The sequence below is a fragment of the Thermobia domestica genome, chromosome 16 (assembly GCF_964235325.1).
Source record: "Thermobia domestica chromosome 16, izTheDome1.hap1.1, whole genome shotgun sequence".
NCBI lineage: Eukaryota > Metazoa > Arthropoda > Insecta > Zygentoma > Lepismatidae > Thermobia > Thermobia domestica.
In genome coordinates, this window is record NC_137469.1 from 135,711,170 (window position 1) to 135,855,348 (window position 144,179).

Sequence of the window (144,179 nt, forward strand, 5' to 3'; positions counted from 1 at the left end):
CAAGGTAGGGAATCGCATAAAATGGGAAAGAAAAAGTAAAACAATTTCCCACGTCATAATTGCAGCAGCTACACCAACATATCTTTCATCCTCATTGCAAGTTGACTTGCGGACATCGTAACCAAAAGTATGGTTGTAAGCATCTCCTTAATGTTCACTCTTCGTTAGGACTGTGTGCACCATATTATGAGGCAGTTTTCTTATGTTTCGGTTCTTCCGCACCCTGCATTCTTTGTCTGTTTATATAATAATATTTTCTGAGTAATTTTCTTTCACTTCAGATCTTATTGCTTTTTCAGTTGGCAGTGTACCATTATAATCTTGAAAAATTTCACTGAATGAAAATTGGCACTCTTCCTTGTTAGCTTGAAGGTAGTTGAAAGCAAAAGCCATGGCATCTGAAACAACATTATCTTTTGGACGACCATGTTTCATTCCAGAAGAAATCTTGTAGAACTTTTTCATGCGTGAAGAATGGTATCTGGCTTCAGCAACAACTAAATCATGAACATTGCCAATCCTAATACTAACTTCTTTGCCCTAGTCGTCATTTCTTCTGTCGGCTGCTTCCATAATAGAATGTTTAACTTGAATGGTTTCGACGCGATCTACACTCTCACGCTCGCTCACAAGTTTTTTACTCCGTCTCTTTAAAAATTCATCTGATGTACACTCATGTCCAAAATTACTGTCGCATATCTATAAATATGTTGTTGTAGGAATATTATTTGACAACGAATTTGCCCAGTATTTCTTACAATGTTAGTATGTATACAATCGGCAAAGATATGTATGTGGCAAATTTCATGTCAAAACAGCAGTAAATACGAACAATAGAACGAAAATAAAACTTTCTTGTCCACTTAGCAACATTTTGTTTTACTCATTCTAATTTTCGTATTTATAATTAATTTCCTATGAAATGTACTACAAATATATATCGGGTGTTGCAAAATAAGTGTTACAACTCTTGAAAGGTAACTCCTGCCACTGAGACAAGAAAAAAAAAAGTTCTCTTGAACTTTCGGTTATCGGACATAGTTTCGGATCTACAAGGTGCCGAAAGCGTGGGAAAATGATTTTCGGACGCCAATAGTTCGAAAACTATCCAACGTAAAATGGGCGGGTAAAAAATTCACTGAAGAAGTCATACCTGGTTTATTGAATTTTGCATGTTTCACAATCCTACCATGCACGCGCAAGGGATTCCCCAAAGGAACGTAGGGAGTCCCGGATAATCTGCCAAATGAAAATTGGTCTAAATGGATATGAATTGATAAGATTTCTACCAGGTAACAATAATTCGTTTGTATTAAGTCGATATCTGGAACAAATACAGAATGGCGGACACCTTCGTGCCCGTTGTGTGTGGTTGCATAATCGCCAGGTACGGATGCTGGCCAACAGTCACGTTCTGAGTATTAAGTGTAGAGAATTTGTTCTCAAATGCTCTAGAAAGACATCTGGAGTGTCGATAGACAACAACAGATAAAGCAGGGTGACTCACATGCGTGGAAACACGTAACGAAAAATGCCCAGAAATGCACTATTACTAAGTAAACGTGAGCTCAAAGCGTCGGAAATGTAAGAAATAGCATCAAGAACATGAAAGCCATTGCCGATTCACCAATAACATTCCATCAATCCGATGCAATATGATGAGCACTGTTGCATACCAATAAGGGTGCAACAACCGAGTCCAAGTTGAAATTGTGCAAGGGGACTCACAAAGAAACTGGGTAAACTAAATGAATATCACTAGTGGGATAGCATAATCGATATTGGAATGTGGCCAATGTGTGTGTTGATATCAAGATGTATCTAGTGGACAAATGTCAACATGCTTACGATGTGTCAATCGTTTCAATCATGATACAGGTGTTTGCTTCCACATTCTTATGTATTGTTTGTCCAATATAAGAAGTCGATTCTTCACAACCACTTTGTAAAAAATTAGCTTTGTCGTGAACAGGATCTGAACCTATGTTAGATAGCAGTATTATTCATAAGTCAATTACGTTACCTCTACACTATCGTGCCACCTGAAATTACAAGCCAAATATTACTTAATTTAGTCCTGATCTTTGGAACGAAACGGCTTCTTCCTGTAACGTTATTTGCACCAAAGTGCACAACGAAATGTATTTATTCGAAAGCCTAGACAGAAATTAATGCTCACTAATAAAGGGAAAACATACAATACAGGAGACAATAGAGAAATAAAGCATATTTTGCAGTAATTTCACCGTGCAAGTTCAAAAGTACGCAAATAATAATAATAATAATAATAATAATAATAACCTATATTATAAAATTGAAAGTAACTATGGTTGTTCGTCCTAATCTCTTGAACCACCCGACCGATCTCGATTAAATTTTCAACATAGATAAAGTTCGGGCCTGAGGTGGTATTTATCTTTTTACTTTGACGATATAACTTAGGGTTGGGGAGAGGGAGGAGTTAAAAGAATAATAAAACTTGATATCTCGTGAAACAAAGGATCAATCTCGATCAAATTTTTAACATAGGCGAGGTTCGGAACTGAGATGATTTTTATCATTTCACTTTCACGGGAGAACTTGGGGAGGAAAATGGGAGAGGGAGACATAAAAATAAATAAAACTTAATGACTTTTGAACCACCAAACAAATTTCGATCAAATTTTCAACCCAGATGAAGTTCGAACCTGAGAGGGTTTCTGTCATATCACTTTGATAGTGTAACTTAAGAGATGGGGAGGGGAATTGAACGAAAAAGAACGAAAAATTACCTGTATTAGTGGAGAAACTACAATTTTTGGAGTCGCTGACATTAACAGTGACACATCTGATGCTGTTTAAATCCAAATTCAGCCCCGCAACGTGGAGGAGGGACGACATATAAAAATGATCGAAATAACCAATATCAGTGTCGAATTCATAGTTTTCCGACTCGCTGAGATGAACAATGACACTGCAGATGCCGTGCCCAACAACATAGGATGGGAAAGGAACATGTAAAACTCATCGAAAATGACCGATATCAAAGAGCGCTTTAGTTATGCTAAACGGTGACTGAATAACGGAACATCATATTATTTTCTATCAATTTAACCCAACGAAACGGCTAATTGATAATAATAATAATAATGAGATATAACTACTCTGAATGTGAACGTTATTATTATTATTCATGTACTTTTGAACTTGCACGGTGAAATTACTGCAAAATATGATTTATTTATTTCTCTATTATTTCATGGATTGTATGTTTTTCCTTTATTAGTGGGCATTAATTTCTCTCTACGCTGTTGAATAAATGAATTTCGTTGTGCACTTTGGTTCGTTCCAAAGATCAGGGCTAAAGTAAGTAATATTTGGCTTGTAATTTCAGGTTGCCCGATAATGTAGGGGTAACGTAATGTCCTTATGAACAATACAGCTATCTAACATAGGTTCAAATCCTGTTCACCTAAAACTTAATTTTTTTACAAAGTGATTGTGAAGAATCGACTTATCATACTGGACAAACAATACGTAAGAATGTGGAAGCAAACACCTGTATCATGATTGAAACGATTTACGAATGTTGGTTGGGAAAGGGCAAATTACCAGGACATTCCAAAGACATCATTGATCTGCAGTACACACTTTTCGTGTCATCGTTCTCAGAAAGAAACACTACACCATTTGTTAAACAAAGTTTGGCTAAAGCAATCGGTGGCGTAGCGGTAGCGTACTAGACTTCCCGAAGGAAGACCTTTGTTCGATTCCCCATCAGATAGTATGATTTCTTCGCATAAAATAATGGCTGCAAACAGATTTATCTTCTGGTGAAGAATTTACAAAGCATCACTGGTGATAATTTGAGTAAACAGTGTGTGCGTTCTACATCATACACTGCAATGATAAGTATGTTTCATATTTATATCCCCCCCTCTCTCTCTCTTGACGTCTCCATATCCTGTTTTGCATCTTTCACTTCTCCCCCCCTCTCACGCACACACATACGTCATGTCCCAAAGTTAAAACGGAGCAAGAACGCGATATACCTGGTCTGGAGAATCTAACTGGGAACTTCGGCGTTGTGTTTTTCGGGCTCTGGGGATAACATCTCCAGTTCTGGTCACCTCTGACAGAAATAATGTTTAAACGCAAGGGAAAAAGTAAAATCTCTTTTTTATCCTCTAGGTTACTGAGTCTCAGTCGAATTACCGGGTCACTACGGATTTGAATAATCGACCCAGTGGTGGTCTACATCATCCGACTGACACGATGATCCGTTTGAACTCTTAACGTGTTCATTCTATCTGTGCAAATTACGTTACATCTGGAAGATATGAAATCAATGCTCGATGTTCGGAACAGATAAATCTTCGGAAAAGACTAGAAAATGGTAAGCTCTTTGGTTATTTGAAAACAGAATTTTATTTATACTAGTTCGACACAAAATTTGTTTCTATCCTATAATTCAATGTTTATTTACGATACAGTTGGGACTTTTAACATAGGGTACTTCTGATAGAAATTTAGCAGTAAAATAGCATCTTCAATTTTCTCTTTCCTTCTTTCTTTCTTTCTTTCTCTTTTCGTTTCGTTTTTCTTTTCAGTTTGCATTAGTAGTCTGAAATGGAGGAAATGACCAACGCTATCTACTGGGTATATTAAAATGTGTTTTTGGATCAGTACGTCCAATGAACACTACCGAATTTGCAATCGAACCACGCGGAAACAAAGCATGTGTGTGAAACTTTTGACATTATCCTAGATGTGTCTCGGAGTTATACAGTTCTATTGGAAATTGAGTATGCTATCCATTATGAAAGTGACATAATGAATGTTTAAATCATCCTCTATATATTCGAATAGTTCTGAAAAAATATGTGAAAACAAATGTTATTTCTATATTACTGTTGGATTTCTTGAAACGGAATTTATAATGTTAGGTTCTTGCCTTACTACGTTTGAATTCCACAGTTTTATCTGTTCTCCCTTTTCTTTTTCTTCTTCTTTCTCTCTCTGCTTCATTTTTGAATCTCTGTGTAATAGTCATCCATTGGTTTCAACTTTTCATAGTGTGTGTTTCAGTTTCTCCCTACATCAACTTATGAGTCTTGTTTCGTCTCCGTTTTATTTCATTTTATCGAAGCTTATACATGTGTAGGTTGAAATTAGAATTGCGCTCATGTTGTTAGCTAATTTTAGTATGGGGGAGAAGAAAGGAGGAGAGAGAGAGGGTCTCTTTACCTGACACGATTATGGGATAAGAAGGTGTATATTGGGTGCCCTAACTGCACGGCGTTAGCTGTCGTTTTTTTTATGCGGAGTGTACATGCTAGAGACATGCAAGTGGTACCGTTTGAAAGACTGGTTTTGGTTAAACAAAACTGTGTATCAATCATGTCTCTACGATAATTAGGGATGAGTCAGGAAATTTTTATATAAAAATGGGTTATTTATTGCTCACATAGGGGAAAGCTGATACTGTTTGCACATGGGGCAATGTTTTTTCCTCTCTTATTTTTCAAGATATAACATTGAAACTTCGTACAGTTATTACACATAGTATGTAGTATGTTTGAGTAGAGATGCAAAAAAGCCGGCTTTTTTGAATCGATGTTTTTTTTCACATAAAAAGAAGGCTTTTTTGGGAAAAAAACGAGAATTTTGGAAATTTTGGCTTTTTTCAACTTCATGATTTTTCTATCTAAATAGCTTTCTTATAGTATATTCTATAGTTAGATAAAAATTCCATGACCTGAATGTGATATTTCGCTCTGAAATTCACCATCAAGATGGATGGAGCACATGTTTTACGAATTAAAGCTAACATGAAGAATGTAGTATTTGAGGGTAATTTTAGAGGCTATTTAACTTTATTTTAACTTTTGAGTTATCGACATCTTTTTTCTTCTCTAGTTTGTCATCCGTGTTTCATTTCTAAGTGCTTTTAGTACTCTAGCTTCTAGCGCAAAAGTTAAACTTGCCCGTTTTTCTATTTATCCGTCAAAGCGTACGTTTTTCAATATATCCGTCAAACCGTACTTCCACATTTCTGTTATACTGTAGCTGTGAAGTGATTTAGCAATAATTTTCCGGACACAACCTTGAATACCAATTTATACAAATAATCAGTAGCGGATTTAGAAAAGTACTTTAGGAGGGTTTTTTCTGATTGTTTCGTTTCCTAAAAAGTCCTAATTTTATTTGGGAAGTGCTTGAAGTTTATGAGTACAGGCATAACTAATACTTCGTTTCGTTTATATGTTTAGCAATAATCTTCCGGATACAACTTTAAAAATCATTTTATACTGAGAATCAGTGGCGGATTTAGAAAAGTATTTTGGGAAGGGTTTCTTACTAATGTTTAGTTTTTTTAAACATTCGTAATTTTTATTTGACGGGAGCTTAAAGTTTATGAGTAAAGGCATAAATAATAGATATTTCGTTTGTTGCAGACATTCCGTAACTTTGGGGAACGGGCTTCAGTCCGAAAGACCGCCCCCCTCACCTTCGCAAAACCGTCACTGCTGGTAATTAGTAATAATAACGATTTAAAAACAATAAAAAAGGAAGTCGCCCAACTCACAGTACACGCACTATTTCTACATTCCAGATGGAATGAAGAAAAGCTTTGTCAGAATGGTCGAATGCTGGTTGAATCCCGGACTTCCCGATAGAAGCGCAAAAGCTAATCACTCAGTCATGTTTGTTGTGCAGTTGTATTTAGCTTAACTTAAATATATTCCGTAGTCCTTTTTTGCGGGGGGAGGGGGGGAGTTCCGTAATGATATGTTGAATCCCTCTTCTTAAAAATTCAGAAAACTTGAGGATTGGGTAAACTGTGATGATGGTTCTATAAAACTTAACTGTAGAATTTCAAGAATATACAGAACCAAAAGCTCTAGATGTGCATCCTTTAAGTGTATCATATAAATCTAAGTATTTCTCTTATGTTTTATTTTAATTTTATTTTGTTTCAAAAAGAGGGTATGGAATATTTTGAAGTAAAAATACTACATACTATTTTGCTAGTTATTTGTGTATTCTTTAAAAAGAAGTGTTTACTTTTAGGGTTGGCTGATTTACACCAACTTTTTTTTTAATAACTGGTTTAAACCACAAAAATAAAAAGAATGAAAAATGCGAATCGTGTGAACTTCATGGTAACGTTTCCAGATATCAAACTACCTGCAATAGTTTTATTTCCCTTTCACCTTTTAATCAAGGTGTCCCATGTTCAATTCTCGGTCGAACCAAAATCCTTCTTTCATGCGTAGCCCAAGTAGCGGTTCGGATGTCAGTTTAAGCGAAAGTCTTCTCCTTGATAACCTCGGTAAGCCTAAATATATGAAACAAACCAAATTGTATATTTCTACATGCCTAAATGCGTGTTGTTTTATAAAGAAGCCAATATTGCTTAAATATATTGATAGAAATTGGCAAAATTTATCGATTGCCTACGTAGCTTCCAACATTAGCTTGGATTGGACTTTCAATGATATCTACGTACCGGTACTAAATTTGTAATTTAATACCTCAGTTTTAGCGTACTGATTATGGTACGTTGACCTTTAAATTTTACATGCAAAGCAATAACAGGATTTTCCCGTTATTGTCTTACATTTCAAGTAATGACGGGATTTTCCCAATGGCTAGGGCGGGAGATTCTCAACTTAAGAAATTTACTGACCGCACTTCTTTAAGCTTATGGGAGTTCTTCCGGCATAACCCCGCTGTTGCATAATAACATCAAGGCGAAACAAACTTAGGCTATTTCTGTGAATATGTAATATAAATACATAAAGCAAAAAATCTAAGTCAAAAAAGCCTGGTTTAAACCAAAAAAGCCTGGTTTAAACATCCCCCAAAAAACGGATTTTTGGCATTTTCAACAACAACCACGGTTCTTGCCAACTCTGCTTACTTTTGTATATAGGAGGTTAAAAAATTCTTATTATATAAATTGGTTAATCCTGTGGAATTCATAATGTAAACATGTTGAAGAAAAATTGTTTGAAATATTTTTTCGAAATTCATAGTTTATTTTCGATGTTTTATATTATTATCAGCATCAACCACTAATTAAATGATTTTTTGTGTTATAGAGAAGCGATACAAAGTCTGTTTTATCAATTTAAAGCAGTATTTTGAAAAAAGCCCAAAATTTCCGAAGCAAAAAAGCAAAGCAGAAAAAACCGAGTTTTTTTTTCAAAAAAGCCGTTTTTTTTTCCGAGCCCTTGCATCTCTATGTTTGAGATTTTTTGGGTCTCTGTGGGTTGGCACAGGGGCCGGCCAGAGGGGCCCAAAATCGGGGGAAAAGGGATTTTTTGACAAAATTTTTCCTTTTTCGCGAATTTTCTCCACTATGGTACATGCTCGAGACATGCGAGTTGTACCGTTTGAAAGACTGGTTCATGGCAAAGAAAACGAGGTACAATTCATGTTCTCACAATGAAGTCTTGATGATAGTACAGAAATTCACTAAAAAGGTATTATCAAAGGAAAATATGTAAATCAGCTGTAGCATCAAAACTATTCATCCCTAGGCCACTCTTTGTATCTCATTCTCTTCACCATAAAGCAAAGTTTTTTTTAGTAGCATTCGCATGATCGTATCCTATACAAAAGGGGTGCTATTCGCGATAAAAAAAAAAGGATTTTTAAAAAAGAAAATCCCTTTTTCCCCACTTTGAGCGGAAATTTTCCGCTTTTGGTACACTTTAGGGAAATTTTACGGACGCAGTTGGGAACACTGCTTTACTAGAAACAAAACGGGGTATGAACCATGATCCTACGAGAAATAGTCTTGACGCAATAGATGAATGAGTGAAAGTCTACAAAATACCTCAAAAAAGCTATAATTTAAAAATAATGATGCACAGTATTTCTTGCACACAATGGCATAAATCCGTTCCACTATTTGAAGTAAGGGTTGGCATTGAGGATCAACTGCTCGGAACGAACATGTAGTGGATTATCCTCTCGTAATTTTATCAAACGTAGATCATCACTTTGTGTTCCAAATGTTACTGTTGGCGACAGATATCACTTGTTTAACCACTACTTATGCATATTAGTCTTCGGGGAAAAAAATCTACTTTCGTTGCGAATTCTTACTCTCTTCAGGAAAAGCATTTCACGAGGATTTCCTTGAAGTTTCTTCTAAAATCCACTCGCCTCTCTGCTTGAGCTAGGGTCAGTTCATGATGCATAGTTCGACAGCTCTGGAAGCTTTGGTCGAGGTCATGATTATGACCTACGCTGGAGTGTGAGCTACCAATCTCGCCTGGTATTTTCCGTACTAGTCGATGGATTTGCCTTTTCTGGCGCACGACCTTGAAATGCACGAATTTCGATCTACCTGATATTGGCTGATCGGCGAGAGTCAAGTGACATTTCTTGAACTATCTGATTTCAGGGTGTAATTTACTGTCACTTTATCTTTCGCACAACACAGGTTTCAGTTTGCTTCCGCGGCGATATCGTTCAGAACTTATAACGAAATATTGGATAGGTTAATAATTACCTGTACCTTGGGTAGAAAGTGCTCATACATAAGCACTATACCTTATAGAATGTCAATTTAATAATAACAAAAGAAGAAGGTTTTTAATATCTGTAAAATATAGAGATTATTATATAGTTCGTTGCTATGTAATTGTTTATAAATACCTAATCGTCATGTATGTGTGCACGACAGTGTAAAGGAAAAGTACATTAAAAGTGTATCAACGAATAAACCATTTAAAACCGTTCATCAACTTTATAATTCTGATAGAAAAGGTGAGAATAATATTATATATAATTATTAAAGATATTTCTACATGAAAATAATTACTACCACTCAAGTTCTGGATATCATCGATCGAACCAGGTTGACGACTACCCTTGGTGAGTCGTTATAAAAATTTTGGTTTACCTCACCCGGGAACTTGCTGTAAATTCATATCCCGAAGCAAAGTAAGGGTGAATTTACTTTTGTAATAAAGTTAATGAATACAAATTTCCCAAGACTGAGAAGTGGTAGAAAAATAATAAGAAAAATGAACGGTAACGCTATGGAGAATGAACCCAATGATAGTGACAAAGGTGAACATAGTGTAGCACCAGGAATGACACTGGAGGACCGAATCTTGTTAGCCTTACAGCGGCAAGAACAATGTCGTAAAGACGATTCGGAAGCCATGAAGCGATTGGAACAAAATTTGGTTCATTTGTCCAACGAACTGAAGCAGACGATAGAACAGAAGTCCGAAGAGTCCAACAAGCAATACGAAGAATTGAAACAGAAGATAGAACAGAAGTCCGAAGAGTCCAACAAGCAATACGAAGAATTGAAACAGACGATAGAACAGAAGTCCGAAGAATCCAACAAGCGATATGAGGAATTAAGTAAACGAATGGAACAGAAGTCAGATGAAACGAAACAATCAATTATCCAGGCGATGGACGACATCACCTCGCAGTTCGAGGAAAAGTTAAAAAGAATATCTGAGGATTGTCAGGATAATCACGACCACATTATCCAAGAAATCAGTGGTGTAAAAAGGGATTTAGAAGTAATGGAATCTTCTGTTCGTCAGCAAAAGGTTCAGGTCAACAATAATTCTAACAACATACGTGCAAATACGCAACTGATAGCCAGTGTTGGGAAGTAACGTAACGCAAGTAACGCGTTACTTGCAACGCGTTACTTTTTAAGTAACGTTTCCTAGTAACGCGTTACATTTTTCCAAAGTAACTGTAACGGTAACGCGTTACAAATTTTTAAGTAACGTACCTAGTTTGCGTTACTTTTTTCGCGTTACATTTCGGATGAGTAACTACAATATATGTATATTTTTTGGGGGAAAACAAATGTTTCTTTCCTGTAAGTGAATTTCTCAGAATGTAACAATCGAGCATGAACTACGTATGTCAGTGACCGACAGTCACAGACACACAGAGAAACAAATAAATTTGTAGTGCCACTTGCTGTGTTTTGAAGATGAGGACAGCCTTTGGGAAACCACGTGTACTGATTGCAAGCACCTGGAAGATTTTGTCGTAGATTTTGACAGCTCCAAATCAATGCATTCAGTGAGTGAACTAGGAGTGCAATGATGCCGGTAGTCTATTTTACTTTAATTGGTGTTGTTTTTATAAAGATGGAGAACGAAAATATTTTACTGTTCGAACATTTGAAAGAATACTTTTTTCTTAAGAGCTGAGAATGATGGTGGACAGAATTTAAAAGTAAAGTGTCTGAAGTGCCCCGGCGGAAAATATTTATCAACAACTAGAGTGCCATAATTAACGATTTACAGTAAAGGGTTAATATGAATAAACTGTTTTGATGAGCAGACCTACTTTATTACTAGACAATAGTTTGCTGATGATATGTAATATTGGAGTTCTTTCAGATCAGTTTGCTTATCCTAGAGTCCCGTTGATTATAGTGTAATGTTTCTCTGTATTCTTTATTTTTAATTTTACATAACACATTGTTATTATTATATAATTAGTTTAACAGAATAATTATAAGCAACCATTTTTCTAACGCATAGGGATGACCACAAGTCAAGCTAAAATTCGACTCGACTCGAATTCAAGTCGAGTTTTTCGTGGGGGGCGCGGTGGCTCAGTGGTAGAGCGTTCACCTCTGGTGCTTGGGGTCCCGGGTTCGATCCCAGCCCCCGCCAAGTGAACTTTGTGGTGGACAAACACCGTGCTCGTGGGTTTTCTCGGGGTTCTCCCGTTTAATCCCACTTTCTTCATTCCATCATTTCACTCATCTCTCATTATCACCGTCTCCTTTAGCCTAATCGGCATAAACGTGGAACGTAAAACTCAAAGATTTAATTTCAAGTCGAGTTTCGAGTCAAGTCAAGGGTAATATCCTCGAGTCGCATTCCGAGCCGATTCAGTTTTTTGCGTCGAGTTTCGAGTCCAGTCGAGTTTGATAAATGGCTCGTTCGTTTTAAGTCGACTTGAAATCCTGGCCTGATTGCACTGGAAAACGAAAGCCATGAAAAATGTAAGCTAAACAGTAATATGGAATACTTTTAGTGTTGCTCACGAGATGAGACACTACTTGCATCTCGTCTCGTCTCGATAACGAGACCAAAGAGATTTTTTTTATAACAAGCTCAGCTCGACTCAGCTCAACTGAGAAGATGGCTCGAGCTGGCTCGGCTTGGTAGGGATAAGCCATTTGCTCGGTTCGGCTCAATGAGCCGAGGGCTCTATCCGAGTCGGTTGAGTTAGCTGTTGGCTCGGCTCACTTCTCGGTTCTGGTTGATAGTGAAAGAGCTGTGAGCCGAGCTGCTCGAGTCGTTGACAATTCTAAACCCGGGCCGAGCAGTTTTGAAGATATTTGGCCAGTGCCCTATAACTTTTAACAGTGTTCGCTTCTAGCCCGAATACTCAGCCTAGACGCTGAACCCAAATTTAGAATCTCGTGAACAATGTCCTTGACTCCTAGACTTCACGACTACCGAGGTTGGCAATCAAGTATCTTTTTAGTATTCAATTACAAACCGCCTACCTTGCTTTTTATATACAGTGTTATTATAATAAATAATAATAATAATAATAATAATAATAATAATAATAATAATAATAATAATAATAATAATAATAGCGGTAGTAATAGTAGTACGAAAAATTGAAGTCATAATTTTTTTCACATTTTTAAAGTTTCGGACCTAAAAGTAACGCGTTAGTAACGCGTTACTTTCGAAGTAAAGTAACAGTTACTTTTTTGGGGCAAGTAACGCGTTACTAACGCGTTACATTTTAAGAGAAAGTAAAGTAACTCGTAACGCGTTACATTTTTACAAGTAACTTACCCAACACTGCTGATAGCTACTCTACAGGAGGAAATGAGAAAGCTACAGGTCAAGGACAACGCACACCACAATAATACGATTAGTGATCATTTAGAGTTTTCCCATTCACAAGAGATGACCTCGCCTCCACCCACATCTGATGAAGACATTATTTTGGAAGAAATTCATCCGAAGAGTATTGATGGGCGGATAAGAGACGGTGCAACAACACATCACGTCAAGGATAGGAATTGTCACCCAATAAGTACACGGAATGATAAAAGGAAGGTAAAGTTAAGCGTTAAGATGAGTGAAATACGGGCCATGAGTAAATTCAGTGGTAAATGTAATGAGAATGCTACTTCTTTCCTGGAAAAATTTCAAGACGAATGCAATATAATGTGTATAGATAGATCACAATATATGAAGCTAATCCCTCATTTATTACTCCCACCATGTTCCTTATGGTTTAAGGCAATACGTGATCACATCAATACATATGAGGAATTCAAGGCAGCACTGATCGCGAATTATGAAAATGATTTTTTGCTTGCAAATAGAGATGCCACGATTAGAAATCAACATTTCAATCCTCGTTTACACAAATCTGTTGTCGAGTTTGTTGTAAATACCTACAACGAATTAAAAGTTGTTAATCCATTGCAGTCAGAATCTAGAATAATAGCATCCATTCGAAATTTGCTCCCATTTAAGTTACAACAGATCTTGTTTTCTACACAATGTATGAGTTTCAATCATTTGTTAATGCTCGTTCAATGTTATGAAACTCAATACCATGCTTTGAATCAACAAGCAGGTGTGAGTAAAAATAAGAATAATTCAGATCATTTTGTACCTGTTAGGAATCTAGATATCCGTAGTATGAACGATACGGAATACAACCGAAGCCGAGTAAATTCTAGTAATCCAAACGAGCAAAATAGGCAAAGCTGTGTAGGGAATACGCCTAACCTAATTAATCGTGGCAATCCTTATGTTAGATCATATAGTCAAAATAAATTTAAAAATCGACGAAATACATGGCGAAATTCCAGGAATGCAGTAAATCCTATGTATAGACATAATCGTTGTTCAAGAGATGACACTTCGCATCAAGATCCAGGTATTGAAGTAAGTACTGTACAGAACAGTAATACGGGGCATAATCATGATTGTGCTGTACAATGTACTTTATTGGAGCCATACACGAGTATGAATTTAAACTAATTGCGGCTGATGTGGTAGGGGTTAAACCCATATCAGCTGTAGATTCTCATGAACATTTAGCTACAAAGTTAAGTGATAATGTCAAATGCACTTCAGATACTGATTTTTATGAACATTTATCTTCCAATTTACATGTTCATGTTAATGATGAAAATAACTTTTCACGTGACGTCTCTGTAAATAATTATTCGGAAATAGCAGTTAATAGATGCCAGTACCAATTTATACCTGTTGTAAATCGTTGTTGGTTCGAAGATGATACTGTCAATGATGGTTTTAATATTGAAGAAAATTTTGTATTTTTAAAATCATATAGTACAGCTAAAATACCTATTAAAGTCAATGGGTTAAGTACTGAAGCTTTACTTGATACAGGAGCAAATGCCTCTCTATTATCGTATTCATTGTGGAAAGCAATTACTAGTAATTATTCGAATCCTAAGCTACAAAAGGCTGAGAACCTTATTATAGTTGATTTTACCGGTAAACATAAAAAGAGAGTAGCTGGAATTACTCGTGTGACAATAACTATTCAAGATTTTGAAATATCAATCCCTATTCTGGTAATAAAGGAACTTAACGAGAAATTAATTATGGGTTTAGATTTATTATCTCAATTACATGTCATGCTTGATTTTAAAAACCAAACGTTGACTATACCTGGTTTACCTCAGGAAATCGTTCAGAAATTGCTTCCAAAATTAGATAATATTGCTTGTCAATATAATAATATTTCTCATGTAGTGAATAATGTTTCTGTTTGTTCAGAAAGTGGTAAATTAAATGATCAACGCATGGAAGACACACAAAATTTTGTGGATTTAAATGACGATGTATTGTTTTCTGAACGTGTTAAATCACTCGAAAGCAATCTTGATTTTACAGATAATACAGTAAAAGCTGACTTTAAGGATATCCTATACAAACATAGAAATGTCTTTTCAGAACGTCCTGGGCTTTGTAAAGATTTTATTTACTCTTTTAAAGTTAAAACAGACAAACCCATAGTGACCAAGCCTTATATAATTCCATATAGATACAGGGAAAATGTACGCCAGCAAATTACGGATATGTTAAGAGATGGGATCATTAGGCCTTCACGAAGCATTCACCTTAATCCATTACATGTTGTTCCAAAGAAAAATGGTTCTCTACGTGTGGTTTTAGATTTGAGACGCACGAATTGTCACATTGATCTGGAACAAGTGAGGTATCCCCCAGTGGAAGAAATACTAGCCTCTTTACAAGGGAATGCAGTCTTCGGAAATTTAGATCTAGTAATGGCATACAATCAGGTCGAATTGCATGAAGATTCAAAACCGTACACAGCATTTAGTTTTGAAGGTCACTTATACGAATACAACCGTGTAGTTTTTGGGCTTATTAATGGTAGTGCGGCGTTAGCATCCTGCTTGAACAAAGTCTTGGGTCAAGACTTACGTAGCAACGTGATAACCTACGCCGATGACATCTTAATCATGGGGAAAAATCCACATGAATATTTGAAGTACTTAGATATAGTTTTAGACAGATTGGAAAGTTCAGGCCTTACTATCAACCTACAGAAATCAAAATTTCTGCAGAATTCCATAGAATTTCTTGGATACCAAATTGATGCCTCTGGTTTACAATTCAGTCAATCTAAAGTACAAGCCATAGAAGATCTGCCTGCCCCGTTAAATGTGAAACAGACACGACAAATATTAGGACTTTTCAATTGGTTTCGCAAAGCCATCCCACGATTTGCTGAGATAGCCCAACCTTTATTTATGATTATAAAGAAAGGAGTACCATGGCAATGGGGTCCAATTCAAGAACACAGTTTTAATAAGTTGAAGGAGTGCGTAAAACGAAACATCCATTTGAATCACCCCCGATATGACGTTCCTTTTTATGTACAGTGTGACGGTTCTCAACTTGGAATCTCTGCAGTACTCTGGCAACCTAATCCAACTATTCAGGAACCGGCTGTTATTCATTGCGCTAGCCGTACTTTAAAGAAAGCTGAAAAAGGATACACCACGACAGAAATCGAACTTTTGGCTGTACGTTTTGCGATACAAAAATTTGCTCCATACCTAAGCGGATGTCATTTTATAGTACTTACCGATCATAATTCGTTGCGATACCTTAACAGCGTACAGGGATATAATAACAGACTACTTCGCTGGTCGTTAGATCTTCAAGCTTATGATTTCGAAGTACGACACATTAAAGGGGTAGATAATGGACCCGTAGATACCTTATCACGTCTGTTTCCCGGAGAAGAACAACATATCTTGTCCATCAACGAATTTAAGATCTTACAGGATGAAATAGCTACCATTTCAATAGAAGATCTACGAGAACATCAAATGAAGTATCATGAATATAAACAAATCATGGAACATTTGTCTTCGTGCGGCGAGGGATGTAATTGTCCCAGGCATTGGAATTCCAAATTTAAATTATCTAACGGAATTCTACTTATTAAAGATTTTAAATTCAAATCTAGAAATAAAATTTGCATTCCACCAACGCTAACAACACGCATATTAAAGGCCTATCATGACGATTTCGGTCATTTTGGTTATGTAAAGGTATGTGCCTTGATTAATAAATCCTTTTATTGGAAGGGAATGAGAGCTCAAATAAAAAATTATATCAAGGACTGTATTGAGTGCATGCGAATTAAACATAATTACCAGGCTGTACAAAAACCAATGCTCTCAATAACGCCTGAGAGACCACATTCATTTCTGTCAATCGATCTATATGGACCTTTACCAAGAGCAGCTACTGGAGAAATTTATTTACTAACAACCATGGATATCTTCTCACGTTATGTAGTAGCTTATCCTCTGCGTAGAGCCACTTCCGCTGCTATCATAAATAAAATCTTGAATGTATATATTCCACATTGTGGCCCTATCGAACACATATTATGTGATAATGGTTCGCAGTTCAAAAGTGATGTGTTCCTCAAAGCTATGAACAAGGCTAATATTAAAATTCATTTTGTAACTCCGTACCATCCTAGTAGCTCTGTGGTAGAAAATGTACATTGCAATTTTGGTATGTTGTTTCGACACTTTTGTAAAGATAAACATGCCGAATGGATCAAGCATGTCAATCAAATCACGTACCTTTTGAATCATTCTATATCAGATACGTTAGGCGTGTCTCCTGCGAATGTACATAATGGTTCTGATTTAATTTTCCCTGTGGAACAACATTTTGATGTCAAGTTAGAAGATTCAACAATCATTGATTCTTGCAACTTAGTGAATATGGTAAAAATCCGAAGACATGACAAATTTTTGAAACGTAATTCTCAAGTAGAGTCTTTGCAAGAAGGAAAATATCGGATCAAGGTCAATGACTTAGTTTTTATTAAACAACATCCACAAAGTAATATGTTGTTAAAGAAGATTTATAAATTTTGTGACATTTTCTCAGGTCCTTATTTATGTTTTAAGGAAATAAATCCTAAAGTTTTTGAATTGTTGAACGCTAAAACGGGTATGTCAATTGGACTTCGTAATATAGATGAGTTAAAGGTTTGGAAACCTACTCAGTATACAAAAGAAAAATGGATGCATCTAGTGAAAGAATTAGTTGCGCCTGACATTCTTGCTCAAATAAATAGGAATGAAGAAGACTAAAAAAAAAAATATTAAATAAATAAATATATATAACAAAAGAGTGTCTTCTGTTTGTGTAAAAATAGATTTATTTTCTTCCTTTTGATCATTCAAATATAGGTTATGTTTAAATTTTGATTTTTATTCAATTTCATTTTCTTTGATTTTCATTAACCAACGATAAGTTTCTAATGATTTTAATTCTTTCTTATTAAGGTGAAGGATTATAATTTAATTCATAATTGATTAAACACAAAAATTGTTAACATTATATTAATCTTGTGTTGAAACTTTATTGTTAAAAATAAGTATTAATGAAATGAAAGTTTTGTTATAAATATATATATATATATATATATATATATATATATATATATATATATATATATATATATATATATATATATATGTATATATATATATATATATATATATATATATATATATATATATATATATATATATATATATATATATATGAAATGTAATGAAGATATACGAGGGGCGATCAAAATGTAAAGGACATATATAATGTAAGATCACTATTGTAAACGGACCAGTGATTCTTGAAGATAAAAGCCAAGCTCGTTTATGACTTTTATATTCAGTCCCATCGTCGGGCGACATTTTATATAACGAAATATTGGATAGGTTAATAATTACCTGTACCTTGGGTAGAAAGTGCTCATACATAAGCACTATACCTTATAGAATGTCAATTTAATAATAACAAAAGAAGAAGGTTTTTAATATCTGTAAAATATAGAGATTATTATATAGTTCGTTGCTATGTAATTGTTTATAAATACCTAATCGTCATGTATGTGTGCACGACAGTGTAAAGGAAAAGTACATTAAAAGTGTATCAACGAATAAACCATTTAAAACCGTTCATCAACTTTATAATTCTGATAGAAAAGGTGAGAATAATATTATATATAATTATTAAAGATATTTCTACATGAAAATAATTGCTACCACTCAAGTTCTGGATATCATCGATCGAACCAGGTTGACGACTACCCTTGGTGAGTCGTTATAAACTTGAAAAGGAAAATTTTCCAAATTAGACTTTGTTACAACGTCTTGACGTGTGTCAGTTTACAGAGAAGAAACAGCAATAGACATCCTTCCAAGATACAAACTATCATTGTACCCGTGCTAGCTAGCAACTACAGCTTAACTGCTTCGATCATGTACTTACAGCAATATTGCAAAATTTATGAGATACCCCTGTATTTACAACAAAACACCTTTTTGAGACAACTTCACTCGAAATTTGATTTCGTTTATCAGGATAGAGGACTCATGAAGACACTAGTACGTTCTATAAATCAAACATTATTTTTCTTCAGAAAGTTCGCACACCCCCAAACACTAAGAATGTATGAACCCAAAACTGGTACCAAGTAGATTTACCTTTATGATACCAGAGTGAATCTCTTTACTTCCACCAGTGTTGAATGCATCCGTTTTTAACTTTTAGGGTGAAGTGGTGGTTTTCTGAAGAAAAATGTTTGATTTATAGAACCTACACTCTAAAAATATGCTGTGATTGTGAATTCAGTTGAAGGCTGAAGTAGCATGTCCAAGAGACAACGTAGCCAAATGTTGAGCATGGATTGCAAAAAGCACTCGTTGAACGGCAGCGTGTACCTAAAACTGAGCACATTTAAACTCTGAATTTTTAAAGTCAGTATAAGCGCTGTACAAGGTGTACAGCGTAAGAGTCTGTATAACTCTCAAACGATAAATAAAGCATTATTGTTTCTTAGAATTTCAACCTTATGCAGTTCTTTGTGGATTGAGACTCGACATTACTTTGTCTATACTAGTCCGATGTCAAATCACGTTCTATTTTTTGTTTCTACATCTAGTGGGAAATCTTTAAACCATGATTTTCAACCTGTTTTAATAGATGGCGTTAATGTAGTAGTTTTAACTTTAAAAACATGCCGATATACACAGTGTTTCAAAAAGAATGACCTGTTTTTGGGCGGTAAAAATTACGAAACATGGGGCATGCCGGCAAGGAAATGAGTGTTGTTTGAATGGGCGTGGCCTAGTTTCAGAAAATCGCCATTAGATGCGAATTCCCAGTTTGCAGTCAGTCAGAAGTAAGATGGCGTCCGCTCAACAGAAGGCAGTTGCAGTTGCTGTGTCCTGCAGTTTGCGAAAACAGTCAGTGATTTCAGTGTAGCGTGCTTTTCGTCGGCGTTTTGGCATTGATTCTCCTGCACCCAAAAACATTCGTCGTTGGTATCGCCAATTTGAAGAGACAGGATGCTTGTGCCGCAATAACTGCTGTAAACGCAAATACATTGTGTAAAGTTTATGACGAATTTAGCTATCGTCTATAGAGCGTCCCACCCTTAGATTGCAGTACAGGAGTAAATGGCAATGCTTTTCCTTATGCCCATTGTTGCCAAACTTAGCCTGAATTTTAGAAATAGTTTCTTTTACTAGGTATGGATAAATTATTGTAGAACATTGTATTCTCTATCAAATAATCTGTTTTTCTCACATCAAGAAGAATTTTCAAGTATTGAAATAAATTGAAAGAGTGAAATCTTGCTAATGGCAAATTCTAACGTCGCGTTAAATATATCACGTCATAAGTTCGGAACTCTAAGAGATACAACGATGAAACTTATACAGCTATTAATACCATATTTGGTGCCAATGTTGGAAAAGTTTGCATTCAAAAAAACTTTTTGAATTTTAAAATAAAAAATAAAATGTAAGAGAAAGTGCATATACTATTCCAATGCAATATCTAAAAAGTTGACTAGTGAGAAACGTTTTTATTTTTCAGGTTAGATGGAGGTGCAAAGCGAGAAAAATATTGAGAAAAGATTGAAATTATTTTTAAAACAATTCGCAGGTCAATATCTTGCTTTATTTAGGTTTTATGACTTTTAGTGTTAAGCATCAACTTTCCAAAGCGCGCGCATCTGACCAGAAGAAAAGCAGTGATAAATCTAGCCGATGATATTTTCCTTATAATGTTTGTTTTAAAGTTACTGATGTAGAGTATTGTGCTATAACGATGAGTGTTTACTGTTGACGGTATGCGAACACGAATCTACTGCTTAACGGAACCATATTCGAATCCTGGACCTCACCTACGATAAACATTGCCTCAACTCCACTCAATCTTACGTTCCACTACTTACTTCGCTCGTTTTCCTTGAATTGTACACACACTAGGGTGACCAAATCGTCAACTATAAAAAACAGACACCTTTTACTTCTGGATAGGTTGCTCCCCTAAATATAGTTTTTAGCCTCTCCGTTCTCTCTCTCTTTCTCTCTCTCATTTTTTTTTTTTTTTTTTTTTTATTATTTCTCACAAAAAAGGGCAAATTTACACTTTTTCGTTTTAAAACCTATTGAAAAAGTTGTGGAATTAATTAGATAACAACTAACTATCAGCAGCTAACAAAAAATGAAATATTTGAAAACATTACTAAAAATATATGAACGCTCAAATCTGTCACCGACAGGATTTATAATTACTCTCAGCATCGGATTCCAACTCCTTTTATTTGCATTTTGTTACTTTTAAACATTATTTCACTTACAACTAGTTTTCTTTTTACTTTCACTTTTATAGTTCTGTAGCTTTGTTCCCCTTTCGTAGTGTGTTACATCTTAGTCAAAATCACGGAAACACTGTACTGTACTGATGACAGCGCCTCAATCTTCCACCGCCCAAAACAGAGAGTAAAAACAGCTTACATTTGTTCTTCATAAGACTTTCAGCCCCCTGCACTGTCGTCTGCGAAGTGGGGAGGCCTAGGAGGGAAAACAGTGCAGCTACCACATCTAATATCGCAAACGTCGTAATAACGTTGCTCAGTAATTAGACACATTCCAATATAATCACATAGCTTAGAAAATAATCATATAAATTAGGAAATGTTAGCGATTCGAAAGGTTTTTTGTACCCAATGTAAGTAAATACGGGACATTTTGGCGTCCCGGAAGAATTTTTCGGGACACCGGGAATGATAGTGAAAAAACGGGACAATCCCGTTTTTACGGGACGGTTGGTCACCCTAACACACACACACATATATTTTATATATATATATATATATATATATATATATATATATATATAATATGACCAATATCCATTAATAATAAGTCTCCTCATTCCTGGTGATAAAAAGTTATTAGTTTTGATTATTTATAGTAGTCCTTAATGCTGTTTCAGATGCTTACAATTTTGACAATAAAAGTTGGTTTCGTTTGCAATTCCACTTCTCTTATTTACTTTGAATACAGATATGAAAATGACAAAAGCGTTCATAACAAATAACTTTATGAGCTCACAAAGCAGAATGAAAGGCCTCTTTATTCCCCCCCCCCCCTCCCATGCTTGTTTAGGAAGCAGGGTTTGATAATTGTGTTTGGTTTTGTTTCTTCGCCCAACGATCTGTATCTTGTTGGCTGTCACTATACGTGATTTAAAGTCACACCTTGCGCGTTTGTTTATAACGGATATAATGGGGTTTCTTTTCATTCTTCTTCTGTTTCCAGACTGATAGAGGTGTCAGAAGTGGGTATAGAAACTAGGGAGGTTCAGTTTAGGGGTGGCCAGATCCGGCTATTTTTGGATCCGGATATCCGGATCCATTTGGGTCAGAATATCCGGTATCCGGATATCCGGACACTGGATCTGGATCCGAGATTTCGGATCTTGGATCCGGATCCGAAAATCCGGATCTTAGATCCGGATCCGAAATTTCGGATCTTGGATCCGGATCCGAAAAAAACAAATCTTGGATCTGGATCCCAAATTTCGGATCTTGGATCCGGATCTTAAATTTCGGATCTTGGATCCGGACCCGAAAAACCGAATCTTGGATCCGGATCCGAAACTCTGTGTCAGAAAATTAGGGTGTTCCGAATAAGCAAAATTTTCGAAATTATTGACAAAGTGATTTTCATTCCTATGCTTAAAATAAGATTTTAAGACACTTTTGGTATGTTATCGTGTGACAGCCTTGAGTTCTCTTCATTCTGTTGATATTTGGTTTTCGTGCCTTAATATGTCACAATTACTCCAAATTTGATTGAGTAAAACTGTCGACTTTGGTGAGAGCAATTTTATTGTCAGATTCGATTCTAGTGGAAAAATTTGTCCTTTGTTTTCTGTAACACTAGTCAAATGCTGGGATGAAACAGTCTCAAGCACAAGCTTCTTCATTAGGCTCAGGCTGCTTAGTTTCCTAATTCTTTCTGAGTTATTGTGGTCACTGAATGAGGCCATTTCCTAGTCGTGATGGGCTAGGCCATTGCTAATAGAACAGCCCATAAAATATAGATCAAATCAAATTAAGCAGCAACTTCTTTTTCTTGCTCTTGATAAACTTTTTTTCTTTCTTTAAAAATACGTTTCTCTGTGACCGTACCACTCCAGATAGAATTAAGAATTATAGTAGAAATAAAGTTCTAAATGGCAATTAAGGTATCAAAATCAATGTATTGATGTATACAAAATACCATATGGAGCCTCGAGCAGTAACACGTATCTTTGTAATTAGTAATTCACTACTATTAACTCTGCATAAGTTGTATAAGGAGCTATATCATTCATGTAAACACATAGGCGGATCCAGGGGGAGGGCGAAAAGTCGTTCACCCCTACCCAGCGCCATCATTAACAGTGTACTTTAGTAGTAATTTGTGGCAATTTCAGATCATCTAAGTAATTTTTCACTACTAGTATCCCCAACCGCCCCCTAAGAATCCATCCGGCCCCTCCAAGAGTCCGTTCTGGATTCGCCCCTGCGTAAACATAATATACAACTCATTCAAGAGTACATTTTGGTGGCTTTTTTAAAATTTTCATTTTAAAGGATTGTCATTTCTCGTGGCTACTTATGCAATTTTGTCCACAGGCATACATGCAATTTCCAGTCATTACGCAAATACATTTATATACTTAATAGACCTCGGCCAGTTGGGGGCTTCGCCACTAGACCCCCGTTACTAGGGCCTCGCACCACAAAAGCCTCTAATCATAATCAATTTAAAAAGAAATGTCTGGGGATTTGCCCTTAGACCCTCTGATATCTCATTTGATCGGCCTATGACCTCGTATCTCGTAAACCTACAACCATACCGAATCTCAGTTCAAATATCAAGTTGTATGTAATATCCGGTATCCCGAGATATACCGAATTTCAGTGCGAGTACATGGGGGCTTTTCCCCCAGCCCACACATTTGCTCGGTCTACGGCCTCGCACATCATATGCATGCAAACATAACGAATTTTTAAGGGGGCGTGGTGGCTCAGTGGTAGAGCGTTCACCTCCGGTGCTTGGGGTCCCTGGTTCGATCCCAGCTCGCGCCGTGTGGACTTTGGTTTGGACAAACACCGTGCTCGTGGGTTTTCTCGGGTTTTCCCGTTTCCTCCCACTTTCTTCATTCCACCATTTCATTTATTTCTTATAATCACCGTCTCCTTTAGCCTAACCGGGATAAGCGTGGGACTTAAAACTCAAGGATTTCATTTCATAACGAATTTTTGTTCAAATAACAAGTTTCATTTCTCTAACATTCCAGGATTCCGAGATATAAAAGTCTTTTCTCCCCGCCAATTTTCTTCCGTTCTAAGACATACATAAAAAAACGCTGAAGTACATACCTAATTATTTCAAATGAAAAGCCCAAACACCAAATTCTATGCTCCTAACCTTCAGAGGTTCCCAGATATTGACATGTTATTATAATAATTACAATCCCCACCCTCTTTCTTTTCCATCTCTTTTCTTTTCCTTTTTACTATAACGTCAAAAAACACTGAAACACATGTCAAATTATTTTCAATGAGAAATATTTGGTCTAGGAATTAATTCGTGCGGGTGGACAAGTGATGGCGCAACGAACGGAGCGTCCCACGGTTCCGTGTATCCACACGTGTGTTGCAAACCCCTGTCATCGCGTATCGTTCGTAGTATAGGGCAGTGGACTAAAGCGTCAACAACACCAGTTTGTAGTTAAGTGAACATGGCGCAATTTGTGCCTGATAAAGTGTTTTTGCGGGGTGTCCTGCTGCATTACTTTAACATGCAGAAAAGTGCGACTGAAAGTCATCGTATTTTGGTGAAAGTGTATGGTGACCGAACGTGTCAGAAGTGGTTTGCACGGTTTAGAAGTGGTGATTTCGGCTTGGCAGACCAAGAGCGAGCTGGACAGCCAAAAAAATTTCAAGACGAAGAATTGACAGCATTGCTCGAGCAGGATTCGTGTCAAACGCAGGAACAACTTGCAGCAGCATTAGGCGTTGATCAAACAACAGTCTCCAAACGCTTGAAAGCCATGGGAATGATTCAAAAGATGTCACATTGGGTTCCACATGAATTGAAAGACAGAGACGTTGAAAGACGAAAAACCATTTGCGAATTGCTGCTTCAACGACAGAGCAGAAAGGGGTTTCTGCATCGAATTATTACGGGTGATGAGAAGTGGATCCATTACGAGAACCCTAAACGAAAAAAGGCCTGGGTGAAACCAGGTGAACCAGGTCCATCACAACCAAAACGAGATATTCACTGTGCAAATGTTATGCTGTGCATATGGTGGGATATGAAAGGTGTGGTGTACTATGAGCTGCTGCAACCGGGTGAAACTATGAATGGAGAACGTTATCGACGACAATTAATGCGTTTGAAGCAAGCTCTGGCCAGAACACGACCAGAATGGGAGAACAGACATGATAAACTTATTGTTCAACATGATAACGCTCGCCCACATGTCGCAAAACCGGTCAAAACCTATTTAGAAAATGTCGGATGGGAAGTTTTACCCCACCCGCCGTATTCACCAGACGTTGCTCCTTCGGACTACTACTTGTTCGATTGCATGAACAACGATTTGATTGGACAGCGGTTTACTTCTTCAGAAGATATCGAAACATGGGTCTCTGACTGGATCGCCTCCAAGGATGAGGACTTCTTTCGCCACGGAATCCGTACATTGCCTGACAGATGGGCGAAAGTGGTGGCTAGCGATGGACAATATTTTTCTTAAGGTATTTATGTATTTTGTGTTTGTACTACAGCTTCAATGTGTGCGTACCAACCGCACGAATTAATTCCTAGACCAAATATAAATACCAAATTTCTAGTCTCTAACCTCAAAGGATTGAACATATTAATAAAATAATTGTAATCCCCACTTAATTTTCTTATCGTCCTTTCTTCCCTTCTGGAGCACACACACACACATATATATATATATATATATATATATATATATATATATATATAACGTTGAAATACGTATCTATTTATTTTAAGTGAAAAGTCCAAATATCAAATTCCATGTTTCTAACCCTTTAAGTTTCCGAGATATAGGCATATTATTATACTAATTGCAATAATTGCAATTACCACCCCTTCTTTTACTTTCTACATCTTCTCTGCCCCTTCTTTTACTTTCTACATCTTCTCTGTCCCTTCTAATTTAAATATCAAAAAACACTTAAACAAGTATCAAATTATTTTCGATGAGAAACCCAAATACCAAATTTGAAGTATCTAACGTCAAGAATCATCAATATTTTCCACCCCATTTTCCCCCTTCCTCGTCGAATTTCCCAAAGTCCTTCCTTAGTGGTATCCTACGTCACAAAGCCTATAAACTGTCCAAATTTCAAATTTGTAGCTTAAACGATTTGGATGATCTGTCACTCACTCACTCAGGACTTTGCCCTTTTTATATAGAGAGATTTAAGATTTTATAGGAAAGCCATGGATTTTGTTCTAAGGCCGCCAGTGTCTTAGAAATGTAATAGCTTTGCTATAAACATTAAGCAATCAACTGACTGATCTGCGTCTATATGTATTATGTAAAATACCGCTTATGATATTTATTTTGCTCGTAATAAAAAAAAAATAGAAATGATGAAAATTCAAAGACATCCATGATTTTAGCGTAATACTGCAGGAGTTCAGATCATTGGATTAATCATAAAAGCCGACTGTACCAGATAGACTACATTAATTTCCAATGTGGCACAAAGAAAATATGCAGCATTACTATGCAGTTTTTCAACGTTTTAACTCATTCTGAAAATATTATCATAGGTCTCACAAACAATCGAATTTTAATCCTAACTTGATTAATATAGTATAACAAAAGGCAGATCTATACAACTACTGACTTGAGATGAAAGTGGCATACTTGTAGTACGTTTAAAGATATACTAAAGACTAAATGATGGATGAGGTGTACGCAACAGTGGTCTAACCCCGAAAAATGTGAAAATGAGATTTTGATGTAATCTTTTGTCATTTGAATTGAATTGTCTTCCCACTGAGTTAGATAAAATTCACCTAGTAAATTTTATACATATGGATATTTTAGTTCTGGGTCTCAATCTAAGGCCTAAAATATTCAAAACAGGAGTCCGAATCTGAACTTCGAAATTCCGGATCCAAGATCCGAAATTCCGGATCCAAGATCCGAAACTTCGGATCCGGATCCAAGATCCGAAATTTCGGATCCGGATCCGAGATCCGGATCTTATAGGATCCGGATATCCGAGATCCGGATCCGTCTGGCCATCCCTAGTTCAGTTCCTATTCACCATTGCATTTGTCATAATCATCATCATCATATTTTATTGGCAGGCCACTTGCTGCATCTCAGAAGCTTCCACGATCCTCGGTGTTCGGTTAACCTCTTCATCTTCACGTATGATTTTTCTATTTTGATATCGTCCAGTAATTGTAGTCTCTTTTCGTCCCCTCCCTCTTCTTCCTGCCACCATATCCTCTAGCACGTCCTTCATGATACAGTCTTAAAACATCGGAAGTGGGGAGAAGCCGCCTTCACAATATACTTTATGATGTAACTTGTTTGACAAACGGAATTGGATTAGCGGATATTTTGCTTACACAGACGAATGAGCGTTCTCGTACGTCACATTTTCTCGTCACTTATATCATTATCACCCTACTCCACTTTTCACTCTTATCCAAATTCAGTAGCAGTATCTTACCCATTGCTATTCCTTAGTTTGCCGCACAATCGGTACAGGAAATTTGTGTGTGGAATTGTTTAGCCTGCCATTTATTTTAATCATATGTTTTCTATTCGTTTCATATGTTCTCTCGATTTCGTATTGCTTCCATCAAAATTTTATTGCAACGATTTATAAACCATCATTAAAAAAAAAAAAAAAAAAAAAAAAAAACTTCTAACACACAATTGTTAGACTGTTATTTCGTACCCTCCAATTCGCTGTTCTAAATGAATTTGCGCGATTGGAATGACAAAAGAGTTGAAAATATATGAATTTAAGAAGGATTTATTTACAGACTCATCACTCTTTCTGTCTTTCTTGTTCTTTCTTCGAAAGAAAACATACGGCGGAAGAAATATGGCAACAGCGCGCTCCATTTACTCTGTACTGCAATCTAAGAGTGGGACGCTCTATAGATGATGTTCGTGCTGCTGGTGGTGGACCCATACAGCATTTGTAATAGCATAGCTAAAACTTGAATATTTTGTGAGTATTTTGCAGCTTATCCCATTTTTGTAGTACGTTTTTTATCAGTACATACGGACTTTTAAAATCAGGTACTTCTTCTTGAAACACCCTGTATAACAAACTTTGTAATTTGACAGATTAATTCAAACCAATTCAAACAAACTCGGGAAACATGAAACTACTATGAAGGGTTAATAGTTTTTCAGTTCTAACATAAAACTAAGGTGCGCAATTCTTACCTATCAAATAAATGAAACTACAATATGTAAACTAAGGAACTAATCTTTTATGTATTATTTTTTTAATTAATAAATTAGCAAATGAATACTGATATTACAATTCTAATGATCATCTACGTCAGTCATTAGAGAAAACAGCAGCATCTCTATTTTCTGAGAAAGGTTTATAAATATTTTTTTAAAAAATTCACTTTTCTCCACAGTATCATCTGCTATAATTGCGCTCAGAACGTATAAATTCCCCACTCAATGTCCACAAAAACACACCAAATAGAGTCACTCGTTGCAACAATCAACCAGTCACTGGTAACAATCAACTGTTTCAGGAGCCTTGTTTTAATGCATTACAAGAAACTACAACCAGCATAATTATTCACAGAAGAAAAGAAAGGAAGAAACAAATTCACTTATCTATAATAAATAACATATTTATACAAATTGCATAATTTAAAATAGTTACAACTGCAATGCGAATTGTCTAATGACAACTAAAAAGAAATTAAAGAGCGCTTTAACTTTTGGACGGGCAAGAACACTTCGAGGGGAAAAAAAGGTTCTAATATGGGTAAGAAAGAATCTGATTTAACATACAGTTTAGAGTAAAAACCACTCAGTTATAGAATAACAATATCATACATGATAAACATGGGATCTTGGAATTAAACTCTCTTTTTCCACAACTAAAAGTAAATTTAAGCCCTATGTTTTGTTTTCTTCTACAACATAAACTAATTGTAATCCTACGCTATGCCTCATTCCATTAGAAACAACATAAACACTATTGTTCTTCACATCTATCTCAAATATAGCATTTTCTTCTATTTTCTTCTTGCCGACAAATGGATCACCAAATACGGGCATCTTCCGTGGCCCCAATTCAGGATCTTCATACCGCCAGAACGACACCGAAGAAGTATCTGCAAAGGAATATTTTAAATTTTATTTGTACATTATTGACGGAAAGAAAGAAAAAGAAATACAAAATACATAAAATATCTTTGTATTTTATTTTTTTCACGTTTAACGTCCCCCCATAACTCTCCGAAGCTAAGGAAGATAGTGATAAGATGGATGATAATAAGGAATGAAGAAAGTTGAAGGAAACGGGAGAACTCCGAGAAAACACACGCATACGGTGTTTGTCAACCACGAAGTCACTTGGCACGGGCTGAGATCGAACCAGGGACCCCACGCATCAGAGGTGAGTGCTCTAGCACTGAGCCACTGGGTTCCATATTTAATGTTCTTGCTCTGAATGCTTATCTTTTTTTTCATATATATAGTTTATTGTTACTTTCTCTTTGTTGCGAATTTCTCATGGTCACTTGCACCCACATAGATTTCAATGCACCACTGTCTCTCATGATCCACGTTACCTAGATAGATTTAAATGATACACTGTCTCATGTTATGCATGTGTGATATTGGTGTGCTATAGCGCATACCTGTATAGTGTACACACATGCAGGTGAGATAATGGCTCATTTGTATAAGTAATGTGGGTCATAAGAGACAGCAGTGCATTGATATCTACGTTAAGTATTGTAGGTCATGACTAGACAGTGGAACATTTAGATTTATGTAAGTAATTTGGCTCATGAAAGACAATGGTGGATTTAAAACTACGTAGGTAATGTAAGTCATGAGAGACCGTAGCGTTTAAATTTATGTGAATGAATGAAATGGAACTTAGTTTAACGTCCCATGCTTATGCCCTTTAAAGCTAAAGGAGACGGATGATTTACAGAAGTGAATGACAGTGAAATTCATTTTTTTTTTTTTGTGCTTTCCGACCGGGACCCGCGGAGAGGACTAAATTTACGTAACTAATGTATAGGTTATAAGAGACACTGGTGTATTTGAATCTATACATGTAACAGTTCATGAAAGAAAGTGATGCATCTAAATTATGTAGGTATGTAAATCATGAGAGAGTAGTGCATTTAAATCTACGTAGGTGCAATGAGTCATCAGAAATACAGTAGTGATGCATTTAAATCTAAGTAGGTACTGAGAGTCATGAGTGAGTGATGGATTTAAACCTACGTAAGTGCTGTGGACCATGAAACACCGTGGTGCATTTAAATCTACGAAAGGAACTTCAGGTAGGGGTGTTCGATAAGGCTGAGGACCTATCGAACTTCGAGAGTGAAAATTTATCGAATTGTCACCTGTTACTCGAAACCGTTCGAGTATTTGAAATTATCGAAATTTCGGGTATTATCGAAATTTCGAGTATTATCGAAGTTTCGGGTATTATCGAAAGTTCGGGTATTATCGACATTTCAAGTATTATCGAAGTTTCGGGTAGTATCGACATTTCGAGTATTATCGAAGTTTCGGGTAGTATCAAAAGTTCAAGTACTATCGAAGTTTCGGGTAGTATCGAAATTTTGAGTATTATCGAAGTTTCGGGTATTATCAAAAGTAGTGATGGGCAGTTCGTTTTCTTCACCTCTCCAATGATTCCTTCTTGCAGCCAAACTAGTCAAACAGCTTTTTTTTTTTTTTTTTTTTTTCATCTGATAAGTTATTGCAAAGTTGTATTTGTGAGGAGAAAGGAAAGCGTACAGAGAGGAATTGCTTTTTCGTCCGACACACACACACACACACACACACATAGGTAGTTCAATTTCTTCCTGAATTTTATCTCTTGTTCGTTGTTTGCTGACAGATATTGTATCAGTGTTGTCAGACACACGGTCTTAAACGTACAAATAGGGTAATTTGCTTTTTATACAATATAGTATACAGCCACCACCTCAACCATATTAATCGCGTACGGTGTTGCTAAAATGTTGTGGCAAAATTTTATTTTTAAGCCAAATGTGTTATCTTCTGTCGTGTTTGCTTTCTGTTAATGGCCACTAGTTCACACATTGCCGCAGATATGTTGATGCTCTGGGCTCAAACTCCCCCTTTAGCCTTTCAGTGAAATAAATGTTAGTCAAATCAGTGGTGATTTCAGGGGGTTGTTCAGGAGGAATATTCCCCCACAAACATATCTCTGATCATGTTCACCGTGGCTTACCAGTATTTTTGCTACTTTCACCCTCCGTGTATTCAAAATCCCCCAGGGCAGGATTATGATAATTTCTGGATATTTTTAAGAATGGTGTGTGTTTATTGAGAAGTTAAGAAAAGTCTAATCTTAAGTTCCAAAAATGCTTATGCTCATTTTCTATACTTAAAATATATTTTTATATTATTGTCTTAATTATTTTCCTGAGTAAAGTATTCTTGCGAAGAATACCTTATCGCTATTTTATTTTATTTTATTTTTATAAATATCAGCACAAGACTGAAATACAAGCCAAGCACTTGACCAAACATAGCGAAATTTCCCAGTCTTCCGTTTTTCCCTAAAATTTCGGGCATTAGTTAATCTCAGACAATTTTCCGGACACAGGCTTGAATGTAGGACGTATGGTAAACCTACCGGGGGAAACCTTGAAATCATTACTAAGTTTAATGAAGATGAAAAACGGAAATAAATCTATTTCATCGACAGTGAATATACAGTGTAGCATATGTTCTATACAGTCGGTTTGTATATACATTATGATGAATCCACACATTAACGGATCCAGAAGCGTCGTTTGGTGGAGGCAGATTGCTTCCTGGACGAATAATGTAGGTTTTAAAAACGTAAGAGTTTTGCATCAATTCAGAATAACGTGGTGCATTATTTTATACAGAGTGTTTCAAAACAACACCGCCAACGTTTGGGAGGCGATTCCTGACATAGGGTTGCCATATTACCTGATTTTAGCGGATACCACCAAATTTTCAGGTCTTATATTCTTCTCCCCCTTAATCATCTCTTAATCACGTAAACCACCCGCTTTTTTGGATTGGAGAAAAATCTAAGACGACTTTGTTGATAAAGCGTTGTTATATTCAACGTAAACCGCTACATTTCTTTGTCAATCTCAATCGCGAATGGACAGTTGACAGAAACAAGATGAACGTAGCAACTGCCAAATTGTTACTACTGGTTTTGTACAATATGAAAGACGTATCATGCGTAGAATTTTATGATAAGATTTTATGCAATCGAGATTTTTTTTTAAAAAGTTAAAGGGAATGAAAAATGTAAAAACATTTGGCATAATCATACACATTTTGGTGCAACTCGTGAATACTAATATATGATCTCATGGGTGCGTATTTCTTTGATAACATTCTGTCCAGTTCAACTGAACAAGTCTATGTTGTTACGTAATCTATATGTTCAACTAGTCTTTGTATATTCAGAAATGATTGCAAATTAAACTACGGTATCCTTAGCATTTTGTTTAGATTAGATTCATTATTAGTATTTTTTCTTTTAAAATGTTTATACTGTATTTCATATTGTGAAACTGTGGTAATTTCGTATGTTAGTATGATTTCAAGTACAAATCTTTGAAAATGATTAGAAATTTTATAAGAGATGGACCAAGACTCCTAAATATGTTTTAGCTTTCTTACGATAAAAGTTTAGAAATTACTTTCTATTTCTTAGAGAGAAAACCGTATGAGCATCTGCCATATATCGCTTTTTTTTTTTTAACAACTTGTCTTAAAAGATATCCTTATTAGAGATATCTTACTGTAATACTTACTTTACAATTCGAGACTTACATTTGTTGAACTTAAAAAAACATTAAAGGCAAAAACTAAATTTGCTTTACTTTAGTTTTGTTAGAAAAGTACATTGGAAGTGTCACTTAACACAGGGATCACTAAAAAAATGTCAGAAGGATCGTCAGTATTTGTAATACACAAGTTCACATCAGTACTTACGGTTTAGAATCCCCCGCTTTTCTAATTTCAAAATATGGCAACCCAAAGTTATCGTCGGATGCCACATACAAACAGACAGACAGGACGGCCTGTAATAGGAAGCTTTGTACCCAAAATTCTCAAGCTTTGTTTCACGAGAATCTCAAATACTCGGAGGCATCCGAGCGCCGGATAGTAAATTTTCGAAACGGGAGTTTGATAAGTCTTCAGCCTTATCGAATTTCCTTACCTTTACCTATATCAGTAGCTGTCACTATACAGAACTTTAAATTAAACCCTCGAAATCATATGTAAAATTATTTTTTTGCCTGTTTCGTTATTGGCGCAATCGGCAAAGTGACTATTAGTAGACTAATGGTATCTTGGATTCCAATTCCATTTAGGTGATGCATGTTTTTTTTTCCTTTTTCTCTCTTCTGACAGACTGCTTAAACCTTGTACAGATCTGTGGGGGAAAAACTTTTCCTTCACTTCATTGCTAAGGAGAGAAGTTTTAAAATGAACTCTCTGCATATATGTAATACATATTATATACAAATACTGACAATACAAATACTGTAATACATATTATAACTTCGAATACATTGTTTCTTCCAAACACTCCGATAATCCCGAACTTTTCAAAATATTCAAGCGACTCGACTAATGCGATCATATTGATATATTTCTGTATTTGCTGCTTTCAAACAATTCGAGACTCTCGAACAGTTCGAGTGTCTCGAAGTTGTCTAATGTTTGTTACATTTCGAGTGCCTCCAACACTTCGAGAATCCCGAACATTTCGGGAGTCTCGAACATTTCGAGAGTCTCGATCATTTCGAGAGTCTCGATCATTTCGAGAGTCTCGATCATTTCGAGAGTCCCGAACATTTCGAGAGTATCGAATATTTCGGGAGTCTCGAAAGTTCGATAATTCGATAAAATTAAAATTCTTTATCGATGGAACGGTTTTGAAATTTTATCGAATTGTTATCGATTAATCGATTATCGGAACAGCCCTAACTTCAGGTCACAAGGAAAATTAGTGACTAAGCTTCTTAGGACGTTAGAAGTTATTAAAACGAATTATTGAAAGCGTAAACCTAAGCAAATGACGTCTGGCCAAAAGTCCTAAGGAATGCATGTTTCTCTGTAAAAAGGGGGATAAATACCAAACAGTGGCACGTATTTTTGCAAACCCAGTATAATGTCGGAAACTATTGGTACATACAACTAAATACAATAATTTAGTTGTATTAGATTAAGACTTTTCTATATGAAAAAAAAATGCAAGAACAAAAAGATTGGAACATTTTCTTATATATACAATACTAGCAGCGTTCACCCCGCTTCGCTGCGGTCACCCCGGAACGCAATAAACTTTGTTACTTAGATAATTTTTACTTTTTCGCTTTCAAGTGATATGATAAAAACCATAGAAGATTGCAGTAAATCTTAACATTATATCGCCTGTCATTTATGTTAACCCGCCCCGCTTCGCTGCGGTCATCCCGGAAGTTTTCGCTTTCAAGTGATATGATAAAAACCATAGTAGATTGCAGTAAATGTTAACATTATATCGCCTGTCATTTATGTTAACCCGCCGAGTGACACGGTCATGCGGGTTGCATATAAATACGTTTATTTTTACCTATGATGAACTAACAAAGGATTTGTACGTTATGGACACTTGAATGGTCAATTATCTCAAGACACTGGTAATTAAAAATTAAAGTGATATGATAAAAACCATCTAGGGTCCAAATCCTAATAACCCCCCAAAAATAAAAGAAATTGGTTCAGCCGTATTAGCGTGATGAGGGAACAAAGGATTTGTGCGTTCTTTTTTATATATATAGATTAACAGGAGTTTCCCATTTCAAGTCTCTCTTCGTTACAACCCGAAAGGAGTTCAGTCTCAGGAGATGGGAACATAGATTTCAAAATTCTTCTGCTACCCTCCCACATTATACTAAGGTTTTCAAAAGATCTGTCACTGTTTGGCGTTTATCTGTTTAATATATATGTTAAGAAGTAAATGATAAAAAGACATCTGCATATAAATGATTTGTATTCTAAGGAAGAAGAAAAATCCGGCAGCCAAGCCGTATTTCTGCACAGGTTTCACCTTTTGATTAGTTGTTTGTCTATTACGTGTTATTCTCTTCCTACTTGGTTCCAATGCTGTTTTCTCGTGTGTCTTCTAAAGAGTACCATGCCCAAATTCACGCAGCGCTGCAATCCTGTCTTTCAGCAGGGTGGGAGTGCTCCGTCAGAGATCGCTCCAATACTTAAAGTGCATCGTAAAACAATCAAATGTAACTCTTCGGGACTGACTTAAGTTCAGCCGTCCTGTCAGCTTAGCTACTCCAGGTTCCGGAAAATCGAAAGGCAACGGACCACACGCAATACATCAAGAAGCATACGATCACTGACACCAGAATTCTACATGTCCGACAGAACGATGAAACGGGTGATCAGGACAGGTCACGATACATCTCTACAAGCTCCAGTGACGATATCAACTTACGAACAGAAAAAAAAGAAGGCAAAAATGTGTTGAAACTATTGACTTGGACTGCGAATGATGACCACTACAAGATGTTTACGGATGAGAAATTGTTTACTGTTGAACAGTTTCAATCACTGAAATAACAAGGTCCAAGGAAACTAACGAGCGTGACAGGACCATTTCTTGTAAAGCATACCCACCCTCTCTGAAGGTTCAGGCTAGAGTATCTGACAATGGTCACACACCTTTCGCGGAAAAAAGTGGTGAAAATCAATACCGACCCATACCTGAAGAAAATCCTGACGAAGAATGTACTATCTTGGACACTGTAGCAAGATGAAACACTAGTACAGTGGGCAACGGAAGTTCAGAAGTGGTCCGAAATTCACCTCCTTCACTTCATATCCACACAACGAATGGTCTGCAAACGCCTTTGATCTGTATTACTGATTGCTCAGTATAGGCCAATGAAGACATACATGTGCTGCAGCACCACCAATTTCAAGGCAATGAAGAAATGTCTCGAGCAAGTTTGGAGAAAAAACACCAAAAAAAATTGCGGTTTACGATGGAAGAGAGATTATTAGAGCCAAAGAAGATCATATTGAATAATATTTGTTGTTTCATATAGCACACTGTATAAACACCAGTGTAAAACATTTTTTATTATTATTATTATTATTATTATTATTATTATTATTATTATTATTATTATTATTATTATTATGTCACTTCTAGCAACAGATACAAGGTTAAACCTGTGTGCGGGTAATGATATCGATCCTGTATTATCTTTATCAATCCTGATAAGTTGTAAGTTCTTCCACACGCTACCTTACATCTGCTTCAATTACATATATGTCCCTGAAATGAGACATTCATGTAACAGAAGGAGATGTTATATCGAAAGAGATTCCAGTGTAATAAAGCCTCTGCGCAGAGGTACTTATTCACATTGTAGAAATATACCATTTGGTATCTTCGTAGTTTTAGCTAAACAGAAAATAAGGAAGGATCTAAACTGCTTCCTTGATTACACTGTACACTAAAGTTAAAGTAGAGAAATGTTGGAGTTTATGCGTATAAATCTGGTCTACTTCGAAAGTCAAAGGGAATGATATTTACAGTCAGCTTTCAACTGTATTTTCTTTTACAAAAATAGTTTCAAAATATTCTGTTATTACTACTTTAGTTATTGTAATTATTCCAAATAAGTTTGTCAAGTATTATACTTAAGTACGATAATCTAACATTTAAAATGTACATATAAACACTCATGAAAATTGTGAGGCACTTTCAGTTTGCTTGAACAAACTTATATTTTACAAATATATTAACTTTAATAATTTTAATTACCTTTAATTTGACGATCCATTCGAGATAGACGCAGTGCAAGCTTATTAATACTGTCGCCATTCAATATTGGTACACTGTATCTAAAATGTCCACTGCATGGCTGTGGATTGATCACAGTCACTGAAATTCCGGATTCCACGTAGAACACTATGAAAGGATCCCCTGGACAGCATTCTTCCTTTATCTTTTCTGGCGCTTCATCTGTATACTTCAAAGTGATTCCTTCCAACTACAAAGAAGAAAATTAATGCATTATTATTATTATTATTATGAGCAAAACGATGCTATTGCAGTAATGAATGCTCCATTATTTCCATTTAAACATTCACAATACATGAGACACGAAGTAATGGTAAGCAAGAAACAATTTTACTACTGATGATTATTTAATAAATTCGAAAAAGAGTAAGAGCGTACGTACGCAGCGCATACACTGCTCAAAACAATAAGGGAATCAGATGACAAATCACGTAAAATGTCCTACGAAAGAGTGCAACAACACTCGTATCTGGTCCAGTTCGGAATACAATCGAGTAGCACGAACGCAGAACATGGAAAAGGACTCATCACCACACCTATGCATGTGACCGATGACGTAGTTCTGCCAGAGCACGTTTTGTAGTGTGGCGCTGCCAACACTTTCAAGTTCCAGGATTCATCTATTTGTGTTCAGTGCGGGTCAAGTTTACGTAGTGAAATGATTTAACAGCGTGATTTGCCATGGCGAGCTGTCGAAGGTTGAAAGCTGGTCAGTTACAGCGGGAGGTGTCAAATGCCATTGGAGAAGCACAAAGTGTGATTTGCCGATTGTGGACTCGATTTCAAACGATTGGAAATGTTCAAACAAGACAAGAACAGGACCGTCCACGAGCAACTACTGCCAGAGATGATCGTTATCTCTTGTTAACAGCCCGGTGGAATCGGCAGCAGAATGCAACTCTGCTGCAGCGAGTCTTCCAAACAGCAACGCGATCCATAATATCCACTCAAACGGTCCACAATCGCCTTCGAGAAGGGGGGCCTCTATGCACGTAAGCACATGGTGTTTCTCATTAACAGCACTCATCGAATATAGGTCAGAGTATGAAGGCCCAAAACACACGTACTAACACAGGAAAACGTTTGCATTGCATTAGCAAAAATAAATGCACTAAAATGTTACTTGGAAAATATAAAGAAAGAATTAAAATATTACAATCAAAATCCTTCATGCATAATTTTCATGCTGAATCAGACACATTATACTTACGTCGAGAGTATTGGTCAAATACACCAGATTTTTCTCCAGTACTTCTTTCTCACTGAAATCCAGAGTCAAATTTAAGGCATCCAATCCAATTTGATCGATCTTCTCCCTCGTTGCCTGAACGAAAGGCATTACTCGTTTCATGTACTTCTTTAGCTCTGGTTTCTTGCCTAATTCAGTCGCGATAACTTTGTTATCCGGCAAAACGTCATCTTTCTGTAAGTACCACGGGAATCAATAAATATATTACATACACAGAAAAGAAGTACTATCCTACAATATCCACTATCTAGTTTACACGTTTATTACGTTTATTAAATTTTCACTGCAACAACACACAGTTTAAAACAAGATCACATTCTGTCCTAATCATTTATCGATGTACATTTATATCACGCAAAAACAAATTGATATATACTGTATTATCATAATGATCAATATTGCTGAAATCACACACATGACGGGTTGTTTTTTCTATATGTCGAAATACGACATTTTAAATTACTTCTCATACATTATTAAGTTTGTCATAATTGCTTATACGTACTTACTTAGTAATGTATACAAAATAATATAGTAATATACAAATATTTACCATGTTTACTGTGAAAAATTTTAATCGGCTGATCAATAATAATTATTATATGTACAATCATACATTTGCAAGAATTTACCATATAATGTGCCAATGCCTACAAACTAATACCGCAATGTCAAAAAAAAAGTAATCTTGCGGTAATTATTTATCTATAATAAAGTACATCATAAATATATACATATATTTATAAAAGAATTCCATATAGAAATGGGTCACCTAGCGCTCTACAAGATCTAATCATGTACGAAGCAATTTTTCCGATTTTCGACTCGGGTAGGTCAAAGTTAGGTATCTCTATATCTGTTACTAGCGTTGATTACCCGCTTCGCTGGATTGAAATAAAAACTTCAAATGCACAACTCTTTCATTTATCTTCCCCCTTCCCCAAGTTGCGGGGCTGAATTTGTATTTAAACGGCATCGGAAGTATTACTGTTCATCTTAGCGGCCCCGAAAACTATGAGTTCGACACTAATATCGGTCATTTTCGATTGTTTTTAGGTATTTCTCCTTTTTTCCTAAGTTGCACTATCAAAGTGAAGTGATGAAAACAATTCCAGGCTCGAATGTCAGCTATGTCGAAAATTTGATCAAGATCGGTCCAGTGGTTCAAGGGTTATGAAGTCACAAACATAGCCACTTTCATTATATATATATGCAGCCTACATTAATTTTTGCTCTGCAGGCTTACATAATAGCGGAGAATAAATACTCGGGAAATAGAATAAAAACATTCACCTTTTTTTTTAAAATCCCAATTCTGAATTAAGACCAGGCAACGACAGATCCTTACTTTTTTTTTCAGCTTCTTAGCTGATACTCGGGAAAGACGGGTGCCGATTACTAGTAAGGTATAAATGTTTCGTAAGAATACATCGGAAATTGGCAGATCTAACTACAAATCATTCTTCATAAGTACTATGGAACTAGAAGTAAACCAGGATGGTGGTACACTTGACAAGTAAGATTACAGCAAGCACATGTATAAAAGGATTAATTACTAAATTATTATTCATATTTATTGTACAATTTTTCACACAATACATAAACTAGGTAGATATAGTGATTGCAAACACAATCATAATGGCGCGTGGAATTAAAGATTAGTAACAGTCAGCCCCTAATTAAAATTTTGCACAATAAACATTGTTCATTTTCGTATATCTTAAAAAATAATTTAGTTATACGACCAGGAGTTATGAATAAAGTTAATGGAAGAAAGAAGAAACAGGAAATATAATTCAACGCAACAACAACTTTGTCAACTTTTACATTAAAGTATACACAAGACGGCATCAAGAATTGATGATACCGAAATTATCGACACATAAATAGGACTTTCCATAGAGCTTATATAAATTCTTCTTACCTCAAACACCATATTTACAATGGTGTTTTAGAACGAAGAGAACAACATACTCATTTGAAATACGCGAACAAGTTTTTCACACTTACAGCAAGTTATATTTGAAACTTTTTTTAGTTTAACGTCCTCGAATTATGCCTTTAGGATAAAGGAGACGGATAATTAATGGAAGTGAACGATTGTGAAATTATATTTTTGTTTCCTCCCACAGAGTATCGAACCCGGAACCACATACACCAAAGACACACGCTAGCCAGACCAGCGGGGTTATCCTATTTCTTAATTTAACAGCATGCTATAAATGCGTACGATGACTTATTACAGAAAATTAGTTCTATGTACTTACATTTTTCAGTTGTTTGAGAGTGGTCAACACAGTTGATTGCCACGGTGGGAATGTTTTGGCTATCCATATCGTACCATGTGTTGGCTTTTCTACAGGAGGTACTGGAGCTCCCTTCCGAGCTTTGCCCTGCTGCATGTAGTTTTTCAGTTGAATTCTAAATCCGTGGGCAGCATCCATCAGGTATGATGAAGACTTCACAAGAACTTTGTCCACACTTCCTGACAACGGCCACTTAGCATGAAGGATACTCTCTTTCTGTAATGACAAAATAATATAGTTAGGTGAAGAATAGAACAGATTTCATATCACATCAATTATCGTTGATAAAATAAAAATAATGAAAAAATGTACGATTGGACCGAGAAGCGAAGCTGAGTCTCCGGCTTGCCGCATCAATGAGTTAACCACTACGCTACCCAGACCGCATAGTAGTCATAAATTCTAAACAAGTCATAAATTCTATCACTCTTTAAGTCAGAGCTCAGACATTCAGACATGGACTGTATAGCATGTGTGATCCGTGCTGTCGATTCGCGTTTTAAAATAAATAAGTGTCCATATTATCGAACATCTTTGACGGCTGAATTACGTCCATTCCTTGAGCGTTATGTGAAGGTGAAAAGGATAAATCGTGTTATATACTGTTAAGAGTTTGGTTGGAACCTATTCCCTACCCTCAATAAAAAATTTGAACCTACAGTACTAATATCATGAATTTCATGTATCTCATGTAGTTATTACTGTAATTTGAGGAAAATGCTGAACACAAAATTCTACGTATCACATTGATGTAACTTTCCTGCAAAAAATTATTACTCCATAATATTGAACACATACTATATTCTAAGTTCAAAGCACATTAGTAAATTAGGAGCGAACTTCCTAGGACACTTGTCAAAATTTGCATCCTTTTCCGTATGTTGTTCATTTGTGTCGGTTAAAAAAAAAAAAAAAAAAAAAAAAGTGAAATCGTGCTCTCCACTATGTTCATACATACAGTCGTGGACAAATTATAAGCAGAATGAAAATTCAAATATCTTTTTAAAAATAAACCTTTATTTCTTTAAATCGAATTGTGTATATATAGAACTAATACTATAGTGATAATATACATCTGTACTTGATATAACCAATTCCTTGTCTATATAATTCAAGTTTCAAATCTTTTTGGCATACTTGCAATCAATGTTTTGAATAAATTTGAAAATTCAACGTCCTCCTAAATGATAAGAATGTGATCTATCATGTTTATATCGTAGGCCATTTATCTTTCATTTTGACGTCACTACGTGCCCAACGACTCGACAGGACTACTGCACGCTCGTTATTGTTCATGGGGGATATTTCCTTGTTCCTTAACACAGAAATGTCTCTGGAAACAAATTCCTCACTCAGATTTTCATCGATGACAAGGATTTTGATCGATGTGCCGCTTTTACATAAATATTTCATTACTAGATGGAAACAACTTTTTCATTGTTGGCACTACACCTTCTCCTTTGTTCATATTTCTTTCTACAAAATGGATTTTACCGCCAACAGCACTGACCAAATTTGAACAATTATAACTTTTGTTACTACTTCAGACTTTCATTTTAGTAGGATATTTTACGTCCTGGATAATGGCCTTTTATTTTTTTCAAAGTTATTGCTGAATTTTTCTTAGATATTCTGATCATCTTTCCTCTCCATAAATATTACTGAACACTACTTTTGTTTAATGTATTTGGAAAATAAAGCAAGAACAAAGCATATCTAAAATACATATTTCCAATTAATTGTTTCTTAAATATTTTTTCTTTGCATATTAATTTTAAAATTAACGTACTGTTACTTTTTGTTTACCTTTCTCCACTGCTGAATAGTCTAGTCTACAGGTATAACTTACCAATGGGGCCGTTTCTTGATCAAAGCTGGGATAAGCTTTTGTCTGCTATGGTGCTGCCATGCCTTCTAGCTAGTTCCAAATACCCTCCAAGCACATTTCTTGATGCAATTTTTACATCATGCTTATCCACGACGCATTTTGTTGTGTTGAGATTAATTATCTGTTCTAAAGTATTTTCCGCTACAATATTGGATCAGGAATCTGTGTTGTAGCTCTTTCGGCCACATTTTCTTTCGCAGGGTTTAGGTGCCCTTTTGTTCTTCTACTTCCTTCGCAATGCGATTGACATACGACACATTATATCCAAAATTTTGCTTATTTTGATAACTTTATTTGTGAACGTCAGTTTGTCCGTTTAGAAGAAATAACCTTTGTCTGGCACAACTGTGAGTCACCCCCGTTTAATCAGCAGCCGCCCTCAACCCTCCTTTAAGCGATATTTAGCTTGGAAGATTGTTTACTGGTGATCAGTATTATTTACAATGTCTTTAGTGCACCAGAAAATAAAACAGGCGGGGACAAAGTAACATAGTTCCTAGTGCGCAGTCACGTAAATTAACAAAGGATGCACTTAACATAATAATAGAGAGTATAAATATTCAAAATTAACTGTCACCTGCTTCATGAGTATTCAACATAGATTTGGAAATTTCAAAGGAAACACAAGAGACATTACGCAGGTACAGTCATTTTCTAGATTGAACTAATGCCATATCTTGCTCTAGAAAGTAAATTTTTCTAATATGTCCAACATTATATTATTATATACAACATGTTCGACATATTGTATACGTAGTTTACCGCCCATTAAGAACCGATTTGGTGTAATCGAGTGGTGTGAGGAGCTAGCTTCATGTCTAGGTTCTTTAACTGTCCTTGATATTTGAGTGCTCGTGTACCTGTTGTACTAGATCCAAGTACAAACTCCAGTAATCCAATTAAACCGGAGTACGCAGAAGTTTGGAAAAAGAAAAAAAAATGGAGTACAAAGTAAACTTATCTGTTTTCTAATACACAACACTGAGTATCACAAAACAAATTGTGACCGATTTTTACGTTCCGTTTATAATGTTAATGTATGTGGTCTTATAAAGAGATTTAGCAACTGATATGTCTGGAACAGAAAGCTGATAATGCCAATGGATTACCTATAGGTCCAGAAGAAACAGGTATCATTGGTTTCCCATTGCTACTATGTGCACAGAAGTATACCACGTGGTCCATAGGTAAGAAATAAAAATAAATATTTTTATAAGGCAAACACATGTTTGCAAACCTAACAAAATGCCGTAATTTTTAAGGTAAAACAAGATGGTTAGGTCACATTATCGTCTAGAAATTTACTACCTTGGATTCAATTAGGTTCTTATATAAGAAAATAAAGTGCTTTATTTTAAAACATCTTTACTCATTTTACATACATACATATACGTATACATACACACACACACACATATTATATATATATATATATATATATATATATATATATATATATATATATATATATATATATATACAGAGTGGCCGCCCAAAAGTAGGTATACAGTACCATACTGATCAGCTCATTGCATTTTATATTATTTCTTATTATTATCCATCACGTACACTTAGTTTCTTTATTATTTGTTCTTAATGTGTTTTTACTTATAGCTTAAGCTCGGAACAAGCGAAGCAAATAAACCCATAAACTATAATGTTATACTTGTTCAATGCATGGGTGTATACCTACTTTTGGGCCACCCTGTACATACACGAAGTATAATCAAAAAATACGGTGAATAATTTTATTAAAAACAAAGTAAAAAGCTTACATGGAATTTGATTTAACCTCCTTCAAAGTACTGTCCTTGGCTAGTAATGCACTTATCCCGACGTTGAATTAATGACTGGAAGCATTTCTGGAAGGCTTCTTTCGGAAGGACGATTAGATGCTGTCATCCCGACGTTGAATCAATGACTGGAAGCATTTCTGGAAGGCTTCTTTCGGAAGGACGATTAGATGCTGTCGTGGTCATCTCAATGTCAGGAATGGTGTCAAAACGTTTTCCTTTAAGCACAGTTTTAATTTTTGGGAAGAGCCAGAAGTTGTATGATGCTATATCTGGAGAGCACACTGAATCTGGACAGACAGGAATATTTTCCGGCCAAAAACTCGCGGATCAAAAGCAAAGTGTGAGAGTTTTCGTGGTGAACAAGAAAGCAATTTACCCAATTAGTCAGCGGTTAAAATGCTTTTCACGGACCCATACGAGATGTTTAGTTCATCGGAAAGCTCTCGAATAGTCATTCGTCTGTTTGAACAAATCCTTTGTGCCACTTTCTGCACATTTTCATCTGTTTTTGACGTCTAAGGATGTCTCGATCGTTGGTCGTTTTCGACTGACTCCTTGCCGCTTTTGAATCGCTCATACCATTTGTAAACAGTCTTCAATGCCACAGCTTCATCACCATACACTAATTTTGACATTTTGTGAGCTTCTTTGGCACTTTTTTCCAGCTTCGAACAAAACTTAATATTGGCGTGCGAAAGACACTCTTAACACGTCCTTACTCTTCTGACTCTGAAAGCCAACTAACATGTCACAACTCGTTCAAACTCGACACTGACTGTACCAAAGGTTTAGGCTACCGGGTTTAGTAGTTGAAATAGATACATCATCGATAGATGGCACTGTACAACTATATTCACCGTACTTTTTAATCACACCTTGTGCGTTGAGAGATTTGGTAGTTATGTTGATAAAGAGTTTCAATATGAGCCTTTACGTTCTTTATATTCTTGATATGTTACCTATTATACTTACCTCTACATAAATTGTTGAGGGTTTATTTATTGACTCTTCCTCGTATAATAATTTTCAGATAAGTTGATTTCGTTTTCTGATAACTACTTTATGCCTGTTAAAGAATATTAGTTAAGAATGCCTGTTAAAGAAATAGTTAAAAATTTCTTCTTACCTTTCCAAGTAGCTGCCATACATATTCTGCAACATGAGGACACAGAGGGGACATCAAAAGAGCCTGCACTTCGATGAAATACAGTATCAAATCCTTATGCATTCCTTCCAAACTCAATTCACGATATTTATCTCTGACAGCCTGTAGCTCGAAAAATCCTGTCCTTAGAGCTTCCTTGAACAACATTCGATTGTAGTTTTCGTCAGTCTCGTTAATTTTCAGATTAATTTCACTACAATGAAAATTATTATTATTATTACTCTATTCATTTATGCTCCACAGTACATAGTTAAATCCATTGATTCATCCTAAACACTGTAGGATTGCATTTAATCTTCGCCCCACGAATTAAAATTTTATACAGATTTTTAAGTATTATTCTCGTTCTGAACGCCCTTACTTAAAAAAAAAAAAAAAAAAAAAAAAAAAAAAAAAAAAAAAAAAAAGTTATTGTAAATTTCTTGCATACAAACAACTCTTTGAGTGATCAAGAGAGAGTTGTTCGAGTACATAAAAACTCAACCATTTTTCAATTGGACGCATAGAAGCAAGCAAAATGACAAGTGAAAAAAGAAGTTATGTGGGTTTCCCTGATTTATTGACAAGAAGATAAACAATTTAACCCTTTCACTCTACATTCATTTCAATTGTCATGTAACTGTTTTCATTTTTATAACGAAATATTTCAGTAGAGAACACCTGGTACCCTAGATGGACATCAGATGGTGCTATCAATATTGTAACTCGACTTGCGTTACTTACACCCTTTTTAACTACCTCGAATGTAGTAATATTCTTAACGACTAGAACAAAATCGGATTTGAAGTGGTTAACACACTTAAAGTATGTCTGTACGAAAAGGTTTTTTTTTTTTTTTTTTTTTTTTAATATATATATATACGTCAAATATTGATGGAATATAGTTATTTATACACATACCTCACAAAAACTTTGTCATTAAAAGTCTCTGCTGGACCCGTTCGAAGTTTATCCTGCGATGACATTATTTCCTTCACCCACTCGATGAATGTATACAAACGTAAAATGCCTGCAAATGAAGTAAAAAGACCATTCAATAACATAGTACGTCTATAACAAACCACCTTAACAAAGCATGGTGCATAATTTACGTTATGGTTTGGATGTTAAATAAAATTTTAATTGTTCATATTATTTTCCTTTTGTTTTCAGGGTTAAGGCAAAAAAAAAAAAAACTTGAGGAATTCATCATGGAAAGCCTCACCATCGAACAGAGAAGTAATGCTGTTCAACTTTCCTCTGAAAGATAACATTCGATTGATTTATCACAGCAGGCATATCGTAATTCTTTCCATGTCCGAAATACGCCCAGTGCACTAACAATACATCAATTGGTGGAACATTTTTAGCAAATGGGAAGTGTCCTAGATCTTCCACGTTCCCGAAGAAGTTATTCAGTCTGAACGCAGCACAGCATTACTTATGTCCAGAGCAGGTGGTCTCTATAAAGAATTTTTACGAGTAGCATCTTTGACTCTGTAATGCAACTCGTGGTACACGAAGTAAAATCATAGGATCCACAAAATCGACTGGAATATGGTCGTCGTTGTCAAGAGTTTGCAGCAATGCAAAACTATTTTATTCGCAATCTCAAAGATCGATGAGGCTCACATTCATCTATCTAGCCATATGCATAGATAAAACTGCAGGATCAGTGTTCGAACAATCCAAAAGTCATTCTTGAATGCCAAATGCGTCCCATTAAGTGTACAATATGGTGAGGCGTTACTTCACAAAAGGCTACTTCTTTGAAAGCGAGGAGATATGATTAATACCGACCAATGAACCAAGTTTCTTAGGACAAGAAGAGAATAATAATCTAGGTATGTGATTCCAACAAGATGGAACCGCAACTCATATCGCTCGACGAACTATGGCACTTTCGTCTTTTTCAGGGAAAGTTTTGGCGAAAAAGTAAGTTGATGATTCACCCATTTGGTCACCACGCTTGCCAGATTTAACTACGGCAGAAGATAAATCCAATGGATCCGAAATTTTAACGAATAATGGAAAATGCCCTAGATAGAGCACTTCGAGACAAAGCTACAAATAGCCGACACTTCCCAAAGGTTATCTTTAAAACATAATGTACGCATATTTTCATATGTTGTAAGCAGTAACAATAAAAAAAAAATCAATCTTTCAAAACAAGAAATATATTAATTATTGAAACCTTAACGTCAGTTATGAACTACCCTTTATTATTATTTTTATCGGTTTTTCTTTTATTTATTTATTTATCGGAATACAACTACGGGAATATTGCATGTAAAACCTGCTCTATACTACACTAAGCACATGCAACAAAAATACAAGCAAGCTACACGGAATGCTATAATTTTTAGCCTGCTATACTTTTCGCTATTTCCCACCAATTCTTTTCCATATTTCGAGAACAATAATGGTTTACTGTTACAAACAAGTAGCTAGCTCATTTGGTCAGTCATAAATAATTATTTTATGTAATACCACAAATAATAGACCTTTTTATTTCATCACTGATTGGATTTTCTTCACGTTCCTAATCATATGAAATCAAATTTGAAGTTTTATGTCCAATTGTTATATCTTTCACATTAAAAGGGGATAATTAATGAAAGTGAATAGTTATGAAAGAATTGGTGGAATGAAAGCGTGGGATGGAATGGAAGAATGTCCAGAAAGCTCAAAGGCACGATGTAGTTCTTCACAAATTCATATATCCTGGGAAAAACCAACGTCTCCTCGCTCCAGAGGTGAGCGCTCTACCAATGAGTCACCGTGTCTCTATTAGGGAGCAAAGAAAAGTAACAAATATATTTCTTTCCCATAGATTATAAACTGAGAAAGTGGAAACGCTTTCTTTATGGGAAGTAACTACATAAATACCTACCAGCGTCTGCCATGCTTTCTACAAAGTTTGCGTCTTCCACTGAATCCCCTGAGTCTGCCAGACACAAGCGCATTCCATCTGCACTGAATTTCTGCACAGCCTCACTCAAAGTGAGAAAATTCCCCTCTGATTTTGACATCTAAAAAGATAAAAATATAAATTAATCGCAAATTTAAGTATAAAATCAAATTACTTCTAATTAACGCTAAAATAACCAAAGCAAGGTATATTATGCCTGAACACTAGTACAACTATTTGGAAAATAATTTGTTTTCACGGATTAAGTCCGAATATTTGAAACTGAACGAGTCTAAATTGATAGTCACTTTTCTAATTCAAATAATCAAAGATTCTGAAAACTCTACGTTGTTCTTGAGGAAGCTCAGAAGTGATGCGCCTGTTATCTATCTGAAGCATGGTAGTTATTTCCAATTTGAAGAATTAATGTCATACAAATTAATTTAGTTTTCGATATCTTTCTGTTCGTTACATGTAGCGGTTCATGTTTAGAAATTTTTGTGTTTGTCAGTCCATATATCTGCAACTGAGTGCAATAATCAAAGCAATAATCTAACAAAATCTGTTAGCTGTAATAATGCCGAAATACACAATCAGATCAACAAACCAGAACACCCTGAAATAAAAAAAAAAAAAAAAAAAGTAAACTTTCGAGTCCTTACATTTTACCATTTGCTTCTTATTAATACCACTGATAAGAAAAGAACTTACTTGGGAGTTCCTTTTCCTCTTTATATTTAATACAACTTATTATTTTTATTATTATTATTGCAAATATATGAATTAATTTTAGACTGGAAACCCAATCATGTTGAAATGAACTTTATCCGTTTCGTAACGTCAACGCCATGCTAGATAGATTTTTTTCAAAAACAGACTTACACTCTAAAGTCTCCTAACCTGCCGCAAACTTATGTATTAAATCAGCGTATGTACTGAAGTGAAATAATGTAATAATAATAATGATGATGATGATGACGATGATGAGTACTTACTTCCACAGAGCAAAAGAGGTAAGAGACATTGAAAAGTAGGTTCCTGACAGATTCAACGTCCCAAAAATGAGTTTCCTCTTGACTTTTGTCTATCTGTATAAACCGGAAATGGTAGATTTCTACGATTTCCGGTTTCAACACTGACCGCATAATAGAGATGCATAGCGACAAATAGTTTTGATAGATTCAGTACCGCAAGAACAGATTTCACCTCTTTGTTTTATTCCTCTATTGCAAATGGTAAGACATCGATCACCAGTTCCAGTTTCATTATTAATATAGATAGAACGAAAACTCGAGAGCGGTTTGATATAAATTAGCGTCCGAAAATAGGTTCTCTTTGACCTTACTACTATATTGCAACCAGAAATTATAGATGTATTACTTCAAGTTTGAGCATTGAATTGGATAGTTTGGAAATCTACCATAGTTCCACGCTTTGAAACGAAACTCAGTTGTTTGTGATTTAAACGTAACACGAGGACTGCCCAGAAAGTACCAGACGTTTTGGCCTATCACGGCAATGGTTGGATCTAGAGTCGCCTTCTTGGTGTCGGAACGTTGCCACACTCAGTACGCATCCAACTGCGGTAGCGTGAAAATTGTGATGCTCTTGTTGTGCTTTCTGTGACGTTAAAATGTGTGCTGCAATAGAAAATCCAGCCTCTTGTGAGGTACGTTCTATGATTAGGATTTGTTGGCAGAGGTACTGTGAAACACAGAAAGTCACAGAGCGTGATTCAAAACAAGCGCCAGCGAAAACTTAGCGCGAAGGTGTTTTTTTCACGACAACGCACACACGTCCACACACGAGCAAGCGCACCCGAGAACTCTTGGATGGGAAGTGTTCGATCACCCACCATACAGCCTGGATTTGACGCCAAGCGACTACCACCTCTTCCCAGCGATGAAGACATGACTCGCCATAACGCTTTGATACTGACGCCGAACTGCACACCGGTGTAAGTCAGTGGTTGAAATCGCAGGCGACAGATTTCTACCGCGATGGTATTGAAAAACTTTTGCCACGGTATGATAAGTGCCTTAATTCGCATGTCGATTATGTACAAAATATAACTCAAGAGTGCATCTTTCAAATGTATATAATACAATTTGGTTTGTTCATTCTGTTACTCTTTTTTTATTTCAAAACGTTTCTTACTTTCTGAACAGCTCTCGTATTACTAGTTGTTCTCCCCCCCCCCTCCCCAACGAGCCTTCGGATCGTCTGGAAATTGCCTGCACGCTATCGACATATTGCGGAGTCAGGTGGGAGGCAGTGCAGCTAGTGACAACTATTGGTCTGCCTGTGAACTAGTGGGAATTAGCTTAACTGACAGACTAACGCGTCTTGTGTTTATAATAAGGATTGAGAATATCTTAATATCTTCACCCAGTTGAGATTTTCATATTTACGTCACTCACAGACTAATAGGTTTTTTCATTAAAGACAATCAATTCTGAGGAACAAGAACTTTTGAAAATGAAAATGAAATGAAAAATTTCAGTTTAACATCCCGTAATTATGCTCTTTAGGCTAAGGGAGAGGATGATTAAAGCAAGTGAATGATTATGGAAGAATAGGTGGAATGACAAAGTGGGAGGAAACGGGAGTACCCCGAGAAAACGCACGGACACGATGTTGTCCATCACAAACTTACTTGGCCGGAGATCGAACCAGAAACTCCACGCACCAGAGGTAAGCGCTCTACCACTGAGAAACCGTGTCCCCCTGACAAGAACTTCTGAAGACACATTGTAGTTTATTTTAAATAGCTTTCCGTAGAACAAAAGAATGGATTCTAAAACCCGTAAGTATTGGTTGAAAAAAGAAAAGGCTCCGTTTTGAAGTCAACAACGGAAGTTTGTAAATCTAGTGATATTCATTCGTCGTCATAACTAAATATTATTTGCATTATCTAACCTGTTAACTATATACGTCAATAGTAGCGTAATAATTAAGTGTAGAAAAATCATCTATTGTAAATTGAAGACGAAAATGCAAACTTCTCCATATTAACGTTGTTCTCAAAGTTTGTTTAGAGAATGCAAAGATGTGAAGAATGTCCCACGACTAATGTTAATGATCAACCATTACTACATTTAAAATTAAGCTGTATATTCTGGTTTAACACGCAATAATAATACTGTACAGCAGTTTGTAATGTGTGTTACTACAAAGTAGTTATACAAATGTTTATTCTGTAGCAAAAAAAGAATGTTGTAAATAAAATCTTTGAATTTGGTCACAACTTCTCATTTTTTACATATTCTTAGAATTACTCCAACTACTTCATTCTAAAAATATTTGTTCAAACAAAATTACATACCTTTAACTTATTCTAGTATTTTAACAATTCAATTAAAAAGAAAATACCTTTGCTGAATTTAAGAGCAGATGTCCATTCGCTCTAATCGCCAAAGGCCATCTGGACTCATCATCAGGCCAAATTGCACAATGATTATAAATAAAGAACGTCAAATGATTCTGTATCAAGTCCTTCCCCGATGTCCGAAGATCCAACGGATACCAATAATCGAACTCTGCTTTCATTCTGTCGAGTGTGCTTTTTGGTATATCTGTCTTGGGAAACTTAGCATTTCTGAAGAATATATAATCCCATACCTCTGGAGTCATTTGTTCAGGTCTAAAAGTAGGAAGAGAAAAATTACATTCTAAAGTAACAATAAACGATTCACATATTTAAATATCACGGAAACTCGTCCAGTGGAACAATAATTTACCCAATTAGGACTTTTGTAAGTTTCGCAGATAGACAGAAAATTAATGAAATTAAATTTACATCTCACGAAAAATTTCTATAGGATAAGGAAAATAGGATATGTATGGGAGAATCAATTTTATACTGAAGAATTCGAACAATTCATAGTGCGTGTTTTCATACACGCACAAGGCTAGAATTGAACTTCCATCTCAGAGATCAGCGCTGCTGCAAAGAAAAAACTTCTCCCTCCGACCTTTCCAAACCGTAGAAAATATTTAGATGTAATAACGGAAATTAACTATCTTTAACATCGATGGCATATTCGAAAAAGTTAATTTTTGAACACTAAAATGACCCGAAATTAACGACCAGGTACGTTTATAGATTATTTGAGCACTATTCATGACAATTTCAATTTTGAATGTCACCGAACACTTACCTTAGTTTCTAGTTGGATCTGGTACTAGTATCTAGTAGTATCTATAACATCTGGTTGTCCTGCCCCTCTTTTCTTCGCGTCGTCCACAGCAAATCGCGCAAAATAAGACAGGGGATCTGCAGCTTCCTCTATCCCACTTTCACGAAATACGGGACTTCACGTCGTCGGAAAGGTAGATACAAATCATTTTATGCGCAACTTGATTTTTTTTATTTCCATAAATTCAGTTCCTCATAGCATAGCATGAGATATCCCACGAAGAACTAGACTTAGCCCAGTATTTAGTCGCCACCCTCTTCTGGGGAAAATTATGGTTATCCGATTCCAAATTCTTTGATGGAATGTAGTGCAGATCATGGTACTACTTTCTAACAACGTTTGGTAAAAATTAAAAACCAAAACGTAACTTACACCGTACAAAACAGCATGCAGATAAACACACATACTACGACTACAAGTAAGAAATAATCACAGGTTTCAAGGCAAAGTCACAAAGAATTAGATATATTGTTAATATCAAGCTGAATACATGAACAAGGTCAGAAACACAAGGTCAATACATGCAATAGATCCTATATTCTTCGTCTGCAATTTATGGATAGTATTAGTATTGCTATCGTAATTAGTAGTAGTAATAGTAGTGATAGTAGTAGTGTTATTATTATTAGTAGTAGTAGAGATGGATATATATATATATGCCATTCTATATGTTACTAGTAGAAGCGACCAGTTCTTTAGTAACATGAATTATGTTGTTCGAATAATAATAGTGTTTTATTTGTTAGTCCTCTATAAAAGCAAGTATCCGTGTTCATATTCTTACATCTGCAACATCTCACTTCAATAGTAATAGTATTAATGAGCCTCTTTTCACGTATACATATTATAATTACTCGTATACCTTACAGAAACATTTATACATGCGTCAAACACCGGACGCAATTGCCTACCATTACATTAATATATTATTGTATTCTAGATGCAATTTAACATATTATCACTTCACGGTACAGTTCAGCACTATTTCTGAAGATTGAGGACTGTGTAAGCATTTAACGTGACTGCGTAAATATATGCTTTAGTTGAATTTTAAAAACTGGTAATGTCGATCACTCCTGTATTGACTTATGAAATATCCACTCTACATTTATCAGTAAAGAAGTTTACTAAAATTTAGTTAAATCCCAACTGTCTACATTATTTTGAACATCGGAGGATTATAACAAGAAACGGGGAAGCAAATCCCCGAAGCGTAGCTTATTACTCTTCCGTCATGTTTCCTGTATTTACCATCTTTATCAATATTTTAAATACACAACAGGAAGATTACCTTAAATTATTTAGTTGAAAAACTGACCTATGATCTTCTTCAGCGTCTCATTTATATATTCTTTTTAAACACAGATAAATTCTCCAACAATTGAAAATTTATTCATATATTGTACCTTTTTTTTTCAATGATGCTTCAAAGAAGTGTTAATTTAGGAGATGAAATGGTAAACTGAAATGAGCTTTTAGAATTTTTAAGTACAGATTTATAATACGGTTGCATCTTGAAAATAACTTTAAACTTATAAAATAGAGAAATAATTGAAAAACTTAATTATTAAAACATCTGTGCAACTACCTGAAAGGTAGAGCAGTACATGGTTTATAGTGATTACAAATAATAAATCGTACTACTACTTTAAATGAAGTAGTTACGCACAAATATCTAGAAGCTGAACTCCTGGCGAATAAAGTTCTGAAAGTTCTGATTAATTACATTGCTGTATTAAGTAGCTAAGATACTTCACAATTCAAACCATGTGAATTACTGATTATATTTCCGTAGATCTTTCAGACTACACAATCGACGATTGAAAGTAAGTTCACCAGAAAATAAGTGACTAATATTTAAACTTTAATCTATTATTTTCTTCGTTTTCCCCCTACTATTTTTTTTTTTTTTTTTTTTTACTCGCCATAGCCCATTTAGTCCAGTCACGATTGTTATTACCCATTTTAAATTTTTTTTCATACTAATTAATTCTGTTGTTTATTTTTAAATGCAACACTATATTTGTATTATTAATATACCTGAGTAAAGTAAAAGATATCTAATATGTAAGTCTATCAAGGAAGAAAAAAGCTCCTATATATCTACTACGCTGATACTTTTAATATAATTAGAAGCACTTACTTGATTCCGGCTGCATTTGGACCTCTCCCATTGAAAGTGCCTCCTTGGAGAAAATGGGCAACCGTATAATATGCCATGTACATGGATGAATCAGATAGAGATTCAATTAACCATGTTTCGTCCCATGGTAGTTTTGTACCTGAAATAATGGATTTTGGGCTATTAAATAGAGTCCTTACCATGATACCACTAACTCATTCTATACAGCATGGACCATAAATTCCTTGACACTAACAGTTATTCAGTTCTCAATTGACAAGTGATTTTACAAAGAATTTAAACCTTGTTCCATTTATAATTAAATAAGTTTACAATTAATACGTTGTGAGAGATCCTTTAAATGACACTTTTAATGAGTTGATTGGCAGACGATGTACCACTAAATGGCTACTGCGTTCAATGGATCTCAGCCTAATAGACTTTTCTGTCTGAGAATAATGACTTTTTTTTTCTGAAAAATAAATAAATAAATCAAAATAAAACCGGATCTAGTGCATTTGAAAGAGCATATTCTTCTGAATTTAATAAATTACTATCAAACAACATTAGTGATGTAATATGTTCTTCTGTGCTTAAAAGATATGATTTGTGTATTGAAAATGGAGAACACTTTGGGCACTTGATTTAGGTAATCAAACTTTCGAACCTAACTTAATGTTATGATACAAATTGTTGTAATTTCACAGTTGATAAATAATTCATTTTCTTCAATTGATTTACGGTCCACTCTATTATATATAGGCATCGAATATTTCTGACACTCTCCATTTGTCTTTCTTTACCATAACTGTACGTACGAATTAGATATTAGAACACTCCTTAAGTGTGATAGTTTTTGTCGCATTTCATATAATTTAAGTTTTACTTAAATTATAGTGGTAAAATAAAACTATAATTAGAGAACGACGATGGAAACAACACTACAAAGACAAGTTACTTTTAGTAAACTGATAGCAGTGATAAGAGTCGTAATAAAATAAAAGGAAATTCCACTGACAAAATTACCAAGTCACAATACTAAAGATAAAACTAACTGTATGGCCTATGAAATCCGGACGTTCAATGCCATGTTCACAAAACCTCTCCATCGATTCTATCCTTAGCGAACTGGTTCCAGTTTCTTTGTATTCCTATTTCTGCGAGATCCATCTTAATACTGCCCTCCCATTAGCGCCTAGTCTTCGTAACGGCCATTTTCCAATTGAATTTCCAGTTAAATATTTCAAAGTCTTCCTACTTTCTTTTATTCTGGCTACATGACTTGCCCAACTGAGCCTCCTAGATTTCATGACCATAACAATGTTTGGTAAATGGTCTAAATTATGTAGTTCCTCGTTATGAAGTTTCCGCCATTCCCCATTCCTGTTCCTCTTGGGTCCGAATACTAAGGCTTCAGAATGGGAAGTATTAAAAGAGTATCAACGCAAGCTGACAGAAATGGCGAAATTACACCTCTATCAACGATGAAATAAGAAAATCTGGACTCTAAACTGGTGGGACTTAGAACCATGATTTCCTGCTTAGTAGTTGCTCCAATCAACTGAAATACCAGTGACACCATTTCTCTGTTTTCGAGCTCTATTCTCTGAATCAGTACAGACCAGCTACTTACTGGAAATTTGAAGAAGCAATCCAACACAGTAGATACTTGAATTTAGGAAGTACAAAACAAAAAGCTGGCCCTATAGCTGAAAGTTCAATTGATTGAAGGAACTCTCCAATAGTGAGAGTGAGAGAGAGTGTGAGAGAGAGAGAGAGAGAGATATCACCGCCAATTTAGCATCCAGATTTCCCTGTGCACACACCACAGAGCATTATTCTACAAGTCAAAATAAAGTAGAACAGTATATTTGTTTACCTTCCGAGTCCTCGTCTGGCGACACGAATGACACTATGTGGCAATGTCACAAATAAAGAACCATATATTAGATCTACCAATCTATCAAATAGTTATATCGATTCTTTCCAGATGGCAGCTAAAGTCGATATTGATTGACACTAGCACCATCTATTAGTGTAACAATCGGTGTAACTGCTTGATGGATTCATAGAATAATGCTAGTGGCTCCAAGTTAATCTGCGACGTTGTCACATTGTGAAATTTTGATTCCCCATAGCGGCTGAGGAAGGCCCCGGAGGGCATACCATCATATAGCATTTTCGTTTTATTTTGGCCTGTAGAATAGTGTTCTGTGGTCCATGAGCGCCATTTTTAGAACACCCGATATATGTATATAAAGCTAGACTTGCAGGGAACTTACCTAATCCATAGGTCCGCGAACAAGCATATTCATGTAACCAGTTCAATGTGGCAATAAAATTTTTCCTCACTTCATCATGATAAGTATTCATATTATTCAGACATTTTTCAGCTAAGGCCTTCCACTTTTCTTCCCCGTAATTCAGGTACCACTGATTACATAAGGCTACAACACATTCATCCCCTGATCTGAAAAGTAAACGACGGATCTCGTTCAAAATCAAAAATATTAGTTCAAACGCCTTAATCTAATAACCAGATTTCAGTAATACAATACGAAGATGGAACATTCGATAATGTATCGATTCCTTTCGAAACAAAATTCAAACTAAAAAGCAAAAAGACTTCTTTTCGCATTGTTTCACACAATACTATGTTTATTGGTTATCCCTGATAATTATATGAATAAATTATTCCAGAGCTAAGCATTATATTTTCACAACATTGAAGAAATCGGGAATACTCAACGTACTGGAAACCTATTTGTTTTCAAGTTCTACTTGAAATGTTCATTTAAAAAAAAAAAAGAAAGAAAGAAAGAAAAAAAGAAAAAGAAAAAAGTGAAAACGAAACTGAACAAAACATCCTTTAGAAACTAAAGAATGAAGTTTATTTCAATGTACCAACCTTGATATGATTTGTTTTTCTGGTTCCATATATAATACTGCTTCGTTCTTATCAATTAACTGCTTCTGCAACAACTTCTTCACTTCTTGCACTTTCTTTCCTTTGTGCTCACCAACAATCATTACCTACAACAATAAAACAGACCTTAAGAACTTGGTCGCCAATTGAACTACGAAATCTGAACCCTGTATCTACTTTAGTTCTCATGTATCTAATGATTCTGTGCTTCATTTTTGCAGGGGATTATAAACTTGTTCAGAGTTCTATCAAATTCTAAACGATTTTGGAATTGTCTTAATGTTGATGCACAATTTTATTACCTAAATAAATCAGTGTACTACTGAAATATTGTCATTGAGTTAAAAATATCTGTAACATTACACTAAAGACTTTTGTTAACTAGTTTTGAGTACTTTGCAGGGTGTTTACTGAATTTCAATTTCAAAATTCCAGTATATTTCCAGTATATTCAGTATAACTAACAGAAAAATTCCAGTGTCTAATACAATGATTTTTTTTTAAAGTTTTTTAGGAATAATCATACTCTTTGATGATTTCAGGTTTGTAATTAGTTTACCATCAAGTCAATATTTTATTTTTAATAAATTTAGCTAGCCTTGATTTCTTTGAAATACAAATGATTAGGTATATGTAGGTACTCATGAAAGCACTGAAATCTTTACATAAGCAATGTGTCACACCCATACCAAGCATTAAAACTGGCCCTCAGTTTCCATCATTGGGCATATTTTCACTGACTTTACTGACTAGTTTGCAGCCTGTATACTGTACTTGAAGCATTGCATAGACCAAGGGCCAAGAGGGTGATCCCCCCCCCCCCGGGGAACTTTTGCCACTATATTAGAAATGTTTCTTAGGGTCCTTAGAATCAAAAAATAGTTATTGGTCAACATATAAGTGCAACACCTGGGCCCTAGATCTCTTATCCCTTTAGCACCCGTGTATATTTATAGGCATCGATGGGATATCTTTAAATGACCGTAGATCAGACCGTTAGTGCAACACTGGAACAAGTTATACCTCGATCGATTTGGAAGAGTGGTAGACTTTCAGTTTACGTAACGAACGAGACATTTCTACGTACAAAGGAAAAATAATTGAGGGATATTTAAGAAAATTTCCCTAAAAAAGTCCCTTCTCGCGATTCTTTTAGTTATTACGTGGCAATATTGCTAACTAGGTGAATAATAAAATGTATTTAGGTGTTCTGTTTTATGTTCAACCTAAACTGAAAATTTCGTCTTGATCCATCAAATAGCAGCAGAGGAGATATGTATTTTATAGTCTTCACAATTTTCATAATAATCTATCTTTAGGTATGTTTCTTCCATGAACAATTTCAGCTAGATGATATGGTACAAGTTGTGGTACCTCATTTCGGTTGCTATGAAATCCACTTCTTGAATCTGTAACAGTAACGATTCGTCTTCCTATCGAATAGGTGTTCCTTTAATGATACGTTCAGCTATTCTAGTGACACATGTCACTAGAGTTTCCCATAAAACACCCTTTCCCTTTTTTCGTGATCCCAATTTTAGCTCTATTTCTGGCCAAATATGTACTGCTCCTCGTTAAACAGGATGTCTGCTACATACTGCCGTATAACAGTACGCTCCAAATATGGTGAATTATCCACTAAAAGTGTACAATTTTTCGCCACACATGATTCAGCAGACTGACTAAGCAATCGTGGTAATGTTATGAAACTTTGGTAGTCCCAGGGATAGACCGTATTTGTTTGTGTCGTATTCTGTAGGAATTCGGATGCAATTTAATGTTAAGCGCTGCAGTTTTGCAGTGTCAGTTTCTTGCCGCAGTACTTTGCCCTGAAAGTTCTTATGGAAGTGTGGTTTTTTATTTTTTTTAAATGAAATTTGTCGTCGTTTCAGTTTCGTTTAATGCGTAATGTATTACACAGAATTTTCGATTTTTCACAACAGTAATCCTTTTTCTTGTTGCAATTGTCGTCTATCTGAATGGCTTGTTTTTGTTTGTCATTCTTTTCCAGGATAACTGAGAACAAGTGAATTTCAGGGCGAATATGCTACTATTATCAACTTACAGACAGACAAGAACACAAAGAATATAACAAATTCTTTAATATTACGACAATTAAAAAGTACATATTACATACTATATTAACTGCGATTATCTGTGTGCACATGTAATAAGAAAACTTCACATATCAGCAGACATGTTTGGAAATGTATTCATTGTAGAATAGCAGAACAACAAGTATTTTCAAAGGAACATAATGTAACCGCACAATAGTAAATTATTGCTTTTAAATTATTTATATTATACCATGGACGAACAAACCATAAAACCTTCCTGGGGGATTTCTCGGTACGGGGAATCTGTCATAATATAACGAATAAGAAAATCAACTAAAATAATTTGTATCACTTGTTTTCTATAGAAAAATAAAACGGAACATTGACAAAAAGTCCTATTCATACTTCGATGAAAATCAATTATTATGAAAAAATTGTGAAGACTATAAAATACATATTTCCTCTGCTGCTATTTGATGGATCAAGACGTAAGTTTCAGTTTAAGTTGAAAATAGAATAGTACATATAAATACATTTTATTATTCACGAAGCTTGCAGTGTTGCCACGTAATAACTGTACATTGACACAAAGTCATACTTGTACTTTCATGAAAATCTATCTAAATTCCTTTGCTGCTATTTGTTGGATCAAGATGAAATTTTCAGTGTAAGTGGAAAATGAAATGGGACACAAATATATTTTATTATTTACGTAGTTTGCAGTGTTGCCACATAATAACTAAAAGAATCGCGAGAAGGTACGTTTTTAGGGAAAATTTTCTTAAATATCCCTCAATTAAAAATCCCGTTCATAACGTAAACTGAAAGCCTACAGTCTTACAAATCGATCGAGGTATAACTTGTTCCAGTGTTGCACTAACGGTCTGATCTACGGGCATTTAAAGATATCACATCGATGCCTGTAAATATACACAGGTGCTAAAGGGTTAAGGGCCCCAGGACCCAGGTGTTGCACTTATATGTTGACCAACAATTATTTTTTAATTCTAAGGACCCTAAGGAACATTTCTAATATAGTAGCAAAATTCCCTGGGAGGGGGGGGGGGTGAGTTATCACCCTCTTGGTCTATATAATATAATGCTTTCATTGTTATTCTACGTGAGGTATTGAAAAAAGAAAAAAGGAAAAAAGCTGAAACTGAGAACAGTATTAGTAGAAAGGGGGAACTTAGTGACTATCTGCAACCCTAACAGGGTTGGCGTCACCTCTTAACGCCGGATCATTAAGAAAAATCACAATTTATTATTTCAGTACTTGTACTGTATTACATAAGTATTGTTCTATAAAATCACTTTTTCCATTATCTGAAGCTCAATTTCACTACTTGCCTTTGACCGACAATCTCAATTCATGACTTTCATGGCCCGTAGACACCCTGCTCGGAGGCCTGATACAGCGAGCCAAGAGCATTATTTGTATTATTCAAATGAGGCGCCTAGTATCAAAATCCGCGACATCCATTTCCCTTAGTTTCTAGTAATCTCGGAAAACGTGCAGTGAAGCTCTATATCAGTGGTGTCCAATTGTAGTGAGCCTGAGGGCCATCACCGCCTTTACTAGTAAGGTAGAGGGCCGCAGATAATAATAATAATAATAATAATAATAATAATAATAATAATAATAATAATAATAATAATAATAATAATAATAATAATAATAATAATAATAATAATGACATTATTATTATTAATATTATTATTATTATTATTATTATTATTATTATTATTATTATTATTATTATTATTATTATTATTATTATTATACTACAAAAGAAAAGAATAAAAATGTATTTGAAATATTACATAGGCCTATCTATTCAGTGTGACAAATGAGGGTGACTCGCAGCGTTAACAAGGACTGGGATATCTACATCCATTCCTGTTGTTGCGAGTCGGAGATGTAGAGAAGAATAATCTACAAGGCAGCTTCTGAAGCGATTCTTCACAATCTTGATGCTGGAAAATGCACTTTCACAGAAACAAATGCTACCAAACATTGACATTGTTTTTCGACCAAACTCACAAAAGTAAGAGAAACATGTTGCAATGGATGCCCACGTCTTTCTGTTGTACAGAAGCGCTAAATGAATGCCTTATTTCGAAAGAAGAGTGGAAACATTAAAAGAATGAATATATGAAAGTATCAGTAATAACAATCGTAATTCGCGAGAGCTCTGTGGGCCGCAGTAAATGGTTTGGCGAGCCGCCATTTGGACAGCACTGCTCTATATACCCGCGTACAAAGTCCCATATTTGAATTAGATTTTTAGTATGAAATATTAAGCTTTTAAACAAAATACTGTTTCCATGGAATTCCTTTAGATGAAACGTAACAAGCGATATATAACTCAATTTCAGTATTTAAAAAAAAAAAAAAAAATAAAAAAAAAAAAAAAAGCGGCTTTTGATACTAGGCGCCTCAAATGTACTAATAACTTATATTAAAACTTATATAAATAATTGTGTATTATTCTATTCTAATTATAATGCAAGATTGTTATTACCCTGGACTTTTGGAGTTCAAAAATCCAGGGTAGATTATAAAGAATCTCTGAGTTCATGGTGTCTAGCAAATTTCTCTCAGCAATTTCCCGACATTTTCCAGACTTTTCCCGACCATTTCCAAATTTTTCCCGACTCATTCTAAAAAAAATGTTTTCGTAAAATTAGGAAAGGTTGAATGTAATGAAAAAGTGTACAAGTTCTTACCTGATCATAGAATGTCCCCTTCATATATGCAATGAAACAATCTAATCATGCAATTTTTTGATCTCCTCCTCTATGGTAGCAACCTGTTCTGACAACCGATTTACGATTTTCTGTTTCTTTGCTTCAAGTTCCTTTCGTCTCTGTTCTACTCTTCTTTTTTCAGCGGCCCTGCGATCTTTTTCTGACATCACTTTTCTGCGGTGTTCTTCGCCTTCCTTGAATCTCGCGTATGGGTTTCTCATTGATAGAATCATCTGCTTTGGGATAGGAAGGGCTTGTATGCCACCAGCCTTATTGACAGCATCATACACTACACGCTACGCCACTAAAGAATCCTCTGACAAATTTTCAAGTACTACTTCCCTGTTTACCGAAAAACCCCTTTCTAATGCTGCATTACCGTGGGAAAGAATTAGGGATATCTTTACTATTTTGCACAGATATACATCATTTGGTGGTAACACACTCATCCAGAAGTCATCAAGTCTGTGTTTATTTCTTTTGTACGACTCCATTTTCTCCCGCATATGTGTCTGATCTACTAGAGCATTGTATTCTCTGTCTGCCTTTTCTGCATCAGACGCTGAGACAATATTACTCTGCACTAAAATTTCGAACGTTGCTCTCATTTGTTTAACAGTTTCTTCCTGTGAATGACCAACGGTTAAGGGATTAAGAAACGTCAGCGCTTTTGTAAGGGAATATTTTAGCGGGTACCTCTCCTGCAGCTTGGACACTAAATGTTGATAACATTCACGTACCTGCTTTCGGAAACACAACATTTTCTTTTCACTAACTTCTGTACATCTCCTCAGTGCTGACCTAGTTGCATACCCAAGGTCAATTTCCTTGATACGAATTAAATTAATATGTAAGTTTTCACTCTTCTCCATAACATCAATAGCATTGATACTCTTCCTGTCCATTATTTCTTTTTTAACGAAGCGAGACATCAATACTTTCAATAACTGAGTAAGGTTACCATGCAAAAATGGAGTCATAGGAGTGTCTGACTGATATTCAGTCAGGAAAGGCTCACAGTCCTCAGCAAGAGATTGAAAAAAATGCTAATTTTGCATAGGGCAACTTGTTCAAATATCTAGCTACTATTCTGAAACTTACAATTGGGTTCTTTGTCTGTTCCCTTAACCGTTTCATCATACTATCTCACATGCGGTAATATTTCTTGGCTTCGCTTGGCTACCTTCGCATTTCCTACCCAACGAATATGGCAAAATGGAAGTGAAAACAATGACGAACTTGTTATTTCAGAATGCTGGGCACGCCTTGCTGGTACCATTTCCTACAAGTTATACAAGGTTCTAAGAACAGAAATCAAATCCCATCCAGTTTTTTGTATGCCAGTCTTAAAACCACCGTGAACAACGTGAAGACCACACGAGCCAAGTTCAAGGAGCTGTGGAGCGTCTGTACCAAGGGAAGGCACAACGTTCCTCTTTCATTAGCCGTAAAAGCGCCCAATTTACATTTGGCCCATCCATTGAAACTTGCAAAAGCTTAAATGGATCAAGCGATTGCAATACATTCTGCAAACCTTGTAGTAGGTCTGTAGCTGTACTATGATTCATAAAAACAGAATTCAAATACCGTGTTCTGACTCTGTTCGTGTTATCGTCCCAGAATCGTACACTTACATCCATTTGAGCTCTTTGGCAAATCATGATAAATCATGGCAAGACTACACGAGTATGTTCGGTGCTGAGCTAGTTCGTGGCCTAATCGACGATTACGTAAATAAACGCTAACCTAACCTAACCTAACCTAACGTAAATTAAACTTACTTCAAACTGTTTCAACCAAATCTTGCTTCTTTTTTTTTTTTTTTTTTTTTTTTTTTGTCCAAATTTCCACGTGGTTGGCCTACGTTAGATTATTTAAAGTTAATTAAGTCAGGTTTAAAATATACTAGAATTCTTAACGTTACACTTACTGTTCTGCACAAAGTAAAATCTTGCCCAACTTTGTGTATTAGTTCAAGTTACTACATTCTAATAACTTGTTTTTAAATTTTAAAAAATGAGGTACACAATAAAGTAAACATTTATTTTGAGCAGAACATTTCAAACATATTACTGTCTTTAGCTTAGGAAAACTTTGCTTAGGTCTTTGTTATTATTGTTGTTGTTGTTGTTGTAATAGTTGGTAAAATAAACTTAATTATGACGGCAGGAATGTTGAATACTCAAAATTGATATGCCTGTAATTCATTGCAAAGTAAGAAATGGCATGTGGTTTGCCGTGACACTAAAACAACTAGCCTTTAAAGTGTTGAATTATTTAAAAAATCATTGCCCAGGTAAACTTACGTGGAAAACGATCCAACATTTAATTTATACTAAATATTATATACGCATAGTACGATGCAACGCCCAATTAACCACCCGTTATTCTTGAAACGCAAAAACTTTTCTGCTGTCAGCAAACAATGTTGTCAAACACTCACTCACCACTCTTCTTCCCCCAGCACCATAGCAGGAGACAAACCGCGCGCCTCACATAAATCGCAGAAAATCCACGGTGTACGAGATGCAACGCGTACCACGTAACCGCTTCTACGTAGAAAATAGAAAAACGGTTGAGATGGATCGCGATGTATTTAGGAACACTAAAAAAAAAAAAAAAAAAAAAAAAAAAAAAAAAAAAAAAAAAAAAAAAAAAAAGATGCATTTAGGAACGCGAGGTTTATCGGAGTCGCTCCGACAAGCGTCAGCATCATTTCCAACATGTGGAATTTAATTCCATTTTTCCCGACTTTTTTTTTCGCAAATTCCAGAAAAATCCCCGAATTCCCGACCAATTTTAAATTTAAGACAAATTCCCGACTTTCCCGATTTTCCCGACTGCTAGACACCCTGTGAGTTTTACGTCCCACGGTTATGCCAGTTAGGCTAAAGGAGAAGGTGATGATGAGTAATGAGTGAAAATGGTGGAATGAAGAAAGTGGGAGGAAACGGGAGAACCCAGAGAAAACCTACGCACACGGTATTTGACCACCACAAAGTTCACTTGGCGGGGGCTGGTATCGAACACGGAACCCCAAGCACCAGCGGAGAACGCTCTACCACTGAGCCACCGCAGCCCCCATAGATTATTATAAAGAATGATAATATTTGTACCTTTCATAATTTTTCCAGTATGTGGATCAAAATTCCAGTATATTTTCAGTATCTCCAGTATCAAAATTAAATTCCAGTATTTTAAGTATTTCCAGTATCAGTTGACACCCTGCATTGCATCAAATATGGAAAAAAAAAATTGCTAACAGTATGTTCATTAACGTAAAAAGAAGAACGTAGCTGGATGCGTCTACGGTAAACATACTGTGTACTCTGGTATGTACTCTAAGCACCTATCAAACCTGTAATGGAAATTTATAGCAATATTTCATCTGATGTACTCAAATACTCACCCCATCATAGAATCCTTTTAAGTATACCAACTCATGGGCCTCGTGCAGTTTCTCTCTGTCGTTTTGACTTTGGATTTTCAGCTGCTCACACGCAGTCATAGCACTTAAGGTACCAAGTTCAGGAATATCGATGATTGGGATCTGGAAAACAATTAAGTATTACTGAAACAATAAATCCACTGCCTTACTCTTCAATAGATTTTCGAAATTATTACGCGTAAAACCTTAAAATTTTGTATTAATAATCTGTACTACTATAAGTTGACGACAGACAGAGCTCTGCCGGAATGGATTCCCTAGGAGAACAAACGGAGGATGAGCGTTTACTTTCAATGAAACTACATTTATATCAAAAACTAAATTTATGTACTAAATTAAATTTATAGGGACGACGAAACATGTAAATCCGTTGAAATCTCGAACTCGAACTATATTTTCCTCTCTCCTATTGTTGTTGGAAAATACGAAGAGGAATCAGGAAAAGGCCCGGGGCGAAAACAGGGAGTGAAAGAAGAAGAAAAGAAGAAGAAGAAGTAGTAGTAGTAGTAGTAGTAGTAGTAGTAGTAGTAGTAGTAGTAGTAGTAGTAGTAGTAGTAGTAGTAGTAGTAGTAGTAGTAGTAGTAGTAGTAGTAGTAGTAGTAGTAGTAGTAGTAGTAGTAGTAGTAGTAGTAGTAGTAGTAGTAGTAGTAGTAGTAGTAGTAGTAGTAGTAGTTGTTGTTGTTGTTGTTGTTGTTGTTGTTGTTGTTGTTGTTGTTGTTGTTGTTGTTGTTGTTGTTGTTGTTGTTGTTGTTGTTGTTGTTGTTGTTGTTGTTGTTGTTGTAGTAGTAGTAGTAGTAGTAGTTGTTGTTGTTGTTGTTGTTGTTGTTGTAGTAGTAGTTGTAGTAGTAGTAGTAGGAGGAGGAGGAGGAGGTCGTCGTCCACCACGAATTTCAATCAATACATAGAAAAGATTTTTAATATGGACGATATATGATAATCACAAATATAAATAATAACAAATTATATAATAACATTTGTTATGCAGAATGAAAAACCACTTACCGGTTCGAAGGGTAACACCATTTCATCTTTGATTCCGTATTTCTCCCGTAACGCCTGCTTCTTCTGCAGGTCTCGCAAAGCTGCAAAATCATCTGGAGAATCAGAAGGTACACTTGTAACAACCCCTGTTCCTTTGTCTTCTTTGATAGTTAGCATAGGCAGTGTATAGATCACTTCATTGAAAGTGAGCGGAGCCTTCAGTGGAATGCCCAACAAATCCTTTTAAAGAACATAAAAAATTCAGTTGAGGAAACAAATTCAAATACCGAAATTTTAAATAATTACGAATATGAAAAGTGATTACGCTTTAATTCATGCAAGCTATAAATATTAGAAGACTATGTTGTTAAACCACAGGACTTAGTACTGTAAGTTCAACGCTGACACAGTACCAACTATAATTATCAATGTATGATAATGCAGATAGAAAAAATCTTGATGTACTTAAAAAGTAAAAAAAAATTACATAAAATCTAACCTAATATTACAGTCCCTTAAAAAAATAGAAGGAATAAATGGGATGCCTATTATTATTATTATTACGCCTATTATTTCTTACCCTACACCTGGTATGTTCTTCCTGCAACCAGCATTCGGATATGTGAAGGCGAAGTGCTCGCACTAGCGATTCTCAGAACAGGGAGTAGATGAATGTATTAACCGAAATCTCACACGAAACTTGTACCTTTCCGTAAGTGAGGAAAGTTGTTTACTCACATGTACTACGAACATGGAAATGGCACGTTGCAAATTTGGGGTTTCTAGAAACCGTGCAGGCAAGTATCATCATCTCGGCAAACGTTTTGTACATAACAAGACTCTCTTAAAATTGTTTTGTACTTAGCTCATGTTGGGAAGTGTGTGTGTGGAGATTTCGAATGATTTTTACCTGATCTTCAAATCTGTAATAATTATGTTTTCCTTTTATATCTTTTAAGCATATTTTTTATTATTTTCTCCGGGTGAACCAAGGGTTGTAGGAAAATGAGTTAAGCGCCGCTAGTTCGACATGCCTGCTGTACACTGCTTTTCATGCTACATTTTTCAAGTTAAAATGCAATGAAGAGATAAAAAAATTAAGACCACTACTTTAAATCTGAAACTGTTACATCTTCCTACGCTTGTTTTTCCTTTCTTTCTTATGCGTCACTGCACTGTAAATTACTTGCTCAAGAACCGAGGAAAAACTGCACAATGTCAGCTTCATACTAGTGAAACTGAAAACAAGCACTTGGCAAGCGCAGGTACTTGGGGGAAATTTCCCTCGGTATAAGGATTGCTAGATGTACCGACAAAATTCTAAATACATTATTCTGCTGCTCTTTAGTGAGTAAATATTTTGGTTACCAGTATAACAGTTGTTTTGTGTTGTGATGTAAATTACGATGAAACATGTTCCATCATTTAATACTATAGTACTGAATTGTCGTAAAAGTCATATACCTACAGTGTGGCCCACAACGTCATTTAGTGCTCTGTGATTGGCCCGCCCACTGTCCCAAGTTGCACACCCCTGATTTAGCGTCTTATCCCTAAAATTGGCAACACTGCATACAGATTTACGGTGAGTCTCTACCGGAAAGTTTCTGCAATTCTCAAAGCAAAAGGCAGCATGACCCAATATTAAGCACATTTTACTGAAGGAAGTGTGCTCCCTTATGCCTCGTAAACTTAATGTCATTCAAGAAAAATACAAAAATGTGTTTCATGAATACATGATCTACTAACACTCAGACAGTATTATCTCCTGATACCTAAATATGCTGACTGACGAGAAGGCATGACTTTTTAAAGGATACTTTTCCTTTTAAATAAAATTCTTTTACAAAATAGACCATTAGATTTAGAAAACTTTTGTATGTATCCCTACAAATAATAATAAAGACAAACCAAACTCGAAAAGAAATTTACCTCACCAGTCAATTCCAGAATCACATCAACTTTACCCTCAACTTTAGAAAATCCTTGGTAAGACATGTTTCTTGCCGCTCGACGAGTGCAGACAAATATCTCCTCCGAAGAAGTGTTGAATGCAATGTACTTCATATCAGGTCTAACCCAACAATTCGTTTGGCCATACATTGTTTCAGGTCGAAGTGTGGCTGCTACTAAATACACTGGTCTCCCATTCACACACCTGCAAAACACAGACATTAATTCACGTAACATGCACAGGTACGACGGTCGCTACGAAAGTTTTGAGATGTGAAATAACTTACACACTTAAAATCAATTTAACACTTACATTTTCTCAAAGTCTTCACCATTACACTGTACACACTTTTGCATCCTCGAAAACTACTTTTGGAAGCAGAGTTGCCAGTCTTTTTCTTCAAGTTCATTCTCGTAAGCCACTACAGCTTCTTCAATGCTGCAAAATCTCTTCCCACGCATGCGATCTTTGATCCTGGGGAACAGAAAAAAATCACACGGGGCCAGGTCAGGGCTATACGGCGGATGAGTCATAAGTTTGACTTCCGTAGATACTAAAAACTGAATTTGATGTTGGCCGTGTGTGCGGACGCGTTGTCATGGTAAAGCAGGATACCACGCAATCAAGTTCTTGGACGCCGTTCCCGAAGCTTCTTGAACACTTTTGTTAGGCAAATAGTGGTGTACCACTGAGCAGTAACAGTCCTTTATTCTTCAAGTGGAACAGTTGCAACATGGTCAGATTTGGAGAAGAAAGTTGCGACCATCTACTTCCCCACACTTCGCGGTCGCTTCACTTTCGTGGGTGGATTTTCGTCTGGAAAGATCCAAACTGTAGACTGGCGTTTATTTTCAGGGTCAAATTGATAGATCCAAGTCTCATCACCAGTAACAATGTCAGAGACGCGTCGACAATTGCCTCCATCAAATCTTGCAAGCATTTCTTCATACCATTCCACGCATGCGCTTCTGCTGTTCAGTCAAAGTGTGAGGCACCCAACGAGATGAAACCTTCCTGAGCCGAAGATGATCATGAAGAATTTTTGTTACTGCTGGTGATCCAATGTTCACTGTAGATTCAATGTCTTTGAAAGTTGTTCGAGGATTTTCTCGAATCATTTGTTCCACAGCGGCAATGTTTTCATCTGACACAGCTGTTGCCGGATGTCCAGCTCTCTCTTCATCTTTAAGCGATGTACGGCCTCTTCTTAATTCACCAAACCACCGAAAAATTGTAGCACGGGAAGGAGCAAGGTCCCTAAATGCCCCCTGCCAACGGTCAAGGCTTTGTGTCTCGTTCAAACCACTTCTGAAATCGTAAAGGATCATTGCCTGAAAATGTCCCCTTTCGAGCTCCATTCTAGACAGCCGAATACTGCTTACATGAACAAACAAGTGAAGGCGATACGGCCACGCCGATAAGCAAGGCGAATTGAAACTTGCTTCACTTCTTCGCTCGGAGAACCACTACCGAACGCAATTGTTGGAATTCAAATACTGTGCCACAACAATGCATATCTCTAAACTTTCGTAGTGACCCTCGTACAACGAGGGGACACCAAAATCTCTGATGCACATAAAATATAAACATGCTATAATCAATATATAGCGACACCTACTTTAATGTGAACAACTGAGCCCTTATATGTAAATGAACTAGTATTAAAACAAAAGTATTAAAAGAAAATACGTCGAAAATGTCTGACACATTAATTTAATAAAAGTAAATTGAACTAAGATTAATAAATCGGTGTCTTAAGTAGAAAAGTTCTACATAAACAACCTGTTTATCAATTGGTCTTATTTCAATTTTAGAACTTTTTGCACCGGAAGTGCAAAATGTGTTAATAGAATGATTCGACATTTATGAGTGACTTGATCTTGTGAATAAACCGACAGAAAAAAGTGGTTGAAACCGTATACCGATAATATGTACATGTTACTATGGACAAGGGTCCGTAGTGTATGATATTTTCTTTTATGGCCACATCTACCTATTTATGTTCTTTAGTTTGGGCTAGACATAAATATGTATGCTTTACATAGTTAATTTAGAACATAATAAAAGATAGCCATTGTGAATGAGAGTATATTCGTTTAAAAAGAAGATATTTTGCAAAAATTACGAAGGTAAATGTTAAAGTATTTTCGAAAAAATACATAAATTCGTATATATTGTATTCTGTGTTATGTCATTTTGAACAGTTCATTAGTGATTTACGTTTAAGTTATTCTTTAGTACATCAAAACGAACTTCGGGCATATATATATATATAACGAAGTGTGAACTGAAGATGAACGTTATAACCGAACAGGAGAGCTTAAAGATGCAATTAACGAAGGAAGCGTTCCACTTGTCTCCTTACCAATTACACCGTGCTCGTGGGTTTTCTCGGGGTTCTCCCGTTTCCTCCCCACTTTCTTCATTCCACCATTTCATTCATCAATCATCATCACCGTCTCCTTTAGCCTAACCGGCATAACCGTGGGACGTAAAACTCAAAGATTTCATTTCATTTTTTCCTTACCAATTAGACTGAAAATACGTCAATTACCATCTAGCAAATTACGATATCATCACAACAGTAATAATTACTTTCAGGAAAATCCTCGCGTAACTAATTTGTTGAAATACCGCAACATGTTAATTAATGTGTATAACTAAAACGACGTTGAAGATTAATTGTGAAGTAAGCACTAACGGATCATCTACTTCGCGCAACATTGATACGAAAATTAAGCAAGCGATAAGTGCAATATTATCTGCTGATCTGTAAAATTACCCGAATTAAACAGTTATAAAATTATATAAGATGCTAACGTTTTGCTATTTAAAATATAAGTAGATCAAAAATTATTACACTATTTACTTCAAGAAAATATACATCTTTATTTGCTCAATGTGAGTCGGAATGTGTGTATGTGAATCGCAACTGCAAAATGCATTAGCTGTTTATGCTTTCAATTTATTATGTTATTTGTTCCTAGTTCCTGTGAGTTAAACAAGGTTTTACTGCATCTACAGTGTCTGTACTTTAAGTAAGGAGAATAAATCCTGAAAACAAAATTACAGATATCGCTACTGGACTTGGACTTTTCTTTTTTCTCTCTTAAAGCGACTGCGGAGTGTGCCATTCGGGGCTCTGCCGTTTTCTTTCGGGGTCGTACTCGAAGATGCAATTATCTACATGATCTAAAAACTGAGGTGTTCTTGAATGCGTTCCAAAAAATCTTTCGAAACGGCCTCACGGTTCTGCATTCGCTCGTTCGTCAGGACGAGCTTGGCGCAAATCTTCCTCATCCCAAGATCCTCGGTGATGATTTTGTGAACAACTATTTTATCGATTCCTAGCGTATCCGCGATAAAACGAATACTTAAACGCCGGTCCGAGTTCGCCAACCTGTAGGGGTACATTATTGGGCACTTCCTGTAGGGGTACAATGATTAAATTTACCATGATTGTAGCTTTTCGGAACCAATCTACTGGAAAATTGCCAGAAGTGAATATTTTTAGTTTTTAAGGGGTTAAAGGAATAATGAAGAAATTCCCATGTTATTTAAATGGGTCGTTTCTTGGGATACAGAATCTTATATTTTAGACAGTTGAAATAGGAAAAGGTACTTGGAATTCGACAGAATTGTGGGTTTACGAGATGCGAGGTCGTAGGCTGAGTACACGCGGGGGTCTAGGGGCGAAGCCCCCAGCTGGAGCAAATTCATGAAATGTTAAAAGAGTAAATGCACGAAATTCTCTATTGATGCAAAGGCTGATGCGTAAGAGACGAGAGGCCATAAGCCGAGCAAATGCGGGGGTCTGGAGGCGGAGACACCAGCTAGCCAAAGGCTAGTCTCCAATAGCTTTTCTAATTTCTAAGCTCTTTTAGCCTACTTTCTTCTCTCTCTCTCTCTCTCTCTCTCTTTCTCTGCACAGAATGAAATTATGTCTGTAGTTTATTTCCTGGAATATGCAATTGTATATTTTGTGTTCATCCAACTACTGTTGGAACACTATCCAACTACCTCCCATTATAAGAATTCTTATGATAAGTTACTTTATCCTCACACATTCACTAGTTTTGAATGAAGTGTCACTTTCTCTCCAGTTAATAAGTTGATTGCTATAACAGACCGGTACGAAAGGGTCATTATATCAACCCTTTCTGAAGTACTCCAAGTCCAAAAATCTACGGTTAATATAGACAAGATCAACACAGGATGAACCTCTATGAACGATCTAGCCCCCTTGTCATAAGAATTAACGTCCAACTGAATACCTGCATAACAGTCATAGTTACTTGGTTCCTGAGCATATGGTACTCCTGATTCAATTTATTTCTTCACTTCAATCTCCTACCTTTCAGATTTTCACATACACCTTTGAGGCTCGTGAAAAATTATTTTTTTTTAATCACTTAAATATGTCGTTTAAGGTAAAGAAGATAAATAATTAATAAGAGTAAATGATTTCTTGCAATGTCCCACCCGGAACCACGTACTTCAGACATATGCGCTAGTCAGTAGACAAGCGGCGAGGGCTCTTTAAAGCTTGTGTATACAGAAAAGCTAACTACGTTCTTGGAGGGCACGGTGGCTCAGTGGTAGAGCGCTGCCCTCTGGTGCGTGGAGTTCCTGGTTCGATCCCGGCCAAGTAGTGGAGAATTCCCATGAGTGGAACAATCGTGTCCATGAGTTTTCTCCGTATATTCCCGTTTCCTCCCACTACTTCTTTCCACCAATTCTCTCATCATCATTCACTTGCTTTAATTATTCGTCTCCCTTAGCCTAAAGGGTATAATCATGGGATGTTAAACTGAAAGATTTCATCTCATTCTTTCGTTGTAACTACGATCTTAGCCGGTTTTTACTATATTAGAAAAACTTCACGCTTTTTCGACTTTTTCTAAGTACACTACAACTTCCACTAACAGTCCCATCGGCTGGAATACGCATATTACTCGAACAATGAAAACAAAGTTATGATTATCAATAAATGTAATACAAACCTAAGCTTCTCTGGGTACGGCTGCAGTACTCTCATTTTGATAAGCGTGTACTCTTGCGGACCAACACCTTCCCCTGTGCTTCTGTCGTGATCCATGCATGGCTGGTTATCCTTTGGTGAGAAAATTGTGTATCTTTTCCCATACATTACTTTATCTCTTTCTCTCAGGCGCAGGAACTGCCACCGAATAAAGGAATCGTAGAAAGGATTCGCGTCCGTTGTTATGAAGGTTCGACGCCAATCAACCTACAAAGAAAAACAAGCTTTACTTCATAACGATGCGACAGAGTAACCATTTGATGTCATTTCTTCATTAATATTAATAATCTTCTCGCAATTCCCAAACCATTTTACGATACTAGTCTATGCAGATGCTTCGAAGAAGGAAAAAGGAGTGTGTAAGCTGGCAACTGATACAAAACACTGTGTTTATATAAATCATCAACATATATTACATTTATATTTCTTAAATGATAGCTTGCAAATTTGTTAAAATTTACAAAACTACACGAAATGCTACGATCTGGCCAAACTTGACGCGACATATCAATATTTTACTTTCCAAAACAACGAATTCATTTTATTTTGTTCCTTATCGCTGAAAGAGAAACAACTTCTGAATAAGTGAACGCAGAATACACTGAATTTTGAGCATGTGCATGTAAAATAAATATTAGAACATTTCTAGGTGTCAGATCATCTGGACACGCTATTGGCGTTCCAAGGACTAGATAGGTATGAGAAGGACAAGACTATGTGAGTATGATTCAATTCGTTGATATCAAAAATGGAATTATAATGGCATAGGTATATAGTTATATTTGATAAACTGAGGAAATAACCAATTTTATATCACACTAACTCCTCTATAGGGACGAATTAAAGTACATACAAAGAGTAAAAAAATATAAGACGACCAGAATGTGAACTTGGGTCTCCGCTTTTACTGTGCTAATGCATTAACCACTACGTTGCCCAGTTTGGGCGTTTAAGAAGATATCAAGTGTGAAAGAACATGCAGATATCTGTTCAGGGACCGGACTAAGTAGCGTAGTGGTTAACGTGTTGGTCGGTAAGCCAAAGATCTGGGCTCGAATCTGGCTCATTCGGGCATTTCTTCTATTCTTTGTACATTATAGGTATATGGTATTTTCAGTAACAAGTTAAAAAAAAGGGAACGTAATTAATTGTAATGGCAACTTTTTGCACTTGACTTGTACAAAAAAAAATGTATTTATAGAAGTAATTATATATTACATCTATAGTCATAGTATTCCTGAACAATCCTACATTATTTTTGACGAATCAGCAACTTTGTCACCTTTGGAGCCAAGAGAAGTTTTTCCATGTTTTCCTATGTACCTTGTAGCTATTCATATTTTGAAAAAAAAAAAAAAAAAAAAAAAACTACCATCTGGTTTAGTGATTTCTTCTTTCCAGATACACTCAAAAGAACCTATGACCCGTTCGTCGTAAACTAGAATTTTTCCCTTTGATTCACAAATTTTATCAACTTCTAAAAACTTACTCGGTACACGAAGGATAATGGATTTAGTCGCAAACTGGAATGATCACAAACAGCATGAAATCAATAAAAATATATATATCCGCAAAATGATATATGGGTTGCCCACATCCAAGCAGACTTCAATTTCACAGCTCACCAGGCATCGCAACAGAGTAAATACTTAATCTGTTTGCTAGTAAGCTTTTGTCATCTGACAATAAATAAAAGAGACGAGATTATGCTCAATTTGGAGTCGAACTACATTATTTTGTACTTTGATTTTTTATTCAATTACATCGTATACGGCTTGAAACTAACTGTAATACCATAACCACAAGAATTAGTATCATTTCCAGCAGATTTTCTTGGCCTTCTGAACATCGTCGGCTGCAATGTGTCTCAAACTACATATATTGGGTCGATTAAGTTCGTGCGGTTATTTTGGGTTGGCAACAATGCGGCGTGAATTATCATTATTCCATTGTTTTACCGTAGTCTGGAGTTTGTGTGTTGTGAAACAGGTTTCCTTGATTGTGAACGTATTATTGTATATATTTCAGACAAACTAATATGGAATGTCAAGTTGAGAAAAGTGATCATTCCCGTCACATTTTACTCTTCGAGTTTAACCGGGGATCCAGCGCAGCAGAAGCTGCGAGAATAATTTGTGAAGTGTACGGGAATGATGCAATTGCTGAAAGAACAGCACACACTTGACCAATGACTAACAGATTTCTTCCAGTCAAAACCAAAAGAAAATCTTTGAGTTTTACGTCCCACGGTTATGCCGGTTAGGCTAAAGGAGACGGTGATGGTGAGTAATGAATGAAATGGTGGAATGAATAAAGTGGGAGGAAACGGGAGAACCCCGAGAAAACCCACGCACACGGTGTTTGTCCACCACAAAGTTCACTTGGCGGTCAAAACCAAAAGAGTTCTACAGGCGAGGCACTGAACTGCTACCTGAACGTTGGCAGGTCATAGATAGTAGAGATGAATATTCACATTAACGCAATGGCTGACTGTGCGTTAATGTGAATGACGTATGCAATGTATTATTGCACTCATAGAAAATGTTAATGTCATGTCTATGTTGTATTTGTATTAACAGAACAGCAGAATAAAATTTAAAATAACCGCATGAACTTATGTATCAACCCTATATACAGGGTATAGACAAAAAAAAAATCTTAAAAACACTTCATACAGGACACGTAAGTTTGGCCCTCCACTGTACAACATGTGATGCGGTTGCCGATCGTTTTTTGTTTTCAATGTGTCATGTGGACCTTCCTCTTCCGTCAGCAGTAACCAGTTCACCTGTGAGTGTCGTGGTGTGAAACAGAGCCCTGCACGGGCCGGGCGCGCCCGATTCGGCCCGGTGCCCGGCCCGGCCCGACCCGTTTCAAGTAATATCAAACTGGACCGGGCCCTAACCGGGCCGGGCCGGCCCGGCTCGGCCCGATAGTCTGAAAGACGGTTCGGAAACTAATGTTGTCAGCCTATTTGTTTTTTTAATGTCCTCCACTACCTCTATTTTTGCCGTGTTTGTACGGTCTTACTGTCAGCCTATGTTAATCGTAATGTGTTTGGGAAACTGACTCTTTATTCAAGACTGTGATGTACTGGTAATACTATTACTATTACTACTTCTACTACTACTATTACTACTTCTACTATTACTACTACGACCACTGCTAATACTACTACAAGTGCTACGACTTCGCGTCAGAGTTGACATGTCTGATGGTACCGAATTTACCTTCTAAGTACAGAATAAAATTGAGAAATGCTAGTTATTATGGCCGGTCTGCGTAGAATGTGAACCGATGCTTGATCTACGAGGGAGAATAGTGGCTCAATAGAAAAAAACACTCACATCTGGTGCTAGAGGTCGTCGGATCAATCCCTGCTCATGCTATGTGAGCTTTGTTGTGGACAAACATCGTGTGCATGAGAGTTTCTGGGGTGGTCCCGCTTCCTCCCACTGTTTTCTTTCCACCAATTCATCCCATCATCATCCATTCAGCCTGAGCCGTAGTTACCTAAAGAACGTTTTGTAAAGTCAAGTACTTGAACTAGTAAGTAGAATTTGGTACGCTACCATTGGACCACGGAGGGCAAGACCATAAACTGGCGTGCTCATAAGATCAGTGCAATTTGTAGTAATGTTCAATTAGCAAGGCAAATATCGAATGGTGTCACATGTTCATGTATTGTTTATAGTATGATGCTACAAATATAACAAAATATAATGATCAAATAAATCACCAAATCGCCAGGGTCGATTAGGTGTTCCTGGAACGGTGGCTCAGCGGTTGAGCGTTCACCTCTGGTGTATGGGGTCCCTGGTTTGATCCGAGCTCTCGCCAAGTGAACTTTGTGGTGGACAAACACCGTGTGGGGGGTTCGCGGCGTTCTCCTGTTTCCTTCCACTTTATTTACTCCACTATTTCATTTATTTCTCACCATTGTCTCCTTTAGGCTAGTTGGCATAACTTGGAACCACCCGCCAAGAAGAATAAACTAATGGATTGGGAAGATAGACATTCAGTCTCTGGTGAATTTGATGATGAAGTAAACATCTACCTCAACATGTCATCATGTGTAAGAGAACTAGATATACTGCAGTGGTGGAAGCAACAAGAACAAACATTACCAAAATTGTGTAAATTAACGCGTCAGTATCTCGTCATCCCTGCTTCTAGTGCGTCTACTGAAAGAGATTTTAGTACTCAGGAACGGAGAAATGCTCTAAAGCCTGAAACTGTTGAATCTGTTTCCGTGCTATTCGATGCGTACAAGGACATACAGTAAAGCGATGTTCATTTTGCACTATTGGTTTCTTAGGAAACCTTATATTTTCATTTTCTTAACATCAACTATCCCTTCTATTATATGTGATGTTAAGAGGCATTTTTGATAGCTAATATCTATACATTTTTCATTCAGGGGACTTTTGAGGTATTTTTTGATCAACAATGATATATGTAGATTTTGTTTTGATTTACTGCCTCGCATTCCGTCATATAGCTCTGTTATTTACTTGTTACGCACCGTTCCAGGAACACTTCATCGATCCTGGGGTCTGGGTGATTTATTTGATCATTGTTTTTTATTATTATTATTGTAGCATCGAATTATAAAGAATACAGGAACATGTAATATGATTTGGAATCTGCCGTGCTAATTGAACATTACTACAAATTGCGCTAATCTTATGAACACGCCAGTTCATGGTTTCGGCCTCCGTGGTCTAATGTAGCGGAACAAATTCTAATTAGTAGGTCAAGGACTTGACTTTCTCATATGTTCTTTAGGCAATTACGGCTCAAGACGTATGAATGATGATGGATGAATTGGTGGAATGAAGACAGTGGCCGAAAACGGTCTAATCCAAAAACTCCCACGCTCACGATTTTTGTCCACAACAAAGCTCACATAACACGAGGAGGGATCGATCCGACGACCTCTAGCACCAGATGTGAATGCATTCTACTGGCCAGACTACGCAGACCGGCCATAATAACTAGTATTTCTTCGATTTTCTCTGTACTTAGATTGTAAAGTATGTACCACCAGACATGTCAACTCTGACGCTCGTAGCAGTTGTAATAATAATAATAATAATAATAATAATAATAATAATAATAATAATAATAATAATAATAATAATAATAATAATAATAATAATAATAATAGCAGTAGCAGTAGTAGTAGTAATAAGAGTAGTAGAAGTACAGTACTTTACAGTCTTGAATAAAGAGTTAATTTCCCAAACACCAGTGGCGGCGGTTGGACGTTAAAAGTGAGGGGGCAAGACATGATCTGAATATTTGTATATAAATGTTAGTTTTCCTGGTTGTTTCTAACATTTTGTTTGACGAAAGGTTGTATAATAATAGGATACTATATTTTCAGTTAAAATACCGTATATCGTATATAATAGTTTATTAAGTAAATTGAGAAGAACAACGCAAGTAGATACTAGCCCTTTGTACTCTTAAACAACGAAAGTGTAAGAAGAGATTTGATTCCTTGCTCATGAACATCTTAAAATTCTGTCTGGAAAATTGTGTGATCAGGTTATTTAATAAATTTGCAAAACAAATAAATAGAAAGGATAATATTAATCATAGTAATGAATAATGATGCTTGTTTTGCAAAAGTTATATTGAAACTGAGGATTAATGAAAAACTTAATATTTAATTCCACACATGCTATTAAATGTACGTTATTACTCTTAGAAAATGAAAGACAGTAAATACTACAAGCATATGCTACGACATTTAAAGAAATATTTGCTTTTGCAACTTCCTGAAATATGTTCGTTGCCATTTCACTTTCTTGCAACACATCAAAACACAACAATACTTACAATCCACACTTCAGTTATACAAAATAAAATTAAAACCTAGAATTATGTTCAATTTACTAAATTTTATTGTATATACACTCATACATCCTTAAACACAACACTTCACTCGTATATTACACTACAAAACAATGGGAAAGGTAGAAGTTGTTTCTTATCACGCTCTTTTTAATCGATATTCCTTACTTTAGAAAGAAGAAAAGACATTTTAGGAACTGTCAATTTTTGTGCAATTAAAGAATAACTTGTGAAATAGGCCCTACTTTTTTGCATAATGTTCTTTCGATTAGCTTCAAAGCGACTCACTAACATATCGAGCCCTTGTAAGAAGAAATGAAAGTATGCTGAAATTGTGCTCCAATAGGTTATCTTTTTGGGGTTATTTTCTGTGGCGATTAAAACGCAATTACTGTAGCTTTCTTTACTCCACGGGAAGACAACCAATACGTATTCACGCAACAACAAATATTATATGGCAGCATTTTTTCCTATTAATCAGTAACACATACAAAATCGTTACATTTCCAAATGAAACTATATACATTAATTGGTTACTTAAAAAAAAGTGCGGGGGCAACTGGCCCCGTTTGCCCCCCCTTCCTAATCGCCGCCCATGCCAAACACATTACGATTAACACAGGCTGCCAACATTAGTTTCCGATCCGTCTTTCACAGTGTTCGGGCCTGTCACGCTGCAAAATCGGTGAAATCATGGTTTGGGGAGCATGACCAGAAGCTATCACACCTCCCCTGGGTCCCACAATCACCAGATCTGAACATCATTGAGCCATTCTGGTCTGAGTTAAAGGTGTGTTCGGTCTCATTACATTCCAACATCCCTTAAGGAACTGGAGCATGTTTTGGAGGAATGGTACAAAATTTCACACACCACGATTCAGGAGCTGTATACGTCCATTCCACGTAGGATCCAAGCTGTTTGGGACGCAAAAGGACGCCCCACACCATGCTAGGTATGATTTTCATACTTTTCCGAACGTTTTAAATCTTTTGTCTAACCCCTGTATATACACATAGCTGTCTTTGCAGAGAAAATTTTTACAAGCGTAAAACAAGTTTTAGTTTTATCTGCAGTCAAACTACACTTTCTTGTTATCTTTTTTTCGGGGCAACACGAAGCCCAAGCTATTGACCTTCCTGAGAGAATTAAAACCTATCTGTCTAATTCCACAACACCTTACTTCGTTGCCAAATACAGAGCAGTTTCTTTAGCTTTCAAATGGCAAGAAATTATAATTAATTTGCGTGCTCTAATATTACCCTAATAAGAAAGAGTGAAAGCATTAATAACAACAAACATCTGGGCGAAATACAGTAGTTTTCATAACTCTCAAAACAAATATGCCATATTATTATATAGGAAAGTTCTACGCATTACAGGTGCTGGACACAATCTGAAATAATTTGCTTTTTAAACTCCCATAACGATGAAATATCATGCTCCTTAAGCCACAGTTAGTATTATGCATTTCATGTGCTTCTATTAGTTATTTCCACTGACTTCGTTCTAATTTATGCCAAAGTATTAACACATCGTAACGGAAGTAGCTTTAAAAATCTAAACATTAACTGCAAACTACAATGCGAAAGTGCATTCGATACTTACATGTATACCTATACATTTCAAGTCCTGTACCGCAAGAGGAGGGAAATATTCCAGCCAATAAGCTGCGTCTGCAAACTTCTGAATATCTTCGTCCTTCAGTCCCAGACTCTGCATTATTTGCCACTGATACTTCATACCTCCAGTCTTCGCCAATGCTTTACTCTGAAAAAAAGAGTATTAATGCAAATGAGAATTTCGTAAATCGAAAACTACATTTAAGAAGTCCAAATCTCAGTTAGTATTCATTTCTAATAACACTTAAATATCTACGGAAGTACTATTATTTAGCAAGTTCACATGTTTAAACTAACAGATAACTCGTATTGATAATACTAACATTCATTAGTATCAAGTTCCTCCTTCATGTCACAAGTCCACGAAGCATTATGGTCGGTCGTGACCTTCCAGTATGAACAATCCGTCACCGTTATTTCTGGCTTTCTAGACCGGAGTTTGCTACTTTTTAACTAACAACTTTAGTATTTACGCAAGTGAAGATTATAAATAGGAATATATTAAGATCAAAAACTTATCATTCAATCTACATCAGAACAAGCAAATTTTGAAGCAATAACACATAATTTTAAAGAAAAACATATCTGAATATTTCCCACATCACTTCTTGCTAATAAATTTAAAATCTGGTAACTATCTCAAAAACAGTCGGGGCAAGCGTTGAGGTGCAAGTTCAACTTATACAGGGTGTTTCAAAACAACACGTCAACGTTTCGGAGATCATTCCTGATACCAAGATAAGACAAAAAGTATAGACCAACCTTGGTGCACAAATGCTTCCTTTCGGAGTTATAAGCTGCCGAGAACACGAAAAAATGAACTTCAGAAGTTAATAGCACCAAAACTACGAGACCTACCATAGCTGCGTCAAGACTTCATTCAGGAACTAGTATGTGCCCTATCCAAATATCCAAGTTTCATAATCCTGCGGTACTTCCGCAACAATTTTTATAGAGGTAGTTGGGGAGTACTTAAAATTAAATATCCATAGCCAAACTAACTCTATAAAGATTGTTGCGTGAGTACCTTAGGATTCTGAAACATTATTTTTGGGTAGCGCATATATTAATTCCTACGTGAAGTCTTGACCCGATTACGGTAGTTCCTATAGTTTTCGAGCTATGGACCTTTAAAGTTCATTTTTTCATGTTTTCGGCAGCCTATAACTCCGAAAGGAAGCATTTGTGCACCAACGTTGGTCTATACTTTTTGTCTTATCTTGGTGTCAGGAATCACCTCTTAAACGTTGTCGGTTGTTTTGAAACACCTTGTATATTTCTGTAGTTGCCGAGACGTCACTGTAAATTGGCGCAGTGGAGTTCACAATATAGATTCGGCTTTGCGCGTTGTCTTGACATATGTTCTTTTCTTTTTAAATTACAAATTAATTTTATTTTTAATTATTAAATATTTAATTGCATACAATTATCTAATACTTTTAAATTATCATTTAATTCTCATTATTATTACTTGAGATATTAGTGGCAATGTTAGTGTTTGTGTAAAAGTAAATTCCATTCAAGAGTGAAGTAAAGCTATTCATTAATCACTATATTCTATTTATAAACGGGAAAAGTTTCAACCCGTCATGTTAACCCTAATACTAATATATATAAAAAGTCACGCTAGCACAAGTTATTGTTTTCACTATTGCTTTGCTGCCTGACATCAATACATGTTGCTAACGCAAGGCACTTTGAGGATATAAAACTACTGTAACGATTTAATTGCAACTGAAAGAACTGTACTGTTTCAATTATTTTAAAATTTGGCAAGCGCCGCAAAGAATCTAGACCTGAGCATCATTATAGGCATTTGTGTAACCACATTGGTTGATGGGCAAATTCAAAAACTGTTAATTGTGAACAATTACAGCTTTCAATTAAGTACGATTTTAACCTTACAGCTTTTACTTAAGTGCAATTTTAGCCTTAGCGCTCTCATTTAAATACGATTTTAATCTATCTGTACAGGGGCCGAAGGATCGGTGCAACAAGTGATACACAAACGTTGTTTTACTCGAGTTATGTGTAGAATATTTAAAAACAATATTTCGTTGACAATTTCATTCAGCATTGTCAAGCACGTTATTACTGTAGGAGGATTCCATATTGAACTTCACTAATTTATAATTTAGTCGCATTGCCTGTGTTGGCCACCTTTATTCAGATCTCTTCCAGTAGATAAAAAAACTAATAATAATAAAGCTAACTCTGATACGAAGTGGTATGTAATTGTGACTAAACCTTCATAAGAAAAGTCAAACACTGATATTAAACTCGGAGCAAAATAAGAAGCGAACTGACATTTGAAGAAGTACGTGTTTTTCTGTTCCCACCCTGTGAATACTCCACTGTGCTCCTTCCACCTAGCTGATAAACGTTTCTGAACAATGAGGAGACACTGTAATGATGTTCCTTTCTACAGACACCCCTCACTTTTAACTACCACCACGATGTTTATGACCTGCACTTCTTTTCGTGACCTTAAGCACGTGACGTAGCTTCTCTTCTCAACACACACTTCCACCTGGCTTTCAATTCGTTTCTAATTTTACTTCACGTATAGATTCAAGAAGCATATTAGATTCTAACGACCAAGCGGTCTCAGGCTTATCTAAACACTTAAGTGAATCCAAGAATATCACCACACAAACATTTTGCACATCTTGGTCTATAGAAAGGCGTCATATAAATCCCAGTACAACAAGACCAAGGACCCAACATTAAATCTAGGTAGAGGTAAGCTAGACAGCAATGGAACTACATCATAAATTTCAACAAACAATAAAATTCAATGATTTCCTTTACTGAATCAAAATTTCCGTAGCTGTCTAATTGGTGAACAACTCCCAAACCTCTAACTACCTAGGTAGTTCAATGTCTTCTAACTTTATCTTTCCTGATATTCAAGACAAGAAAGCTACCTTCTTGGTTCTTTTACTTACATATCAATAGAAAGCTCGTCTTCATCCTTCTACCCTTTTGATATATTCTCGGTTATTCCAAGTCTTATAGGTTCGCACTCAACTTTTCTCAAACTTTTCGGAGTGTTTATTTATGTTTAACTTTTGTTATTGCAAACACTCTTTAGCGTCTCCAGGCATCTTTCAGCTCTCAACGCCACATATTCAATGCTCCCTAGTATTTCCGTCTTATCATGAATAATCTTTGAGCTCTAAATATCTTTTCGTGTATATTTCCTACCAGCAGTGATTTACTCACTGAAAAGTCTTCTTCGATTTTGGTATTCCCAAGAATGAATGACAACCCAATATTTATTATTTTACATAATTTCGTACTTTTTTATTGCCACAAGGAAATCTGCTGTAAAGACAATCTGATCTTGCTTAGTCACCCTTCTGAAAGATCGCACAAAAAGAAAATCAAATTTTTAAGCTTTACGTCCCATGCTTATGTCGAGTAGGCTAAAGGAGACTGTGTTGTGCTGATGAGAAATTCATAAAATGATGGAATGAAGAAAGCAGGAGGAAATGGGAGAACACCGAAATCCTATTCACACGGTGTCTGTCCACCACAAAGCTCACTTGGTGCAAGCTGGAATCGAATCAAGGATCCCATGCACCAGAGGTAAACGCTCTACTACTGAGCCACCGCAGCCCCTAGACAAAAAGAGATTTATACTCTTCCAGTGTTCTCAGCAAACTCATCACAATGTGAGATCATTAAGCTCATTTAGAGGAAGAAGTATCTTCTGTACTACATACCATGCTTTTAGTATAGAATATTCCTTGTTGTTCTCAATCATTAAAACCAATAATACCTCGCCCGAAAAGTAAATATAAAACTAAATCTGCTCGATCTGGGTTGCGTCTTCTGGACAAAAATTAAAACCCAGTCTTATTTTTTATGAAACATGTTAAGGTTATTACTGGGTCACATGAGAATCTAACAAAAACAGATACCTTCCAGCGGCAATCGATTAAAAATTACCAGTTTTACTGCAGCTTAGCCTATATGGTACAGGCTTCATAATACGGAAAGAAATAAGAAAAAGCGTATTGCAATTCAATCCAGTAAATGAACGCATATGCACATTAAGGATCAAAGGAAAATTCAGAAATATAACCTTAATATCAGTACACGCTCCAACAGAAGAAAAATGCGAAAAAGAAAAAGAATTTTATGATTTACTAGAGAGAACATGTGACAAGATAGCCAAATACGACATGGTGATAATTCTAGGAGACCTCAATGCGAAAATAGGAAATAAAGACACGGTTGACAAAGTTACTGGAAAATATTCACTCCACGATGAAAGTAACCAAAATGGAAACCTACTGAAAGAATTTGCGATACGGAACAAAATGACCATAAAAAACACCTATTTCCCGCACAAGAGAATACACCTTGGAACATGGAAATCGCCAGATAACAATACTATAAACCAGATAGATCACGTCATTACCAACCAAAGACATGCAACATCGATAACAGACGTAAGAGCACACAGAGGATATAACTGCGACTCTGATCACTTTCTAGTTAAAGTCAAACTCAAAGAAAAAATAAGCAAGATGCAAAATACTCAAAAGAAAATAAGAAAAAAGTGGAACGTAGATAAATTTGAAACAAAAGAGAACATACAAGCATATGAAAAAGAAATAAACAAAATAGTGCAAAACTGGGAAACAAACAATAGAAGAAAAATGGGAAAGGGTAGAGTCGGTGCTGAAAGAAGCAGCAGATAATACAATCGGACAGAAACACAAGGAAGGGACTAGAGACTGGTACGACGAAGAATGTAAGGATATAATAGACAGAAAGAATAAAGCAAGACAAAAACTGCTACAGAGGGAAACACGAGGCAACTATGAGAGGTACAGAGAGCTAAGAAAAGAAGCTAATAAAATGTGCAGAACAAAGAAAAGGGAAAAAATGAAACTTGAAATACAAGAAATAGAAGCACTGAGCACACAAAATGAAGCAAGAAAGTGCTATGCAGCAATAAAGAGAATAAACAAAGACTACTTACCAAGAAACATAGGATTCAGGGATAAAAGTGGGGAACTGATAGGAGATGAACAGCTATACTACAGAGATGGGTAGAATATTTCCAAACACAATATGGTGAAATTGATGAACAGAACAGCTCCAGTGAGGAAGGAAATCAGCAAGAGACAGATAATACATACAGTGATGACAATGAGACTAAACCTACAAAAGAAGAAGTGGATAAAGCCATCAAAAAACTACGAAACAACAGATCACCAGGTGAAGACGAAATAGTAGCGGAAATGCTAAAATACTCCGGAACCCGAATGAAAGAAGAAATACACAGGCTGATAGAACAAATATGGGAAGAAGAAAAAATACCAGAGAAATGGAAAACAGGAATAATTATACCATTACACAAAAAAGGAGATAAAACTGAATGCTCCAATTACAGAGGAATCATGTTGTTAAACACAACTTACAAAGTTCTGACAGGGATAATCAATGAAAGAATAAAGAAACACACTAAGAAGATACTAGGAGAATATCAATGCGGGTTTAGACCTAATAAAAGCACAACAGACCAATTATTCACGCTGCAGCAGATCATTGAAAAACACTATGAACACGGAGTAAAATTGCATATCCTATTTGTAGATTATGAGAAAGCATTTGACAGCGTGAACAGAAAGCAACTAATAAAAGCCATGAAGGAATTCAAGATACCTGGGAAACTGATAAAACTCACACGCATGACATTAGAGGAAACCTCAGCAAAAGTAAAAATAGAAGACAGTCTAAGTGAAGAATTTAAGTACTATAAAGGAGTGAAACAGCTTATCCACAACATTGTTCATAATAGCACTGCACGCCGCGATCTGCAACATATATATAAAGGAGGAACAATATTCACGAAAACCACACAAATATGCGCCTATGCCGATGATACAGCCATAGTAACACGCACAGAAAGCGACATGAGGAAAACATACACACAGCTAGAGAAAGAGGTTAACAAAATAGGACTACGAACTAATATAAAGAAAACAAAGTACATGGTAATAACAGCGTACGCAACAGAAAGAAACCAAAAATCAGTCATAATAGAAGGTAAAGAATTTGAAAAAGTAGACAAGTTTAAATATTTAGGCCTAACAATCACAGATAAAAACTCCATAAAAGATACAGTAAAGGTAAGAATACAACTAGGCAACAAAGCATACTGCGCAAACATGAAGTTACTAAAAAGTAAAAACACAAGTAGGGGAACAAAAATGAGAATATACAAAACGTTAATAAGACCAGTAGTAAGATATGGCTCCGAAACATGGCCACTGTCAAAAGAAATTAAGAAAAAACTCAGAACCTTCGAAAGGAGAATAGTAAGGCAAATTTACGGACCAATTAAAGAACAAGAAATCTGGCGAATCAGAACTAACCAAGAGATCAACGACATAATAGAGAATCAGGATATAGTCAGGTTCATAAAATCGAATCGGCTAAGGTGGCTAGGACATGTAATAAGAATGGACAGCGACAGGATGCCATACAAAATCATGAAAGAAAGACTACTCCAGCAAAAGAAAAGGAAGGCCAAAAACCAGATGGCTGGACGGGGTGGAAAGTGATTTGGAAAAATTGAAGGTTCGAGGATGGAAAGAAAAATGCAGAGATCGGGAAGAGTGGAGGCAAATAGTGGAAGAGGCCAAAGACCACCCAGGGCTGTAGCGCCAAGTGGTAAGTGGTAAGGTAAGTAAGTTTTACTGCAGCTTAGCCTATGTTACGGGTCATCCCAGATAACGACTGGCTACAAGATACCAATCCGTCTGCTAATAATGACTTTTCGTCGGACAGTAACAGTAGACCTATTCACTTACATAATCCTCATCAAACACATCCAATCATGAGGTCTCGTAACACTTTTCCTACAATATCAATAGGTTTGAAACCTGAGGAATAAGAACAAAAGAAAGAAAAAAACTGGCACTTCATAGCTATTATCCTGCAGAAATCAGTCAGCATTTCATAAGCACACTACTTGCTCCTTTCAGAAACTTAACAGGTTTGTCTTTCAATGTTTTTCCTATCGATGAAATTTTATCTATAACGTGACCCTCTTAGGGTTCAACCTGCATTCCTAACTCTCCCTAACCATATTCCTTTACTGCCATTCCCTCACTCTCTAGTCTGTAAAAAATCCGTCTTTCCATATCGTCTATATTCATTACACTTAATTCCCAAACTGAAAAGACAGCTATACAAGTTACAAGCTAACCTTTTTGCTCTTGCTTTTATCCTTGGGCGTTGAATCCATTTGAGGTTCAGTCGGAGACAAGTCTTCTGTCGTAGCAGGAAATCTCGGTGGGAAACCAAACTCTTCCATTTCACGTTTTAATTTATCAGCACATGCCTTGATTGGCATTCCAGTGCAATGGAACCCAAATGGGAAAAGGCACTTCTTGCCTTTCAATCTTTGGTATCGAACAGCAAACTGAAAAAAAGATTTTAAAAAAAGAACATAATCGAGTCTTAAATTTCGTTTTCATATAGTACATACATTTTGTGTGCGAAATATTTTGTATATACACAAGACTCAATTTGTACAAGACTTATGTAATATGCAAGTATCTTGCTAACAATTCGTCTTTGCTCGCAGTATATTATTGAAAAATGCAGACAAGAATAAAACATATATAAGAGGTAAGTGAGAAGGATTACACAATCACAATGAAACACTAGCTGACATGCGCATTCTTCGTAGGGAAGATAAGTGTATGGGAAATAACTGAAAGGTATTTTTGAAATTTTATATATTGAGAAAAATATTATAGGAATTGGCTCCCTCGTCCCTTAGACATAGGCCATTTTACGCATAAATTTTTAAACTCCATTTAGGACACATATTACTCAAACTGACACATAAAAATCCATTTCTAGGTAGGAAATAACAGTATTCAAAAATTTATTTCAAACGGTCCAGCTTTCTTTCCATGATGCGTTCACAAAGATCACTTCCACTTTTTATTCATAGAGGTATATTCTTAAATAATGCCAACTACTATTTACTTTAACATATGCAGAATGCTAACAGGCACTACTCTTAGATATTACATATTTCTGTTTCTGTGTTTATATTATATTTCTTTCTCGTACAAGCTTACTAACGTGCTAGTAGCATTTCAACTTTATATTTTTTTCTCGAGTCTTCATCGTTCACTTCAAGCCCTGGCCATCAAACTTAATTTCAAAACATTGAAAGTTTTTATTGAAAATTTGACATTATTAATATATACAGTCTGTTCAGTAAGAACGGGCGACCTTTTTTCCCCAAGGAACCACCTGCGTCATCTATGGAAAAGCATATGTACTACGTAGCAACACACTTCAACTATCTTCTGTGAAAGTTGCAAAGCACCAGGAGCGAAGACTGATAAGTACGAATCTTATAACTGACAGTACGGGGACAACGGGCAACTTGCCAATATTAAATCCTGTTTCAAACTGGGTAGAAGTGCAACAGGGACGTTTCAAATTATTCAAACTGTTTACGGTAGTGAGGCACTGAGCCGGAAAAATGTGTTTGAGTAACATACAAGACTTCGTGATGGTCGGGTAAGTAGTGAAGACGATCTATGATCAGGACCAGCAGTGACTGTACGAACTGACGAAGATGTCCAAACAGTTGCGAAAATATTACGCAAGGATTGTTGTGCATGTGTCCAGTTCATTAAGGATCTCACTGGACTTCCGAAGTTAAATGTCCATTTTATTCTTACCGAAAATTTGAACAAACGAAAGGTCTGTGCGTACTTGTGCACACACAGACTTAGTGACGAACGAAAATATTGCAGAGTGCAACAACAAAGACACGAAACAAGAGCTGATGTGAATCCAGGACTCATGTCAAGCATTGTAACAAGTAATGAAACATATGCTTTCAGTACGAACCACTCAAAGCGTCACACACAGCGCTTGGATGGAAGGTTCAAGGGTTTTCAAAACCGAAAATGAAATGAAATCTTTGAGTTACGTCCCATGGTTATGCCGGTTAGGCTATAGGAGACGCTGATGATGAGTAATGAATGAAATGGTGGAATGAAGAAAGTGGGAGGAAACGGGAGAACCCCGAGAAAACCCACGCACACGGTGTGTCTTCAAAACTGAATAAAGTGCACATGGACAGTAGCCGAATCAAAGGTTTGTTCAGTCTTTTTTTCGATTCCAAAGACATCATCCACAAGGAATTCTCTCCAGAGGACCACACTGTGAACGCCGAGTATTATGTGGGTGTTTTGCAATGTATAATGGTCAGGATTCGTACAGTTCGACCTGAATATCGGTAACAAGGCTCATGATCTCTGTTGCACGACAGTTGACTTGTGCACAAGAGCAGAATAGTACGCGTTTTTGACCAAAAACGGGGTCGCGAAGCGCAATCACTCTCCATATTCTCCAACTTTTACTCCATGTAACTTCTGGCAGTTTCTGAAACTGAAATGGCGTTGAAAGGAAGACGTTCCGACACCATTCCAGACATTCAAACGTTTCGACCGCGATTTTGGAGGCAACTTTCACACACTGTTTCATCGAGTTCTACAACTGCTTTAGTGCATGTATTGACTCACGCAGTGTCAATTTTGAATAAATGAGATTTTAACGGTTTGTTCAGGAGCAATAACTAATATCGGGTAGGAATTAGAATTGTTTGAAATTAAACAAATATAAGCAGGGTTTGCCCAAGTGGGCCCAGCCCGAAAAAACCCACCGGTTTTTTTCGGGTTGGACCCACCTGAAAAAACCCACCTAGGTTTTTGAGCTTTTTTTAATATATTATTGCTACAACTAAGTTGATCACATTCAAAGTGATTATCAAATTTTGGAATTTCCTCGGGTGAATTAAATGCTTTCACGTAAAGGTATACAACAACATTCTACATAAGACCTTTATAAAGTTCTGAATGCACTGAATAAATGAAAAAACCTTACCTTAGCTTGAGATAATTATATAACAAATTAATGTATTGATTGTGCTTATAGCCTATTTGAAAAAATGCAATTTTATATTTTAGAGAATACTTTCCGTAAATAGTGTGCTCGCCGACTTGGCTATGCCGAGGGACGTTATCCCTCATAGGGAACACCAGGGCACATTGTCACAATTTTTACGTTTTATTTTCTTGTGATGCTCGTCTGAGGTCGAAAATTATAATTTTATTATCTTGTGCATAACATATATTTCTCTGTCCAATGTAACTCGCTCTGAACTGGACTTATGTACTATGTTTTATGATCAATACAGTTGTGACAATGTACCCCATATGCGGGGTAAGTTGTCACAATATATGGGGCAAATTGTCACATGTTAATCTTGTGGCACTTTCCAGAAATTGGTAGATATTATTAATGCAACTTTTACTAATGCAAAAAGACTGTAAATGTTACCAGCATTAAATACTTAGCGTCTGAAAGAGAATCAAAACATAATTAAATGAAAGGGGAAACTATATTAGTTAAATAGGTTAAAAAAAAAGGGGGGGGGGAATCTTGTGATTGTTGAATCAATATTGAACCACTCTTAAAACTGTCATATATGCCTTGGGCTCCATAGCTTATAATTTCTCAACCTAAAAGATTTATTGTTACATCAAGCTTTGTAGGAAAACCAAAACGGCCATGAAAACAGAACTAACTCATAGCTAAGGAATCAAAACTACAAACTGAAAGGTCATAACAAAATTATCAAATTATAGCCTACTTCTCCAATAGGCCAACACAAAATTAACCAATTGCATTTAAGTTGTTTCTGATTGTAGTTTATGAATTGCAAAGAATTCCTCTGATAGGACTACTGTATAGCTAGAAGAGGAGGAAATATTATTACGAAGTTTAGTTGCGTTTTATTAGTACGCACCGCAAACTAATTTGAAAATGTTTATCCTTTTGCTTCTACAAAGTACCATACCTGGAGATCATCGTCAGAGTCACACTTAATACACACGTAAAACAAGTTCTGCTTCCCTGCACTGAATCCACTTCTCGCTACATGTACTCGTACTGTATGGATCGCCATAAACTAAACACAATGTATCGTCGTCCTCTGAGGAAGAATCGTAATCTTCTTTGGACCGTCGTTGACATTGTTTATAGGTGCAAAACTATTTTCTTGGGGAGTTCTTATAGCAAGATCACCATGTCTTTTCAGAAATACCGGATACCAGTCAGGGCCAGCAATGGCCTTTTCATTCCACGACTATGGCCATTTCAATCCTAGCGCTTTTGCATAGTTGTAAGCCAAATCGCGAACCTCTTTTGTAGTGAGTCCAAATTATATGTGCAAAGCTTGTTTTGGTATGATACTAGTATTTCTTCCTAGTATTACGAAGAGAAACCTAATGTAAATGAGCATTGGCCGAACTGTAGTTCGCCATCTGTAACACGTGCACAGAATCTTGCCAATGTTCTGTAGTGGACATGAAATTCTTTAGCAGCTTTAGGCCTACGTATTGATATGAGGTTGTTATTTCTTTTCATAGCTCTTGCTGCAACCAGTAGATCTTCCATTGGTGGTGCTTTCCTCTGTCTTTCTTTTGTATATTCTCACTGTCTGCGAAACAGAGTGGGGCACATTGTCACAGTGACAACATGCCCCGTCTTATTTGTGACAACTTGCCCCACGCTTCGCCATTACTCTTTTTACAAAATACCTATACCAAACGACAAGATTAGGCGCATTCACAGTAGCACACTATGAAGCTCTATTTGTAACCTACATAACACACACAAAAATATTTGCTTCTACCACTTTCACGAACACACAAAACAGCAATTTCAGGACTCGGAAAATTTGCATTCCGGCACTGAAAACACACAAAGTTCAACTGACGCAGCACCGTTGGTTGTTCCCGCGCATCTACAAACGAGTACAGTTAGTAGTGACATCTAGTAAGTAAACAAGAAAGCAGCACCGGCGCGCTAATGTTTTCGCTTTTTTCAGAATTGCTACTGTGACAACGTGCCCCTTGTGACAATGTGCCCCGGTCTCCCCTACGTTTGACGAATTTAAAGCCATATGTGCCGGTACTACCAGTAAATATGTAGTACATTAGTAAAACTATTAGTATTATTTCTTACCTCTGATGGCAGCACAAGTATTCTTCAGTAAAATTTAGTTTTCCAACAATTAACAGTTTAGTTCAGTTATTTGTTGGTATTCTTCAAATAAGCATTCTTTAGGATCAACACCAACAATAGCGTAAGAATTTTTGTCCAATTTAAGAAGCTTAATGCTCAGAGTTCCGAAAACTACGTAACACTTACTATTTCAAGTGCTGAATTCAAACTTCCATACTAGTGGAAGTTTCGATGTATACTAAAGCAAGCTGCATTTTCGAGGGGGAAAAATGTCGCGAAAGAAATGCTCGGGAAATTCCCGCAAATGAACGCACAAAGCATCGGAACTGAATACTTCAAATAAAACTATTTATTTTACGCTGGAAAATATAAAATATGAATTATATCTTTGTTAATTGTCTAAATTAATTTTCTGGAAAGAAACGTCTTGCAACAAATGCTCGGGAATTTCACCTAATTGAACGCACAAAATATCGAAAGTGTCTTTTAAATAAAACCATTTATTTTACGCTGTTAAATTAATATTTTTGGTGTTCATATTTGACAAACGTCACTGAGGTTTCTGGGATGATTCGATCTACATTTGTTCGTTCGTCTTCCCGTACCACACATACTATAGGGTACCACCTTCGATGTTTTAAGTTTAAATTTCCAGGGTACAAGCACGAGACACACTAAATTTCCAGTATACATTTTGGCGGCATACCAGCGTACAATTTCAAAATGATGGCTTTAAAAAAAATAGCGGGTATCCACGCTACAAAGTGCAATTTTCGGTCTTTTAAGTTGAATTTTTTTAGAATATAAGCACGAGACACTCTAAACTAGGTGTATATATTTTGGCGGCGATCTAACGTAAAATTTCAAAATGGCGGCCATTTTTTCAAAACAGCAGTGAATAGAAAATTGTTGCAAGTTGTGACAATGATAATCTTGAAATATAAATCACATTTTAACACTTTTACCCCAAAGACATTGAAATATTTCGAAAAAAAAAAAAAAACAATTAAACCCGAAAAAACCCACATGGGCCCAGGTGGGTTGGGCTTTTAAAAAAAAACGGTTTTTTTCAAACCCTGAATATAAGATCTTCTAATTCACCTACTTTGACAAAAGTGTATTTCAATTCACAATTTCAAAATAACTATCTTAACCTCCTGATTTCTCCTAAACTTACAACTTACTTTATATGTGTTTAACCTGTTTACAGTTGTCAGATTGCTTAATATAGAATCCAACTCGAAACAACAAAATAGATACAATGAACAAAGGTACACGTTCATTTTTCTTTACGAACACAAATAAGCTAAAGTAAAAACACTTAAGAAATGAAAATCTTACCTCACATTTGGATAGGGAGAACGTATGTCCCAGATGAAGCCTTCCATTCATGTAAGGGAAAGGAAAAGTAACGAAGAATTTCTCGTCATTGCTCTTCTTAGGTTCCTTCGGAGCATCCACCTCGAATGCCTTTTCCTTCTCCCATCGCGCTTGGACTTCTCGCTCGATCTCCTGCAGATATTCTACTTTGAACGTCCCTTTCCTATCAACGTTTGCCTGTAACAAACATACATTTAATAATAACTAATCTTTTGTGTGTCCCAGGTATCCTAATCAGATGATTATTTTCCTGGAAATGATTTTGACAATTAATCCTGCTACCTTTGGCTGACAGACACTAAATTACGAGCTTCGGCTTTACTAGGACTTGTATATGTTATTTAACTTAATGCTTTTGCCAAAAATAACACGGTAAGAGTGCACTTTGAGCAGAACAAGTGATTTTGTCACAGGATATGGTATTGGATAAATAAAATCACTGTTATTTGTACGTAATAGGTACGGAATCGGTGTTTTAGCTTCTGTTGTTGATAATAATGTTTCAGTTTGGATATCAGTTCCCAATGACGTTTCCATTACTCGTAGCAATTGAAGACTAAATTCTGGGTAAGTGTGGGAGATCATTTGGTTGGCAATCGTAACCGAGTGCAATGTACCTGAGTGTATTAATTTTATATTATGTAGCCGCATTGCTGGCGCGAACTTGGAATACGATTGCTCCGATTGATGGAATCGGTTCCTGTGAATGTTCAGCTCAAAGTTTACTTTTGCCAATAACACTAAAATCACCACTAACTGATAACAGTTTCAAAATGTCCGGAATCAACTACAGACACTGCCTCAGGACCAACACACTTACATAATAACGCTATACCTACGCATATCTTTTTTACAATTTAAAATCAGTAAATATAAAAATATTTTACTTCATTTCAACTGCTTTATATTTCTTTTAACCCATGGACAAACTGCTTTATTTTTGTCTATTTATTTAATGAAATTTATCTTTTTTTTCAGTATCGAGGCTATATGAGACATGGACTTACAGTTTAACGTGGAATCCTAACCATTGTAAGGTAGAGATGCAAGGGCTCGGAAAAAAAACAGCTTTTTTTTGGAAAAAAACTCGGTTTTTTCTGCTTTGCTTTTTTGCTTCGGAAATTTTGGGCTTTTTTCAAAATACTGCTTTAAATTGATAAAACAGACTTTGTATCGCTTCTCTATAACACAAAAAATCATTTAATTAGTGGTTGATGCTGATAATAATATAAAACATCGAAAATAAACTATGAATTTCGAAAAAATATTTCAAACAATTTTTCTTCAACATATTTACATTATGAATTACACAGGATTAACCAATGTATATAATAAGAATTTTTTAACCTCCTATATACAAAAGTAAGCAGAGTTGGCAAGAACCGTGGTTGTTTTTGAATATGCCAAAAACCCGTTTTTTGGGGGATGTTTAAACCAGGCTTTTTTGGTTTAAACCAGGCTTTTTTGACTTAGATTTTTTGCTTTATGTATTTATATTACATATTCACAGAAATAGCCTAAGTTTGTTTCGCCTTGATGTTATTATGCAACAGCGGGGTTATGCCGGAAGAACTCTCATAAGCTTAAAGAAGTGCGGTCAGTAAATTTCTTAAGTTGAGAATCTCCCGCCCTAGCCATTGGGAAAATCCCGTCATTACTTGAAATGTAAGACAATAACGGGAAAATCCTGTTATTGCTTTGCATGTAAAATTTAAAGGTCAACGTACCATAATCAGTACGCTAAAACTGAGGTATTAAATTACAAATTTAGTACCGGTACGTAGATATCATTGAAAGTCCACTCGAAGCTAATGTTGGAAGCTACGTAGGCAATCGATAAATTTTGCCAATTTCTATCAATATATTTAAGCAATATTGGCTTCTTTATAAAACAACACGCATTTAGGCATGTAGAAATATACAATTTGGTTTGTTTCGTATATTTAGGCTTAACATCCTTACGAAATACCGAGGTTATCAAGGAGAAGACTTTCGCTTAAACTGACATCCGAACCGCTACTTGGGTTACGCATGAAAAAAGGATTGTGGTTCGACCGAGAATTGAACATGGGACACCTTGATTAAAAGGTGAAAGGGAAATAAAACTATTGCAGGTGGTTTGATAGCTGGAAACGTTACCATGAAGTTCACACGATTCGCATTTTTCATTCTTTTTATTTTTGTGGTTTGAACCAGTTATTTTTTTTTTAAAAAAAGTTGGTGTAAATCATCCAACCCTAAAAGTAAACACTTCTTTTTAAAGAATACACAAATAACTAGCAAAATAGTATGTAGTATTTTTACTTCAAAATATTCCATACCCTGTTTTTGAAAAAAAAAAAAATTAAAATAAAACATAAGAGAAATACTTAGATTTATATGATACACTTAAAGGCTGCACATCTAGAGCTTTTGGTTCTGTATATTCTTGAAATTCTACAGTTAAGTTTTATAGAACCACCATCACAGTTTACCCAATCCTCAAGTTTTCTGAATTTTTAACAAGAGGGATTCAACATATCATTACGGAACTCCCCCCCCCCCAAAAAAAAAAGACTACGGAATATATTCAAGTTAAGCTAAATACAACTGCACAACAAACATGACTGAGTGATTAGCTTTTGCGCTTCTATCGGGAAGTCCGGGATTCAACCAGCATTCGACCATTCTGACAAAGCTTTTCTTCATTCCATCTGTGAATGTAGAAATAGTGCGTGTACTGTGAGTTGGGCGACTTCCTTTTTTATTGTTTTTAAATCGTTATTATTACTAATTACCAGCAGTGACGGTTTTGCGAAGGTTAGGGGGGCGGTCTTTCGAACTGAAGCCCGTTCCCCAAAGTTACGGAATGTCTGCAACAAACGAAATATCTATTATTTATGCCTTTACTCATAAACTTTAAGCTCCCGTCAAATAAAAATTACGAATGTTTTAAAAAAACTAAACATTAGTAAGAAACCCTTCCCAAAATACTTTTCTAAATCCGCCACTGATTCTCAGTATAAAATGATTTTTAAAGTTGTATCCGGAAGATTATTGCTAAACATATAAACGAAACGAAATATTAGTTATGCCTGTACTCATAAACTTCAAGCACTTCCCAAATAAAATTAGGACTTTTTAGGAAACGAAACAATCAGAAAAAACCCTCCTAAAGTACTTTTCTAAATCCGCTACTGATTATTTGTATAAATTGGTATTCAAGGTTGTGTCCGGAAAATTATTGCTAAATCACTTCACAGCTACAGTATAACAGAAATGTGGAAGTACGGTTTGACGGATATATTGAAAAACGTACGCTTTGACGGATAAATAGAAAAATGGGCAAGTTTAACTTTTGCGCTAGAAGCTAGAGTACTAAAAGCTCTTAGAAATGAAACACGGATGACAAACTAGAGAAGAAAAAAGATGTCGATAACTCAAAAGTTAAAATAAAGTTAAATAGCCTCTAAAATTACCCTCAAATACTACATTCTTTATGTTAGCTTTAATTTGTAAAACATGTGCTCCATCCATCTTGATGGTGAATTTCAGAGCGAAATATGACATTCAGGTCATGGAATTTTTATCTAACTATAGAATATACTATAAGAAAGCTATTTAGATAGAAAAATCATGAAGTTGAAAAAAGCCAAAATTTCCAAATTCTCGTTTTTTTTCCAAAAAAGCCGGCTTTTTATGTGAAAAAAACCATCGATTCAAAAAAGCCGGCTTTTTTGCATCTCTATTGTAAGGCGTCCAAATTTTAAATGCTCTCCCACTAGAAACCGGTCATGGAACTACGATTTGCTAAATGTGATATTTCACGTATTGAAATCCCTTGTAATCTGACCAGCAAACCAGAACAGTGAGCTGAGTTTACCATTGACTGTTATTGGTTCCTGTTTGTGCTTTATGAACTAAATATTAATTGAGCGTCACGTAATACCTAACACTAGGGTTACCATATTTCTCCTCCGGGACACTTTGGTGATATATTTACTTTCACTCCTACTGGTAGAATACACCTAATCGGCAAAAGATCAAGTCTCCCTTCATTCCAGTTAGAAGTGTTAGTAATGAAGGTTACGAAAGTAACAGATCTTAGGTTCGAAGTTTACAAATGGTTAAGTTCCATAGTTGGTCGTCCGTTTCTAGCAAATTTTTGAAAATTTACCAGGAAGAAATGGATGAATTCTTCGTTTGTGTGTTTGATAATATGTAAGGGGAGCGGAGTGTGTTCATAAACATTAAACTATTTGGCAAGCGGAAGAACTGGTTTACGCAAGGTTACTGCATTATTGGATTGTGAGTAACGAACATTAGTATTTTGAACATGGTTGTAGGAGTAGAGAGACGCTCTATTTGGTATCCTTACGCAGAGACGAGAAATTACACTCTCTTAATTTTAAAGCGGTCCTAAAATTTGGTGAAATTTAAAGTTTCATAGCTGTTCTTAAATTGTGTCGAAAACCAGGCGGACGACCAACTTCGGAATAAATGCCTCACATATGAACTGTATGCCGTGACACGAAACGTTCTATTAATGTTACAGTGTACCATAAATTAAAATTACACATAGGAGCCTACAGCTGTCAAAAATATGTAATGTAAACAATATTTTAAAATACTGTACTGAGGATAGGAAACACACACAAAAAAAGGGGGTGACATCATTGTCACGACTGAAAACTGAGGCAAAATCTAAACTATCGGCCACCAAAGATAAGTGTCACTTGAACGGGATGTATGATCATCTTATGTAACATCTGAGAGTAATATACTCTATATTAACATAATACTAACATGACATATTACGAAAATGTAACATGATGTTCGAAAAAAATAATTTCACATTAAGATTTACCTAATGAACAATACTTTCGTTGTAAGTTTAGATGAAGGAGGACAAATGTATAGATGAATGTGTGTTAATTGAAAATTCTTAACCGAATCTAATATTAACAGAAATTAGCGAAATTGTGACACTTTTCGATTCAACAAAACAGAAAGGCTGGGCTCCCTCAAATATTGGCCATACTTTCTTCCGCTCTGTCTTCAGGTAACGTAAACAGTAACCTGCCATTGCATCACATTTACCTTGCACTTTTAAGCCTTTTCCTGTATATGAGGAAACTGACTTTCACCTAAACTTATTCCCATTTTCTATGTTGTTTTTACCACACAAAGTAGCGTGACAATTAACATAAGTTTCTGTTAAAAAAAAAATACCGACATCACGCACACTGATCAGGCTTTCATCACTTCAAGGTAAAAGATGACCAGGTATATAACAGGTCAATAAAAATTTGTTATATCTAAATATTTATTTACATTTTCTCTCAATATTTATTATTTTGACTTTCATAATATTGCATAAAAAAGATAACAAAATCGTGTTCAAGTATGAAAACTAACAAATTCCTCCTTTTACTATCTCCCGTCCTCCACACCTGGACTGCAGAAGGTAACCTTGTAAAGAGCGATCAGAATTTCTCCCCTAGTGCATACTACGATCCCAACAATTAACAATACAATGAACTCAGATAAGTGTAAATTTAATTTGTAACTTTCAATATCAATTAATCTTCCAAATTTATCCTATGACAAGCAATTTATTCTACAAGTACGCAATTCTTACTTACCATTTGGTAAATTTATTTATTACAGCTGTGCTAATACTGATGAACCATACGGAACGACAACTAATAACACAGTCTCAATAAATGAGACAAGCAACAGAACCTTTTACTAAAGATATTTAGACACTACACAAACATATTCATAATGCCACGTGTGTATTACTCTTCGCAAACGTACAACCACTGTATTTCACAACGTAGCACTGTCCGTATTCCTCACGCTGCGCTGCGGCTGCGGATCATCCACGGACCGCTTTCAGCGAAGCACTTCCGATTACATCATCCAACTGCGATCGTGGCCAGCTAATGACAATTCAAAATTTACAAAATGCGATTTCACTGGTTAAAAGATTATATTCTCATTGTCATTTTCTGTTCCATATTTTAATGAAAAATGTCGCTTTCAGCGCCTTTTAAACGAAAAAAAAATGGAAATAGCAATTATAACTTATGTAGATTATCGCAAAAGGTAAATGCTGCTTGCGTTGACACTAACCGCTACGAAAGGAGTCCCAGGAAATTCTCGAAATTCTCACTTGTCAGAAATTTCATCCGAGGCCGTAAAGGTAAAAAGTGAGGGGGCTGCATAGCATGTGCTCTGCACATTAGTGGCATCCAATTACAATTTAAAGTTTCTTAGCTCTGAGAAGGAGTGGCCGACTACGAAAGAGATAGGAGGGCACTGGTCAATACTATGTAGGTCTGCTTTTGTGTTCCATTTACAAACATGGAATGGCGTTTAAAATACGGAGTAGTAAGGAAGTAGTTAATGTGGTTGTCGCATCAATCACAAGGTCCTAATTTCGATTTTTACGATTAGGTAGCCTAAGCGTTCTCTGGATTTTTACCTCAATCTCGGAAGAAGATGGGTAGAAAGAACTTTAAAACTTTGATTAGGAATTAGATTTCTGGGCTTTCGACATCTATGACCATGTTAGTCCGTCACTATGAGTTATGCGTCCCTCGGCTATCACACCATCCGAGGAAAGAGAAGGAAGAAAGAATTGGGGAAGGAAAGAAGCTGCCTGGGACCTATATGTTAGCTACCATCCCGGCATTTGCCTAGTGTGAATGAGAAAAACCCAGGAAAAGCATACTCAGGATGGCTGGTCTGAAAAAGCTTTTACATTTTTTCGGCCGATTGTCCCCACCAGAAATCGAACCCGGGACCGCTTGCACCAAAGATGAAAGTATTAGTGACTACACTAATACTCTCGCCTCCCAAACGTTGTATATTAGGAAAATAGGAAAATGAGGTATTTGCTAACTTCGCCGAGGTTTGTTTTTTCGTTGGAAGGTGTTAACTGCGTAAGTTTGTGGATAAAAATGAAACACTCGTGTATCTCGATAATGAACTTACGGTTGGAAACACTGAACAACCTTCGAGCCATTTGACGTAACTTCCGCTGCGAAGAACTCACATGTGTCATCTTCGAAGGGAGAAAGATCTGCTATTTTGCACCATACAGGAGAGGCTTAGCCAAGAAAGGGATAGGGCGAATGGTTCATCCCTAAATTATTTTTTGTCACCTATAAAAACAGAAAATTGTACAGAGTATTTAAATTGAATCAAAACTAGATGTGGAATTCTTGCAATTTCAACCACCAAATTAAATTCAATTTAGTATAGGATAACCAGACGTACTGATTTTCTCAGTACAGTACTGTTTTTGAAAGAGCTGTCCTGCGTGTTGCGAAGGCGCCTAGAAAATCTAGAAATGTCCTTTCTAGAAGTTCTCTCTTGACAGTCTAAATTTTCCCTCGTTCCTTAAAATAACCCCACACTCCGAAAATCGAAAAAAAAAAAATCCTAAGCCCTATAAGAAGATCACTATACGTTCATAAAAATAAACTATTTTATCAGTGATGCAGGGGCGGATCCAGGGGGGGGCGATCGGGGCGATCGCCCCCCCAGAAGAGGAAACTTTTTAATTTTATATATAAATAAAATATATAGTTTATTTTTTGATTCCCTTAAAAGTAGCTCTAAGTAGCAGTATTACAACCCACCGCCCCCCCCAGAAGTCCGTCCTGGATCCGCCCCTGCAGTGATGAAGGCATTCAGCGTTCTGTTGAATTCCTTCAATACTTTTGTTTAGTACTTTTCTCTACTTCAATACTAAAAATGAATGATTGACTTAGGTTAACGTTAAATGAAATAAAGACTTGCTTTGCCAACGCAATAAACTATCATATATAAATGAAATAAGGATGTGCGTATTGCATACACAGTAAATTATCATATACTATTATATTTGTGTTCTAATTTTTGCTTGTCAGAATCTGGTCGCCCTAATTTAGTACATTTTATTTATTTCTGCGAAAAATGCTATGGCTCTTGCTAGATGCACCGAACATCTTCCATTAACATTTTCCCACTTCAAGAATTCTAAACCCAAGTAGGACCATAACAAGCATCCAAGGCATGGTACCAGATGTATTTCCAAAGAATAATTACATCGAGACACAAATGTTAACTGCGAATATAAATAAGCTGTAAAGGTAACCAGTAGGAAGGGGTAGTCAAGGGTTTTCAACAGCCCTTGCGCAATATTCAGAGCAACTGATACTTCCAGTTGTTTGTTTAGATAAATAAATATTATTTAAAAAAACAGTCAAAAGTATGCCGCTCTGTTACAGATTCCATAAATAATAAATGAACTATTTTGTGATGATGTTCTTTCAAGTTTGTCATTATCTTCTCAGTATTCATTTCTATTTCTAAGAAATCGAGATGGCTACGGCCTGGGCTTAGGGAATGAATACAAGAGGCAGTTTCTGAATTAGTAGGTTATATAAGTGTCGTAGCGTGACAACCACAAAAAAAAAAAAAAAAAAAAAAAAGTTGAGAATGCTCCAAGAGCATTGCCAGAACAAAGTTAAAAAGAAGGTTATCGAGCGGGAGGGATAACTGTCATTGTTCCTAGATGTAAAAGTAAATCTTCTTATCCGCACCTCTTTCTCGCAAAAATTAGCAAAGTATCATCTCTATGACTTACAGTTCTCGAGATATGGCTGCTAACATATCTAGAAATTCGAACTCTTTGGCCAATATCTCGGGAACGGTAGCAAGTTAGCCACTGGCTATTGTAATGTACATACATTAGCTTATGTAAATATATTAAAATCGTGCGATGCATATAATTATTGTGCTTCAAATTTACATATATTTTCCGTATATCAATTTGCATTTAGGATAAAATGAGTAAAGGATTACTTGTGGGAGTAATTGTGTATAGTTTATTTCATTTTTGTGTTTATTATTATTATTATTATTATTATTATTATTATTATTATTATTATTATTATTATTATTATTATTATTATTATTATTATTATTATTATTATTATTATGTGTGCTATGTAAGTATGACATGGGAAGGATTAATTCAAGAGAGAAGATTAATTAAACACATCGATTTGGAATATAAAATGACAGCAGGAGGCAAGGCTTTGGAAATCATAGGAAGTTGGACAGTACATCGCATGAACCCAGCACAGAGGAAAAAGAAGAAGAAAAGTTGGGAGATTCTTTGTCTCAAGGTAAAGAACACCCAAGAGTTAGACACAGCTGGTCCATAGTTGCTAACTCAATGTTTCAGAAAGGAGAGAATATGGCTGAATCTTCAGTATTTATAAACCTGCGGAAGATATATATGGAAACAATACTATGGTCAGAGACGATGTGATCTGGAGACACCAAGTCTTGTGCAGCCATTGTTTAAGTTTGCTTGCTGGAGTTCGCAAGTACATGCGATACTTCGTTTACAAAGAGGCGTTAGAATTATAGAAGTTGACCAGAAGTAACACCTTTTGAGCAGATAGCGTCGTTTCCAACGGAAATTCCGCCAGCCCGAGTCCAACCTCGAATTTCGCAGCTCCCCTCACCTCACCGGAGCAAAACCGAGGAACTGAGCATTCCATGTAGAATCCTTCACCCCTGTAGATAATTTTACTTCCACAAACAATTCTTTCAATATTGTAAAGATTTTCTTGGTATTTCGTTATTGTAGAACATAAGTTAGGTTAGTCGCTGTATGATGTTATTTTTGTGTCATATCAAAAAAGGCTTATTTCAGTATTGGACGACAAGTCCGGCAGTACTCCATGAAGGGAATGCATGATAGATGTAAGAGCGTAAACATCTCGATCATAGCAGGCGACGTCCTGAGGAGAAAAACTGCACCAACGTTTGAGAATATGTGAAATCTTTATGGTTTTAAGATATGACAGCATGTCTCACTTTCAAATAAGCTAGCTGTCTTACTGTATATAGGTGTTTATTCTAGTGTGTGGTATGTTGACAAACATTTTAACAAAAACAATGAAAATATGATAACGGCACTATAGCAACCCCTCACACAGGTGAGTGGTCGCGAAGAAATCCCGCTAGGCGGCAGGATAGTTGGGACTGCATGAGAGCAACGTGTTCTCTCAGCTGAAAAATAGACAATTTTTGTAGAAAAGCGTAGGATACATGTTTAATAAGAACATGATTAGTGTAGTGCTACGTGTCATTTGAAAGCTAGACATTTCAGCTATACTGTGGATACATCAGTTCGTGATTATCTATTAACAATTTTAAATGATGAAGATGGGAAACAGTGAAAGTGCAAATTCAGGTCAGAGGGGACAATGATCTCTGTAGGCAACCCCTTTTCATCTTCGCTTCAACCCCGTCATAAGACTCGCAAAAGCTGTGAAGCGAGCCCAGCCTTTTGAGTAGAAGCTGGGTTTGATAAAAACAAGGAGGCAGGGGGAAGCGTGGCAATTCGTGTCTTGTCATCGGAAGAGAGGTATCATTATTCGTGCTCTCGTATAGAGATATTGAATTCTTGATGTGATAGCAAAAAATCACTCTTCGCGCTCTTCACATACAGAGGAATTTGTGACTGTTATAGTAGCGGACAATGCTAGCTACGAACATTGAAGTTTTATGCTCGCAAGCATTTATGAGTTATGTGCGCGAACATTTTTAAATACATAACCTATAACTATAACTATAACTATAACTATATATATATATATATATATATATATATATATATATATATATATATATATATCCAATATTTATTCTAGTTAATATATATTCATCGTAAAATGTGTACATATATCGTCTTTCGTTATTAATCCTGCGCAACGAACTTCGCGACTGTGTGCGTTAAGTACAGGACAGTGGTGTGCGATCATTTATGTAATATGGGAAGGATATAATAATCTGTTAAGCTGAACCCTATAGTGTCATCTTCCCTTTACTATTAGGGTGATTAAGTTAGATAGTCGTGCAATAGCCACCTAACAGGCTGGATCGCGTTAGGTTAGGCGAAACAATCTGTACCTAGATCTCGTTCCACTACAGGCACAAGATCTAGAGAATTGCTAATTGTTCTCTGAATATTTGACCGAAGGCGAACCAGGACAGAAGCAGAGTATCGTCATGTTTTAATGTGGAAGACAAACATGACCTATGTGGGACCTACGTTCTACTAAGGGGAAGATAGGAGAGCCAACTCCAAGGATCAAGAAAAAGACTAGGAGACGTCCAGGAGAAGAGGAGAACAACCGAAGATGCGTCGAATTGTGCACGAACATTTAATATAAACAAATCAGGCCTTAAAGTAAAATAAACATTTCGGCGAAACAATTCTGAAAATTTTAAAATTTAATATATATTTTTTATTGTTGTAAAGTCACAGTGTATCGTGTTGTTGCGTGTGTTATTACACTTAATTAAAAGTTTATTCAATGAATTGCGTGTGCACATCATTCTCCACAGGAAGTCTTACAAGGTATGTAATCAGTGTGATATTATCATGTCTTTCCTTTCAGCTGCCCTGGAGTTGTCAATGTCCGGTAAAATGCGGTCTCCCAACAACCAAGTGTTGTTGTGGGAGTGAGAGTTAGTATTGTCTCTAACTACCTGGGGAAACACGTATACCTGAAAATTAGAGTCTCACCTTTTATTTGAAATGCTATTCTAAATTATTTTCATTTTTGTTCAGTAAAATCCCTTTATCTTTCTAAATTACATATTTTGCTCTACCAAAATTTAAATTAAAAGCTCTACCGACTTAGCTAGTTATTTACATATTTTTCATAACTTTAGCGTTTCAAGATTAACATATTCAAATTTATTCAAATTTTGATTTACTTTACATAATAATTTATTCTCCACTCTACGGCCCTTCCCCTTTACACTATGGGTTACTATTTGGTACCAAAATATTTACCGTCCTCTTAGATATTGATCAACATCAATATCATCTCTCTACAACCTATCGTTTCCGAGCTATGGCTCGTTAAATATCTAGAAATTGGCCACTGTTTGGCCAATATCACGGGAACGGTAATCATAGAAAGATTTTATTGGTGTTAATCAATGCCTAAGAGTATGGTGAACATTTTGGTGCCGATAATAATTGATGGCCATTGGCCAAACCAGCGGCCACCGGTTACTATTTGATACCAAAATATTCACCATTCTCTTAGGTATTGGTCAACATCAATATCATCTCTCTACAGCTTATGGTTCCTGAGCTATGGCTCGTTAAATATCTAGAAATTGGCTATTATTGGCCAATATCATGGGAACAGTAAGTCATAGAGAGATTATATTGATGTTAATCAATACCCAAGAATATGGTGAACAATTTGGTGTCGATAACAATCGGTGGCCAGTTGGACAGTGGCCACCGGTTACTGTTTGGTACTAATATATTTGCTATCCTTTTAGATATTGATGAACACCAATATGATCTCACTATGACTTACGGTTCCCGAGATATGGCTCCTAAATCTCTGGAAGTCGGCCACGAGAACGGTAAGAGTGACGCGAAAAATTTAATCACTTTCTGAGATAGTTTTTGATGCTTTATCGAATGCAGGGTTCAAAATTGAAAAAATCGCAAATATCAGATAGACAGACAGACATAGAGAATTCAGTAACCAACTTTTTAAGTTTGTTGGTAAAAGGATTGGAGATATGGAGCGGGGAGGATAACTGTCATTGGTCCTAGATGTAAAAGTAAATGTTCATATCCGCACCTTCTCTTTCTCGCAAAAATTAGCAAAATATTATCTCTATGACTTACAATTCTCGAGATATGGCTGCTTAAATATCTAGAAATTCGAACTTTTTTGGCCAATATCTCGGGAACGGTAGCAAGTTAGCCACTGGCTATGGGTTACTATTTGGTACCAAAATATTTACCGTTCTCTTAGATATTGATCAATATCAATATCATCTCTCTACAACCTATCGTTTCCGAGCTATGGCTCGATAAATATCTAGAAATTGACCACTGTTTGGTCAATATCACGGGAACGGTAATCATAGAAAGATTTTATTGGTGCTAATCAATACCTAAGAGTATGCTGAACATTTTGGTGCCGATAATAATTGGTGGCCATTGGCCAAACCAGTGGCCACCGGTTACTATTTGATACCAAAATATTTACCATCCTCTTAGGGATTGGTCAACATCGATATCATCTCTCTACAACTTATGGTTCCCGAGCTATGGCTCGTTAAATATCTAGAAATTGGCCATTATTGGCCAATATCATGGAAACGGTAAGAGTGACGCGAAATACACCAGTTTTTGATGTTTTATCGAATGCAGGATTCAAAATTGAAAAAAAACTCAAATAACAGACAAACGGACAGACACACAGACATAGAGAATTCAGTAACGAACTTTAAGTTCGTTGAAAAGCTCTAATTAATAATTTCGTAAAAGTTTCTAAAAAGTGTTGGTCATTTCCCGAACTCAAATATTACCTTCTCAGATAGTTACACGGCTTCGTACATTCAGCAGAGCGTACCAAGGCTGGTGATATTGAAGATCGAGTTTTTCCGAAATTCTGAAGATCTTTTTGCATAAAATGGCAGCATTTAACTTCATTTTCAAGTCTCTCAAATTTTTAAACTACTGCGATTTTTTTTTTCTCTGAATACAGTCTTACACACAAAGTTGGGTAGTCTTCGTAACGGAATTTGTAGGAACTTAAACAGAAAAGCGATCACATTATCTCAAAATATGACCCACACAAATTGCCAGATGTCATTTGTAGTGAATCAAATTACAAGTCTCTTGTTCATGGGGCTCGTCGTTTAACCCCAAGTTCGCACCAAGTCGGCTTTTTCGTGGGCAAACATTGTATTCGTGGATTTTTTCGGGGTTTTCTTCCCACTTGCTTCATTGCACCATTTCGTTTATTACCATCATCGGAATCAGTACAATTACTCCCATGATATTCCGAATGATATTCCGCAGTACATCTTGATTTTATAATAACATCTTGTATAACGAATTTTCCTATTTCTTCTCACTTGTTTCAATACGGTTTTAAGAACAGACCTGCAACTTTCTAGATTTCCTCTACCATATTTTGTTCCGAAACACAGCTGCTGAAAGATTTGCCAAGTAAGATAATAAGAAATAATTATTAAATGCATTTCCATTTGAAATGGAACACAATACTGGAGGGCGCGGTGGCTCAGTGGTAGAGCGTTCACCTCCAGTGCTTGGTTCGATCCCAGCTCGCGCCGTGTGGACTTTGTGGTAGGCAAATACCGTGCTCGTGGGTTTTCTTGGTGTTCTCCCGTTTCCTCCCACTTTCTTCATTCCACCATTTCATTCATTTCTCATCATCACCGTCTTCTTTAGCCTAACCGGCATAAACGTGGGACGTAAAACTTAGAGATTTCATTTCATTTCAATTGTACACAAAACTATTGTGTTAAAGATAAGTATGACATTAGATCAACATGGAGAAGTGTAGACGATGGTGATTTAAAAAAAAAAAATCCGCTAGGGGGAATTTCAATACACAGACTGTGGAAATTCTATTCCTGTTAAAATACTGGTAACTCACATTGAGCACAATCGGAAATGTAATGTGATCCCGAGAAGGATTTTTCTCCTCCCGGACCGCTCCCTGAAATCATCACCTTGTATGGATTTGTCGATTGGTTCGTTTAGGCTATACGAGCCGTGGTCCTACAGCTTAACATGGAACCAGTGGTGGATCTACCCTGGGGCCGGGTGCCTAGGCCCCCTAGTTTATTGAGTGACAAAAATAATATAAGTAATTATATATTTTTTTTTGAAACTTTATAGTAAATCATGATATACCTATCATAGTCTGGGTTCTGGTTGACCCCTTCCCTGTTTTTTACTTTCTGGATCCGTCACTACATGGAATCCGAACAATATAAGCTTCCATCGGAAATCAAACACGGGTATATCACGTCCTAACCATATAGCTACAAGACAGCTCCTTTGTGTATGGAGTTCGCACTAGTTACAAAGGGGAACGCTGAATAAAACAGGCGCGAAATTTATGCTGTTAATTACACTAAATAAACAACGACCAGAAACATGAGGGGCGCGGTGCCTCAGTGGTAGAGCGCTTACATCTAATGCGAAGGATATCTGGTTCGATTCCAGACTATGCGAATTTGTGGTGGACAATATCGAATTCGCAAGTTTTCTTGAGGTTCTTCCGTTTCCTCCACATTCTTATCCCGCCACAGGGACGTAGCTAAGAGGGCACGGGCCTCCCCAAACCTTGGCTTGTCCCCCCAAATATTTATTTAAAATTATATGTTACAAATTGTTTTTATACTGCAATAAATGAAAAAAATATCCAAAGTAGATTGAAATTATTCATACTTCTAAGAAAAGGTTACTTTTTAAATCCATTTATAGGCTATTTCTTAAAGTTAAATGAACGGTAATAAGAGTATATAAGATCAGTAACTTTGGGGGTCGGGCGTCTTCTTCGTTAATATTGCGAGGTTCTTCCAGCCCTTAGAGTGATTCCAGCTTTACAGTCACCTTGAGGTAGGCCCTACTAAGAGCTAAAAATCTATGCGAAAATCACTTTTTGTAACCGACTAAGATAAAACTGAAAGGTCAATTCGACTCAGACGTTAGGAGTATACCGTCCCATTGTTGGGTTTTGAAACAGAGTACCTTATATTTTAATTGTTTTACGAGAAGGTATTCAGTGTATACAGTGAAACCTCTGAATAACAGATACCAATGGAACATGCAGTTTTGTCCGTTATTGAGAGATATCCGTTACAGAGAGGTTACAGAAATTTAATTTCTCACCATGGTAATTGTATGCAGTAATATACAGTAAATGCATTGTGTATGAACGTAAATACGTAAAATTCAATATGAAAATACTCTATTTTTACCTATTTCAATTACTGGCAGAGATGAAGGAGAAATTCATTTCTTGTAAATGATATTATTACTGCGGGATGTGTTAATATATTCGTTCTTCGGCGTAATGGATGAAAAGGCAAGTTATTGGGAGTGCATATTTATTGACCCAGTCCCAATCACAAAGAATATCCTCTTATTGAAGGTGAAAAGAAAGCCGGAAAAACTTTAATCCAGACTTGTTCCAGTATCATAAGTAAAATAAAAATGTTGCTTTTCCAAAAATGTAAGAGAGGGAACATTGCTCGTTGAAAATGTTACTGTAAAACAATGTTTGTTATCTACGAAATTGTCGGGAAAGATGCAAGGCCCAGATGGAAAAGGGCTAAATTTGTTAGGGAAGGAAGATCTTTTGCATAGATTTCTTGGCCATGCCACTGACCCTGATGAGTGTTATTGCTTATTAAAGTTTTTTTTAGTATTTACACTAGAAAGCAGTTCCACGGTTATGCCGTCTAGGGTAAAGGAGACGGTGATCAGGCACATAGCCAAGGGGTGGGTCCGGGGGGTCCGGACCCCCCCTTCAATACCAGAAATTTTAGAAAAATGAGGAAGGATGAAACAAAAAGAAACGAGAAATAGGAAGAATCAGCGTTAAAAATAAAAAGCGAAAAATAGAAATAATCTTTCATCATCGCTTCTTTGTAGGGTACCGGTATCAAACATGTTATTTCAGAAACGGTTTTCAACTGCTCCTTTAACTTATTATTTGGAACAGACAGTAGTTGACGGAAAAATAGAAACAAAAAGTTATGTGGAAAGCAAGTTCTGTTAAAATTTGATTCAACAAAGGAACGCAGATATTATAAAATATATTACATTATTGGATACGTACTTTTTTTTAATAGTTGAGGTCATAATGAAAGGAAAATTGTTATATTCTAATGAACAGAAGGAGGAATGTAAATATTGTAAAATCTTTTTAAATCTTTTTGATATTCTTTTATTCGAGATTTCTTCATAGTTTGTTACTAAAATACTTACCAACTTGTCCTCATTTTCTTGTCCTACCAAACCAATATGTGTTGCTAGTAAAATAATTTAGATTGATCAAGCTCCTGGTGTGCCCCCCCCCCTCCATTACGAAATCCAGACAAAACGAACCAATGTATGTTACCAATAAAATAGTTTAGAAATCGAACTCTGGTGTGATAACCACAGTATTACATGTCTCGGACCCCCCCTATTACGAAATCCTGGCTACGTGCCTGCGGTGATGATGAGAAATGAATGAAATGGTGGAATGAAGAAAGAGGGAGGAAACGGGAAAACTCCAAGGAAACCCACGCACACGGTGTTTGTCCACCACAAAGTTCACTTGGCGCGAGCTGGGATCAAATCAAGGACCCCATGCAAAAGAGGTAAACGCTCTACCACTGAGCCACCGCGGCCCTGCGCAGTGTTAAATTTGCTATGTCTGTGCTTTTGAAATTAAGTTAAATTTGGAGAGATTTATAAAATCTGGATAGTTTGTTTCACATGGAAAAGTGATAAGCAATTGGTTTTTGTGGTGCGTGTTGCTGAGCGAAACTGATTAGGTGCATGTTGTTGCTTAGAAAAATATTCATTCGGACACCATTGACAAAGAAGCTAAGGAAGTTGCTAGCACCTCAAAGCAAAACATTCATATGAATGACTATTTTCAGAGGTCAAAAGAAACTGGAGGTGTCATGGATCTGCAAAACCACGCATGTAGAGAAGAAATTCGCGAGTGCTTGAAATGTACAGCACAGTGGCGATTGTGATCCATTGGAGTCGATAGGGATTGCTTTTCCAAGGTAACGATGAAGATGACAGCAGTTTAAATAAAGGGAATTGCCTGCAAATATTCGAGTTGTTACGACGTTTTGACCCTTTTTTTTAAAGAATTATGCAGCACCAGGGAATACCATTTATTTATCCCCAAAAGTTCAAAATAAAGTTATGGTGCGGTTAGGAAATAATCAATGTCATTGTAAATGAACTGAATGCCACTGGAAAATCCTACGTAGTCGGGTCAAGACTTTATTTAAGAACTAATATATGCCCTATCCAAATATCCATTTTTACAATCCTACAGTACTTCCGCAACAATTTTTATATAGGTAGTTGGTGAGTATTTCAAATTATATGCTCGTAGCCAAACTGCCTTTTGGTATAAAAATTGTTGCATGAATACCTTAGGATTCTGAAACATGTATTTTTGGATAGGGCACATACTAGTTCCTAAGTGAAGTCTTGACTCGACTACGGTACGTCTCATAGTACTATGGGCTTTTAAATTTCTTTCTTTCATGTTGTCGGATAACTCCGAAAGGAAACATTTGTGCAATTAGGTTGGTCTATACTTTTCGTCTTATCTTGGTGTCACGTATCACCTCCCAAACGTTGTCGGTGATGGCCAGATCCCATTTTAAACATGCTCTCATTCACCATATTCTTATTTAGCGTAAAAGGCAGTTAACTTCATTCATTCAGTTATGTTGTGGGTCCAGTTAAATGCTAAAGTTGCATTTTTATTTAACATTGGGCGCATAAAGAGTGTACAGCCCAACGACTCGTTCGATTTAAAATATTGTTCACTTTAGATTGAAAACATCACATTTGGAGACGGTTTCTCTTACATTTCGTTGCAGTGAAACCTGTATTTAGCGGAATCGAGCGGGACTTGCAAAAATTTCCGTTAAAGTCAGGTTTCCGCTTAGTGGAGGTAGACTTTTCCTCTTTAAAAAATACATGCTTATAAAGGGGCATACTGCGAAAATATATTGCTGTACGTACATTGTTCGATTACAGTACTTCTTTCTTCTACGAATAAATACACAAAAAATTTCAATGAATATAAATTATGCTATGCACACGTTTTCTTTATTTTTCTAATAGCCAAGCAGGGTTTTCTGTGTACATTGCTGCTTGGCTGCTTGACTTTCCGCATACACTTTAGCCTAAGAAATTATACAAGGTCTGTATGATAAGTAATGAGACTCGCCGCGCCGCGGCGCGCGTGTCGCTGGAGCGGGTTTGTCGGTGATGGAGGATGTAGGGGGGGTCCGAGCAAAGCAACGCACCGCGCGTCAGTTGGCTCCGAGCCTTAGTGGAGCGCGGACAAGCCTTGGACAAAGCCCTTGTGAACATTCTTGTCACGGCGGAAAATCAACAAACATGGAGGGTTCCATCGAACAGCGTTATGCGATCAAATTTTGCGTTCGCCTGGGGAAAACGGCTACTCAGACGCTTTCTCTCATCACGGAGGCCTACAAAGAGGAAGCCCTATCCAAAGCCCAGGTGTTTCGTTGGCACAGTGCGTTCCGGAACGGCCGGGAAAGCGTTGAGGATCTGGAGAGGGCTGGACGCCCGACAACAGTGACTACGGACGAAACTGTGGCAAAAGTGAGGGATCTCCTGAACTCAGACCGTCGATTATCGTTGAGATTGATTGCTGATGAACTCGATATGAACCACACAACAGTGCACAAGATTGTGACGGAACAATTGGGAATGAGAAAAATCTGTGCGAAACTGGTGCCGCGAGTGTTGACTGACGAACAAAAGCAACGACGTGTTGATTGTTGTCAGGAACTGTTGAACCTCATGAACAGTGACCCTAACTTTGAAGATGACGTCATAACAGGTGACGAGTCGTGGGTGTTCCAGTACGACCCTGAAACGAAACGTCAAAGCGCGGAGTGGCACACTCCTGCGTCCCCGCGCCCCAAGAAGGCCAGAATGTCGAAGTCAAAGGTGAAAACAATGTTGATTGTTTTTTTTGACAATGTGGGGGTGGTCCACAAGGAGTTTGTACCCCAAGGACAAGCCGTCAACGCCGCCTTCTACAAACAAGTCCTTGAGAGACTGCACAGGAGCGTCAAGCGGAAAAGACCGGCGATCGCTAGCCGGTGGAAGTTGCATCACGACAATGCCCCTGCCCACACCGCCTTCTTAGTGACCTCCTTTTTGACCCGGATTGGGGTGGAAGTCCTTCCACAACCACCCTACAGCCCAGATGTGAGCCCGGCCGACTTCTTCCTCTTCCCGAAGCTGAAGCCACGCTTGAAAGGAACCCGTTTTGCAGACGTCACAGCCATCCAAGCAGCCGTGACCACATTTCTAAAGGACATGCCGGCTGCTGACTTCCAGGGGGCGTTTGCAGCGTGGAAACATCGATTGCAGAAGTGCATCGACGCAAGAGGAGAGTACTTCGAAAGCTTTTAAGTCCCTGTACAGATCAGATCAATAAAACAATGTTTCCAGACCTGGTCTCATTACTTATCATACAAACCCTGTACTAAGTGAATCAGAATCATTTTTTCGTAAGGCAAATTTTTGCAGTTCCTTTAAATTTCTAAGAGAATCTTGATATGTATTTATTTTACACTCTTCTTGAAACTCTGTATCGTATTCCTCTTCTTCCTCTATCTCGTTTTCTACTTTCCGACATTCCGTATGATTCTTAATTAAGTTGCGGGGATTAAAGACAATTTGTGGGGCTGAATATGAGTAGTGGTTGGGGAAGGTCAACACTGTCCAGAAATATTTAACAAAAGAACGAACATTTTATCGCAGACAGTGTAATGTATATGTCTCACAGAATGTCTAAACATCTTCTAAACGCCGTAGTCCGGAACTCAGAATTTTCCGTTAAAGGTGTATTTTGTTTTCCGTTGTCCGCGTAACACAGTTTCCGCTTAATGAAGGGAGTTTTACACGTTTTGTTCTCCAAAATTCATGGGACCGTGAAATATTTCCGTTTAAGACAGTTTTCCGTTTAATAAAGGGTCCGTTGAGGACAGGTTTTACTGTAATAACAAAGTTACTGAGACACCCTGTATTACTTCTATCTATCTATCTATCTATCTATCTATCTATCTATCTATCTATCTATCTATCTATCTATCTATCTATCTATCTATCTATCTATCTATCTAGAATAGATAGATAGATAGATAGATAGATAGATAGATAGATAGATAGATAGATAGATAGATAGATAGATAGATAGATAGATAGATAGATAGATAGATAGATAGATAGATAGATGGGTTATTCTGTTTGCAAGTATGCCCTACAAACTCAGAACTCTGGCTACATCCCTGTTCCGCCATATATATACATTCTCATTTCATAATCATTCTTTCGTTAATCATCCGTTTCATGACATAATCGTGGGACGTAGAGCTGTAGATTTTCATTTTCAATGACCCAAAACGTACGAAATGGCACCAAAACTTTCCTTCTGGCTACTGATCTGCATTGTAATGCAATATATGTTATTTCAGTGAACACTGTTTTAATCCAGATATAGTCATCATCATAGGTAGTCTACCATTATTGACAAGTCACTTTGCGCAGCTGAGAAGCTGCCATGCTCCACGGCCTTTCCCTAACATCTTCGTTTTCACGTACGATTTTTCTGATATCGTATCCATGTTTTTATTTTGATATCGTCCATTAATTGTAGTAGTCTTTGCCCCCTCCCTCTCTTTCCTGACAACATATCCTCTAACACGTCAATCATTATACAATTCCTTCGTAGCCAATATCCCAACCAGTTGCTTTTCCCCTTCTTAATAATACCCAGCTAATTATCTTCCTTCTCCACAGCCACTTTCGAAAGCTTTCAGTTATTTTTCATCATTTTTGCGTAATATCCATGTTTCTGACCCATACTGTACAATACTCCACAAGAAGCATTTTATGAGTCTTTTTCTCAACTCTTTATTCAAGGTTTCAGAAAATAGTATTTCCTTCCTCTTAAAAACTTATTTTGCCATTCCTATCCTTGCTTTTATTTCACGTTCACACTTCATATCATTACTAATAATATTACCCAGGCATCGAAAATTAGTCACCTTTCTATTTTCTCCCCTCCTACTTCTATATTTGACACTGTCCACTTCGTTCCAATCAGATTTTCATTCCATACTTTTCATAGCCCTTTCCCAAGTTTTCTAACATTGTGAAATGGAATTGAATCGATATTTTTTTGTTAATTTGAATATAGTGTCTTATATATGTTGAGTTGAATAAAAAGTAATCCATTGAATCTTACATATAATCATATCAAATCTATTTTTATCGATAATAAATTACGTATTGCTGTAATAAATAACTTTGGATAATTGCCTAAGTTTTATCAATTTTTATCAGAATGTTATACTTCTAAAAATAAATAAAAGAAAAAAGAACATCTCACGTGTTTTGTTATCTATTTCAAGCTACGAGCACATTCGTTATCCATAAATATTTATTTTTATTGTCTTTTTTGCAAATTCGTGTAATGTATTTAACTTTCAGGGACTACCTTCAAAATATTATGAAGTTTTCCATGTGATTTCCGCAAGTTGTACATATTATGAGACAAAAACACTAGAATCAATCTATTAAAATGCTACAATAGCAATTAAAAGCGACTGAGCTGCAACCTATAACTTTAGCTTTCAAATCTTTCATTTACGGTTATGTGTGATTTCACGTTTAACAGAGACAAACATTTTAAGTATTTGTACTTTAAATAGTCTAAATTAGTTAACTATATCTTTTTCATAAAGTTTATGATACAAAATTATTATTCAAAGCCTTTGTATTTTAATAAGCCTTCTCTAAAATCAATTCATGTGAGTTGTGCTTCCATCTTCCGAGTTCTTTTTAACTATGTTTATATGTTTGTGTCCAATCTTTCGACAATGAGATCTCGGAAACTACAGGCTCTAGAAAGATGACGTTTTCACTGATCGATTGGAAATTTTACGTAGATTGTCCAGTTCTAATTGATTTTTTTTAAAAAAAACATGGCCATTATTTCTTTATTACATTTGTTTAGGGTACGCTGGAAGCGTTGAAATTTTAAAAGAAGCATCATATCCTGCGCGTTATACATTCCAACACCACAATGTTGTATATTGGGGTTGTATATGTCTCAGGCGTTTGTTCCATGGCCAAATAATAGTGGAAAAGGAAGGATAACCATTTCTCGAGTCTCAAGATAAATCATTATTTTTTTTAGTGTTTTGCCCAATGAACACCATATATAACTGGCATTATGATTAATTGTATATGTAATGTATTTGCTTTTTACATACTGCATGCAGGAAGAAAGAAAACACTGGTCATACATGATTAGAAACTCCAACCGAAAGTAGGCTCAAATCTTGCAAACGGTGCAAGATATTGAGAAAAAATAATCGAAAAAATCTCCCCTTTATGATAGCCCTTGCAGATTTTTTTTAAAAATCAGGACGTCTTTCACTTGTGTCTGTAAAGGGACATGTACAAATGTGAGGAATGACAAGGAGATGCATACTCATATGTGAATGATGCTCTGTGTATAGAGTGCAGGTTCAGCTAGGAATGATAAAATCATTTGTAAATTCTAGCCCTGTTCTTCGTAATTCACATAATTTTATAATATATACATTTGCAGAAGGCTTCGCCTTCTCATCAGTTCCACATTTCATTGCTGCGCCTCGAAGAACCGCTGTGTTAAACCACAACTTTTCAAGAGACGCAAAAAACATTCCGAACTCTTAAAATTTTGCCAAATATACACGGAAACACTTGGAAAGTATAATATTGGGTCTGCATATACCTAGGTATTATGCACTGGACATTGTTGTAGCTTGCTTCAACATACTACAATTTTTGTGTTTACGCAGCACCATTTGCGCCTTTATAAGCACATAAAGCATTTGTATACATTAATCAATACTACGTAATGAGAACCTGAAGCCTTTAATTTTTATCTATAATTTTTTCATTGTTGTGGGGAAACAATTAAATATTAACTTATTACATTATAAGAGACCCTGCATGACAGCTTTCAGGTTTATTTGCACGACATAACTCATTTCCGACAAAAATATTACATAGTGTTCTTCGGGCCCAGCGACGATTTGTTTGTTAAGTTTTGCTCCCATCACTGATTTCGCACTGCCAACGAAATGGTTTGCCAATTACTGGTCTAAGGCAACTACGAAAATTTGAAAGTAACTCTATGAAATTGCATTTTTTTAAAAATCGACCTGGTACTAATTGTCTTACCTTACAGAATGGACTTGATAACGAAACGAATAGGAAAGCTAGAAAAATTAGAAAAGATCACAGAACTTTCCGAATTAAAAATCGGTTCTCGATTTATGAAATTAAATATTTCAGTTTAACGTCCCACGATTATACCTTTGGGCTAAGGGAGACGGATAATTAAGGTAAGTAAATAACGATGGAAGAATTGGTGGAATAAGAATCTGGGGGGGGACAGGAGTACCCCCGTGAAAACCCACGGACACTATGGAGACAATTCTCCGATTGAGGTACCAGTATATTGTGTTGATCAGTCGCAGTCTTCCTGTTATGCATAGTGTTTAAAATAAATAATAATTATACATATTGTCATTATTATTCCGTGCCCGGATGAAACATTTTCGCGGGCCACCATTTGGCTATCACTAATATAAAACATAGCAACAACTACAGCATAGAGGGAGTAGCACGATTTATATTTGGCCTACAAGATATATTAATACATTCATTTCATTTTGTGGTTAATTAAATGCATTTCTTTGACCTCTGTTTATAAGGATAAATATCCTTGACGAAGCAGAAAACCATTTAATGCTGACCTAATCTTATTTCCCTGTACAATTCATTCTGCCAAGTTCAGCGGATGAGTTTGTCGTTGGTTTCATTTGGTTTCAAAAAGAAGTTTTTAAAAGTAACTTTCTCTGAGAAAACTTGGAAATAGCTAATTGGAGAAATACGAAAATATATTAAGAAACAGTTCGTTCAATAATAAAAGGAATGCTAATGTAATTAAATCGTTCTTCAATATTGCGATTGGAATTTGAGATCTGACTTGTAATTGTTATTACAAGTACAAACATCAACTTAGACACACAACACAATAAAAGTCAGCAGAGCAGAAATCCTCTTTTTATCTTAGAAAGTAATTGTTAGGTGTAATAAGCGTTTTGTAATAAAAAGCCAAACTAATTCTTTTACCATTTATGTTAAATTTACGTAGTAAAATTTATGAAGACACGTGGTGGCGTAGTCCAGGCTTTCCCAACCGGTGTGACGTGACACCATGCTGTGTTACGCAGCTCCATATCGTGTGTCTTGGTGTTTAACAGAAAAAATAATTGTCGGAAAATGAGACATATGGCAATCGATAGATAAATGATGCTGTACGGGAAGGGAAACGATTTTGAAATATGTATATTCATTATGACATTGGCAAGATTAAAGTACATATATGGTTAATGAGTAGGCCTACTAGTAAGCCAAAAATTATTACAATTAACTCTAAAACTTTTGTTTAATTGTATTATTCTACAAACATAAAAAATAATGTGTATGTCAATTAATAAATGGCATTGAGGTGAGAGAAATGACACATTTGAGGTAAATCTCATGCATAGTTGATCTTTATTCGAGAAAACCAATTGTGCGTTCATTACGTTGAAATTTTATATTGATTGAAAATTACTTGCGAAACATGAACATACATATTATATAAGTATATAAGTAATTCGAACTAGCTGTATCTATTTTCTCGCTCTCGGCAAAACAAGTGATTCTTAACTTTCTAGTTTTCTTTTGTATTCATTTTCGTAGTTTTGCAGCAACATGAAGTATTAAATAGTCAAAAAATATTTTTTTTTGATGTATGACTTTCGTTAAATTTTGGATCCAATTTTACCCTACCTTACCTAGTAAATTTAAACAGTATATATATATATATATATATATATATATATATATATATATATATATATATATATATATATATATATTAACATTAGTGGTAGACTATGTTAAGTCACTTTTTGCTCAAATTGAATTAGAATACTTATTTTAAATAGACTATGTTCTTTCTAGTGGTGTAATAATGTAAGTCTAAAGCCATCTTACTACTTTGTAACTACTTAGTATAGTTTGAAAAACAGTATTATAGATCTTAGTTAAGGAACCGGTTTTTCGCTTCTCCTGTAAAATTACGAAATTATGACTTGGTTTAGTTTACCTCTGAGGTCTCGATATAAAATCATCACCATCATCGTAATCAAGCATTATCAATCCACTGCTGGATGAAGTCTTCCCAAGTTTTCTCTACAACTATCTATCTTGGGTAATTCTTTTCCAGGTTACTTCCCAGTGCTCCCTGATTTTGTTACAATTTCTTGTATGCGGACATTTCCTAGGCTGTTTTTGTCACGTGGTATCCAATCTAAAATTGTTTTCGTATATCGATCATAATTTCGTCTTGCAATATGTCCATCACATTTTCCGGTCTATTTTAAACATTATTTCATTAGTACCAGTCATTAGTTGCCAAATAATTCATTTCTATATATTTGGGCTACAAATAGTTCATATCCTCTACTTTGGAGCACAGACACGCTACTTTTTTATCTTCGGATCTGGCAACACTGACTCAATTATTTAAATCAACACAATGTAAGAACCCCCATTTGCTGTAATGGCTAGTACGCTTGATTTTGGTTCGCATGGTCCCGAGTTCGATTCCCGGTGGCGGTAATGTTCAACGACCGAGTTTTTCGGATTCCACTATGATCAGTAACTCCACGTCTCCTTTAGCTGCCCTAGCATATTCGTGAGACGTTAAACTAAAACAAAACAAACCAAAAATCAACACAATGTGTATTACTAACTGTAAGTCTTTGAATAATTGCATCGGTGGTGATCGGTGGTCAAACTACAACAAATGAAATGCAGTTAGGGTGTAATTAAAATTTTAATAAAGCAGTGTTTTAATCTAAAAAATACACCAAGCCTAAGGCTTAGGGAGAACAACTAATGCTAATGAAAAGTTGTCAGTTACGTTTAATTTCAGTTACAATTTGCTTTTACAAGGTCTGTATGATAAGTAATGAGACTCGCCGCGCCGCGGCGCGCGTGTCGCTGGAGCGGGTTTGTCGGTGATGGAGGATGTAGGGGGGGGTCCGAGCAAAGCAACGCACCGCGCGTCAGTTGGCTCCGAGCCTTAGTGGAGCGCGGACAAGCCTTGGACAAAGCCCTTGTGAACATTCTTGTCACGGCGGAAAATCAACAAACATGGAGGGTTCCATCGAACAGCGTTATGCGATCAAATTTTGCGTTCGCCTGGGGAAAACGGCTACTCAGACGCTTTCTCTCATCACGGAGGCCTACAAAGAGGAAGCCCTATCCAAAGCCCAGGTGTTTCGTTGGCACAGTGCGTTCCGGAACGGCCGGGAAAGCGTTGAGGATCTGGAGAGGGCTGGACGCCCGACAACAGTGACTACGGACGAAACTGTGGCAAAAGTGAGGGATCTCCTGAACTCAAACCGTCGATTATCGTTGAGATTGATTGCTGATGAACTCGATATGAACCACACAACAGTGCACAAGATTGTGACGGAACAATTGGGAATGAGAAAAATCTGTGCGAAACTGGTGCCGCGAGTGTTGACTGACGAACAAAAGCAACGACGTGTTGATTGTTGTCAGGAACTGTTGAACCTCATGAACAGTGACCCTAACTTTGAAGATGACGTCATAACAGGTGACGAGTCGTGGGTGTTCCAGTACGACCCTGAAACGAAACGTCAAAGCGCGGAGTGGCACACTCCTGCGTCCCCGCGCCCCAAGAAGGCCAGAATGTCGAAGTCAAAGGTGAAAACAATGTTGATTGTTTTTTTGACAATGTGGGGGTGGTCCACAAGGAGTTTGTACCCCAAGGACAAGCCGTCAACGCCGCCTTCTACAAACAAGTCCTTGAGAGACTGCACAGGAGCGTCAAGCGGAAAAGACCGGCGATCGCTAGCCGGTGGAAGTTGCATCACGACAATGCCCCTGCCCACACCGCCTTCTTAGTGACCTCCTTTTTGACCCGGATTGGGGTGGAAGTCCTTCCACAACCACCCTACAGCCCAGATGTGAGCCCGGCCGACTTCTTCCTCTTCCCGAAGCTGAAGCCACGCTTGAAAGGAACCCGTTTTGCAGACGTCACAGCCATCCAAGCAGCCGTGACCACATTTCTAAAGGACATGCCGGCTGCTGACTTCCAGGGGGCGTTTGCAGCGTGGAAACATCGATTGCAGAAGTGCATCGACGCAAGAGGAGAGTACTTCGAAAGCTTTTAAGTCCCTGTACAGATCAGATCAATAAAACAATGTTTCCAGACCTGGTCTCATTACTTATCATACAAACCCTGTACATGTATTGCTGGAACGAAAACTTTGACATTAATATTATAAGTAGGCCAAAGACTATGAAAAACATCGTGTTTTGAAAACATTCTTGCACCATAAAACCAATTACGAGTAATTTTAAAATATTTTACACTTTAGCTACGTTATTTGCACTATATTTATAATAATATTTAGCAAATTATTTAAGTTCGCAACACTGCTTAAAATAATGTAATGCGAATTGTTGTAATTAAAACTACTGAACACTAATGTTATAATGTTCCTGCCATTTGAGTTATTAGAGATCTCCAAAATGTTGATGTTAGTGATATGTATTGTCCTTTGTTACACTGAATAATATATGTGCTTTTGTGGTTTAATTTAATATCTAAATTAGAAATATGTAGAACTCTTTCGTGGCTAACCAGTTAGCCTATGGCGTGAGAGACCCGAGTTAGATTCCTGACGGGAGCTCATGTGGTTTAGATTCAACGTTATACCTAATCAGTAGGTTCAGTCTCATATAACCACGCTGCTGAAAGAGGCGTTAAACCCAATTAAAAATGAAATGAAATTTTTGAGTTTTACGTCCCACGTTTATGCCGGTTAGGTTAAAGGAGACTGTGATGATGAGAGATGAATGAAATGGTGGAATGAAGAAAGTGGGAGGAAACGGGAGAACCCCGAGAAAACCCACGCACTAAACTAAATTAACTGAACAGAAATATGTAATATCAAACGTAGTGCAATTTGAGAAATTACAATTTCATGTTGCGTTCGCAACATTGCTTGTTTATCTAGTGGTATTGCAGAGTATCTAGAAGAATTTCCCCTTCCATATTTCACACAGCATGTTAAAAAAATTCAGCATTTTTAATATATATGACTATTATATATAACTAGATGAAATACCAATTTTTCGCATGGCACCAGTATTTGGAAGTCCAACCGCGAAAACTATGTATTTGACACTAATATCGGTCATTTTGTATTATTTTTACATGTCTCGGTACCCCATCCCCAGCAGGTGAACCCAGGCCCGCATGCACTGATAGCTGAATTTGAAAGTCATCACTAATGGAAGTGACACCATTGATCTCAGCGACCGCAAAAACTATACATTTGACACTAATATCGGCCATTTTGGATTACTTTTACATGTCTCTGTATCCCTCTTGTGAACTCCGGCCCGCAGCTGAATTGGGTGAATTTGGAGGTTAATGCGATCGGAGTTTCACCATTGATCTAAGAAAACACGAAAACTATTTGACACTAATATCGGTCATTTTGTATTATTTTTACTTCTCGGTACGCCCCCCTTCCCCCCGCAAGCGAACCAGGGCCCGCATTCACTGGTAGCTGACTTTGAAAGTCATCGCTAATGGAAGTATGATCTCAGTGACTGCGAAAACTATGTATTCGACACTAATATCGGTCATTTTCTACTACTTTTACATGTCCCGGTAAACGCTCCTCGTGATTCAAAATTTAAAAAAAAAAAAAAACTTCTTCTTGGTCTGAGGCCTGGGATATGATACTTGTCACCCAAATTTCGTAACTCTTGGGCTCTCGTCTGGTCCCCAGGCAGCACACAGACAATCAGAAAGACAGGCTCGCAGACACACAGACAAACAAACTCTTCCTTTTACTTATATTAGATATGGTTTACAGGCGAGGATCCAAGGGGTGCGTTAAAGGGGTTATACCTCCCCTTGACGCTCAGCTATACACTGTATAAAATGGGCTTCAATCCTACTTCTTTCTTTACACTGGATAAAATGTCAAACTATGGTTTAGCCCCTCCCTCGATCATATCCTGGATCCGCTGGTATATATATATATATATATATATATATATATATATATATATATATAGAGAGAGAGAGAGAGAGAGAGAGAGAGAGAGAGACAGAGATGACTATATACATCAGCAGCGGATTTTGTTTCGGGAGAGGCTTGAGAACGAGTAAGAAATATTTGTGTTGTAAGTGCAATGCGGAAAAAATGATCACAAATCTATTTCGGGAGGGGCTTCAGTCCGATAGCCATCCCCTAAATACGCCACTGAACATTAGTCAACTGTTCTCATATTATCTATTACAGCAACGAAAGAAATTTTGAGTAAAAGTCAATCTTAATAGTTGTCTATATCAATATTCGAGACGAGACCGAGACTTTCGAGACTGACCTAAGTCTTGTGTCGGTCTCGTCTCGATTTATAGAGCTCCGTCTCGGTCTCGGTCTCGTCTCGGTAGATAAAAGGCCGTCTCGGTCTCGGTACCATCCCTAGTAATGACCCCCATGCTCCCATTGCTCCGCCCATGCCCTCCGCCTTCACAACAACAAAAAAAAAAATGGTTGCGTGCCTGGTAGATATTATTATTTCTTCTCGAGTTCGGAACCAACATTAAGTTGTAGGGCAGGGCCAGGCCCGTGCTGGCCCACCGGGACACCGGGACGTGTCCCGGTGCGCCCTCCAAAATATTGCTGTATAAATAAAGGTACAAGTTTTTAGTAATAAATTCTTACAGTTTTATTGGTTAAAGAACCCGTGAAAGGTGCAGTGCGCCCTTGCGAGACCACATCAAAGATGAACGATTTTATTTACTCTTCTGTATAGCACAGTTCTACACAATAAATACATACAGTTACTGTTGGTAAAGAACCCGTGAAAGGTAGAGTGCGCCCTTCACATAAGGCGCCCTACCAAATATCACATTATAGATAAGTGGTTTTAGTTATCCTGTATACCAGCTTTGTGTAATAAATTCAAATATTGACTGGTAGCACAGAACCTGTAAAGAATACAAGGTGCCCTTTACATAAGATGCCCTGCGAAATATCACATTATATTTAAAAAAATATTCTGTATTTCAGTTTTGTATTATAAATTCATACAGTTGCTATTGGCAGAGAACAGGTAAAGAGTATAATCACTTACAAAAATATTACAAAGTTATGTAGCTGTAAAACGAAACAATGTGATACATCAAGAATAGTTCGGATAGTCAAACGTACGATGCATTTATGTAATACTACACTGACACTAGTTTATAATTTACGATTTTTACGGCATCGAAGCTTCCACAGTCTTAATATGCATCCATATATCGGAGCATATTGATTGTTCCTGTGCGTTTTAAAGCAGTGTTCGGATAATCAGTATCTATTGTATTTCTGAAATATAGCTATATTAATTTCCGTAAAATGTGGTCTTCCTGTCACCACGACACGGCACGTTCTCAGGTTGTGGATCGAGAAGAAGGCCTCTGGGATATAGCGGTGAGCTGCGAATGTACTGAATAAGCAGTCGCGGACAGACAAGGGGTGATCCTCCAGCTTGGGGATTTGGTGTGGGGCTAACAACCTCATCCTGTAAAAAAAAAAAAAAAAAAAAAAGGCTTGTTCAGATAAGTTCGCAGAATCCTCGGATCAGAACATAACTTGGCACGAACTCAGCAAAGTAAAATCGACATGACATTTGGAACATGGGATATAAGAAGTCTCTATAGGGCAGGCGCGTTAAAATTTCTAAAGAACGAGTTTAGAAATAAAGGATGGACCTAGTGGGATATCAGGAAGTTACATGAGAAGGAAATGGAGGAGTCAAGTCGGGGAAATTTTACATTCTTTTACGGGGAACGAATTAAAAATTACCAACTATAGGAACAGGGCTTTTTGTTCACAAACGAATACGCAATATCAGCAATTACATGGGTTGAATTTGTTAATGATAGATTTTCTTTTACTTCTCTTAAGGGTCGATGGCGTAATATTGTTTTAAATGCACATGCCTGGGGGCCGCGGTGGCTCAGTGGTAGAGCGTTCACCTCTGGTGCTTGGGGTCTCGGGTTCAAACCCTGCTCCCGCCAAGTGAACTTTGTGGTGGACAAACACCGTGTGCGTGGGTTTTATCGGGGTTCTCCCGTTTCCTCCCACTTTCTTCATTCCACCATTTCATTCATCTCTCATCATCACCGTCTCCTTTAGCCTAACCGGCATAACCGTGGGACGTAAAACTCAAAAATTTCATTTCATTTCATTTAAATGCACATGCCCCAACAGAAAATAAGGATAAAATAAGAAATAGTTTTTACGAAAGAATAGAACGGGTATTTGATCACCTCCTGCAATATTATATGAAAATTCTGTTTGGCGGTTTCAATGCGAAGGTAGGACGAGAGGGTATTTTCAAACCGATTATAGGGAATAAATGTTTGCATAAGGAAGGTTGTGACAACAGCGTTAAACTCGTGAACTGTGCAACATCCAGAAACCTCATCGTGAAGATTACAAAATTCCAACATCGCGACATTCATAAATATACTTGGACTTCATCAGATGGAAAAACACCTAATCAAACTGATCATGCTTTAGTAAACAGAATAAAACAGTCTAGCATAACTGATGTTCTGTCGTTCAGAGAAGTTGATTGTGATAGTAAGAGAGAGACTATCGTTGAAAAAGGAAATATTCAATATCTGAAAACGGAGCGGTTTAATTTTTTAAAGATTAGAGGAGAGTCAGGTGAGAGGGGAGCCAGATTGAAGTGTCGAATAGATTCTCGGTTTTAGAAGGTTCGGAGTGCACTAGTGTTCAGGATACTTGGTTGAAATTAGAGATAACATTAAAATTTCAGCAAAAGAAATATTGGGACACGCAGAAATACGTAGGAACAAAGCATGGTTCAACCAGGAATGCACTAAAGCAGCAGAGAAGAGAAAACAAAAGAAACAGTGTTGGCTACAAAATCCGAACGACATAACTAAATTTCATTGTCATCTGGCAGAAAACTTCCAAAACTTTTAGAATAAAGAAACGCGACTTTTGAAAGTTAAAATTAATTAACTTGAAGATAATAGCGAAAACAAAAACATTGGGGACATGTATAAATGCATCAACAAACTTAAGAAAGGCTATCAACCCCGTGCTTATATATTAAAGAAAGCTAACGGAACAGTTCTCACTGATCAGGATAGCATCTTAAATAGATGGAAATATTTCTTTGACGATTTGCTTAACATATAGCCAAAGACTAATGCGCGTGGAGAAAGTGAAATGCATACAGCATAACCGTATATTCCAGAACCTAACCAGACAGAAATAGAAATCGCTATTAAAAAATTAAAGAAACACACATCTCCGGGTGTAGACGAAATTCTGGTTGACTTAATTTTAGCTAGAGGGGAAAAAATGTAGAGCAAGGTACACAAACTCATTCTCCTTACCTGGAACAAGGAAGAATTACGACAAGAATGAAAAGAATTATTGCTCCAGTTCAGAAGAAAAGTAACAAAACAGATTTAATAATTATTGAGGCATTTCTCTTCTGTCAACATCCAATAAATTCTCTTAAACATTCTATTTACAAGACTGACTCCATACGCAGATGAAATTATCAGAAATGGAGATTATCAGAGCGGATGTAGGTAAAATCGATCAACTATCGACCAGATATTTACCATTCGACTAATACTTGAAAAGAAATGAGAATACGATATCCTGGCACATCAATTATTGACTTTAGACTCGGGTAGGAGGGAAACATTGTACAACATGCTTTCAGAATTTGCAATACCAATAAAGGTAGGTTAATTAAGATATGTTTAAATGAATTCCAAAGTAAGGTTGGAGTACAGAAATTCTTGTTCACGAGCTTCACGTTGAGAATGGCCTGAAACAAGGAGATGCGTTGTCGCCATTATTATTTAACTTTGTTCTGGAGAACACTCTAAGGAAAATCAAAGACAGGAATCAGGTCTTAGAGCTGAATTGTATTTACCAGGTTATGGCGTATGCTTATGATGTAAATTTAATAGGCTATGATAGAACAATAGAAAGGAATGCAGAAAACTTACTTAACGCTTATGAGCTTAAAAGTAAATGCAGAGAAAACTAAATAAATGGAAGTTTGTCGGGATCGTAATACTACATTTTATGGATGCGTTAAAATGCCAAATAATATTTTCTTTCGACAAAGTGGATACTTTCAAATATCTAGAATCATTATTAACAGACCAAAACCATAATCACTAAAAAATTTGATGTCAACTGAAAGCAGGAATTTCGTGTTATTATTCAGTTGAAAATCTTTTTTTGTTGCTAATTCTGTTGAGGAATTTGTAGCTCAAAATATAAAACGATAATCATGCCTGTTGTACTGTATGGTTGCGAAACACGGTAACTGACTCTGAGAGAAAATCGCAGACTGAAAGTATTTGAAAACAAGATTCTTAAACCAATAATCGAACTCCAAGAGGAACGGGAATGGGAAAAGGCGGAAACTTCATAAGGAGGAACTGCATAATTTTATACCGTTTACCAAACATTGTTAGGGTCATCAAGTCTAGGAGCCTCAAATGGGCAGGTTATTTAGCCAGAATGGAAGAAATTAGAAACGCTTTCAAAGTTGTAATTTGCAAATAGGAAAACGACAGTTAGGAAGACCAAATCGCAGATGGGAGGACAATATTAAAATGGTTCTCGCAGAGATTGAAATATAAAGTAGAAACTGGGTCCAATTGGCTAAGGACAGAAATCAATGGAAAGCTTTTGTAAACGCGGCACTGAACCTCCTGCGTCCATAGTCCATAGAGCTATATTAAGTTCTTGATACATTTAGCTTCTTTTCATTTAACAGAAATGTTATTACAGGAACTAAAAAGTTTCTCTTTAGTAAAGAGGATTTCGATTCGAGGTTAGCTATTTACGTTAATACTAAAGGAAATTTGGTGGTGATTTTGATATAAAATGGCACTCATACTTTCTTCCAAAGTCTGTCTGTCTCTCTCTCTCTCTCTCTCTCTCTCTCTCTCTCTCTCTCTCTCTATATATATATATATATATATATATATATATATATATATATATATATTCCCGCTTGTATGGGCGCCCTTTTAGTAGACTTGTCCACCGCCCTCATTAGTATCCCAGCACGGCCCTGGGCAGGGCCATGTCTCATACAGCCTCGGTGTTGGAAAGGAATATGAAACTCCTGACCAAATTTCGCTACAAACTGATTTTTGAGAGGTTACACTACTATATATAACATATGGAGACTTAATTTTCATCAACAAAACCCTTAACGATTAAATCAAACAAGCATACCGATATTAATTCATTCTGAAGAACCTCAGTATATACATTGGATACGTTAAATTGAATTAATAATTTACTTTCTATATATAATCGAACTTGCTTAGGCTTTGTAAAGTGTGATCTCTGATTCAAAAAGTAAGCTCAGAAATTGGCTATTTTTTAAACTTGATACTAATTTTCATACTACAGCTTAGCAACTGGTGCAATAAATCTACATCTAATTATTTAGTTTGCACATAATACATAATTAACACACACTTCCAAATTCACATAAAGTTAGCTAACGATTTTAAAAGCAACAACAGAACAGCAGACTTTAAAACATCTTGTGCTCGCTTTTGCCTTTCGCAGTGTTGACACACTCTGATATTGCGATTAAACAGAAGCCGAAGCTAGATCATGGAAGATTTATATGAATTACTGGTATTCATAAAACTTTCAGCAGTTGTTCCGGTACTTATTAATTTAGTTTTTTCCCCTTCTATTTCTTGAAATTTTCTTTGAAATATGATTGAATATATAAAAAGAAGAGGAAAAAGTGTGTTGGATTTATAATAGTACAATTGCGCAGAGTGTGGTATCACTGCACCTGAAACATGTCTCTCTGTGGCCTGTTTGACGGGGACAGAACTTTAATTCCTCAGTTTCGAAAAATAAAATTATTTACAAACTAGATTCTACCACTATTGATATTAACCAAGATATCACGGGCCCTATTTTTCTACATTTTTCTACAACATGAAATGTATATTGATCCTTATTAATTAAGAAATTCTAAAACTATGTTCTTTTAATTTGAAAGGGTAAACAGTGTCTCATAGCACTCTACACTACTGATGTGTACCAGTGTATGTATAAAAAATGCTTTTAATTAGTAGATTGAATGGAATGATGTCTTATCTTGTCTTATTGACAACACACATTACATACCCTAATACTGACACACATATAGGCTACTATTTGTTTTATATCATCTAGATGGCATACAAATAGGGTTGCCAGACGTCCATACTTTGTCTTCGGAGTTGTGTGTCCCTCTCAATATGAATGAAATAAATAAATACCGAGAAGCAACGCCCTCGGCACTGCCCGTGTCAGTTCGTGGATCAGCTGCCAAAATTTGAGCTCAAACGTCATTAGGACTATCATCAATCAGTTTAGAGATCCCGAAAACTATGAATTTTACACTAATATCCGTCAATTTTTAACATGTTATTTTTCACACGCTTCAACCCACTTGACGATGGAGGCTAAGATTGCACTTGAATGGCATTGAGAGCATCATTATTGATCTCAGCAACCCTGGAAACTCTGAACTTAACACTAATATCGGTCATTTTGGACCTGCTATTTGTACTCCCTCAAAAACCCATGATGATGAGTGCTAAATTTGGAATTGAACTGCGTCAGGAGTGTTACTATTCATCTCAGCGACCCCGGAAATTATGATATTTTGAGCATGTTATTTTTACTCCGCCTTAATTCTCATGAGACGGGGAATAAAGTTGGACTTGAACCGGATCAGAAATGTTATTCATCTCAGCGACCCCGAAAACTAGAAATTTAACACTAATATTGGTCATTTTGTGCATGTTACTTTTTACTCCCCCGAAAACTCCATGATGTTCCAGTTCGATTTGAACGGCGTTGGGAGTGTTGTGATTCACCTAAGCGGCTCCGAAAACTATAACTAACTGGTTCATAATATTATTAGCTTTGCTATAAAAAAAAATGAACTAAAAAACACGCATGCATGAAAATTACTGAACAAAGCAACGTTTATTTTCAAATAATAACTGTGTGACAGTTTTGCCAACTAACTGAACATACTGGCTTCATCGAAACAGAATTTGACACTAAAATCCGGTGTCCTGGCTATAATTTATTTTCTCTCTTTATGAATAGACCTACATTTTGACCCCCATAATTATCCCTCGTGCCGAAATTCGATAAAAGGATTCCATACAGAATTAAATCTGATGAAGAACTACCCTTGTATTACATTTGGTGGCTCTAGGTTAATCTTTTCTTAGCGAAAAGTTTATGGCAGACATACGGACAAATACTACACAGACATACATATATTTCATTAGTAAAGATTTTTTTTTACAAACATGTTTAAGCAAGTCGTAAACAACAGAAAGTTAGAATGTTATTGTATATTTATATAAGGTAATGACTGTTAAATGATTGGAGATAAGTAGAGTAAATAACGTCAGAGGTCTACCATATTTGTGGTGAAAAGCTACCCCAAAACGATATGTCAGATGACCCTCTTCTTTTTCGAACAAAGTGACCTGAATCCAAGATGGCAGACTTCGAAATGGAAAAATGAAATGAAATCTTTGAGTTTTACGTCCCACTGTTATGCGGGTTAGGTTAAAGGAGACGGTGGTGATGATAAATGAATGAAATGGTGAAATGAAGAAAGTGAGAGGAAACGGGGGAACCCCGAGGAAACACACGCACACGGTGTTTGTCCACCACAAAGTTCACTTGCACGAGCTGGAATCGAATTAGGGACCCCCATGCACCAGTGGTGAAGGCTCTACCACTGCGCCACCGCGACACCAACTTCGAAATGGACGCAATTGTGGTACTATACTGGAGTAGATCTCCATTATCCCCACATATTTCCAGACAAATGAGTTATGCAATGTTGTTACATTACTAACGAACTCAACCCTAAGAATAAACTGCATCTTCTGGATTTTCCACCAGAAATGACTTATATCGCAGTATAAGGTTGTTATTGAGGTATTGATGAATGAAATTTGAACAAAATTGTTAGAGATAATAGCAATTCTCAGTTCTTAACCTTAATTTTCAGAGTAGAAAGAAAGTTTGAAAAACCTCTCTAGCAAATCATATAAAAACCCTTAAATTTCAAATTTGGTGTGGATACTTGAACGGTAGGTCTCTAAGCGAGTGAACATATTTGCATCGAAATAACAGATGGATGAACAAACTCGGAAAATTATTTTTCGGTATGTAGGTGCCATCGAACGCGTAAATCCGTTGAAATCTCGAATTTGAATATTTTTTTTTCACGATCATAGTACTTTCTTCTGTCCTAGCGTCGGTCGAAAGTAAAAAGTGGTAGAACAATAATGTGTTAGGATATGTTATGGTAGTTACGGTTAGATTAAATAACTTGAAAATGGGTATAGTTTCCATTTCAGTTGAATGAAACAAGCAAACTGTGTCATAAAATTACATTTAACCTACAATTCCTGAAAGTAGTGTAGGGTAACCCATTTACGCCCAGTGTCGGGCAAAATCAATTGAAATCAATTGCAATTGATCAATCAATTGAAAGTAATTGCTCTGAAAATTAATTGCAATTGATTTCAATTTGTAATTGACAATTAATTTCAATTGCAATTGAATTCAATCATAAAATTTGTAATTAAATTATCGTCACTTGTTAATTGTTAATTGGTCACCAGGCAATTGAAACATTTAATTGTTAATTGGCAATCGCAAAGGGTGCATTGAAACAATTAATTGCTAATTTCAATTGACAATTGAAACTTGTAATTGTTAATTGTAATTGTTAATTGCAATTGAAATCAGCAATTAAAACTGAAGATAAGAAGATCCTGTTTTACATATTTCAAATAAGGTACTTATAAGAAATGCTGGATAACTACCATCCCTTCGCCCCCTGGGGAGAAAGCCGTGAAACTAAGTATTTTTAAAATATATTATGTTCATGGTTCTATTCCCCTCGAAAGAACTCTATATGCCCGTCTTGCATACAATAGGGATGGGCACGAGCGAGTTGGAGCGAGTTTTCTTTAAAACTCGACTCGACTCGAAGCAGACATCTTTGAGCTCGACTCGAGAACTCGGATCGAAAAATTTCCCCCAACTCGACTCGAATTCGGATCGAGTTTCGAATCGAGTCGAGCCAAATCGAACCAATTCGACCTAAATCCTTTGTGTAGTTCCTAGTACTACTCTCTTCAAGTACCCTACATAGACAATAATTATCAATGATACTACTACTACTACTATAACTAATTATTGTTATAACACCGTGTATAAACATGGAATATAGGCGGTTTGTATCTGAATACTAAAAATTAGTTAACTGTTGATCTCGGTCGTCAAAAAATCTTCAGGAGGCAAGGACATCGGTCACGAGATTCTAGGTTTGAGTTCAGGAGGAGCATGTGTTCGGGCTCGAGCCAAAAATTGTTAAAAGTTATAGGACTCCAGCCAAACATGTTCAAAACTGCTCGACCCCGGGTTTAGGGTTGTCAACGACTCAAGCGGCTCGCTCACAGCTCATTCATTTATCGAGCCGAACCGAGAAGTGAGCCGAGCCAACAGCTCACCCAACCGAGCCAGCTCGAGCCAATGGCTCACACAAGCCGACTTGAACCAAGCCGGTTCGAGCCATTGGCTCCAATCGAGCCGAGTCGATGACTCGTCCCTACCGAGCCGGCTTAAGCCATCGGCTCAATTGAGCCCAGCCGATGTGTCATCCCAACCAAGCAGTTCAATATGTTCGATCAGTTGAACCGAGCCGAGCCGGTTGACATCACTATCCCGGTTGGGCTTCTGCTTTGGCTAAAAAATTGGACCGTGCAGTTCTCAGCCTTGATGGTAAGAACTACAGTATATACTTATATTGGTGCTCATGGCATCATTAACTTGTTCTGCCACCAACAAATTTCGAGCTATTTTGTTTTGCATCTTTTGTGCGTGTTTTGTGTCGCTTTGTGCGCCTATTCCCACATTTTGTGCGTAACCGAAAGTGAGTTAAACGAGCCTTCAAAGTGGGAGTTAAATGACTCTCTGCTCCGCCATTACCGAATTACGATGTCCTTCCTTTCGCATTGACTAGTAGCTGTTTTGCGCCGTTTTGTGCCCCTATTTCCATGTTTTGTGCGTCACTAGAAGTGTGTCAAGATAGGCCTTCAAGGTGTAACGAAAATGACCCACTGTTTCGACACTATCGAATTTCTAGGTCGTTTCTTTCGCATAGTTTAGTTTTTTTTAAAAAAAAAAAAGTTTTCTGCACCTATTTCTCATTTTGTGCATCACCCGAGGTGAGTTAAACGGGCCTTTAAGGTGGATCACTACCCGAAAGTCAGTATTAGCATTAGTTTATTGCCTTAGCCAACGCGTAAGGAAATGGCACATATAAGTATTACACTATAAAATAGAGTTATGCGTCAGCTACAAAATGAGATACTATTTTCTGTGCTTATGTATTCTGTTAGCTAAAAAAGTAAAATATAAGAGGAAAACTTGATAAGATGAGTACGCAAGATGGCGGTTGCTGTTAGATTTTGCTACTCCTGTGCTTAGGTTTACGAAATTTTTACTTACAAGCATAAATTATTCTACAAGTAGTTGTCTCATTACGGAACATGAATATTATATTACAGTTTTTCGTGTTATGTTTTACATTTTATCCAAATATTATTTTGTGTTTAGGGAAATAGTTTTAACGGCTGAATCTCATGCTTACGCAGGACGCCATAATGCTTCGTTGCCAAACTTACATGTGTACTGTTGCAGTCACAGTAGTAGGGCAATTCCTTGTTAGCGTTTGAAGTCCAGAGGCGGAACCTGTGAACTCTGACAAAACTATTACAAATAATAAAAGCGGAAAATGGGGAAACGGAAGGAATCATACACAAAAAAGAGGAATCCAACTCAAAGTAAAAGATCGAAGAGCCAAGGGAAGCGAAGAGAAAGGGAGAATAATTCGAAAAAACAGCTAAGCGCTTTTCAATTTTTAACTGTTTGTTTTCACGTAAATATTGTACACACGTGTAATACGAAGATAGTTTATTTTGACGATCATTTTGAACGTTAAATATGTAATATGTGTTCTTTCTTTTTCTTTTCTTTTCTTTTCTTTCTTTCTTTCTTTATTTATTTATTTTTTCTGAAACTCATTTTGGTTAGGTAAAATATTATATCTTCTTGAAAATAATTTATATATGTTTTTGAGCTTTCATACATCCCCGTTAGTTTCTGAACCCGTTAGTGGAAAATAGTAATTAATTCCACTTACTAGGGAAGGTCGTGGGGTTTACTCTGACTTCATTTTGATACTATGCTCAGTCGACTCCTTTTTACATATGAAACAATTAGGCAACCGGAGAAATCTTCGATCGCAAGCTTCTTCGAATTATGGACGTTAATATTTCAAAATTGAACAGATTTTGAAAAAAAGTTTGAAGAAACCATTTTTAAAGATACACGCTCCATTTTTGGTACTGGGGTGTTTTCTTGGGTACTCGACGGAATGGTGAGGTCAAAACGTACGCATTTTGCAAGATAAGGGAACTTATTGGGGAAGGGATGAATAGTAATGGCGTCTTACAACTTGCAAATTGCATCCTATTTGGCACACCGGATAAATAGGCTAATAAAATTTATTTGAAACCAACTGTATTGTCATTCAAATGTCACTTTGTGTGTGGCCATCTAAACATTAAACAATGACATGTGTCTCCGTAACGCTTTGCCGCGGGACTAACTTCAACGCGACACTCAACCCAGCCGGCCTCTGTGCATTGTGGAAAAAATGAAATATTTCAGTTTAACAGTTTAACATCTTTAGGCTAAGAAAGACTATGATTAAGGCAAGTGAATGATGATGGAAGAATTGATAGAATGAGAAGAAGGGAGGAAACAGGAGTACCCCGAGAAAACCCATGGACATGATGGTATCCATTGTGGAAGACGATATTTCAATATTTCATCGCTAGCCATTTTTTTTTTTAAATTTCAACGATTTCAATGGCGATTGTTTGAAAATAGTGGCCAAACTTCAGACAATGTTTTACGGTATTTCGCGAGAAGTGTGACCAAAAAACAAACAATCGACTAGAGGTGATGTATTGAAACAGCGGTTTTCTCGAGAATAAAAGTCACCTAGTTCACAACTTTGAGCGCACATTCCCGCTAACCATTTTTTTTTTCTTTAAATTTTTTGGTCTATTTTCTCGTTGAATATCTTAAAATATTTTCTTGAGTTTAACCAATATTTTCCCATAATCGACATTCCAATTGCTGAAAACTAAGTACATGGCTAGCGATGATGTATTAGAACACCGTATTCTGCGATGCATACGCATGGGCCGACAGGATTCGGAGTACCGCGGCAGGGCAAGCCTGTCTGGCGCTGCTCGAGCTGTTTGGACCTAGCTACAGAAGAGGAAGAACCAGGCCATTAGTCAGTCCAAAAATACAGGGGAGTGGTAGAAGTTAGGGGGGCCGATCCAACCATATTATAGTTCACCACCATATTATTGTTCATTTGCAAGCTTATCGTGAAACTTTTAGGGGAGCAGTAAAAATTTACGGGTGGCCCGGCCCCTAGACCCCTAGGGATACGGGCCTGGGAAGAACAACAGTATAGATCATCACAAGTTTAATTATGAATATCACATCGTTCTTCATTGAATTTTGCACGCCTGGCAAACCGTTCCCAAGACAAATGTGGTTGTTCAATTTGAAGGTGGCCACACAGGAAAGTGATATTTGAATAACAATATAGACGAATAGGAGTATCAAATACATTTTATTAGCCTATTGGCCCCAGGGGTAAAAGTGAAGGAGAATGCGCGGACGCCGTACCCCCACCTCGAAAAAAGTTAAGGCGTCCCCCAGTTCCAAAAAAAAACTATAATGGGTATAGATAGGCAGGGGAACGGCGTGGCGTCATGCTGCTACCTACCGTCCTCCCATCCTTTCAGATCCACTTTTACCACTGGTTGGCCCAGTATGTCAAATGGGAGGCAATTTGCATGGTGTAAGACTCCATTACCCTTCACATCATTCCAAATAATTGCCCTTACATTGCAAAATACATACGTTTTAAACTTACTACTGTGTTGGGTATCCAGGAGAACTCCCTGATATCAAAACTTAAGAGTCTATCTCAAGAAATGGTTCTTCAAACTTTCAGCAAAATCTGTTCAGTTTTGAACTTTTAGCGCTCATAATTCAAACACGCTTGCGATCGAGGATTTCTCCTGTTGCCTAACTGTTTCTTATGTAAAAAGGCGTCGACTGAGCATAATATCGAAACGAAGTCAGAGTAATATCCCGCGACCTTCTCGAGTTAGTACTTAAAAATTCATAAAACCGTAAAGCTTGAATTGTTTTTTTTTTTTCTATAATGAAAAGAAAGTTTTCAGACCCTATAGCTTCACTTGAGAAACGCAACCACTCATGTAGAAATCCTTTTTCTACTCCGGAGCTGCAGTGACTCCGTGGTAGAGCATTGACATCTTGTATGCGGGGTTACTGGTTCGATCCCAGCTTAGCCAGGTGAGCTTTTTGGTGGACACACACCATGCGTGTTTGTGGATTTTCTCAGAGTTTCTCTTTGTGCTCCTACTTTCTCATTCTACCATTTAATTCATTCTTATCATCACCGTCTCGTTTAACCTATATGGCATAATCGAGAGACATGAATGCTTTTTTTCTGTAACGTGCTGTCATTGTGCTTCGAAGGAAAGATAGAAGGCAAAGATGACAACGAATGAAATGGTTGAATGAAAGAAAGGGAGGGACCCGGAAGAAACTCCACTTATGGTTTGTTCATCACAAAGCTCACTTGGTGCGAGCTGGGATCCAGCCAAAAACCTGACCCACCAGAAGTAAGTGATCTATGTCTAGCTCTTATTGATCCAATATTCTAACGAATATTGTCCGTGATTTCCTATTTGTAAGTGATACGTTTACCGCTTGCGGTTGCAACATAAGAATAAGGAGCGGAGATGGAACCCATGCTTAGGACGCTGAATCTATATCAACAAATAATTTCTTGTTATCGCTTACCGTTTTGCTCTATGTAAATTGGAAGTGTGATAAGGAGCAATGCAGAATGACTGGATGAAGTAGCTACAATCATTGGCATAAGTCACTGTTCAATCTGTAATATTATCCACGCTGTACTCAGATTTCGGAATGTGTGTGTCAGTATGGTATCACGCCAGTTGATAGACGAACTGAAGCAGCGATGTGTTGATGTGTCACGAGATTTTGCTATGCCGTAAACGAGAAGGTAGTGACTTTCAGAAGAGATTCGTTACTGGGTATGAAACATGGGTGCACTAGTACATTCCGGAAGTAAGAAAGCGAGCATGCAATGGCAGTATCCATTATCGGACACAACCATCTACAGGGAAGTTAGTACTTTCTTCTGGGACCAAAAGGGTGACATTTTGGAGCGTTACAGCATAGGGAACGCATACTCAATAATATCTTGTATTCCGATCTCCAAAAAGGTCCTAAACTCACTATACGAAGTAATACGGACTTCTGAAAACAAATTTCCTCTATAACATAACAATATTCTACTCGCCCTCATACTACTGCCTGTGCAATGGCTGCGATCATTGAAAATCTTCATTTCATCCTCCTTTCGTACCGAATCTCACCTCAGTGGTGAAAGGCACTAAAGATAAAGAAGTTGCAATCTGATGAAGAGATGCAGCGAATGGTGTATGACTGATTGCGTATCCAATCAAAAAAAAAAAAAAAAGAAAGAAAACTAGAGGCATTGAGACACTTTGGAAGTAATGGGAAACTTATATTGAGCGTAGAGTGGATTATGTAGAAAAATGAAATTCATTTGTTCCATGTTCTCTCAATATTTTCCTTTTTTAAGTTTTAAAGGTTTTTTGACACCTCGTAACACTAGAAAATTGTTGTTTCCGTAAGTACCGGATATGGAAGTGGAGATACGATTTTAACAACCGATTCCAAGAACCTGAGAAATTTTAATAACCGGTTCGGGCGAGCTAGGTGAATGACACCATTGAGTAAAACAAAGATCCGTATGCTCTGTCAACGATCAGACTACGAGCGTACGCAGTGGAGGCAAGGGGACAATCGCTTTACCCTGCATTTTCGAAAGGTGTTCGGTTGTTTCAAAACGCTTTTACCCAGAAACAGACATGAAGGAACATTATATTTGGTTACACCTACTAGAATATTTAATGCAGTCCACAAAGATATGCAATATGCCTGAATAATAACTGTTTTGCATCATGCGTTATGCGCATCAATGTATGTCGGGCTTTTGCCCCTTCCCGGCCTTGGGAAAATCCTGCGGGTGTTTCTGGATAAAAGTGTTCTTATTCGGAACTGTTATTATCTTCAGGTGTGCATAGTATCAAGTATGAACCATTAGTAAAAGATAGTGTAAAATTGTTTTGAATGTATGCTACTATAAACAAGAATCACAGAATTCATACTTGAGCTTATTACTGTTGAAGATCATGTGACATATGAAGTACAGCAATCAAGGTTCAAAAGCAAATACTTGCAAAACACATGGAGAAATGAAGTAGGTTAAATATACTAGTAGATTTTAATAAAATTAGCTGTAAATAGCTTGGTAGGTAGATCACCTCTGGCGCGCGAGATCAGTGGTTCGATCCCACTTTTCGACAGGAAGAATTTCTGTAGGACCCATAGTGTGCGTGGATTTTCTCGGTGTTTTCCCACTTCCTTCAGTCCACCATTTCGATAATCATCATCATTGCTCCTTTTAGATTCAGACTATAATCGTGGAATATTAAACTAGAACATTTCAAATAGCGCCTTCGGCACCCTAACACCCGTGCTAATCGCGTAGTTTTACTGGCTGCGAGAACTTATGCAGAGTCATTCTGACGCGTGATTACTAAAGAGTTCGACTAACATATGTTTCCTGCAATAGTCAGACCTTTAGTATGACCCTAATCATACGTCAAAACGACTCTGCATAAAGCCCTATCTCAGTTTCCTCATTCCACCAGGATTGTGGAACAAATCTGTATGTAAGTAAGCAACCTAGTAAAAGTTGGTGATAGTTTTCATTTAACGTAGCCATGTTTGGTCCAGAAAACTCTGGAATTTTAGCCATAATGATTATCATCCCGGTAGCCAGTTCAAAATTGTAGGGGGGCTTGGCTGAAGTTAGAGGGGGCTCGATCCAACAATATTATAGTTCATTTGCAAGCCTACGGTGAAAATTTTAGGAGGACCGGCCCGCCTAGACACCCCTGGATACGGGCCTCATGATTATGCCATCTAAAGTAAAGTTACACTAAGGCATTCAACTTACAAAATATATGCACTGGGGAACACAACTTACAAAATACCTGCACGGGAATACAACTGACAAAATACCACGCTTGAAGGAATTAAGTGAGAGTTAAATGGCTCACTGTTCCGAAACTATCGAAATTCGAGGTTGTTTCTTTCACATCGTTTAGTGCCTGTTTTGTACGTTTTGTGCGTCATCGGAAGTGGGTCAAAATGGACCTACGAATATAAAGAAACAAGTCAGTGCTGTTCCACCACCAATGAATTTGGAGGACGTTTCCTTCACATCGTTTAGTGTGTATTTTGTACCGTTCTGTTCGCCTACTTCCACGTTTTGAGCATCACCAGAAATATGTCAAAATGGTCCATCAAAGTGTGAAGAAAAAGAGCCATTCTTCCGCCACTATCGAATTTGGAGGTCTTTTCTTTCGCATCGTATAGTGCCTGTTTTGTACCGTTTTGTGCGCCTATTTCCACTTTAGTGCGACAACGAAAATGGGTCAAAATGGCCTACAAGTATAGCGGAATAAATTAATGCTGTTCCGTCACCATCGAATGTCGAGGTCGTTTCCTTCACATTTTTTATGCCTGATTTGTGTGGCTTTGTGCATCAGTGGAAGTGGGTCAAAATGGGCCTTGAAAGTGGGATGAATATCTTTTCTGACATATTTGTAGGTCCTCTTTGTCCCACTTTTGGTGACGCACAAAACGTGAAAATATGCTCAGAAACGGTACAAAATATGCACAAAACAATGCGAAAGAAGCGACCTCGAAATTCGATACTGGTGGGATAGTGGGTCATTTTTCATCCCATATTGAATGCCCATTTTGACCCACTACGATTGATTCACAAAACGTGGAAATAGGCTTAGAAAACGGTAGAAAACACGCACAAGACGATGTAAAGGAAACGACCTCGAAATCCTTTCTGACGGAACAGCATTAACTTGTTCCGCCATATTTGTAGGATGACATTGACCCATTTCCGTTGACGGACAAAACGTGGGAATAGGCGCACAAAACGGCACAAAAATGGCACTAAACGTTGCGGAAGAAACGACCTCGAATTTCGATAGTGGCGCAACAGTGGGTCATTTTCGTCCCACCTTAGAGGCCCATTTTGACCCTCTTCCATTGACTCACAAAACATGAAAATAGGCACACAAAACAAGGATGAAAGGATGTGAAATTAACGACCTCGAAATTCGAAAGTGGCGGAACTCTTGGTCATTTTCGTCCCATCTTGAAAGCCCATTTTGACCCACTTCCCGTGACCCACAAAACGAGGAAATAGGGGCACAAAGCCTCACGAAACAGGCACTAGGCGATTTGAAGGAAACGACCTCGAAATTCGTTGGTGGCGGAAGAGCATTAACTTGTTCCGAAACATTTGTAGGCCCATTTTGACTCATTTCCGGTGACGCACAAAACATGGGAATAGCACACAAAACGGCAGAAAGCACGCACAAAACGATGCGAAAGAATGCACCTCAAGATTCATTGATGGTGGAACAGTGAGTCATTATTGTTCCACCATGGTGGCCCGTGGCCCATTTTGATCCACTTCCGACGACACACAAAACGTGGAAATAGGCGCACAAAACAGTACAAAACACACACAAAAAGATGTGAAGGAAACCACCTCGAAATTCGTTGGTGGCGGAACAGCATTAACTTGTTTTGTTACATTCATAGGCCCATTTTTACCCACTTTCGGTGACGCACAAAACGTACAAAACAGGCAGTAAACGATGCGAAAGAAACGACCTTGAAATTCGATAGTGGCCGAACAGTGAGTCATTTTCCTCACACTTTGGAGTCCCATTGTGACACTTATGGTAACGCACAAAACGTCGAAATAGGGACATGACACGGCACAAAACAGGCTCTAGTCGATGCGAAACGAACAACCTCGAAATTCGGTAATGGCGGAGCAGTGGGTCATTTTCGTCCCTCCTTCGAGGCCCATTTTGCTCCACTTCTAGTGACGCACAAAACATGAAAATACACGCTTAAAAAAGCAAGAAACTGGCACTAAACGATGCGAAAGAAGCGACCTCAAAATTCGTTGGTGGTGGAACAGTGGGTGATTTTCGTCCCCCCTTGGAGACCCATTTTAACGCACTTCCCATGACGCACGAAACGTGAAAGTAGGTGCGCAAAACGGCACGAAACGATGTGAAGGAAACGACCTCGAAATTCGCTGGGGGCGGAACAGTAATAACTTGTTCCGCCATATTTTTAGACCGCACAATAAGTGAGAATAGACGTACAAAATAGCACAAAACGGTGCAAAAGGAACCATCTCGAAATTCGTTGGTGGTGGAACAAGTTAATGACGCCCGTGCTCACGGCATTTGACGCTGTCTCGTTATAAAAATCTATAGTCGTTTCGCTATCGAGACGAGACGAGATGCACTAAAAGTACCCCTCGAGATGCACTAAAAGATAAAAAATGCAACCCTGTCGTGAACACCATTAAAAGTATTCCACATTACTGCTTACATTTCTCTTGGCTTTCGCTTTTCAGTATAATCAGATCATGATTTCAAAACGAGTTAAAACGATCTGAACGAGGAGCTATTTGTCAAACTCGGCTCGACACGAAACTAGACATCAATTTATGGAGGTAAAAATAAACAGAACGTGTCCTTCCATTTCTTTAAAAATCTCTTTTATGGAAGGGGGACTTTCTACGTATTGGAAATTGGTAGTGGGTTCATTTGTAAAAAATAATCGAAAACGATCGATATTAGTTGTGAAACAAATTGAGAAACAAAAGATATAGTGCTTCGCATTATATATCCACTGCTTTCTATTATAATAATTGCTAAAGCGTGTGTTTAGCGTTCAGAGCTCAAGGAAATCAAGTTGTGAGAAAAAGAGACGTAAAATTTGTACTGTAAGCTTAATTACATGGAAATTTAAAGTTTGTACGGTATGCTTAATTATATGGAAAATTTTATACTTTTCTCCCTTTACGTTGGTCTACTTTAACTAGATTTGGGACTTTTAAATTTTATTCTTTTTTCCACTGAAAAGTATCTATAATTCAACAAGAAAATAATTATCAATGATAACTATAATAATTATCAATATAATTGAATTCATTGTAATTTGCTCCATGATAAACACTTTACCATTTCGTACTAGCTGTTATGCCCGTTCTTCGCACGGATCAGCTAAAATATAAATGTAAACAAACTGAAC

At 36.6% G+C, this 144,179-nt stretch overlaps 1 protein-coding gene and 1 long non-coding RNA gene across 3 annotated transcripts in view; one reads left to right on the top strand and one right to left on the bottom strand.

Moving 5' to 3' along the window:
• Positions 1 to 1,962, top strand: part of LOC145673439 (uncharacterized) — a 38,679-nt gene extending 36,717 nt beyond the window's left edge. The window contains exon 2 of the long non-coding RNA XR_014128770.1: positions 1 to 1,962. This exon is cut by the window's left edge and continues 823 nt beyond it. This is a non-coding gene — a long non-coding RNA (uncharacterized LOC145673439).
• Positions 1,963 to 28,421: 26,459 nt separating this feature from the next.
• LeuRS (Leucyl-tRNA synthetase) lies at positions 28,422 to 100,668 on the bottom strand. 2 transcript variants are annotated; one of them, XM_081743143.1, is made up of 19 exons: positions 100,415 to 100,666; positions 94,752 to 94,967; positions 88,555 to 88,770; positions 81,310 to 81,471; positions 73,804 to 74,048; positions 68,779 to 69,004; positions 66,868 to 67,086; positions 65,827 to 65,967; positions 57,592 to 57,716; positions 56,966 to 57,153; positions 54,705 to 54,843; positions 51,735 to 52,005; positions 48,345 to 48,483; positions 46,373 to 46,481; positions 45,434 to 45,665; positions 40,585 to 40,839; positions 38,279 to 38,491; positions 37,030 to 37,258; positions 28,422 to 29,311 (listed from the first exon to the last, which is right to left on the bottom strand). In XM_081743143.1, exons 1-19 carry the CDS (start codon positions 100,415 to 100,417, stop codon positions 29,094 to 29,096), a joined length of 3,546 nt encoding a protein of 1,181 aa, XP_081599269.1. In that variant the 5' UTR covers positions 100,418 to 100,666; the 3' UTR covers positions 28,422 to 29,093. The 2 variants fall into 2 exon arrangements, with proteins under 2 accessions (XP_081599269.1, XP_081599271.1); XM_081743145.1 differs by lacking the exon at positions 37,030 to 37,258 and having other exon boundaries at positions 100,415 to 100,668.
• Positions 100,669 to 144,179: the final 43,511 nt, after the last annotated feature.

Bases quoted from the DNA above. Each gene is read 5' to 3' on its own strand.
- LeuRS (XM_081743143.1), bottom strand. The intron at 38,492-40,584 runs GTAAGTACATAG...TGGTACTTACAG, and splicing joins CTCTCAAACAACTGAAAAAT to AAAGATGACGTTTTGCCGGA. The intron at 29,312-37,029 runs GTAATTAAAATT...ATTCCTTTGCAG, and splicing joins AATGGATCGTCAAATTAAAG to ATACTTCTTCGGTGTCGTTC.